The sequence below is a fragment of the Calonectris borealis genome, chromosome 10 (assembly GCF_964195595.1).
Source record: "Calonectris borealis chromosome 10, bCalBor7.hap1.2, whole genome shotgun sequence".
Classification (NCBI taxonomy): domain Eukaryota; kingdom Metazoa; phylum Chordata; class Aves; order Procellariiformes; family Procellariidae; genus Calonectris; species Calonectris borealis.
In genome coordinates this window covers 105,823-242,400 of record NC_134321.1, presented here as the reverse complement: position 1 = coordinate 242,400, position 136,578 = coordinate 105,823, and the positions used below count along the sequence as shown (strand labels likewise).

At 42.5% G+C, this 136,578-nt stretch overlaps 1 protein-coding gene across 1 annotated transcript; it reads right to left on the bottom strand.

Moving 5' to 3' along the window:
• Nucleotides 1-14,924: 14,924 nt before the first annotated feature.
• FGD5 (FYVE, RhoGEF and PH domain containing 5) lies at nt 14,925-130,887 on the bottom strand. Its single transcript, XM_075158503.1, has 21 exons — nt 130,731-130,887; nt 117,351-120,291; nt 84,322-84,451; nt 72,795-72,853; nt 72,654-72,684; nt 58,808-58,959; nt 56,684-56,840; nt 52,789-52,876; nt 49,914-49,964; nt 48,291-48,349; nt 41,469-41,540; nt 39,878-39,946; nt 32,115-32,198; nt 30,417-30,496; nt 26,199-26,298; nt 23,910-24,047; nt 22,722-22,824; nt 21,601-21,731; nt 19,728-19,856; nt 17,826-17,974; nt 14,925-17,064 (listed from the first exon to the last, which is right to left on the bottom strand). The coding sequence occupies exons 1-21, from the start codon at nt 130,741-130,743 to the stop codon at nt 17,028-17,030; spliced, it is 4,773 nt and encodes a 1,590-aa protein (XP_075014604.1). The 5' UTR covers nt 130,744-130,887; the 3' UTR covers nt 14,925-17,027.
• Between the last annotated feature and the right edge of the window lie 5,691 nt (nt 130,888-136,578).

Below are 136,578 nucleotides of genomic sequence, written 5' to 3'. Positions count from 1 at the left end.
CAGTAAAACTGGAAGATGTGAACTGATAGTAACTCCTGAAAGGAAATGTATAGAAGAGACAGCAGATGAAGGCAATAATCACTTAAACGGGAGGTGCTGTTGTCTGAATAGTTACAGTCAGCACCCTGATTTTTTTGTTTGTTTTTGTTGTTGCTGTTGGTTTTTTTTCTGTTAGAACTGGCTATTTGGGGCAAAGATATGAGAAATGAAGAACTACGTCTATCAGTTACAGCCTTATTGTCACAAAACTGAAGTTAATAACATTAAAGCACATGATGTACAGGTGTGTTTGCAATACATAAATAAAATGTTTCCAAAAACATCTTGGGTGGTTGTTCACTACTGTAACGTTAAATATATGAAGAATTTTCAAATTCTTAAAATATGGACATGCACATAACTTCAAAAGCAGATTTTTTTTTTTTTACTTCATAAAACGTACGATTAAAGTGTAAATACATTTTCGTAACACAGATACCTTTAAGGATTTTCAAAATTATCATAATAGCTGTATGAATAACTGTAGAAGTAGGTTAGATGTTAGGGTAGGAATGTGTTTCCCTTGTTATAAATGAAGGATAATGATGTGTGGAGCAGCATCTACAAGCACAGCATGTTTTTTAAATAGAGGATTTGGCAAAAAAGCCCACCTTTTTTAAAGTGAAATAAACTAAGGGAATAAATTGCTGTTAGTCTGGCTTTAAACTGTGAGATGTGCAGCTGTTGGATCATGGTTATAAGCAAATTTAAACTGAACCTTTAATTTTGTCCTTTATTTGCTATCCGAAAATGTTTTCATCAGAATCATAATTAATTTTTATCTTTTAATTATTTTTTTCACACCAGCTGTGTTTATGGTTAGGTAGAAAACTATTTCAATCTTGTGGTCAGAGAATTCTCTGACAAGACCTAGTATTTCTTGCCAATGGTTATGTTCAGTTGTGTACTCTTCAGTGATGGATTGTCACTTACTGAATAAACCAGAGGAGAATCCCACCATTGAATGAAGAAGCGTTTGATTTTTAGAGTTATCTTTACGAGCAGGAATGTCAGAATATATAGAATGGGGAGGAAGCAGGCTAGGATGCTTTCAGTTAAATTTCTGCTTTATATAGAAATCTCTATAGTGATGACTATTTTGAGCTCTTCAGGGAAGTAGTGTGTTGTTTTTCCTTGATAGTAAAATATATTTTAAATTCATTTACTTCTGCTCACTAGCAAATTCTCTTGCCCACACCTCTTAAAAGGGAGGTCCAGCATTTCTATGGCTTTTGACTGCTAACCTGTTCCTTTCTATTTTTCTGATCTCTGGCTATCAGTATTTGGAGTGGATTGAAATTTTGAGCTTTTCAGTTGATGCGTAGAGAGCGCCAGGATTTTCAAGGACTCCCAATAACAACTTTCCTAGGTGTTTGTGTTTTGGCATTTGTTCACTTTTCTGTGGTAGTTATTCTTGCCAGTTGCTTACCAGGTAAGTCATTTTCCCACAACAAATCTCAACCCTTTTCACTACTCCATGTTTAGCAGTGTGCAAGAGTGTGCTTGAGAGGTGTGGTGTTTTCTTTTTTTAATTGGCTTGGGCAAAAGTGCATTAGATACCATGACAAAGCTTTGTCAGTGGTCTTAGTGCATGAGAGAATTTACCAATTGGCTTAGAACTGATAAATTAGATGAATAGGCTCTATAGTGCAGCTTACTTACTAGTTTGCTTACCTCCATCTATTCTCTTATAGTCACGTTGTAACCTCTTGACATAGGTTGTCTTTCTTCTGGTTTTATGTTTTGAAAACTAATGTGATTCTGCACTCTGGGGCTCATAAGCACTGCAGTAATAACCTTGTATATCCTGTGCCCTTCTGCTGTATGACAGACAGTGAGGTGGCCTAGCTAGGAAGGTTGCTTCTCTTGCTTCTGTAATTACCGCTATTATTTCTTGGCCTTTTAAAGTATTCTGCCCCTAGTGGTGTGTTTAAGAATGTACCTCTGACTTGTCACTACTTTTTTTTATATGAACAGAATTCTCGTTAAAAGTAAATTTGAGATTTGTCTGAGGAAAGACTGGAAATATGAACATGTATGTCTGAAGGCCCTAAAAGTCCTGTCAAAGATTCTTATGTAAACCTGCACAATTAAAGGTCTGCAATATCCTTTCAATATGTATTAATAATCTTTGGTAGCTCAAGTGAAAATGAAAACACTTGCTTCCATAAGCTGGTATTTTGGTTTCTGAAGGATTTTCTTGATAATACAGTATATATTGGCAACCAAATGTATGTGTACTTGTGAAAGGATTGCTGTGGCATAGTGGAGTAGGAGCATAGGATCCCAGCAATCACTGGGATGCTATGCCCATAAAGGAGGTGTGTGCTGATGATAATTTCCAAGCATGTTATTTTTTCACCCTGTTGGATGTGTACCTGAGAGTACAGCCTGCTTCAGCAGGGCTCCCTCTTCTAGAATTTTGTGCATTGTGAGAATTTTGCTATGGGAGGACATTGCACTGAAGGTTTCTCGCTTTGGACCCTAACTGATCTAGTGGTCAAGAGAAAGGGTGTTTTTGTGTGTTTACATCATTGTGCTTTTGAGCATACACATCTTATTTCTTTGTTAAAGCCTAAGGTCTGAGATACTTTGAGAAGTAGGATATTCCGCTTAGAGCAGTGGTCTAGTCTGTTAAAGCAAAATTCTGTATAGTTTTGAATGTTGCTAGTAATTCTGTTTTGTTTTGAATGTTGCCAATGACTAAATCAGTTACTGATGCTGCTGGAAGGCAACATATACAGAAATGCTTTAAAGGTGTATTTTTCCTCTATCTGAATGGTACTGGAAATGAAAATGCAGTAATGAGAATTGTATATCCTAGTAAGCAAAGCCTGCAGATACCCTATTGAATGTTTTGCACAGTAATTTGAAAATAAACCAAGTAAGATTGCTTAGTGTTATCTTGCAAAAATGTTCCAACGTATATGTTGGTAGTTAAGAGGATTATGGCGGGCGGGGAGTGATCATAAGTTAAAACTACATGCTTTCATAGTATTATGATTTTTATGGAAATAAAAATACTGGTATCTCATAACTTCTGAGTGTGTGATTTAGTTTGTTTCTTATGTTTAAAAATAGTGAACAAATTCTAAGTTCTGTTGTGTAGTGTTGTACTAATCTCTGTAACTACTTGAAATTTTGGAAATGTTAAATTTGCAGCTCACAAGTAATTGGTTGTGATAGTGACAGGCTGTTGCTACTGCTATTACTTTTTAGAATGCCTCTGTAAGTAGCTGACACAAACATACTGCCTATGCTCTAGTGAGACAAATGTCTTGCCTGTGGGCTTATTTGAAGTTAGTTAACAGCTGAAAAACACCATGACTCCAAAATTCTATGTGATACACCAAATTAAAGATAACAAATGGTTGTATATTCTTTAGTGTCTCTTTCAGTTGCTGTCCATCTTCTTTCATTCCCTTTTCACAAATTCCTCGTGTTCCACTTCCCAACAAGTCTCTGACGGAAAGGAATAATGGAAAATGCTAGAGCCAGAGATGAATTGCTGCTTTCCCCCTCTCTGCTTCCCGCTTGGCAAGTTGAGGAAAGGTTTAGAGGGCAGGAGGAATTGTCTCCTTGTTCTTCCTTCATTATGCCACCAAGAGAAGGCCTTGCAGCAGTTTTACTCTGAGCTCTGGTGCAGAGTGCAATCCTGCTTGCTGTGCAGCTCCACCGTGCTTGCTGAGGTTGGCAACAAAAAGTGCAGTGGAGAAAGCTGCATTGAGATTGTGACAAATTTTGCTGCAGTTCTTGCAATAACTTCAGTGAAATACAGAGCTATACAGTATGCCCTTAACTTATTTAATAAGCAATATTGTATTAGATAATGCCAAAATTTGCTAAATGTATATACACAGATTTCTAAAAGAGCATTAGTAAAAAGTGCTTGTATAGGCCCTTTTTGGCTTTAGCCTGGAGAGAAATAAAATCAATAGAAGATGCTGGAGGTGAAAAAGATCAAAGAGAACTGAGATACTCCTCAAGTAAAGGTTAATAACTATACTGGCAGCAAAGAAAATAATTAAATCTGTCTGCCATACTGTGGTGAGTTGACCTTGGACTGCAGCCAGATGCTGACCCAGCCGCTCACTTCCCCCTCCTTAACAGGACAGGGGGAGAAAATAGGATGAAAAAGCTCGTAGGTCAGGATAAAGACACAGAGATCATTTGCCAGCTACTGTCATGGGTGAAACAGACTCGACTTGGGGAAAATTAATTTAACTGATTGCCAGTTAAAATAGATTTGGATGGTGAGAAAGCCAAAAATTAAAACACCACCTTCCCCTGCTGCCCCTTTCTGTCAGCTCAATTTCACTCCTTCCTTCCTGACTCCTTTACCTTCCTCCTCCCATCCAGCGCTCGGAGTCGGGTATGGGGGGTGGGGGGATTCCAGTCAATACACACCATTTCCTCTCTGCCTCTTCTTCCTCCTCACACTTTTCCCCTGCTTCAGCATGGGCTCCTCTCCACAGGCCGCGATTCCTGTCAGGAGCACGTGCTCTGGCGTGGGCTCCTCTCCACGGGCCGCGGTTCCTGTCAGGAGCGCGTGCTCCGGTGTGGGCTCCTCTCCACGGGCCACGGTTCCTGTCAGGAGCACGTGCTGGGGCGTGGGCTCCTCTCCACGGGCCGCGGTTCCTGTCAGGAGCGCGTGCTCCGGCGTGGGCTCCTCTCCACGGGCCGCAGTTCCTGTCAGGAGCGCGTGCTCCGGCGTGGGCTCCTCTCCACGGGCCGCGGTTCCTGTCAGGAGCGCGTGCTGGGGCATGGACTTCTCTCCAAGGGCCGCAGTTCCTGTCACGAGCACGTGCTCCAGCATGGGCTCCTCTCCACAGGCCGCGATTCCTGTCAGGAGCACGTGCTCTGGCGTGGGCTCCTCTCCACGGGCCGCGGTTCCTGTCAGGAGCGCGTGCTCCGGTGTGGGCTCCTCTCCACGGGCCACGGTTCCTGTCAGGAGCACGTGCTGGGGCGTGGGCTCCTCTCCACGGGCCGCGGTTCCTGTCAGGAGCACGTGCTGGGGCGTGGGCTCCTCTCCACGGGCCGCGGTTCCTGTCAGGAGCGCGTGCTCCGGCGTGGGCTCCTCTCCACGGGCCGCGATTCCTGTCAGGAGCGCGTGCTCCGGCGTGGGCTCCTCTCCACGGGCCGCGATTCCTGTCAGGAGCGCGTGCTGGGGCATGGACTTCTCTCCAAGGGCCGCAGTTCCTGTCACGAGCACGTGCTCCAGCATGGGCTCCTCTCCACGGGCCGCGGTTCCTGTCAGGAGCACGTGCTGGGGCGTGGGCTCCTCTCCACGGGCCGCGGTTCCTGTCAGGAGCGCGTGCTCCGGCGTGGGCTCCTCTCCACGGGCCGCGATTCCTGTCAGGAGCACGTGCTGGGGCGTGGGCTCCTCTCCACGGGCCGCGGTTCCTGTCAGGAGCGCGTGCTCCGGCGTGGGCTCCTCTCCACGGGCCGCGGTTCCTGTCAGGAGCGCGTGCTCCGGCGTGGGCTCCTCTCCACGGGCCGCGGTTCCTGTCAGGAGCGCATGCTCCGGCGTGGGCTCCTCTCCACGGGCCGCGGTTCCTGTCAGGAGCGCGTGCTGGGGCGTGGGCTCCTCTCCACGGGCCGCGGTTCCTGTCAGGAGCGCGTGCTGGGGCATGGACTTCTCTCCAAGGGCCGCAGTTCCTGTCAGGAGCACGTGCTCCAGCATGGGCTCCTCTCCACAGGCCGCGATTCCTGTCAGGAGCACGTGCTCTGGCGTGGGCTCCTCTCCACGGGCCGCGGTTCCTGTCAGGAGCGCGTGCTCCGGTGTGGGCTCCTCTCCACGGGCCACGGTTCCTGTCAGGAGCACGTGCTGGGGCGTGGGCTCCTCTCCACGGGCCGCGGTTCCTGTCAGGAGCACGTGCTGGGGCGTGGGCTCCTCTCCACGGGCCGCGGTTCCTGTCAGGAGCGCGTGCTCCGGCGTGGGCTCCTCTCCACGGGCCGCGGTTCCTGTCAGGAGCGCGTGCTCCGGCGTGGGCTCCTCTCCACGGGCCGCGGTTCCTGTCAGGAGCGCGTGCTGGGGCATGGACTTCTCTCCAAGGGCCGCAGTTCCTGTCACGAGCACGTGCTCCAGCATGGGCTCCTCTCCACGGGCCGCGGTTCCTGTCAGGAGCGCGTGCTGGGGCATGGACTTCTCTCCAAGGGCCGCAGTTCCTGTCACGAGCACGTGCTCCAGCATGGGCTCCTCTCCACAGACCGCGATTCCTGTCAGGAGCACGTGCTGGGGCGTGGGCTCCTCTCCACGGGCCGCGGTTCCTGTCAGGAGCGCGTGCTCCGGCGTGGGCTCCTCTCCACGGGCCGCGATTCCTGTCAGGAGCACGTGCTGGGGCGTGGGCTCCTCTCCACGGGCCGCGGTTCCTGTCAGGAGCACGTGCTGGGGTGTGGGCTCCTCTCCACGGGCCGCGGTTCCTGTCAGGAGCGCGTGCTGGGGCGTGGGCTCCTCTCCACGGGCCGCGATTCCTGTCAGGAGCGCGTGCTGGGGCATGGACTTCTCTCCAAGGGCCGCGGTTCCTGTCAGGAGCGCGTGCTCCGGCGTGGGCTCCTCTCCACGGGCCGCGATTCCTGTCAGGAGCGCGTGCTGGGGCATGGACTTCTCTCCAAGGGCCGCGGTTCCTGTCAGGAGCGCGTGCTCCGGTGTGGGCTCCTCTCCACGGGCCGCGGTTCCTGTCAGGAGCGCGTGGTCCGGCGTGGGCTCCTCTCCACGGGCCGCGGTTCCTGTCAGGAGCGCGTGCTGGGGCATGGACTTCTCTCCAAGGGCCGCAGTTCCTGTCACGAGCACGTGCTCCAGCATGGGCTCCTCTCCACGGGCCGCGGTTCCTGTCAGGAGCGCGTGCTGGGGCGTGGGCTCCTCTCCACGGGCCGCGATTCCTGTCAGGAGCGCGTGCTCCGGCGTGGGCTCCTCTCCACGGGCCGCGATTCCTGTCAGGAGCGCGTGCTCCGGCGTGGGCTCCTCTCCACGGGCCGCGGTTCCTGTCAGGAGCGCGTGCTGGGGCATGGACTTCTCTCCAAGGGCCGCAGTTCCTGTCAGGAGCGCGTGCTCCGGCGTGGGCTCCTCTCCACGGGCCGCGATTCCTGTCAGGAGCGCGTGCTCCGGCGTGGGCTCCTCTCCACAGGCCGCGATTCCTGTCAGGAAGTATTCAACTGCTCTGCCATAGTTCAGAAAGGATTTTAGTGGTGGTCTTTTTCAAACTCTTCTGCTGATAACAAGGACCTTTTAGCTCCTCCCTTTTGTGGGATAGTTGCCTCAGAAGAAAAAATGCTCTGCAAAGCTGCCATAGAAGAAGAGGAGGGAAGAGACCCTGTGGAAGTCGCTCTTCGCCCTGGAGAACAGATTGAATTCACCATAGACCAGAGGTGAGATGGGAGATGTGCACTCTTACAGGGAGGGAAGGATGTTTTAGATGTGGAAGGAGAGAACCATTGCAATGCAAAGGTGGGCTGTAAGAGTACCTATGGCATAGGCCAAAACCCCTCTCTCTGGTCATGGTGGTGGTGGTGGCAGTAAAAGTACATTATGGACTAAGGGGGTCAAAAGTCAGGGCAGGCCAAGAAGTACAAAATAAAAGTAGGATTTAAGGTTATTAATGTATTTTAAATGTTTGGGATTGACAGTATCGTAGAGCTCTGATTATTTTTTTAAGTTGTCATTTCAGGTGCTTAAAATTTTCATAGAATTTTCCTGAAACTTTTGAGGTGAATTTTAAGGGCAAAGCTTGGTATCTAGCCTGGAAGAATTCAACAGTTATAAGTGACTGAGTATAAACTGTTCGGTCTTGTTAATGCTACATTCAATTTAAATCTCTCTTTTAAGTGTTACTGGATGATTTTTGAAGTACTTGAGTCCCTGTGTCTTGTGTTCAGGTTTGTACATGGCTGGGCAGTGCTGAAGGAAGCTAGTGACCTCCATCCTGTGGTTTTTTTGCCCTCATTTCTCCGTAGTTGTCTCTTAGCAAAAGTGGGCTTGCTATCTGCTCTAGGCTTTGTTGACTACAGAAAAAATCTCAACCTGAGTTCTGAATACTTTTACCAGTTTATTTGGAAATGCAGTTATTTAGCTAATGACATGCTGTTTTATTCTGGAAAGAGGGAAGAGTGATTCCTTGCACTTATGATGCTCAGGTGGTGGTCAGAATTCAAGTATTGCTTGTGCAGTGGGGACTGTTCCAGTGAGTAAAAGATGCGTCTTAAAAAAAGTCTCTATATCTTACTTGGTTTATTTGCTGTTATCTCCAGAACGTGCGAGGACAAAGATGCAATGCTGTCTGGGTACAATCTGTGGCATTTGCGTTTGAACTCTCTAGCGAACCTGTGAGCCTAAGTGCAGTCAGATTTAGTTTAAAGTAATAGAGAACACACTGTCCACTGAGACAGTATGCTACAAGGTTACTGAGAACACTAGAGAACACAATGACTTCCCTCCATCCTGAAATGCCATATTTATAGTGTCACTGGACTTGCTGATCCTTCAGGAGCTTGAGTAGCAGTTCCTGTTTTCCACCATCTAATTGACAACATGAGAGCTCACTTGAGCCCTTTGTCTTGTGCACCAAGCTGTTTGATGGCCCTCCTTTTGGTACTGAGGTCATTGCATAGTTGATATTGTGTGCACATTCAGACATGTACATGGCCATGGTCTTTTTATTTTATACTGGGTTATAGCTTTGTGAAAATACAAGTGGACTGACATTTTTTTAAATCAAGCTTGTCATCTAAAAATATTTGAGACAAAGGAAGGCAATTATGTGGTAGAGCAAAGATTTATTTCATTCTAATGAACATGCATAGCAGATTCAAGATTTCTGAGGCAAAATACAAATTCATGACAATTCAAAATTGGATTAAGGTTTCCTTTAATGTGGTTAAACGCTTTCAGAATTACTTTTTCTTGCCGCTGTGGCAAAAAATATATCATTGGGCACTGAAATGGAATGTTAGGAATCTGAACCAAGTGCTGTGAAAGCTGATGGATTTAGCAGACTTTGTATGGGTTTTTTTGGGTTTTTTTTTTCTCATTTACATCATCTTGTATTAATGACTGGATATTTTTTTGAGATCTTGCTGAGCAGTGAAGTACCACACTGACTGGAACTCTGTTAGGCCTGCCAGCATGCTACAGTTGTTTTTGGACAGATCAGAAGAAAGGCAAGAAATTCTAAAAGGCATGAAGGTATATGGAAAATATCATGTACCTGACACCTCAGTGTCGTCTGAGAAAGCGTATGGTTTGGATCCAGGTGAGGTCTAGTGGCTGTGTAGTCTTGATGTACTTGTTTTGTTGTTGCACTCTCTGCTGCTTATGAGAATTGTATTTCTGATTGTAGGAGATAAAACTCCAAGAAATCATTGATGTTTATCATGTAGTGGCTGTACATTGAAGTGAAATTTTGCAGAGAATAAGCTAGAAGGAGTTTTTCATTTTATATAATAAATTTCATATAGGGAAATTTATTTTTTATTCATCAACATTTGTAAAAAGCATTTTTAAGTCAATATGCAACTGCTATACATTGAAGACTCTGAAAAGCAAGAGCAGTGCAAAATCTTAACCCTTCCCCAAAATTCACCTAAAGTGACCTCTCAATATGACATACTCAATTATTAGTGCAGGACCTGGCTGCTCTCTAAGAACTGTCAGTATGGATGGAAAGTAATTCCAGTTCCTGTGGTGCTTTCTTTAAGATCACATTTGTCTGCTGGCAAGTACTACGGTTAATAACGTGGCATATAGTATGTGAAATGAAAATATAGACAACTACTAGGCAGTTTAAACTGTCCTCCAGTTTCTTTTAACTTAGAGGAGTGAGGAAAGGATATTAAAATGTAGTACTACAAGTAAAAAGATGAAAAAAATCAGAGCATGTTTATGTAAAATGTATTCCATGCCTTTCCAAAGCATGTATAGAATCATAGAATCATACAGGTTGGAAAAGACCTCTAAGATCATCGTGTCCAACCGTCAACCCAACACACCATGTCCACTAAACCATGTCCCTAAGTGCCTCATCTACACGTCTTTTAAATACTTCCAGGGATGGTGACTCCACCACTTCCCTGGGCAGCCTGTTCCACTCTTTCAGTAAAGAAATTTCTCCTAATGTCCAATCTAAACCTCCCTTGGCACAACTTGAGGCCATTTCCTCTTGTCCTATCGCTTGTTACTTGGCAGAAGAGACCAACACCCACCTCACTACAACCTCCTTTCAGGTAGTTGTAGAGTGCGATGAGGTCTCCCCTCAACCTCCTCTTCTCCAGGCTAAACAACCCCAGTTTCCTCAGCCGCTCCTCATAAGACTTATGCTCCAGGCCCTTCACCAGCTTCGTTGCCCTCCTCTGGACACGCTCCAGCACCTCCATGTCCTTCTTGTAGTGAGGGGCCCAAAACTGAACACAGTATTCGAGGTGCGGCCTCACCAGTGCCGAGTACAGGGGCACCATCACCTCCCTACTCCTGCTGGCCACACTAGTTCTGATACAGGCCAGGATGCCGTTGGCCTTCTTGGCCACCTGGGCACACTGCCGGCTCATGTTCAGCCGGCTGTCAATCAGCACCCCCAGGTCCTTTTCCTCTGGGCAGCTTTCCAGCCACTCTTCCCCAAGCCTGTAGCGTTGCCTGGGGTTGTTGTGGCCGAAGTGCAGGACCCGGCACTTGGCCTTGTTGAACCTCATACAGTTGGCCTCGGCCCATCGATCCAGCCTGTCCAGGTCCCTCTGCAGAGCCTTCCTACCCTCCAGCAGATCAACACTCCCGCCCAACTTGGTGTCGTCTGCAAACTTACTGAGGGAGCACTCGATCCCCTCGTCCAGATCGTTGATAAAGATATTGAACAGGACCGGCCCCAGTACTGAACCCTGGGGAACACCGCTCGTGACCGGCTGCCAACTGGATTTAACTCCGTTGACCACAACTCTCTGGGCTCGGCCGTCCAGCCAGTTTTTTACCCAGCGAAGAGTGTACCTGTCTAGGCCGTGAGCCGCCAGCTTCTCTAGGAGAATGCTGTGGGAGACAGTGTCAAAGGCTTTACTGAAGTCCAGGTAGTCCAGGTAGATCCACTGCCTTTCCCTCATCCACTAGGCGGGTCACCTGGTCATAGAAGGAGATCAGGTTGGTCAAGCAGGACCTGCCTTCCATGAACCCGTGCTGGCTGGGCCTGATCCCCTGGTTGTCCCGGACATGGCTCGTGAGCACCCTCAAAACCAACCGCTCCATGATCTTCCCCGGCACCGAGGTCAGGCTGACCAGCCTGTAGTTCCCCGGATCCTCCTTCGAGCCCTTCTTATAGATCGGCGTCACATTGGCGAGCCTCCAGTCGTCCGGGACTTCCCCAGTTAACCAGGACTGCTGGTAAATGATGGGGAGTGGCTCGGCAAGCTCCTCCGCCAGCTCCCTCAGTACCCTCGGGTGGATCCCATCCGGCCCCATAGACTTGTGAGCGTCCAGGTGGCGTAGCAGGTCATTAACTTCTTCCTCATGAATTATGGGGGGTTTATCCTGCTCGCCGTCCCTGTCTTCCAGCTCAGGGGGCTGAGTACCCTGAGGATAACCACTCTGACTACTAAAGACTGAGGCAAAGAAGGCGTTGAGTACCTCAGCCTTTTCCTCATCCTTGGTGGCAACGTACCCCCCCGCATCCAATAGAGGATGGAGATTCTCCTTGGCTCTCCTTTTGTCATTAACATACTTATAAAAGCATTTTTTGTTGTCTCTCACGATAGTAGCCAGGTTGAGTTCTAGCCGGGCTTTTGCCTTTCTAATTTCCTCTCTGCACGACCTAACGAGATCCCTGTACTCTTCCTGAGTTGCCTGCCCCTTCTTCCACAAGTGATAAACTCTCCTTTTTTTCCTGAGTCCCAGCCAGAGCTCCCCGTTCAGCCAGGCCGGTCGCCTTCCCCGCCAGTTCTTCTTGCAGCACATGGGGACAGCCCGCTCCTGCGCCTTTAAGACTTCCTTCTTGAAGACCGTCCAGCCTTCCTGGACCCCTTTGCCCTTCAGGACTGTCTCCCAAGGGACCCTCTCGACCAGTGACCTGAGCAGGCCAAAGTCCGCCCTCCGGAAGTCCATGGTAGCGGTTTTGCTGGCCCCCCTCCTTACTTCACCAAGTATCGAGAATTCTACCATTTCATGGTCGCTAAGCCCAAGCCGGCCTCCGACCACCACATCTCCCACCAGTCCTTCTCTGTTCGTGAACAGCAGGTCAAGCAAGGCATCTCCCCTGGTGGGCTCGCTTACCAGCTGCGTCAGGAAGTTATCTTCCACACACTCCAGGAACCTCCTCGACTGTTTCCTCTCTGCCGTGTGGTATTTCCAGCAGACGTCCGGAAAGTTGAAGTCCCCCACGAGAACAAGGGCTAACGACTGGGAGACTCCTGCCAGCCTCTTGTAGAATATTTCATCTGTCTCCTCATCCTGGCTAGGTGGTCTATAACAGACTCCCAGCAGTATATCTGCCTTGTTGGCCTTCCCCCTCATCCTTACCCACACGCACTCGACCTAGTCATCACTACCATTGAGCTCTAGACAGTCGAAGCACTCCCTAACATACAGGGCTACCCCACCGCCTCTCCTTCCTCGCCTGTCCCTTCTGAAGAGCTTATAGCCATCCATTGCAGCACTCCAATCGTGAGACTCATCCCACCATGCTTCCGTGATGGCGACTAAGTCATAGCTACCCCGCTGCACAATGGCTTCCAGCTCCTCCTGTTTGCCGCCCATGCTGCGTGCATTGGTATAGATGCACTTGAGCTGGGCTGCCGATTTCTCCCCCGACATTGGCGTGCCGCCCCTAGGCTCTTCTCTAGTGAGCCTGGTTTTATCCCCTTCCCCCTTCGAAACTAGTTTAAAGCCCTCTCGATGAGCCCGGCCAACTCATAAGCGAGAATCCTTTTCCCCCTGTGAGACAGCTGAACTCCATCCGTCGCCAGCAGGCCTGGTGCCGTGTAAACCTCCCCATGGTCAAAGAAGCCAAAATTCTGCCGATGGCACCAGCCCCTGAGCCACGTGTTGATCCGATGAGTTTTCCTGTCCCTTTCAGTGTTCCGCCCTGCCACTAAAGGGATCGAGGAAAACCCTACCTGTGCTCCTGATCCTCCCACCAGTCACCTCAGCGCCCTGAAGTCCCTTTTGATCCCTTCGGGACTTCTCTCTGCAACCTCCTCACTGCCAGCCTGTATAACCAGTAGCGGGTAGTAATCGGAGGCCTGCACTAGACTAGGGAGCTTCCTAGCAATGTCCTTCACCCGGGCCCCAGGGAGGCAGCAGACTTCCCTGTGGGATGGGTCTGGCCGACAAATTGGGCCCTCCATCTCCCTCAGAAGGGAATCAGATTAGTAGATTAGAATGTAGATTAGAAACAAGCTGCAACACTTTTCTGGGGGAAAAAAGCTATTAAAATAATCAAAAGAATGTAAAAACCTTGTCATTTAGTAATAATAATAATATAAAGAAAGCATGGCAAAGAATGACAATGCTGTTTCATGGGCACTTTAAAGTTTTCCTGGTGTTTGTTGTTATTCTGTGGAAAAGGAAGACATTCAGAATATTCGTGAAACAGTTCTTCTAGAAAAGATAATTTTTTTTTTTTAAATTTTATTTTATTTGGGTCTCTCTGAAAGGAATTGTAAACCTGCCTTGGAATCTAGAAACTTTCTTGTCAAAACTTGATCAAAAGTGGTGTCTCAGTGTTATCCAGACTGAAGGATCTCACTGGTTTTAATACATAGAAGTTTGTATGTTTTGTTCCCAAGTAACTTGTGAAGTTAGACTACTGTTTTTAAGTGTAGCACATCGGAGGTTCACAAAGTGTCAAGGGAATACCTTTTCCCCTCGCTGAGTATTGGCACTTTTTTTACATTCACAAACAATGAAATTCGCTGAACGTGGTTACAACCAAAGTAGTCTTTATTGCTTTTGTACCAAAGTAGCATGCAAACAGGAAAAGCCTGCTTGGTATTCACAGCTGTGTGTTTTTCGTCAGTTGTAAAAGCAACACAGAATCAGTTCAGGAAAGGTAGTAGTCCCAGGGCTAAGCCAGCGGTGCCCGTGTAAATGGCACGGGATCTTGTCATGTCTGAATACTCTCCAACTCTGAATGACTTGTACTTTGATTTAGAAAAATAATTTAATAACTGTTTAAAAAACAGATTTTCACTAGGCATATACTGTAAGATAGATCTAAATATCAGTTGCAGAGAATGGCTAATAATTTTAATGCTTTTCAATAAGTAGCAAAATAAGCAGAAAAACACTGAAACAACAAATGAGATCAAGCTTGCATCTGAGCTGTTGACTGAGTAGCTAGTACATTGTGACATATTACTGAATTTTTTTTGAAACATTTGTGAAGGTGTGGAACAAAATCTTTGTTTTGAAGGAGTAATACTAGCTACAAGTTAGGAAGAAAGAGCTGGTTGTAAGTAAATGGCATAGAGTAAACGGAGTATCTATATACCTCTATTCTAAGATGTTAAAATTCTCTAAAAGGTGATTACTGGATTAACTCTAAAATGAAGAGAATGTCTGTCTCTGGTGCTTAGGTTTGCTCAAATTAGATTAACGGTTGGACTGAAATTGTGAGGACATTTTGATTTTTTTCTCTTTCTTTGAGACCACTTATATCTGTAACTGAAGTAGAGTTGACTGGTAGGTGGGCTTTACAGGAGGTAAATGCAGTATGGACTGAAACACTTCATCATAGCAATTAGCTCCAAATCCTGTTTCTACCAGAAGGCCTCCACTACCATCTTCTGATTTGATGCTCTTCCTTAGTTTGTCAGAGAATTGGTTAATAGAAGTGTCTGTTAACAGTAACTGGAACTGCAAAGCTGGAGTTAAAGAAGGTAAAAATAATGTAAAGAAAAAGCCTGTAGAACTGCAGTTATGTTTTGCTCTTTTATTTTTCCACATTACTTAAAACAATGTTTAATAGCACTATATCTTATTTTTTTACCACAAAATATTTTCATGTATTCATTTCCTGCTTTTAACTGAAAACTTCATACAACAGTTACTAAATGTCAGCACCTAAATCTTCATAATACTGTTGTTCTGTAGTACAGTTTTGTTTTATTTGGGACCATAGTTAGAGATACTATTCTGTATTCAACATTCTCTTATTTTTTTGTCAGTGCAAAATGTTTTTGAGGGGGGATAAACATTTATAGTGTATTGGTAGCAAGGCCATGATTCTAACATGAAACAAAGGGTTAACATTGGTGTTCATCCATTAACTAAAGAATACAAAAGTTTTATTTTTCTCATACTTGATTTCTGTTTGCATGTGATAACCTATGCTTTATGAGACTATCAGACTCAAATGTATCAAAAAGCCCCAAAACTACTATATTTTTATTTAGTGGTAGGTGTATATTTGGGTTTTTTAAGCTTGTTTTTCCAGGTGATAAATTGAACTAGCTTTATTGTTTGGATACATATTATAGGCCTTTAAAAATACGGACAATTCTAAACAGTTTGTTAGAGTCAAAAATTCAGATATTCATTAAGCTTCTTGAAGAAAGGGAAAAATGAAAGTAATAAAAATCCCCCCCCAATATATTTTAATGTAAGTAAATTCTTGAACATGGTATTTTTATACAAAGCTATATTTTAATCATAAATGCCATTCTATTCCTCAGTCAAATATTATGACAAATATAGGACACAAAACCATTTTATTGCAATGATTAGAACACCACTTCTCAACCTTCTTTATAAAAAACAAAACAAAACACTAAAAACAAACCCTCCCCAAAAACAAAAAACCCAAAACAACAAAAAAACAAAACCCCAAACTCCAGAGATCTATATCCTCAGCTGGTGTAAAGCAGCACAGCATCTTTGAAGTCATATGACACTTGGCTGGTGAGAATCCAGCCCTGGAGATGTAGTGCACAACAGCAGTCTGATGTAAGATACATTTAGCCACGGGAGTTCTAAAGCACTCCAGCAGAGCAGGTTCAGACAAGTGCATTTCAGCCCACCACCATATTTCAAATGGTGTGCTGGTTATATGGATTAAACTTTTCATGACCTTTTTATAACAAGAACAGCAGAAACAACAGGAGCTTTGAAAATAAAGATAGACTATTTAAATAGATGATAAAAATCTTAACACTACTAGGTAGACTAGTGTTAAATAAAAACTGTCTGTAGGTTTATAATAAATTAAAAATAACCTTTGGGTTTGAGTCTGATGCAGTATTTAGGCAGAAGTGAAATTATTCAACGTCTGGATTTGTAGAGCAACTGGAGTGCATTTCAAAGTACTGCAGTGGTATGAAATTAAACCCTTTAAAATAAATTATATAGTGATCTGCGTAAAATTATAAATTGATAGTAAGTAATTATCCTGGATCATAGCCAGTGAAGTGTTGGTAGACCAGGTTAATTGAACGTGTTGTTCGTTCATTTTCTGTGGAAGCAATTTAGCATACACGGGGCATAATTTCACACTGGCACTTCTTAATGGATGAGTAATAAATCAGGCCACAGAACTCCTTAGAAACATGAAAAAATGAAGCTGTAGTTCAATAAAAATAATAAAGTGCTTTAAATGAGCATTTGTTGTTTACTACATTGTTTCTCATTTCATGGTAGACATCAAAACCAACCCAATGAAATATGATAGTGCTCTAGAGTAAGTTAAACTGAGCCTGTTACTTACTGTAGTCAGTACTTCCATGTATTTTCTTGTCTTGATGTTAGACTTAGTTTACTGTGGGATCAGAGGAGAAGCTTATAGTATGGGTTGAACTCGCAGAGACGTAAAAAGATCATCATAAATATTCTCTATTTTAAAGTTTCCATTTGCAGAAATGCGGATGTAAGAAGGAAGCAAAAAGAGCAATTTGGAAACAGTTCATATCCAGTGTATGTAGCCAGTTTGCCTGAAATACACTGTTCAGTTTTGTAAGACAGAAGAGGGTTGCTGGGAATGTATAGAAATCTGAGAATTTATTCCAAGTCCATTGAGTGATAGCTGCTATAATATGGATGCTTCTTCCATGGCTTCAATCCACCTAAAAAGGGCACGAAAGGAAAAGTGGTACATCTAAAATTATATGCATTTTAAGAACATACGTATTTTAAGAAGAATAAGTATTTTAAGAACTTAAAGCCTGGAAAGGACTGTATTTCCCATCCCAGCTCTAACAAGGAACTATAGTTTTGTGATTAAAGCAGGGAACTGGGTACTAGGACTCTTGCATTCTAGTACAACCTTTACCAGTAATTTATTGTAAAATCTCAAAGATAGTACAAGTGCTGTCTTAGAATAGGAAAGATGAAACCACTGAAGTATATTTAAAAGCAACAAAACCTCCCATAAACACTCATTTCCTTCTCTGTGTGTCTTGAGGTGCTGACATTTTTATTACTAATTTCATGACTATTTTATTATGTGGAAGCAGTAGCATTAGAATGGGAAATCTAAACAATTATTTGTTGATGACAAAACTAAGAGATGGATAAATAGAACACATAAATCAGAGAAGTTTCTGTACAGTAATCACATTTGACAGACTTCTAGGCATGACTCTTGAGACTCAGCCTCCTCTTTACCTATACAAGGGAGCAAATTCTCCTTCCTAAAGGAACTGAAAAGCACCAGGTAGATTTTTAATGTCACCCAGGCCAGTCACATGCAATTTGGCTTAATCAACACTCTTAAAGCTGTTTGTTTCCTCTGTTACGAAGGCATTCTGAAGTGAAGGAGAGGGAAAAGCCTTACATAAGCTTTTGGACCCATGCACTGGCTAGTGTGGAAGTCCTACCCCCGTACCTCTGTGCTGAATTGTTATCCTCTGCTCGGAAGCTATAAAAGAGAGTCTGCTTGTGGTAGAGATGGAAAACTGTATCCGTACTTCCTTCCTCCTTTTCTGGGGCAATGGTGAAACCCAGCAAAGGCAAACTTTCTGTGGCAACTTTGTCCTGAAAGCAAACAAGAAGTGAAACAAAATTTAGAGAGAAGGCTTGTAACAGTTTGAGGGCTCTTTCTGAAAACCGAATAAGGATATAACCCCTCTCTGACAGGGCTGCAAAAGCAGTAGTGTGAATCTTCTGCTGGACTGGTGGCTCTTACCTGAACAGGAACAGTGCCTGTGTACTGCACATGTTCATCTAGTCTTAGTCCTGAACTCGAATACCACCTCTGAAAGTCCAGTTCTTCATGATCATCCACATGGCCATGAAGGTCAAATTATGGCTATCTTTGACATAATGGCCCAGGAGGCAAACTAGAGGTTACTGAGAGTATGGGACAGTACAGTAGCAGTTCTGAATGCCTGAGACCCACTCCCAGTTACATTCCTTTCAACCACTTTTATTTGCTGAGTGCAAGTAGTAGTCTTTTTGGTACCTTGTCATTTCCTTTCATAGCACTAGCAACTTTTTTAGAAATCTGCACTGTCTCAAACAGCACACTTGCTTTCCAAAATGCTGCTTTGAAATTTCTGAGCTGGTAATGCAATTAATTGTTAATTTAATCCCAGGAAACATCTATGAATTTTGCTTGCCAGACACTGCTTTGTACAAGTTAAAGAAAATTATAAGCCTTAATCGAATTGCAGTTTAGCTGTTACTGATAGCTGCAGTTTTGGTCACTGTATTTAGGTAATGTTTTCTATATGTGCATGTTGCCTTTGCTTCTGCTTTTAGAAGCTAAATTGCAAACTGGGAATGCAGAGTGTAATCAGCCTCCATTGCTTTTTCCCTATTGTTGAACCAGAAATGATCGCTTTTAAGGTTAGCAGAGGTAAGGTAAATGTATTGGATACAGAATTTGATACTCATGTTCTGAATTGCTGGCCAAATCATGAACTCTTTTGTGCCTCAATCTCCTCATCTGTTTAAAGGGGATAATGTTGCTTCATGCAACCATCACAGTGGTGATGAAAGTTTAAATAATTGATATTTTCAAAGTGTTCTGAAGGCTTAAAGGACCAAATATTGCTATCACTACAGTTCTTGCATTCTGTGTCCTCTGTTCAGCAAAATGAATTTTTATGCTTATGAAATCATAACCAAACTTTATATCACACTTACTTCAAGTTTATTTGTGTTGCAGCTATTCACAAAGGAGAAGAAATTAAAATAAGAAAAGGGACTGGGAAGAGACAAAATACATAAAAATGATCTAGTTGATATCCAACCTCCTTGGCTGTAAGGAGGAACTTACAGGCCAATACACAAGGCAGTATTCTCATCTCTGCAGACTGCCTCCTGTCTTTCCCAGTTGGTACTAGTAGGACAAATATGTCCTATTTATACTTGCAAAACTACAAGATTCTCCTGTCCACCAGAAATGGATCATAGCACCATCCATCTACAAAATACCTGGCAGTTACCAAGTGCACCAGAGAATGCCTAAGGACCTTGAAGTCTTTAGGTGTAAATATGTAGACTAAGGTTCACAGTGGGTGACAGTATATAACAGCATGAATAGCAAGAAGTCAAATAATGTAGAGCAATTTGTGAAGAAGGCTGCCAAGGTCTAGCTAGGGCTGTGGCTGGGCCCCTTAGCTAAGGACAGCTCCCTGGGGACTCAGTCTGTTAGGACCAGGTCTCAGAAGGCAGGTAGTTGTGAGTACTGCCATTTATACCTTTCACATTTACTTCTGCTGCCTGTAGGGAGCAAAGAAGGGAACTCAGACAGGTAACTATTTCAAGTCAGATTGCACAGTACCTCATTTGCTATGTAGGTGTAGAGGACTTTGCCTTTGATAACAAACCAGCGTTTCTTCCAGTGTCTTTTGCCTCTCTTACATCTGCTGAGGTAACCACTGATGGTAGCTCCCTCTCCTGAGGCTGCCACCTGGAGCAGGGTAGGAGAAATCAGGATTTGTAACAGCAAAGGCTTTTCCCCTCCTGATTATGCATGTTTGCATCACATCAGACAAGCAGGTCTATGTCTGTAAAACCATAAGTAGACCATTAAAAATATCGAGACAGAAAAAATACAAGCATGGTATTATGGTTCTTTTTAACCGTTTGAAGATCTCTAGTTAAACTTAGTTCTCAGTAAATCTGATGGAAAATATGCAGTTGAATTATTACTGAGGTCAGCAAGTTTTCAGTTGTGTTCTGAGAAGCCAAACTTGTCCCTTTTCCCAGGTCTGTTTTTTTGGTGTGTTAAAAGTACATGCTTCCAAAAGGGAATTACAGTCTTGTGGCTGAACGCTTCTAAGATGTGGGTGTACGCAGGACTTTGCAATGGCTTTGTATCAATTTATGTTAATCACTTGACTATGACTTGGTTTCATTTGTGAAATAATATTTCTGAGAAGAGTTACCCCTTTCATAGAAGTATTTTGAGATCTAAGTGCTTAATGTTCTTAAAGGTCCAGTTTTTTAGTAGATGGAACTATACACACACACACAATGCAGTATATGTTATTAGTTACAGTAGTAAACTGCAATAGTATTGGATTTAGAAACAAAGGGCAGAGATTCAAAACCAGCTTTTGTAGCACTGATACAAGAGAAGACTGAGCAGTAACACAGAAGTATTTTGCAGCGGAACAGAAATGTTCCAGGACCTGGGTAAAGCAAGTTAGAAAAAGTTACGGAGCAATGTTATTGTGAGACAGTTCATATTGATAAACATGTGCTGCCTCCTTGTGGATAGAAAGGCAATGTTTTTTTCCTAATGGGGCTGAAATTTTGCCTGCTGGTTCTTTCAGTATTCAATTTGTGTGTTTGTATTACATGCTTGTATCTTTGGCTCAGTTTCACCTCGGTACAAACCAACCTCAAGAAATTCCCGTGTCTTGACTGTACAATGAGTTCAGCAACATGTTTGCACCCTATTCTCTTTAATACAATGATAAATACCTGCTGATTTCAGTGAAATGGGAGTACCTTACTGTGCTTGAGTTCAATGGGCAGCTTAGCTACCTAGACTACATCAACATGGTTGGTACCTTGTTCCTGGAAAGAAAAACTAATATAGCTGGAGAACTCCTGGCCCCATTGAAATTGGTGGGAATTTTATTTGTTTATGTTGGTAGGATCAAGATTTAACCATTTGATTTGAAATAGTTTGGTTTGAAGAGGGAAAGTGCCTGATTAAACACGTATGCTCCCGAATTGATTGCCAAGAACTAGAGTCTATTCCCTTAGTAAGTGGTAATTTATTTCTTTTGAAATCAACGTACGATCTCAGAAGTAAGGGTCTTGTCAAAAAAGGTAACTGGTAAACAGTATGTCATGCTCTGTTGATACTTGTCATTGTCTGTGATCTGCTTGTTGTACTATCTAGTACCTTGAAGTCATCTTAGTTTTCTAAAGACTTCACAGGCTGATAAGCAAATTGAAGTATGCTGCTCTAATTGAGTTTCTCAGTGGGCTCAAGAAGCTTCTGTGGTATCTTCAGAGCTCAGAGTATTTTGTATTTTAAACACTATTGTGAAAAACAGAAAAAAATAATTGCATGATGAAAGTAGACCAGGGCATGGGCTGAGCCCACTGCACACAAAATAAATTATAAACATAGCTGCTGAAGTATGAGAGCACAGTTCTCTACAGTTCCTTGCCTTTCTCAGGCAGCTTGGTCCTACCTCCATAAGAGCTGAAGGGATCTTCTTCTGTTTCTTAAAAGATGAATAATGAATATTGTGGAAGACAGAGGAGAAGGCACTGCTTGAACACCTTGATGAAGTTGGAGGGAAGCTCACACTTAGTGGCCGCTCTGTAAGATTAAGAAAATTCAGAAAGGGAAGGGGGAAATGGATGAATCGGCACATATCAGACTGGGGTAAGAGACACACAATACACTAATGCAAATGACTAAGGAAAATGCAATGCCTCCTCCATAGCTGATTTTTATTTTAGCTTTTCTTTCAAATCACCTCTTTAAATATGATTAGATGGGTGGATTTCATAGCACCCTAAATTAATGGTAATAACCTAGAGCTACTTGAAAGAAGCCTGCAACATGAATGAGGACAGTGAGGAACTGTAAAGCCATTGTTTTACTTTAAGGATAATTCATTAGAAATGACAGGGAAGAGCTATCACCTATAATTACATCACAGAATAGAATAGTTCAGTTGGAAGGGACCTACAACAATCATCTAGTCCAACTGCCTGACCAATTCAGGGCTGCCCAAAAGTTAAAGCATGTTACTAAGGGCATTGTCCAAATGCCTCTTAAGCACTGCCAGGCTTGGGGCATTGACCACCTTTCTAGAAAACCTATTCCAGTGTTTGACCACCCTTTGGGTAAAGAAATGTTTCCTAATGTCAAGACTGAACCTCCCCTGACGCAGCTTTGAACCATTCCCACGTGTCCTGTCCCTGGATTCCAGGGAGAAGAGATCAGCACCTCCCTCTCCACTTCGCCTCAGGAAGCTGTAGAGAGCAATGAGATGGCCCCTCAGCCTCCTTTTCTCCAAACTAGACACACCCCGTGTCCTCAGCTGCTCCTCATAGGACATAGTTTTTAATTGTTATTCTGGTTTATCAAAAGGCCAGGGGAGCCCTCAGAGAACCTGGCTTGCTAAAACAGTTTTAGCGGCCATACAGCCTGGCACTCCTGGGACCTCAATACACATGCTTTGTGCTTGAAATGATAAATCCTCTTTAACAAAACACAACATGGTAGGCCGATCCTAAAGCCTCCCCATTATACAGGCAGGAAATGGGTTTGCCAGTTTTACCAAGAATGAAGGAACATTACCTCTTTTCTTAAGTTCCACATAGCAGCTATCACAGACTTTGGCTGCTTGATCTTTGAGGTACTTCATAGGGTACTTGTTTCTTGAACAATTTCGACATACAATCTGTTTCAGCATGGAGAGATGCACGTAAATATAATTTGAATTTATATATATGCACATACAAAACAAATCCTCTGAGCTGGTTGGGAGAGGAAAATGGATAGTGGACCAGATATGATTCTCTCCTAAAACTGCAGCAGTCAGGGTAAGTCTACTGACTGAAATGTGATTGCTGTAAATTTACACTGTTGTAAGCCAAGCAGAATTGATCATTGTATTTGGTTGCATATCATTGCTGTGCCCATCTCCCCAGGAACTTATACCTTCCCTATTAGTGAATCACAGAAAGACCACTTTAATATTATTTCTGTTTTCATAGCTTTGTTAGTAACATTTCTTAAGCAAGCTTGCATGTTCCCGCTATTCCTGTGTAGGTAGAGACTGATTTTCTCTGTGGAATTAGAAAAAAGATTAAGTAAATGCTTTTTCATACTAGCAAAAATTACTGGTAGTTTGATACAAAAAAAAAAATCACTGAGGCTAAAAGACAGCCATGGTTTAAAACAGGACTGCAGGTTTATGTGTATAAACAAATCTCTAGAGTCAGTGATAAAGGGAGAAAACCAAGAAAGATTATAGATCCCCTTGGCTTTAGGGCAAAAGGCAGCAGCTCTTCAATGGAGCACAGAGGAAACTTTCCCTTCGGTCACTGACCAAACCATGCTCTACTGCTGCGTTTCTTCACTTTTCTTGGAAGACAATTTTACCAGATGTTATTAGGGACAGGATGTGGACTAGACGTGATACTACCCTGGTCCAGAACAGAGCCTGTATTTTTAGTGTATTGCTTCATTGTCTCTAGAGCTAGCTGTATATCTCATATAATGGCTGGACTCAGCAACAATTATCCTGTAAGCCTTCAACTACTAGCCTTTGGGAATTAATTTGACCCTCAAGGGAAGGTTACTGTTGTTCCTACTAGAGTCATTAGAAACCTAATTACCTAATTTAGCAAAGCACTAACAGGTTCCGTGAGAAGTCAAATTCTGGTCTTGATGTTGCTGTAAGTTTGCAAAAGTTACAGCACTGGCAGCCAGTGTCCTAGAGGTGTGAATAAAGCCTCCCTGAGAACCTTGTACAGCTCTTACCTTCCCACAGGCATGGCAATGATGTCGCCTCAAAGTGAGGGTAAAGTCACAGCCACAGTTCATGCACATCATGACATGGGACACAGGTACCAAAGTAGGAGGCCTCTCACCCAAGGGTATTCCAAGCCTTTCCCTTAGCTTAAAATCAAACAAGAACAAATGAAGAAGCATTCGCACTTCCCAAGTACACTCAGTCAGCCCTGCTCCATCAGATACAATTCTCCTCTCATTTCAGTCTACCTTCACCTGCTAAGATCCCCAAATTTTCTAATTCCTAATGCACATTGTAAGTGAGATACAGCTGCTTCAGCACTGAAAGACCGTGGCCAATCAGTACATGGTGCTGTTAAAGCCAGAGTCTCAACAGGTAAAAATCCATGTAGATCTATTATTGGTCAGGCACTGACACTCTTCCACATCAGACAAGGATCTGATTCATAGCATATGCAAATTGCAGGTAAGAACATGAGTTAAAGCCATCTTTTTATTAACAGCTTCTAAAATAATATCCATAAAAAGCTCTACAGCTTTCAATCGAAAAGGGCCTGAGCTCTTTATGTCCTTACACTTTGGGGCAGTGCTATGATCAGGGAAGAAAGAGTACAGAAAACAGTAAAACCAGGGATTAATTTACCCCTACACAATCCAAATCTGATCCATCTTTCCATGGCTGATCTGAATATATGTAAGCAGCTTTAGAAAATGTATTCACTGTTCCTATTTCTTGGAATGCACCACGTTGCAGTGTTGTACAGGTGCCTTTGCTCCAAGTTCCCGAGAGCCCACAGTTCAATGTAGAACTGAACCCAATCTAATAAGTTGTGCTGAGAAGCTGTGTAACTTCAGGTTCAGCACCAAAGTATTATGGGTACCCCACTGTCAGTTCACAGCAGCTTAGTGTTTCGCACAAGTGTAGCTCTTGTGCCTTTGAAGGACTGTTTGTTAGGAGGGTTTCCTATGAGGAAATTAGACTTCTGCAGACAAATAGGATTTAAACACAGAAAAATCAAATTCCTCCAAATTCCTCCTTGCGCACATTCAGGTTTACATCAGAAGCAGAGCTGCAAAAGAAATTAATTTGTTGAAAAAGGATTTGGTTTAGGTTCCTATACTAACTAATTTCTAATTTTTTCTTGTTAAATATTTGAAAGTAGATTAGCTTCAGGCCAGAAGGAAAATCCTGTTTTGTTTTTTTGAATTCATTTTTTACTTTCTGAAGTCTTCAAAAATTAAATCACAGAATCACAGACTGGTTGAGGTTGGAAGGGACCCCTGGAGGTCATCTGGTCCAACCTCCCTGCTCAGGCAGGGCCACCTAGAGCCAGCTGCCCAGGACCATGTCCAGGTGACTTTTGAATATCGCCAAGGATGGAGACTCCACAACGCTTCTGGGCAACCTGTGCCAGTGCTCAGTCACCCTCAGAGTGAACCTCCTGTGTTTCAGTTTGTGCCCATTGCCTCTGGTGCTGTCACTGGGCACCACTGAGAAGAGCCTGGCTTCATCTTCTTTGTACCCTCCCTTCAGGTATTTATACACATCGATGAGATCCCCCTGAGCTTCTCTTCTCCAGGCTGAACAGTCCCAGCTCTCTCAGCCTTTTCTCATATGTGAGGTGCTCCAGTCCCTTCATCATTTTCATGGCCCTTTGTTGGACGCTCTCCAGTATGTCCATGTCTCTTTTGTACTGAGGAGCGTAGCATTGGACACAGCCCTCCAGCTGTGGCCTCACCAGCATTCTTTTTTCCCCAGTTCTTCTTATTTAGTAAAACTGAGGTTCTACATAACCTAAAACAACATTTTTACTTTTTGTCAGATGCATTCTTTGCCTTCTTAACTGGGAGTAGTACAACTGAAATGAATGAGATAATAATATACATCAATTTTGCTGGTACAATTAGAATATTGCTGGTGGGGTTTGCACTGGCAATGACTATATTGTGTGTATGATATTAATGTAACTAATGGGTAGTTTTGTTTTCTTAAAATCTATGAAGTTTGTAGCTGTTTTTAGTTCATCCAAAATAGTTACCCTTTAGGACAAAATAGTCTTAGACAAAATAGAAGAACTCCTATTTAAGCAAAGACCACAGAGTATAGAGTGTAACATTTCAGAGGTGTCCTGTGAGCTTCATTATTTAAGCTTGGCATACTGGTTTAAATGCAAATAGTAAGAATGTCTTGCCACTAGGACCTCCACATTTCATAACCCTCCTCCTTTCCTCTCTCTCTCTCTTTCTTTCCCTTTCCCCTTCCCCTTTCAAGCATTGAAAGAGTTGGCCTCCTTTTACCTCCACGCTGCTGTGGAAAGTGGAAGTGTTTTGAGCTTTGTAGTCATCTGGGATGTGTCTGCTGATGCAGCTGTACCAGTCATCCCTTTCCGAGCAAGAGCTGTGGAATGAAATATAGCAGAGCAGTCAATGCCATGCACAGGGACTGAAACAAGCTGTTTCTGGATCAGAGGAGAAAAACTTCACTTTATCAACGTTTGCTTTTCCCCACTACTGCATTGAACTGGTAGTTTTCTGACCAGGAACAAAATTGACTGTTGGACATATTCAGTGGGATGATTAGTGCAGATCCATGGTTAAGACTGTGACTGAGAAGGAACTAAATGCCCAGAAAAGTTTTCAAAGTAGTCTGACTTTGCTATAAGCCGCTCAATCCTAGATCACAGGACAGTATGAAGTGTCTCTTTTTGTTGTGTCTGCCCTAGCTTTTAGGCACTCTGGGGCATGTAGTGTTGGCATGGGTTACTCAAAGTAAGCGTATTTATGCTCATGTCTACAGTGGGATGCTTACATGATCTGCATGTTGGGAAACGCAGAAGTCCGTCACTCACAGTGGAGATGTGAATACTTTCATTTTCCTCTGGCTTCATCACAGTCAGTCTCCAGTCTCCTGGCAAGAGGCCAGGACAGCAATTTGGGAAGGAAGTTCTGCATTCCCTCTAGTTGCAGATATGCATGGAGGCCAGTAGTTCTCCAGACTGGCCCCTAGATGCCCCCTTTGCACAAGGCAAAACCGTGCGCGCTTTGTGCTTCTCTGCCAGTCCAGCTATCCCAGAAAAGCCGCAGGGCTCTTAGTGCCTGTTACTTCCCAGATGCATTCACTCTGTTACAGCCATAAGCTGTCCTGCCTGTGTTAGCTGGTTTTCCTGCTGTGACTTCAAACTGTGTGCTTCCTGTCCATCTGAAACTGTGCACAGCTCTAGCTGTTCCCAGCATCAGTACAGCAGGGAATGCGACTCAGTGTGGTCTCCCCTCCCCAAGTCATACCAGCCACTCACATTAAAGCTACCCACTAGACTTTGTTGTAAAAATTAGCAGTGGCATCATTGCCAGCTGCTGTTCAGCTGTGATTTCCTCATACTGTCTTCATGAAGGCCACCAAACAAGACATCTGAGAACAATTTGTCTTTTGTGGTCTTAAAAAAAAGAAGAAAAAAAAAAAGGGCACAAAAAGAGAGGAAATGCCAGATCTTATCAATGATGTCTGACTTAGCATGCCTCTGCACTGTGAGTGTAAGCCTTTGTCTGAAAAACACCAGCCTCTGTAAAATTCGACAAGCCTGGAGCAGAAATTGGAGCAGAAACTCTGAGCCAGTGTATCTACTACATATAGGCTAACCTCTACAAGCCAAGGGGCTATGTTACAGGATATAATCTCTGGCAAGAGTCACACTACTAGTCAGTCATTATTACTACCAAAAGTAATGTCAAATTACACTTTCTAAGAAATCTGAAGATGTCTGTATCTTCCAGACAAATCATGTTCACAGCCTGCAAAGCACAAAGGAAGTCCTGGCTTCAACCTGTCTCTTGTTAATTCTTTCTTGGAAATCCTCTTCACTTGAGAATTAGCATATGATTTTAAAAAAACAAAGGAAATCATGGCCCATAGAGTGATGTAAATTAAAGCCACTTTGGGAAAGACAGGTAAGAGGGACAATCTGCTATTAAAAGCCTGATAGCTAACTGGCCCCTTTAACCTCTTCTCTACTCCATTGAACACCTCTAGGCAGTAATCACAGGTTATTAGTGTCTAAATGTAGGAATAACACCTGTCTGCTGATGAGTAAGATAAATTACGTCAGTTGGCACTGGCCTATTCTTAATTAGCTATTTCATTGGTTGCATGAAGGCTCAGAGGAATTTTTGCTGAACCTCTGAGGCTTAGAGAAGCTCAGACCTTGATTCACTATTGCCATATTTTGTCCTTGTGTGATTTTTGGGCTGCACCTTTTGTGCTGAGCTATCAGTTATCCATGTTGGCTCATATATTCTTAAGCAAATAGAAAGAGAGGGTCAAATTGTCACTGCAGTCTCCTGGACAACAGGGGACATCCATGGAACACAGAAACTAGACTGGGATGGGATGGGATTTTGTTGCAGTGCTGTAAGTGTCACTCTGAAATAGCCTTTTAGGGAGGTAACACTGACTGCGTTCTCTCAGTGCTCTGGTATTTTATATGGGGACCACATGGTTACCCCAAGAAGAACATTTTTGAAATGCAAATAGAGGTATAAGGGCAGTATGAGCCTTCTCCATAAAGGCTCTGTGCTCAGATCTGTTACGAGCTCACTACAAGCCAATAACACGGCCTTTCAGGTGAGTGAGCCATTTTCAGCAGGAGATGTAAAGACTTTACAGCGCCTTCTGCTCATATAGCCACGCTGACTTCTGAGCTTTAGTCATCCTCATTCTACTGCCTTTAGTCCCTGGCACTCATCCCATATTTCCTCAATGCATTCACCTTGTCTCATACAAGTGTAAAGGCATTGAGGTTTGGCTTGTGATTGTTAACAACTGGCCTTCAGTGCAGATTTGCAGCACCTCGGTATAAGCAGTAAAAGATACAGTCTTTAGGGACACTTGAAGACTTCTGGTACTTTTCTGTCTTTGGTGCTCCTTTTGGTCAGCGTAGCAGGCCAAGGATGTTGTGCAGTGGGGTTAGGAGAGCATGCTGTCCCACCAGTGTCTCTTCAGCTCTGCCAGCCAGTGCAGAAAGGGAGGAGAAAAAATGTTCTTGGGTGACTTATGACAGATTGGTCCCAGAATGAGCAGCACAAGGAAGGGAAAGGGGCTCTATCCCAGTGCTCTGGTAAGAATCAGTCTCTCTCTGGCTGTTATCAGAAGGGCAACCTTAGTCTCAGGCCCTGGTTCTTTCTACTACCAAAGAAACACAGCTCGCAGTGGCCTCACATGCTTTGTTTAGGCTAACTAAGCACAGATATGAGTACAAAAGGCAAAGAAACAACATAACAATGCAAGCAGAACATCCCAAATTTCTCAGTAGGGATGCCAACTTCAGTTGCCCTGAATAAAGGGGACATGCTACAGTTATTTCCCCTCTACGATACAGAAGGACTGTACACATCCTGCTTTTGTAACTGGCAGCAGGTAATTCAGAAGTACTGTGGGTATATTTTGAGGGTTTGTGATGAGTGTACAGCTCTAAGAAAATCTCAGTTGTTTTCTTATTTGCTGGCTCTAAAAGGAAATAGACAAAAAGGCTTTGACAGCTATCTGAGCACTGCCCACAGGTGGCAAGTGCTCTGGGAAGGATGAGAGCTCCAAATTCTGATTCTGAATAAGAAAGTGCCCTCCCTGTCTTTCTGTTGCACTGTGTAATTTAGGGAAGTCTGCTGTGTTTCCAGCCATGCTGTAGTTGGAGACTGATGGTGGGAAAGTCAGTACTTAAAAGCCTTGAAGACCTTGTTATTTGGAAGACTTAATTTTAATACTACTGCTAGTGTGCTATGTCTTTTGTAGTAAACTACACCAAGCCAGCCACCTTTCTGCTGTAGCTCTAGGTAAATTTGCAGGATAATTTTGGGCTAAAAGCATGAAAAAATACCGTACACTGCTATCTTCTGATCAGAAACTGACCTACAATCTCTTTCTGGTGTTAGCCTGTGATCCCAGGACAGAGATCCTGACTCCCAGTTGCAATCAGTACTAGCACTACACAAACTCATTAGTGAAATTCCTTTTATTAGAAAGACCCATGAGGTTTCCAGTAAGGTTCAAGTTTGGATTTGTCATTTAAGCACTATTAAATACTTTTGTATCTATTGCATGGTACTACCTAATTACTATTTTCTCCAGCAGTTTTGCAGCCCTAGTGGTATGAGGTAACAAGTGAACTTATAAAAGGGAGATACAACATACTCTTAGTGTCACAGGGAAAAAGTGTGAAAGATAATGGAAAGGACTCAGGCTTCTTAGTTACAGACTTTCTTCTCTTTAAGATGTTATCAAGAGCCGACTCCTAATCTTTACGCAGTATATAAGCTGAATTAGTTACAGTTTATGAGCTTCACATTTATAATTAATATCTTCATTGTGTAATCAAGCACTCAGTCATTGTCTGTCACAATAGCACAGACTGAAATTGAGTTAAAAAGGAATGAGACACCAGTAAAGTCTTGGGTATTGGTTAGACTAATCTAGAGATACAGCTCTCGAATGTAACACCCTCTGCCATGGCTGTTTGGGGACAGTACCTTGCTGACAGGGTCAGGCAATATTCATCATATTCAATCTTCAGGACGTTTTGGGCTTTTTCTGTCACTGGGCGGCTGACCTAGGAAAAAATGCCATGAACGTGAATGTGGACATAACCAGTACACCATACAAGTCTCAGTGCATATGGATCTATGATGTCCCAGCCATCTGTTTCATATTTCAATGCAAAGAGATGGGCAGGTAGGATTTTCTGTCTTTTTTATCGCTGGTATAATGAGGAATGCTCTCTATTTCAATATGGTGGTGGTGCTAAAGGAAAAGAATCATTTAATCCAACTATAAAGGTAAGGATGAAGTATCAATCAGGGTTCAGTTTTAATATGACAAGCTTAGGAGATGTTTAGTCTGACAAGTGTCAGAGCATTTTGGGCAAAAGTTTTGGCTATTCTTGGAATGAATAGAAATAACTTTCTTCCTGACATGACAGACATTATACAGTGAAGCACTTCAGTTCAGTGAATGCCTGTCTGCAGCAAGGCTCTTTAAGAGCAAAAACAATACTTAAAAGCTACAGCTCAGCTAAAACCTTTTCCCTGCCATGTAATGCATTAGTTGCCTACTAACAGCAACAGCCACTTAGGAGAAACATTGCTTCATGGTACTGATAGGTTGTTATTAACAAGTATCTACTACGCCAGTGATTCAGTGTTTCAAATGTACCCCAACAAGTACTTGCTTTGCAACTCCTTTTCTCTTAATGGTAGAGCGTTTTGGCGATTCCTACCCCAGCTGGGAACCCATAGTTAGTTTTAGACTATCAGGTCTCTAGGGTGATCAGCCTCCCACCTTTTCATAACACCTCAACCCACCCATGTCATTCTGCTGGAATTAATGATTAGTAATTCTCATCTTGTATGTTTCCTAGATCCCCAAACTCCTGACTTGCCACTTCAAGTCCTCTTTCACGTAAATACAACTTGGCATATTAGCTATAGAATGGTTATGAAGGTTCTTGGCGGGAGGTATATAATGGATGGCTGGGTAGGAAGCAAAGACCCCTCCAGCCCAATATCTCCTGTTGCACAGGTACCAGTGCCAATGGATGCTTAGGGAAAGAGTGTAAGAACAGGACAATTGTGTCCAGTTTCTGTAATCTGCAGTTTAGAAATTTACTGAAGAAGAGACTGTGTTTATATCATTGCATGTAATAGCTCCCAATACACCTTTTCCCTATAAAGTTGGCTAATCACTTTTTGAACCCATTAATGCTTTTGATGAAAACAGTTAAAAGGCACATGAAAACCAGGCAAATGAAAGCTTATGTAAATTTTGAGTGGCAGGAATTTAAAACCAGGCAGACTAAGCCCTAGTGAATATGTTGTAGGGAACAACCATGTATTGGCTGGAGACATGAAGGGAGGAATGGACAAAATGGGATAATAAATCTTTTCTGTCTCCAGTTTCATGATCACATGGTAAATCTGATTTTGGCTTGTATTATTTATACAGCTGTATAGGGCTGTCCTACTAAGTCACAGCCTTATAGAGAATCTTTTATATGTTTGCTTTGTATTATTTTTCCTTCTATCTCCTGTAAGAGGCAAGGGAATCCCCTGATAACAGGTCAATCCCCTCTTTCCCCTTGCCCTCAGCTGGATATGAGACATAAACCAGCAAAGCACTAACAGCCCACTATACAACTTTAATTCCAGCCTGTAATACAGATGAGGCATTACCTTCATGCCTGACAGAATCAAGGTGTTTTTCAGTCGGTATTTGCCATCCTTCTGGGGATATGTGTACAGCAGAACATCATTCATCTATATGAAGAGAAAGACAAAATCAATAATTTGCAATATGGCTTGCAGGCCTGCCCATTACTCCTGGGGGGGATACACAGAACAAGCAGTAACTTGATGAACTGCTAGGACTGTTACAAAAGACAGGCCCAAGCCACACAGCTTAGATCACGACCTGCATTTCCACAAAACTCTGGGGAGTCTGCATCCAGGACTTTGATTTCTTCCCATTTTTGGCTGTTGCTAATGGCTAAGCAAGTAGATAATCAGCTCTTTTTTATTCAGCTTGTGTGAAACAGCTGCTTGTTTTAAGGGCAATGCCATGTTCAAGTTGGGAAGGCAGGCTCTGCATTTACTACCTGGCAATGCCAACTAACTACCCAGGATGCTACAGCTCTGACTCTCTCAGGGTCCCCCTGACAGTGAAGCTGCAGTGAGGCCAGGGGTAGGGCTAGGCTTCACGGACTTCCATTTTCTGGGCAAAAAGGAAGCGGAGGTGAGGAGAGGTGAGGAGGAATGATTCAGGGAGGAATGGTTTGGATACTTGAGAGCAGTAACTGTACTTCACTGCTAGCAAAACTCGCCTAGACAGATGACAGCTTTGCTGAGTCTGTGTGCCGCAGCAGAGACCATGGAAGGGCAAAAATGAGAAACTTTTTTCATTTTATGAGGAGAAAAATTCTGTACCTCAACACCCCAAATATTTCCATAGTTCTCACAGGTCCTTGCAGAATGCATGTTTTTCAAACAGCTTCATACTAAATGGGATCAGATCTTCTCTGCTGTTTGTCTAACTTAATCATAGACATTATTGAAGCCTTTTACCTTCATGCCAACAAACAAATAAATGAAACAGCAGAACTGGACCTTGTAGGTCTTTGCTAGCCTCTCCTTCCCTTACTACTAGAAGAAATAGCAGTATTGGTGGGCCTTAACATTGCCAAAATAAGGCTTGTGTGTATGGATTCTCTGCTTTACTTGAATGAGCAGGTCATGTTCTCTTGTTGTCTTTCCCAGGCCTCTCACATCAGTACCAATATGCATAAACTCAGACAGCCCTTTGATTACTGTACTGGGATACTATGAACAAAGATGTGCAAGGCAATGTAAAACAAAGGCATAGGTAATACTGTGTGATGCCAGAGACAAGGCATCTTAAATGCAGAAATTCTCAAGAAATTAAAAAGTAAACAGAAACCAGCTTCACTTGGATTCCTCTGTGACAAAGACAGTTAAATACAGCCTATTGGATGGTAATAATACTATATTTTGGAAGGAAAACTGTGATAAAGAGACACGTGGAGAAGAAAGGAGGAAACTAAAAAATGATTTTGCAATAAAATAATGTATCATGTATGACTGGAATTGTTGAGGTCTTGATAGTATTGCCTGACCACCTAAAACAGCTGGTGTGAAATTTTCACTAATTTGCTTGCCTGAAAAAAAGGGAAGGTAGAGCCTTATGGATGTTTTCTTAAAAGGTCATAGTTCAGCTTTCTTACAGAGCAGGAACAATGGTTAAAGAAAAATGACATTGAATTAATACTTATGGGATTAAATCCTTCACCTTGGACGTAACAGCAAAACTTGTTGCCTTTATTAGGGTCATGAGTTCATTTGTGGATACCAGTTCATTAAGTAGCTGTTTGATTCACAGCAAATCAGGCTTATGTGCATTAGCTGCCCATCTTTAAAATGCAGATTCTCATTAACGTGAGGCAAAATATACTGAAGAGTTACTTTCCCCAAAACTTTTACTTCAAATTTTACTACTTTTAAAAATTTAATTTAGTTCACTGAGTAGGATCAGCCAGTATTTTTGTAGAAAATGCTGAAACATTTCATTCTAACATCTTAACAAAAAGACTCCCATGCTCTACTGCATTGGCCACTCTACTGTGTATTTCTCTGTGTCCTTCTAGTAAGTCTTAACTCATGCAGAATTTAAAGCTCTTTTAATATAACACTTCTCAACTGAGGATATAAAAGCATACTGTCAAGTCAGAATAGGAGTCTCATGTTCTCTTCGCTTTAGTCTAACGTGGAGTATTTACTCCTTTTGCAATAACACAATAGAATTTCCTTAGAACAAAGTGACAAATGGCTTGTCACAGAGTTTTTCTGTGATTTACATATTGCTCCATAAATTACCCTCCATGCTAACGTTAATCCAATCAGCACAGTGACACCTGCATGGTACTGACCACATGATGATTCCCAGTTTAACCAGGGCTATGCATAACCAGAAAATTCATCACAACCTACTGCACACTGAGTATCTAGGAGGCTAAGGTAGAAAAAAATGAGCAAATGTAAACCTTCTAGTGAAAAGCAGATGAAAGCTATTTTCACTTGATACTATTAGTAGCAACTAGGACTCCAGCAGCCAGGTGGGAAAAAGGTAAAAAGGCAGGCAAACTTTATTGCCAATACTAAGAGAATACTCTGTGAAATAAGAGAATACTAGTGAAATCTTATATTTGCCTGGTGATTCTGCTGTCTCCTGGATATTCCAAGGATTATATGAGAAAACAGGACTTCCTCTGCCACTCATCAGTGCCAGTATTGAAAGCTTGTTTCAAACCACAAGAAAAGGTAACTAGTTATGGCCACTAAGACCAAGGAAGTGAACTCCTAAGAGAGATTTTCAGGATTCTGGCATAATGTGCTAGTGGGTTTCTTGAACAGCAAACCCCATTTATTTTATTTATTTTAAAAAAGTTATATATTTCTTTAAAAAGCAACTCATTCTTTTATTACTGTTGGTTAAGGATGACACCCTGGTGCATACCGTTGTCACGACAGCTCTGGTTAATGTCTAAAGATTTTATTAAACATTAATGATGACTTTGCTTTATAATTGCCCACTGGAGGTTTTTTCCCTCCTTCCGTTTTTCTCCCCCACAGTATATAGCGGTGGACTGTGACTCAGAGGTCCCACCAGCCACAGCTTGACACAATGAAATTATGACAAATATTTCAAAGCTTGCTAAGCAAGGCACACATATTCATGAAGAAAGAAAGGCTTTGCACTCGCTGCTGTCTCCTTTGCCACATCTACCCTGCAGATCTGAGTGGTGGCTATATGAATGGTATGGACAGAACTAGCATCAGTACCAGTGGTTTCATGCATTCTCTTGCTTCACACTGCACACTGTTCCCTTGAAGCAGTGAGGACTGGGCCATGATAAAAGCTGATCTTGCAGCCCCTCAGGAATCTGTGGTAGAAGAGATCGGCTGCCACAACCCCCAGGGGAGTTCCCAGAAGTCCTTGGCCTTCAGAACCACTTCCTGTTTGCCAGAAAACTTTTGAATAATTGGGATCCCCAAACTGCTCAGGTATTGATATGGGAGCAAATATTCCTATTCTGCACTGCTCCATGCACACACACAGTCCCGAAAACAACAGCTGATAACACAAAGAAGGATACATCTGCTCTTTGTCTTTTTTTCTGTTACTACTTTTCTTTTTCCCCCTTCTTTTTATAATCCCCTCTGTTATGACGGGAATCCAGAAACATAAGAGGTCACTGCAAGTTTTCTAACCTACAGTGTCCAAATTTATTGATCCAAACAAGTTTATCTATGCCCTGCTGAACTGCTGGCATCCATATGTAACACACTCTGTCTAAAAGCTCCTACCACGTGTTTGATTTTTCTAAATGTTTTAAAGGGTAGTTCATTATGAACCCTGTGTTGTTCTATTCAAGTCTGCGTTAAATATCCCCTGAGTGTCAGTGGAGCAGCCTGAATGTGTGCTGGGGCTGCATTTTCCAAGCTCTGACTCCAAAACCTCCTATACTCCAGCCCTGCCAGCTAGAGCATTAAACAGTCTCCCATTTGATAGCAGCTTCCCGCACCCCACTTGCAACACAAACAGCCTTTGTAGAGAAATTCTTGGAAGGGTGAGATAAGAGACAGTGTCTGAGTTGCAAAGTCCTGTGTTTGGGGGGTAGTTAGGGGGCCTGACAGTGTCAGCAGCCCATACTGTGCTGCAAAGGGGCCCCAACATCCTTGTAAACAGAGTTTGGACTCAGGAAACAGGCGCACAGCAAAACTCACCAAACATCCTGCCAGGAAACACCAGATTCAACAATTCCATCAGCCTGCATAAAACAGCCAGCTCAAGTAGCCTTGTGATACACACAACATATACCCGCAGAAATATATGCACATCAAAAGCCCCTAAGTATGTGTCCTACATACTCATGCCTATATGGGCTGTGCACAGACATATAACACTCCTTATGGGCATATATTCAAAGCACAAGCACGCACACCACCAAAGCACACCCTGATCGCACAGGCCAAGTAGGAGTCTGACATGCACCCAATTTTTATACATATTCTAACTACAACTTTATTCTGGTGGGCTTCTCTCCTGGGATGTGTAGGGGTTAAATTCTCAGGGTTATCCGTCAGTGTGTACTCTTCCACTGAAATTCTCTCCAGGTCCTGGGCTTGACTTAGCTTCAGTCAGGGTAAGTTCACTACTAAGAACTTCAGAAAATGCTGTTCATGTAAAAATCTGTTTTGGGTAGCTAAGGTAAATACACTTATTTCATCCAAAGCTAAACCAAACTACACCTATACATGTTAGCTTCTGGTGATCTTTTTGAGTGGCAGCTGACATGTGGAGCATCAAAAAAAAAGCCAGTTCTGAAAGATTTTTTTGATTAATACATTAGGACAAATTCTTATCCTACCTGAGTTTTGCCAGTGGCTTCAAAGTATTATGATATGGTTCTTAGAAGATAAGGGCTTTAAATAAATGTGGGTTTTAAGAGACAGTATTTAGGAGATTATTCTAGTCTTGGGGTTTTGTGATTTTGGGTTGGTTTTCTTTTCCACACAGTGTCCCAAGGCATCAGAATCAAGACAGCACGTGGGTTGGGTTAGATGCAGTGGCAGAGGGAAGGATATGTTCATGCAGGCCTTGGCTGTTACAAAAAGATGTTGGCAGTGATGGCTGGAAGGGCTTAAGACTCATGCAGTAAAGATGCTATACACCAAGATGAAAATACATTGCCATAGCTATGCAGTAGTTGTCTTAATGTATCCACAGGCTAAATAGTCCATTAAGCAATGCATGAGTGGTAGTGGCATGAGTGGTGGTGGCACAACAGAGAATCCACAGCATTAGCAGTGACAAGCAGATAATGCAAAACCATTCAGGTGTTAATGCAGGAATTACCATATTCCACAGTGTCTCACAGTGACAATTGCTTTCCTGCAATTTCACCATACATGGCATTGCTCTGCAACTTGAGGAGCTTTCAGGGTAGAGGAGACTAGACTGAGTAAAAAAATCACTGAGCCCAAAGGCAGATATTTGCCAATAAGTTTCAAACTATTTCCAAGATCCAATCCCCCCACCCTGCCCCAACAGGAGACATAAATAGAGGAAGCCTGAAGTGGTTGCAACTTTAGTGTATTAAAGCAGGAAAGAAGCCAGTTTTATGTGTCTCTTGGTTCTTGAAAGTGACCACTATGGTTTCATATACTTTGCATATACCACATACTTTGCATGACAGCACGTTTGGTCACAGTTTGCCTTTCTGACTGAAAGGAAGAAAAAAATGCTGTTTCTGAATACTGAGAGCATCTATTAACAACAGGACATTGGCTACTGAAATGTCTCCAGCTGCCAAAAGACACTTCTCTCTTTGCAGTTAACATCCGGGTTTGAGCAGCTGAACTCTCCCCAGGAATCAAAAATAGTTCCTAAACTAGAAAGTGCCAGAAACTAATTTCTGTGCTTTCTTTGTTCCAGTAATACTTTCAGCCTCTTGTGACCTTCAAGCTGATACAACCATTTTGGACTACTTGAAATTTATCTCAGTTTATCCCAAGTTTAAATTACTTTCCTCTCAATGTTTATTACCAGCCTGATTTCTGATCTTCCTTTTAAATTCTCTATATCAGTTATAATAGCTAGGTTTGTGACACTTCAGTATTTGCCATAGTAGTGGATTATGATGGCAGTTACGAACACACTGGAAGACGAAATGGTAACAACTTCTTGGAGTTTGGTCGCAGCTTTAGCCACAACTCCAAAATGTTTTTGTAATACTAACAAAGGCAAGTGTTTCAGAACAGAGATCAGTAAGGAAGCAAGTATCATCTGCTATAAAGTGATCATCAGTAGGCTTCAGAGTTACTACTGCTGAGAACACTGTTTCTTAAGACCAGCTCCTGGAGATTCCGGCATGGCCATTTTCTCTTGGCTGCAACAAAGTCATGATTTTGACATTTATTGCTGCTGTTACAGTGCATTGATGTCGACTCAGTAAAACAGCACTGCAGCAATCTTGTATTTGAAGATTTGGGTCAAATCCATCACTTTCAGTACATGAAAGTCTTAATTTTCACAGAAACCAATGAAGCCATCAGAAAAGTGCAGTGCCAGCACTGTGTCCCATCCTATCTGATCTTTGATTATTACTGCAATACATGATCAAGGAGGCAAAGAACCTTGTGCATCCACTCATGCACAAACAGGAAATATTAATAAGAGGGAGAAATAAGAAGAATTAATGGCAAAATGTATGACTTCTGTAATAAGCCATCTCTCCTCCTCACAATGGTCCCAGGGTGAAAAGCTGTCAGCACTTACAGAGGCCACAGCAAATACGTATTCCAAGCCTATAAGCCATTTATTTTAAAATAAATTTTGCAAACAATACTTTAATGTTAATAGCAGCAGTAATGCTCAGTTCTTTATGGCTCTTTTCTGGGAAGGAGCTCTAAAGAATTTTTCAAACATTAACAGGTAAGCAGGTAACAAACTCCTAAGCCACAGGCAAGTATTATTTTCCCCTTCATGCCGATAAATGCATAAAAATGCCTGTGGTTACACAATAAGCTACCTGAAAAGTTGGCAACATTGCTCAGGAGCCTGGGGTGTCAGATACTCTCTAACTGCTCAATGTAGTGTGTAATGCAAAACAGAAAGCATGAGTGTTAATAGCGTATCTCCGAAACAGTGGGTTTTAATCTGTTTTGATTTGCAAATACTTGCAATTTTTGCAGTAGGGTTGTGGACCCTTGTGAAGGGTATTCCAGCCAACTGATGAAAGGCTCATTTTTCTTAACTATCTTAGAAGAATTTTGCAAACCGTCATTGAAAACTGTTGCTCTAATTAACAGGAAGCTGGAGGTGTGTGTTCAGAGAGACTATACCGAGGCAATGCACAGAGTTATCAGGTAATTTACATAGGTGTGGACAGCAGGAACTAAAACCCAGTCCTTGAGCTTCAAGGATACAAATCTCTCCCAAGTAAGTCCAAAGAAAACTTTCATAAACTTTAGCAGTAGCGTGTTCTCTGTTGCTGCTAATCAGATCTCCTAAGGCCTTAGGGTTGAACTTTCAAGTGTGAAGCTTAATTGCTGAAAGTGTTCAGGAGCTCCCATCCTCCTGATCACCTTGGGGATTTGCACTCCTTTGCAAAATTATGGCCTAGTCAAGACTGTCCGTAGCTGTGGCAAAAATGGAGGGCTGCACAGCCCGTATTCCTGTATGCAGGGCCAATGGGACACATGCAAAAAGGGCTACAGCCCTGTTAGCAACAGAAACTGACTCACCACATCACTGCTGATGGTTAAACGACTTGCAGCCTGAAAGTTTCTGCCAGGGTTCAGGGCTGCATAAGTGCAGGAGAAGATATGGGAGAAACAGTAAAATATAAAAGAAGTCTTACCAAGAACAAATGCCGAGGGTGCCTGTTTTTGCCAGAGACTTTCATCAGCGTTCCCTCTTTAACAAAGATCTGAAGGAGAAAACAGCAGGTTGTAATCCCGAGATGTCTCATTCTGAATCTTATTGAGAAAAGAGAATATTCCTCCTGGGGAAGGAGCTACTCTAACTGCTTTCATCAGCACAGGAAGAGATAGACACCTCAACACTTGCTTCTAGCCTTACTTCTTATAATCTGGTTTAGTCTTTGCCTGGATTAGCCCTGCTGTCTTCATGGCTTGCATTTGTATCAAAATCAAATGGGTTGGAAACCCACTTGTCCTCAGCCCACTGCTTCTGCACTGTGGACTGCGCTCAGAGGTGACTGTCACAGGTTGCAAAGCTAACATGTAATGGGCTTCAGAAAAGAGCTCTTGTCTTTAAAAATCCTCTAAAATAGACAGACCAAAAAGAAAAACTGAAACCTCGGGTTTCAGCACGCTACAATCCACATAACTATGCCTGCATACATAATCTATACATGTTTGCAAACACAATACTTTGTTGGTCCATATTGTTACTATGTATGTAGATAGGACCATGTACGTAAGCAGCTAAACCAGCATAGTAGAACTTTATTGCAATTACATTTGAAAAGGTCTAGAACAAGTGAACTATATCAGTGGATTAACAGTCATCTACTCTCTTCGGACGGAGAACAGAATCTGGTGTAGTTTTCCACTCTACAACCATTTATAATAGAAGAGACCAATCCCGCAAATTCTGTGTGCTGGGCTTTGCAGAATTTGTTAAAGCATTACCTGGCAAGGGCAAGTGAGAATACTGATGTTAGAGAAAAAATAGAGGTTGACTGCAGTATTTGGCTGATGAGGATTCTTACGCTACGAGTATCCATGCCTTGAAAATTGCTTCATGAGTTTTGCTAAAGATATTGGTGGACTGAAGGGAAATTTAGAGTTGCAGAACTCAAGAAAGAAATCTTTTGAAGTGTAGAGGCAGGCAGGAGCTGAGGAAACTGGATAGGTTTGAAAGCCAGGAGAATAAATTTGCATTTGATGGGGATGGCGAGACAGAGCTACACACTCTCCCACATTTCTGTTCATGTGTTGCTTAAAAATGATATCTTGCATTAAAAGCACCACTGGGGAATGGTGAGAATAAAAATTTTAAAACAAATAATTTCCCCTGATTTAATGCACTTACCCAGCCAAAGAAAACTCTGAGCCTTTCCAGGCTGCAAGTGATTCCTGCTAGTGTTGCAACCTTTCAACAGGAGTATATAGGGAGGAAAACAGCGGCTCCATCACAACACAGTACACATGGGGTGGCTGAGGACAGCTGGAGTGAAAAGTCAAATGGCTGCTCTGTGTAAAAGCAGGGGCAATGCATGTCTTTTCCAGCCTGAGGCCCTTGGCACATCTCTTTGCGCACTGCCAGAGTGATGGCTTTTTACACAAACCAGTGCTCCAACTCTTATCACAGTAGCTCAGTAAACAATACCTGTAGACGTCTGAAATCTAGCCATCCACACAATCAGAGATATAGCTGGCCAGAAACAATGCCCTTATCAGCATAGGTCTGCCTGCAGCACTCACCCTTCCTGGCTGGAGGAGGCCACTCTGCCCTCTCACACTGTGCTCAATGTGTACCAGCTTCTGCAAGTTTTCCTGGGGGAAAGAAACAGCATTTAGGAGACTGCATGTTGACTGTTCTTTAGACAAGCAGGCAAACCTTCCCTCACCCCTCCTCACCATTTTATTTCTCTAAAAATGGTATTACAGAATTAGATTTTAGAGAGAACTGAGCTCAGGGATTTTACGGCCAGCCTTACAGGTTTTATAAAACCTCATCACTTGCATTCACATCTTCTACGCTCCTGTTACCTCTGATACCTCAGTTCACCTTCAAAAGCGCCTGCTAACCCCATACGGTATTTATACATTGGCCTCTTTGCTGACTTTTTTACTCTGGGAACTAATAACCTGGAAACAGAGACAAAGTACAGTATCTGCTCCAAAGGCCTGTGCATTAATGGCATGACACGGATAATCCAAAGCATGCTTTGATACTTTAAGACTGTTGCTAGGATTATCACAGAGGTTTATACTCTGTGATAATGGATTAATGGCTTTGCAATAGAGGATTTAGAAGATTAACTAGCAAGCAGGCAATGAAGCTGCATCTCTCTTTTGATGCTTTGCAAAGATCAGGCAGTTCATTATCAAACTCTGATACTATTAACTGCCTACCTGGCCTTAAAGCACAGAGTCAGTGGGCACTGGCATGTGGCATGAACTTAGCTATGAAGAGGGTAAGTAAGATTAGTCTAGCTAAGCCTGAGCTCTCATAAAAAAAGAGGGTATTGGATGAATATACAAAGGAGGAAGAAGGGATGTCTGTACCTTTGCAATATTGCTAGAGTCTTTTCAAATCTCCTTCCATTGAGCAGGTAAGACTGCTAAAACTGAAGCTTGTACATAGGATTCAGCTGTGGTTTTATCTGGTCAGAACAGCAGAATGGGCTGCACAGCAGCAATGAGTCATGACTGGAATATGTCTAAAAATTAGAAGTCTCTTGTCTAAGTTAGCCATTGTATCCTAAATCCTCAGTTACACACGCAGATAAACTACAGACTAAGGACTGTATTTGATATAGCTTCATGACCTGGCAGCCTTTGACTACAGTTTTCTGCTATGACAGATAATGGTCTGTTTTCCTATGCTCCATTAACTGGCATTAAGATATTCCTGGGCTTAATTAGACTCGATTAGATCGTACAATGTATCTACCTGATACAAATCAGTGCTGTCTACAGAATCAGCTAATTAAGAAAGCTATCACAGATACCAGAAGGAGCATATTCATGTCAACATGATGGTCTGTCAAGGCTAATTTACCCTGGATTTCAGCTAACAGTTAATGTACCTATTTCAGCTTGCTTTCTGAGATAACCCTGAAATGTTGCTGCCCTGGTGAAATACTACACTTGTTTAGTGTGATGCTAAGTTTAGTTCTTAATTAGTAACTGGAAACACCTACGAGCCTTGACCAGCGCAAGGCTGCATTGTGACCATGCAATATAACTGGCAGTTGACACATTTTCAAAAATTTCAGCCATCAAGTATCTCTTTTGCAATGCAGGAAGTAACAAATGGAATTTTTCAAGTCACTTCTAAAATACTATAGGCCAGCAAAATGGAAACAGAATGTATAAACTAATAGCACAGGAAATACCAGGGATCACGGGACAGGTGACATTTGCAAAAGACATTTGCAAAGGACTTTTCCATTACTAAAGGGTATTTTAGCCCTAGCAAAACTTGTCAAATTGACGGCTTCCACAACGGAAACCGTTCTTCATCTGCAGATGGCCAATGCTAGTAATACTCATTGGGGTTTCTACAAGAGCGAGAGGAGAAGTTGCTGCAGCTCAGATACACCTCAGCTTTTCTTAGGACTGCTGGCAGAGGCGCCTGTTGTAATGCTGACATTTGCAATATGGACACATGTTCACCAGGAAATGAACAGAGATGTATCGAGCTCATTTCCTGTAGGAAGTCAAACAGCCATCACATGTGAAGGACAGCGATTTATCTGGGAATGTGGACAGCTGAGGGGGGTACAGTTTCCCTACAGTTCCCCTAAAATTCCCTGTTTATATAGTTTTCTTCGTTCTCCTTAAAACTATCATCATTCTCCTTTCAAATATCCTTCACAAGCTACGATTAAAAAACGAAAACAAATCTCCACCCAACTAGTACTGCAGCTGTAGGTGGCTGAAATCTTTGTCGGGCCGTTTTAGCAGTGAACTGTGGCTTCTATCATATTATCGTTATGTCTATGCAGGAGGAACGCCTCCCCAGGGAATTCACCAGCTGTTAATAGCAACAATGATTTATAGCTCTTAGCATCTCAGGGCCCCTAACAGATTGTAGAAGTTCAGAGAGCAATACAAACCCTGCTTACTTCAAATAGTGAATGTCTCCTAGAGTTACAGATAGACTTAATGCTATGCGGTGATGGTATGCTTTATGCCTCTGTTTGCACATCTGTAAATTGCGAATAATATTTTCCTACTTGATGAAAATGCTGTGGAGATAGTTAATATCATAATGTGTCTGAAAATCGTGGGTTAATAGTTCCCAGGGAAAAACTGCTAGAGTGTTATTATCATAAAACAAAAAAGCTAATAATGAATCATTGATATTCTGCAGAAAATGTAGAACATAATTCAATGCTCTTGTCAGATTTTTGGAGTGTAGTTTGATGAGTTGATAAGTGGCAGCAGAAATCTTCCTCCTTCCAGGTACATGCCAAGTCTAAATTATTGCTTAGAACTTCAACCAGGTACATGACAAGTTATTAATGCTCTATCTTGAGTGGCATTGTTCAGTTTGTTCTGTAATTAGAGTAACTTGTTAAATTCTTTGCATTTTTTAAAATCTGAGAGAAAGAAAAGAACTGTTGATTGTGGCTTTTGTGGATGGGATATTAATTCAGGAGGACAACCTCTGATTTAGCAGAATATTGAACTTTGATTCTCATGAACCTGCACCTTCACAAAACCCACACAGCATTCACACAGATGGGAAAGAAGGAAATTTTGTTTCATCTCTTCCAGGCCACAGTTTTGAAAAAGAGCAGATGTGCTCTGATGATATGATAAAAAATGAAGTATAAAAATCTATGTGGAATTTGCGATGAAATTGTTCCAAAACAAACATTATTAATTGCAATTATTATACAGTCTATGACATCTGTAAAACTCAGATGATATGGTGATGTTCTTCAAATTAAAGCATAGCTTAGTGGAGATAAAATCATTGCATGGTAATGCAACACAGAAAATTTAATTTTGGTCACTTATGTATACTTCTAACTTCAGAAAAGTATTCATACAAATCTCCCATAAATCTGAGTGAAATCTAAGGAAGCACAGGTGCCAGAAAAAGATGTGTGACCTTGATCTGTTAGGAACTGAACTCTTACAGTTCTCAGCCTCTAATACAGGTATTCCTTATGTTCTGAGATTACTGTGGAAGCTTTTCCTGAGATCTCAGTTTTATGATGAAATATTTATTATTTTGGTACAAAGAATGCTTCAATAATGGAAAAGTATGATTATAAATTCTTTGCCTGAGGAGAAAGAAAATCAGAATCAAACCCATTGAAAACTTTGCTCAGTAAGGGCATAGTTTCAGAGTTATTCTGTAGAGTGGCCAGATTACATTTCTTTTTATGATAAAACTCTAGGCTTATTAGACCACATCCTCCCTGCAATCTACATCTGCTCTTTTGTCTTGGTAACAGAATATTGTTCATGTAGAATTAATTACTGGTTATTGCTGTCAATGCTGAACATCACTCAGAATTAGTCTGTATGAACATCATTGTTTCCATGCGTCTTGCTCTTCTGTTATGCTTCTTTCTCTCTCCTTTCCTTCTCCTCCTCACCATTACGTTTGGCTATAATGCAACTACCGTTTCATCTACAAAGACTTCCCTCCCAACTTTTGTCCCCATCCTATATAATATAATGGCTGATGACAAAATAGTTTGTGCTGATACCCAAAGTATCTTTAAATAAAGCTGAGAGTAAGCAACCAAAGAAATCAGCATAGCTGATAGTTTACACTCAGCAAAGGTGTTCAGGCTGTCTGCTTGCTGAAGCAGTGTGCTGCTTTGTTTACACGATTCATGTTTGGAACTTTTCCTTAGCAATCAGGAGGAGTAAAAAAAGTGCTGTCTTTAAAATGAAGGTTTGAAGGTTTTCGGTTGTCACAGAGCCACATCAACGCAGCAAATGGGCTGATGTTCTAGGATAGATGTGCCGGGATGGGGTTGGGGGTGGAGAAGCTTGGAGCAGAAAACCGGAAATGGACTTAAACCAAATCAATAGGCCCAAGCTTTTTTAAGTTTGCATTGAGTGAAAATGCAGATCTGAATTTTGAGTTTTGACCTTAAAAACCTTGAACTTCAGAAGGCTCAAAACCTTGATCTGTTGTCATGGCTTGAGATCATCTCTGCACAAAACCAGAAACCCACCAGTTGGACTTCATGTTGTTCTGTAGTGATTTTGCCACTTCAGGAGAAGCAGGTTCAGAGCCTCAGTCTCAGTTTCTAGCTATCAGATAGGGAAGGAGGCAGATCCATGAAGACAGGTTTCTCTATTCAGGAAATAGTAAGTAGTTTTAACTACAACTTATCCCTTTCTGATACAAATACTAGAAGGCTTGGGTTTTGTCTGTCACTGGCTATGAGGAGATCATCTCTAAACCTGGTGCTCTGAAACAGCCCGTGAACACATGGGCTCCATTTATGACCTTGGCACACATATCAGAGACATGGCTTTTAAACCTGAGCAGCAGAGATTTCCAGAGGTGAGCAGAAGTTGACATTCTGGGCTCTTGGGTTCATTTGCTGCAAGCAGATGCTTCTGAACAAAGCATGTAAACATCAGTTTTAAAAGATGAAGGGCACCTTGATTTTGAGACTCTTTCATTCTTCCCTCCCAAGTTGTTGCAAAAAACATCCTTCATCTAGCTGACCTACTGCGTTTTTACCACGTCACTGAGTCTGAATTCACTGCTTCACCCCGTGTTTCCATTCCCCTGCAGCCAGAAGGCAAAGGCATTAAAGGGTATATGCTGAGTCAGCAGTGCTGGTGTGTAGCTGTTGTGGTTTCCAGCATGTGTCTTTCCCTAACAATTCCTGTGCATTCATTCTTTCAACCTTAAAATCCTACCTGAAAACAAGCTCTTACTAAGAAGGGTTGACATTTCGTTTCTTCCCTTTGTCTGCATCAATGCCCAGGTGTTTTTAATCTTTCTCTTGAATTTTGTGTTTTGGTGCTGAGTGTTATTAACAACCCTCTCTCTGCTCAGTAAATGAAATAATAAAGAAGTGAATTGAATGCCATCTGTAATTAACCATAGGGAAGGATGTCCACAATGCCAAAGAGATCTTTAATTTAGCAAAGGCACAGCAAAATCCCAATGCAGGATGTTAAATTAGCAATGTTCAAATGAGAAATAAAATGTGAAAGCTTCCCAAAAGATACGATACATTCCCAATCACTTGAAATCCCTGTGACCCAATGCAATGATAAAATACTTAAGATGAGACTCCTTTTGAGAAAGAAACACTTCAGTAACCACTCACTATTGGATGAAATGCAGGATGCCTGGAATGAGGTGCTTTGTTCTCTAACATGCATGCTGTTGAACACAAACCACATAATAGCCAACATCTTCCTTAGCAACTGCACGTACTCCTTGGTAATCTAAATGCCTTGAAAAGAAGTGCTTAAAAATGACATTTTTTGAAATTTTGGGCTGTGTTATGGCTATTTTCTAGGTCTAACAAGCCTAGAGTTTTATCATAAAAAGAAATGTAATCTGGCTGCTCTACAGAATGACTCTGAAACTACGGACTTACTGAGCAACATTTCATTAGACTGCGAAGACTGTAGGTACTTCTTTCTAACTACTTGAGCTGAATGCTAGGTCTGTGCAACTAAAGCAAACATGGACCTCAGGAGAGAATTTAGCTGCAGATGTGGGTGGCTAGTATGACAAAAAGAAAGGCACTGCCTTTAGTTATCACCCAGAAGTCCACCAAGTTGAATTCCTCTGGAACCTGCTCAGTCCTGTGTCTGACAGTCTCTCTGCTGCCTCCTGTGCCTCCCAATACTGCTTCTTACTGATGTCAGTAGAAAAGTCCTGTCATCTTAGACAAAAATGAGACCTAGATCCTTGGAAACAAATGGTCATAAGACCAGCTATATGCAGGCTATCTTTGCCAGTAAATTAGGACTTTAATATCATGTCAGTGATATTAATAAATCACACTGACCTTACAGAAACTGTTCATTACTTTGGAAAACTATAGAACTTATTTAGATACCTAAATCTGAATTTAGACATGAGCTCTAACCTACGAAGTCTTGGCCAGTCTATTTGGTTGTGTGATCATCTGCAAGACTATAAACCATAACCTATTCATCTGAAGTAAAATGGGATTCCAGAATTGTGAAAAATTATGTAAATGAGCTCAGAATGTATCTTTGACAGTACATTTGTGATGTCTTCAACATTTCATATCTAAAAACATCCCAGGATAGAAATAGAACCATGAAAATTCCTGTCTCTCACTTCATTGCTCCACATACCATTTCAGCAACCCCAAGAGGGAAGTAAACTTTGTGCTGCTTCCTACGGTGACTTACATCTTGCACAGCTGCACTAAAGGGCATAGACCTACTCCGTATCTGCAATACAATAAACCAGATCTGTACAAACCCTTGAGTCTCACCCTGGAGGAGGCTTCAGAATTTAGCAGAGATATGCATTCACTTCAGCAGATGTTCAGAAAAGACACTATCGATCAGGAGAGCATGTGTCATGGTAGGACTTACCGCTTGGAGCATGCTGTCGTTGGCTCGGTCCGTGATTTCAGAAACAATGAATAAGGCAGCTAAGGGATGAAGCAAAACAAACACCATAAATCACATAAAAGAGTAGAAAAATGACCCCAATCCCTTCTGTTTGCAAGGGCATCTTTAAAAAAAAAGGAAACAACATCCCCAGCAGCAGCTCCTTTAACTTCTTTGGCACCTTCAGAATGCCACTGCCCAGCAATTTAAGATACAGCACAGTGCTGTCAGCTCCCCTTCCCTTCATCATTCTCTTGTGTGAAACTCTGCATCGTACTTGTGCTGACCAAGAGAGCTCATGAGGTCCCTTTTAAGCACCCAGCATGGCACAAAATCTTTTTGTGATGTTTTCTAGTTGCAGATTTTTGACAATTGGAGCTTGTGGTAGGGAGAGATTAATGTAACCCTGCTTTAGCCATCCAAAAGCATGGCAGTCTAAGGTGATCTGTTTCCCCTTACTGCCGAGGGCGAGGACAAGTCATCCCTTTCTGACAGAAGTGTGTATGAAGTGGTGACATGAAATAACACCTGGATTCTCCACTGGCAAATAACCTGGGCCAGGGCATGTTTGCTGGCACTGAGAGCTGTGGCATAACATGGCTCAGTTCCTTATCTCAAATTCATCCCCTGTGGAGCCGAGCATCCTATCTGTTTCTGGGCATAATCCTCAAGCATGCTAGCTATCGCTGGCCAGAAACGTGACAAGCGTGTCCTAACCGTAACCAAGATAGGCAATTGTGGCCACAGGGCTTAAGCGTCTGCTCTGGCCTTGTTTAAATTACTGGTATAGCTGTAGTTCCCCTGTCAGTGACGAGGGTCCTGAACCTTGCACGAGACTCTGCTCTTGGTTGGAACAGACTGACCTTCAGTCAGTCACAGACCTTATTTGCTATGAGTTGGTTTGGATTTACACTCAGTGTAACAGAGTGGTGAACTGGTTTCATTAATAAAATGTTTTTCCTGCTTACTACAGTCTGGAAGCTACTCCCACTGAGACCGCAGCTAAACCTTGCTTTGACTTCAGTGGGAGTAAGAGACTTCTGCTTTATCCATCTGATATGTTGGAAAGGATGGTGTTAGCAGCTGAACATCTGGATTTGTTCTTGATTGTGCAGAACTGATTTTTATGCAATGTCTTTCAAGTTTACTTAGGCTAAAAGAATCCAGAATACAGATACACGATTTAAACCTCCTGGGTTTCTACAAAGTTCACAGAGCACAGCAGGCATACTATAGATAACAAACAAGCAGATGGAGCTATCCCAATTGACTTTACAATGACCAGGCCAAATATGGATGGAGCCAAAGAGGACTAGGATTTCCCTGATGATTGGGGAAGAACTACTATATCTGCACCATGCTTGTATAGATGATAATTTCTTCTTCTGTAAGTTCATCGTGTCAAAACTATAGGAAAAAAAGATAGGGTTATTGCCCTAAGTAATTTGTCTAAATTAGTAATCAGTTCTTATAGATCTTACGTGTAACCTATTAACACAAAACCTTGAAAATAATCCTCTTCCATATACTACCAGTATAGATCCTGTACGTTTTTAGAAGCAGAGTTAGCAAAGCAGAATTTTTGTTCTACCCATTTCATTTTACCTTGTGTGGCTTCATACTCTGTAGAATCAGGGCAAAGGTTATTCAAGTAATCTGTAGAAAATAATCACACACAGATATCCAGTACTCAGAATACAGATCCACATAATTTGTAGTGTTATTAGCTAAAACATAAAATCCTAATCATGGAATCATAGAATGGTTTGGGTTTCCAAAGCAAAACTCATCTTTGACTGCATTCTACTTTGAGAATCAATGCAAGAGCACTGATACAGATTTGGACTCATCGCATAACTTGGCAGGTATAAACGAATAAAGAGAGAGTGACAAAAATATTTCCTTGTTTCTCAGCCAAGAGAATTGCTGAGTAGCACCACTTTACAAATAATTGTTCTTCTAATTAAATCTATTTTCCCATCTGAATGAATGGTGTTGGCTGTAATGACTGATTTTCTATATTTATAGTAAATGAATTATATGCATTTTATAGACACAGGAAGGAGACTCTGGTTCTGTACCTGCAGAGTTCAATGATTACTACTGAACTCCATCACATTCTGAAAATAGGTTCTGTGAAATACACACAACATGACTTACATTTACAGGAATTATATTTGCGTTATATACAAACCTTTAACCTGTCAGTTTTATTTGGACTACTTGCTTTGGATCATCTATCTGTCTGTTCTTTGTCTGGGTCATTATGCTTTTAATGACTGTAGTATATGAGTGCCACCATTTTAAAAGCCTAATCCTGAAATACTTCATTCTTCTCTTTCTGATGAATCCAGGCTCCTAAATTCTGCATCCAAGAACTAGGCCTCTGTGGTGAGAATGGTGCTGTGCATGGATATCCGTTCCCTTGAATGTCCTATCCATACACGTTTCTCTTTCTAGTGCTGTGCCCTCTCTGGCGTCCCGAAATCTACCTGGCTTTTACATGCATTCAGGAAAGCATCTGCCTGTACTCAGGCAGGCAGGAAGGGATTGTGTGGTGTTATCAGGCAATATTTAGCATTCCTTTTCACAGCTGCAAGCTTTGTCCTTGGCTATGGACATTTAACTGAGTGGGCAATTCCTTTTGGCTGTAGTGCAGTAATTGGCAACCAATATCCTCATAAAATACCCTTCCATATCTGGTAGAAATAGCCAGTTATGAACACACAAGTACACCTGCATATTTTAATTTTTTTTTACACAGTCTATAGAATCTGAAGGACTGCAGTGTTCCAGACCCACCCTGTCCTACCAGGCAAAGAGGGGCTTGGTTTCTTGAGGTGAAAAACTGAAGCACTAAACCTATTTTCTGGAATATCTTAATTCAGCAGACTTTATCTCACTACACACAAAAGCTTTCATTTTCCCAGTTAGTGCCTGGGACAAGGAGGAGCTCAAGTTGCTTCACGCACAGATGGAATCCAATCACTGGAGCTGCACTGAAACCCTTCCATCTCTCTCACAAAATACCATGCTTCATGTTTGCAATTTCCCTTGTGGACCACAGAAATGGGCAGAGAAAATGGAGCATAGTGGGGGTATTTCTGACAGGGACATGCCAAATCGTTTTTCTTAGATGCAGTATTTGTGTGCACGCGCTAAAAACACCGTAAGGATCATGTGAGACTAGTAAGTACTGCAACCCACAAGTCTGGAAAGTTGCCCTTAATGTAGACACACCCAGCGAGGGAAGCAAGTCAGACAGAAAAAAAGTCCTACTATTGGCATCCGGTGTTCATTTGTATTGCTCGTACTAAAAAAGCAGAACCAGCTGTGAATAATGAGTTGTATCCTCGATCAAAGTGTCTGGAGCAAGATGAACTGCTGCTAATCTGTGCTGTGAATAAAAATCTCATATGGTCACTTTGTTCTGCTGCATTTATAGGAGACCCTTCTAACATGCTGTGCCCTTCATCAGCTGTTGAGTATGGGCAGGGTTTATGGCTTCCTTTTTACTGTCCCACGCATAACTCATCTTGCATCCCTCTCCACCCACACATATACATACTCGCAAAGCACTTCTCCATCTTTATGTCTATGGATCCCTGCTCTTTTGTATTCTGATCTGACTAAATTACTTGAGAATGCTGAGATTCATTGTTACATTTCACCATTTCCTTGCCCAACCAGTTAATTAGTTATAAACCTAAACTTCACAATTCTTTCTAGGGGCCACATCCTGCTCTAGAAAGCTTGCTCCCCTCACAGGCTCAGATTTGCTAGATTTGCTGTGGCTTGCAGAGAATGAGCCACCAGAGGGAATACAACTCCCCTTGGAGAGACTCCAGGTGGGAGTGATATGTATGGTCCTGAATATAAAAGGAAGATATTACTGTAACTGTAAAATCTGTAAATGTACTGTTAATGTAAATTTGGATCTCTATCTCCTACAATGCAGAGAAATGGAACTCGGATTTTGACTTAAACTTATCACTAGCCTTAGGTGTACTGTACATAGGGCTTAGGATGCAGTACTGGGTACAACTGCTTTGTGGATGGAGTAGAAGGAGATGGTGCTTGCCACTGTCATACAGGATGCAGTGCAGAGTCCCCTTGCTGGGGACTACTGTCCCCTAGTGTCTCTGATAATTGCCCTTGACATAAATAAAATCAAACCTGTTTGCTGGCAATGAGGCTGAACTCTGCCTTTCCTAATTCTCAGAAGGAAAAAGCCAAGAAGGAGTGGCACCTGACTACAGTTTTTTGTGATCTTTCAGCATGGTTCTGCTGAAGAAGTACCTGCTCTTTCCCAGGCTCCCTGACATTTCCTGAATCCTACACTAAGCATATTGAAGTTCCCAGGAAATCCCACACTGCTTCAGCCCTATTTTAGCTGTCTTGGCATCAACATGTGGGACAGTGGAGGCACAGAACATCAGGGGGGTTTCCACTGAGTACCTTTGAGAGCAATTTTACTGACCTGTGAGCAGCACACGATACTGGAAGACACGCTGCACCACTTTCAAAAGCTGGTGTTTCACACTCTGAGGGCTGCCACCAGAGCTCTGCTGTCCTCAATGGAAGGGAAAGGAAACACAAAGATCAGGGATGTGTGAGCTCAGCAGCAAACTGTCATCTCCACCTGATGTGTACTATGAAAGTTTGCTACCAGTTGCATGCACAAATTCTATTGAACCAGTCCCAGTTTACCCAGCTTGCTAGGGGGTGTTGTCTTTGTGTCTATAAAGAAGTATTGTAAACAGTTTATTTCCTATGGCATCATTCACAAATAGTTTGGACTCAGAGGGGAAAGGGAGGAAAGCTAATACCATTAAGAAGGTAAAGGTTGCATAAAGATTTTAGGGTGGCATCTGAAGACACAGGTATCAGATCTCAATGAAGCTTGTCATTGTTCCCTTTTTGGACTGAAAGTTTCTTCTGCCTGCAACTTTTTAGTATCTTATTTCAAGACATGGAATTGCGCAAAATACAGCAAAGCATCTCCCTGTGTTTGAATTGGAACTGAATGTCCAGAGAGTGTTTACAAGAAAATAAAGTGAGGTTGTGATCTGATTTAACACACACATGGAAAAGAAGTAGCATTTTTCTCTTCACGTTTACCCTTTAGATTCGACCCACTGCATGTCGCCGCATATCAGGCCCAGTCAGTATGGATTTATGAAAGGCAGGTCCTGCTTCACTAATCTGATTTCCTTTTATGACAAAGTGACCCACTTAGTGGATGAGGGAAAGGCTGCGGATGTTGTTTACCTTGACTTTAGTAAAGCCTTTGACACCGTTTCCCACAGAATTCTCCTGGAAAAACTGGCTGCTCATGGCTTGGACGGGTGTACTCTTCACTGGGTAAAACACCGGCCAGGCCCAAAGAGTTGTGGTGAATGGAGTTAAATCCAGTTGGTGGCTGGTCACAAGTGGTGTTCCCCGGGGCTCAGTATTGGGGCGAGTTCTGTTTAATCTCTTTATCAACGATCTGGACAAGGGGATCGAGTGCACCCTCAGTAAGTTTGCAGATGACACCAAGCTGGGCAGGAGTGTTGATCTGCTTTAGGGTAGGAAGGCTCTGCAGAGGGACCTGGACAGGCTGGATCGATGGGCTGAGGCCAATGTATGGGGTTCAACAAGGTCAAGTGCCAGGTTCTGCACTTGGGTCACAACAACCCCATGCAACGCTACAGGCTTGGGGAAGAGTGGCTGGAAAGCTGCCTGGAGGAAAAGGACCTGGGGGTGCTGGTTGACAGCTGGCTGAACATGAGCCGGCAGTGTGCCCAGGTGGCCAAGAAGGCCAACAGCATCCTGGCTTGTATCAGAAATAGTGTGGCCAGCAGGAGTAGGAAGGTGATCCTACTTGGCACTGGTGAGGCCGCACCTCGAATACTGTGTTCAGTGTTGGGCCCCTCACTACAAGAAGGACATTGAGGTGCTGGAGCGTGTCCAGAGAAGGGCAATGAAGCTGGTGAAGGGCCTGGAGCACAAGTCTGATGGGGAGCGGCTGAGGGAACTGGGGTTGTTTAGCCTAGAGAAGAGAAGGGTCAGGGGAGACTTTATCGCTCTCTACAACTACCTGAAAGGAGGTTGTAGCGAGGTGGCGGTCGGTCTCTTCTCCCCAGTAACAAGTGATAGGATGAGAAGAAACGGCCTCAAGTTGCACCAAGAGAGGTTTAGATTGGATGTTATGAAAAATTTCTTCATCGAAAGGGTTGTCAAGGATTGGAACAGGCTGCCCAGGGAAATAGTTGAGTCACCATCCCTCCCTGGAGGTATTTAAAAGATGTGGCGCTTAGGGACATGGTTTAGTGGCAGTGTTAGGTTTACGGTTGGACTCAATGATCTTAAGGGTCTTTTCCAACCTCAATGATTCTATTCTATAAGGGCTCAATTAAAATAGGAAACTTGCTGTATATCTGTTGTCACAACATTGCTGCAAAAACAACAGCAAGCCACAAAACTCAATCCTCAAAAATCTCCACATCTCCAGAGGCACCAAGAAACAGAAGCTTACAGGACCCGAGAGGAGTGGCACAAAACCCAGCTAGTTCCTTACAAGGTCTGAGTCCAGAACCCAACCAAGTTTCACGGGGTTTCAGTGTTCATTGACCAACATTTCTGAAGTGGTTGCCACTTGTGAAGGGACAAAAGGAGGATAGGAATCTAACTGTTTCAAGGAAGGCTGGCAAGAGACAGCATTTTCCAAGGCAGTAGAGATGTTTCATGTTACTGTATTACTCCTCTAACTGGCTGACTAGTCTCACCAAATGTGCATTCAGGGTTCTGCTGAGCATTCCCAGTTGCCCATACTCAAGTCAAAGGTGCCAGAAACAGATGAGGCCCTAAATTCTGTGTTGTTAGACTGGAAAGCTAATAGTGGTCATGCTTTAAAAAAGTGCAATAGGAAAGGACTGAGAGACACCTCCCCCTCATTTGTGTGTGTATGCATGCATGCAAGAGGGCAAGAAGTTACAGGACTCACTGATTCTAGGGCAAAATCCTGCTGATCTCATCTTAGGAAAAGCCTCATCTGCTTTCTTAGAAATAAAAGCTAATTCTCAGGGTTGATAATTAAGACAGAAGTGTATAGGCATGTGGCTGGGAGGGATGCTGGGAATACAGGCTCTCAGTAGAAAGCCTGCATTTGCCAAGGTCACGTTCAGAGCAGTGTGAGCCATCAGAGCTCCCCTCAGCTGCTAACAGGAAATAATTGTGGTGACTGCAAGGTCACCACATTTACATTTGTAAATGCTGACTTCCAAATGTCTTTTGAAATTAATTGTTATCCTTAATATTTCACATGTGCTGCAGAGAAAAACACAATCCATACCCCATAGAGCTGGCATTCTAAATAATATTTAAAGTCCAATCACTAATTTATCCTTACAGCCCCTCTGCCACCCAAGTAAACATTGTTATTTCTCTTACCAGATAAAGATAATAAGAAACAGGGGTTCTAGACCCACAATAAAGCAGCATAGCTTTTAACCATTTTGGCCTAGTAGTCAGCGTAGCCCAACTGAACTTTCCCATTGACATATGGGTTTATGCTTTTGAAATTATGTGAAGTGGCCGCATTGCTAGTACTTTAAAATGTATTCAGGAATCATGGAACTTCTGTCACATGTATCTTGCTGGTATTTTTCAGTTATTCAGCACGGATGACTGAGTTAACACAACTGGAAAATACGTCTTTCTCGCTACAGGGCCAGAGGATACAGGCCTAGAAATCACAGACCGTTCAGGGAGTCTAGATGAAAAGAACCCTGTATGTGTCTGGCCCATGGAGTTTGTGTCTTCCTGTGCAGTTCAGTGTTGCCTGTCACAACATCCTCTGTGCACAGAGGAAACAGTTAACAGACACTTAAAAATGCAGAGAAATGCAATTGTAAAGATGATGTGGGTTGATCGCTGTAAGCAGCTAAGCACCTATACAGGCTAACCCTAACTTCATACTGGCCAGACCCAGTACAAAAGAAAGGATGGAAAATGCAGTGGAAAAGAAGATATAAGAGATGGTAATAATAAATTCTAACGCATCCTCAAAGAGCTTGATAAGTTAATATGTGACTGAGAAACTACTCCACTATGTGCATATATTTCAGCAAAATATACTCACAGATCTGTCGATTCACAAAGGTTCATTCTGTATGCACACACAGGGGTGTGTGGGCAACAGACACAGAAACAGAAACACATCATGCACATGTGAACATCTAACTTCAGTTTTAGCACCAGGATGTGTGAAGAGAGCTATTCTCCCATTCTACCCTATGTGAACACTGGTGGAGTTGCAGAAAAAATATCTTTGACTAAGCCCTGTGGCACAACCATGCATTAGTGCAGGTAAGAAAACATGGGAGTCTTACCTCAAACTCCTGAATTATGGTAGCCAGTTGGGAATATTTAAGGCAGGTTTCATCCAGCAAAGCCAAATTCCTATCAAACTGCATAATGTATGCTGTGTGGTGATTCAGCCTTGATTTTCTGGAGAGAAAAACATCAGCAACCTTCTGGTGTTCCTCCCTAAGGCCACAGAAAGAAAAGATGCAGAAAATAAATAAATAAATAAAAATTAAAGAAGAAGAGCCGTTCTTCTTTCTCATTGTATTAGACCCACAGTGGCTAAGGACATTGTGCAGCTAAAGCCTAGGTTAAATGGCAGGAAAGAGGGAGTGCTTCACTGACATACTGGACAACAAAACGGGCTGCTGTAGAATGGGCACCATGAGGGGCTGATCCTTCAGCTGTGCCTTTGCCATGGCAACACTGTGTGTCCGTAGTGGGTAGAATGTCTCCTTTCTGGACACAGCTTCCACTTCTCTAAACAGACCTTCCAGCTGCTGCAGTGCTTTGAGCACTGGTTGTGGGGGATAATATAACATCTTCAGTTGTAACATCATATCTTCAGCTCTCCTTCATTGCCCCCTTCTCAGCATTGCCCCACCATCATCTGTCTCAGTACCCAGTTGCACAGTATTGAAATATTTACGAAGCATGTACAAGGAGACAATAGAACAAAATCTGAGATCGCAAAAGAGTAATCATAGTTAAGAGAGGAACATGAGTTCCTGGGGATGTCAGAGCAACAGAGTATCTGGGGAAGCGCAGGCACAGGGAAGGACTTACTGGAAGGTTCAAGGATGGTGGTGACCTGGGAACCTGTATGAGCGCACCCCTATGCCATGTGTCATTCTGTTGTGTTGGCAGCATTTGCAGTACAGCCCTCTTTTTCCCCAGTGCCACAGAGTATTTCTGGACATTTCCAGTTGTGTCCCTTTTGTCTTAGGGAATGGGCAGCATGCTGCTAGAGTAGGGTTGTGATTTCTTTAGAACAAAACGAGTCATTTTAGATCCCAGCTGGAAACACCACTTCTGTTTGTGTTATGAGTGTATAAATCAGAAATCATTAATGAAATTTTTTAAGTCTTTCTGCCATTTTTAACAGTCCCTTGGTGGACACAAACCAATATACAGTTCCCTTTAGCCTTTCCTTTCCTTGTTGTGTGCTTTGACTTGAAAGTACAGGGCTGACAAGGAGAGCTGTGCCCTGCATTTAAGTTTACTCAAGTTTTCCTGATCTAATTGACTTCCTTAACTGCTCAGTGGCAGTGCTGGGATAGCATCGGCCACTGGCAGTGACCACTGCCTCCTGGAGTCCAGCACGGTGGAGGTGTGGGTCTACATGGTCCATCATAAGCTGTCAGAGCCAGAGTAGTTCAGTCTAGGCCAGGGGCTCTGCTGGCTACTGTAGGTTTAGTCAGCTTGGGTCTGCAGAGGTAATTTCTCTTAGACATTCTTATTCCAGCAGTTTGATAGACTAGGGCCTGGCAGCCTGGCTTAAGTCAGAGGTCTCCTTAGCTGAATGAATTTTGGAGTTTTGTCTGTCCTAGGCATGGTCTTATTCTCTCATGGAAAGACTTCACCCTGTGAGGATGTTTGGCTTAGGTGGAGTCCCTCAGCAGGCTGACAGTGTCTGGCTTGGAAGCCTAGCCTGTGCAGAGCCCTGCCTTGGTGCTGGGAGCGAGGGGGTGTGCCTTATCTGAGAGCTACGCAGTTGCTATGTAGATTTCTGTAAGCCGATGATCTTCTTTAGGATCAATTCTTATGTCTGCTGTTCCTGCTTCCCATGGCATGAGTCTGTGACCTTCAGGCCATGAATGTGAAGTTGTTTGGTGATGACTATGAACTGGTATCAGAGGATAATGCATATGAAGCAGGCTGTCCTCACACTGACTGATGGGGCCATTTTGGTGTCACGGGCTGTGCACTGCGCAAATATTTCAGTATTTGGTTTCTTAGCCTGACAGCCTCTACATTTACTTCCTTCGTGCCTGTATGCAAAATCTACAAAAGTAGTTCAGGTTCTACTCCTTTCATCTTTGCTGGAATCCCAGCCTCCCTGCTAGTGGGGTCAAGGGAACACTGACAAGTTCACCCACCTGCTGTGGAGGGTACGTTAAGGCCATCAAACCATGCCATTCCATACTTACCATTTAAGGACTCTTTCTTCCAGTTCTCCCAGGATGTCTTGGTGTAATTCATAAATTTCAGGGAGTTCACTTAAGCCCTGCTTGAGTTTAACTTCTTCCTGTTCATTTTCATCTTCTTCTCCAAGCACTTTCAAGATACCTTCATAGAAATCCTGTGAACAACAATACAGAAATTAGGCGAACAGACTTAAAGTCTCTTTTCTGAAATTATCATTACAATTTCCTAAACTGTGCTTTCTAGGAACTATAAGATATGCCATCAATAGTGATAAAGTGTGCTCAGTATAGCAAGGAGATCATAGCATATGTTTTCTTCCATCCATTAGTTCATACACATTTTCAGCTGAATTCCACAATGCTGTCAACCCAAAATTGAACATTTCACCTGACCATGCCATCAGACCCTTATGCATACAATGAATTTGCTATCTTTTTATTTACCTTGCCTTTTTTTCCTGCTTTTCTGGGTGTAATTGGTCTCATTTTTATAGTGTTTCTTAACCAGAAAGATATTTTTTAAAAACGAAGGATGAGAGTCTCCCATCACTTCATTGGGTCCAACAACTTGACATGAAAAACGTCAATGTCTACATGTCTTGTGCTAAAATTTGCAACACTTGGCTCCAAATCTGAACGTAAAGAGAGGAAGAAGCTATAAATTTAAGCTATGGAACAAATAATTTTCCCTATGAAACCTAACTGAGACCTTTTTTCCTCATCTTAGAAATGGTTTTGATCCTGAAGTGGTTTATAAATTATGTGGGCACAAGAGTAATTTCCTCTATATTAAAATGTAGCCAGCTCTGGTACATAATAGGGCACCTGTTTAAGAGTGCATAGCAAAATGTTTCCCCAGCTTTGACTTGGAAGTGAGGAATAAGGCTTCCATCTGAAACTGCAGTGATAATTTGTATTAGATCCCCGGGCATTAGAAAATCATCCCAACAGCAGGCAGCAGACAGCAAATATTTTGTGCGCAAAACATTGCTTAAAGTCTCCCTCATTCGGAACTCTGGATGCTGAAATGTTTTCAGGTCAAAGCCTGATTCCTACAGAATCCATCTTCTCTGCTTCAGGCTTGTAAAGGAGCCTTTGCTGGCATCTGGATACACTCAAGAGACTTTGGCCCCTGTGGTGCCCTGGCTCTTTCCAGGTTCCGACCAGCCACTGCTGTTTCCCCTGCCTGCTGCTGCCAGACACATTCACAGGCAGTGGCTAAAGAAGCTCAGGCACTTAAAGCTGCCTGGGCTTTGTGGAGGTCTGAATGCAAACTGTGGCAACGGGGTGCAAGGCAATGCACAACACAACAAGGCAGGAAAGCTGATGCTGTGCAGAGGTATAACTCATGCTTTGCTGCTGAGTGGTGTGAGGCAGGTTCCTAACCCAGGGATTCTGGCTGCCTTTGCCAGGAGCTAGGGCACTGTAACGAGACGGTTTATTTTCAGAGCAGCAGCCTTCATTCAATAAAATTAAAAGGGTGTGATTTCAGCACCTGCTTCTTCAGTATTGCTAAAAGTACAAGTAATTGAAAAGCATTAGTATAGTATTCAGTGTTTGCCTGAGGATGGTCCTGCAGAACTGTTACAGGTTTAATTATCCCCTGTATTCCCTATAAGGAGGTGACTCTGTGTGTTCCTCCATCAGGGTCAGGTTGGGCTCTTACTGTTGAATTTCCCATTTCTGCTAGTCAGGTCATCATGGGCAAACTATCTGAATCTCAGTTTTTCTATGAAAATAAGTAAACAATTAGAAACCTAAGTGCATCCCAGTTTGTGATGAGAGCAGAAACTGGGCATTCATATTCGATTGCTTAGAAACTAATTCTGTGAGTGCCTTTTCCAATCTTTTTGTGCATCCCAATAAGCCATGAAGTGCAGGGGTTTTATTGCACAAGATGAGGAAAAAAGGGGTGAAAGTGAAAACTGAAGTAAATAATCAAAACAACAGCTCAGTAGAGAGGCCACATTAGCTGTGAGGTTTGAAAGCTCATGATGACTCATTTTGGTGCAGCAGCTGCAGACTAGGACATTGCAAAGGTTCCTTCCGTATAAAAATACTATCTGTCCTTATCTGACCTTCCTTTCTTTTTTTTGTGTGAAGGTAAGGCTAAGGGATTGCAGCATTCTCTCTTATTGCTAGCCAGCCTACACATGCTGGTTTTTTCCAGTAACTACCTCAAATCAGGTATTGTTTTTAAATTCAGCACTAAAAATACTTGAACGGAGGCTTTGTAGCTGCATATACTTAGATTCACTGACTTTGAAGCCAGGAGGGACCATATTGATATGACATGATATGATCTAGTGTGGTCTGGTCAGTAGTCCAGACCACAAGACTTAGTAGAATATAGCATTACTAGGAAAACAACCAACTTTGATTTAAGACAGTCTACCACGTTATGCATACGCTAACACTGCATCCTGAAAAAAAAAAACAAGTCCCAAAAGGCGCTTTTGATGATCTCATGAAGGATCAGGTAGCTCATAACCACATACAAAGCCCAAGCATCTAGTCACAGCAGAGCTGATGTTAAAGCCCTGTTGCATCCTGTCAGACTAAGGCCAAGAATTGTTCTTCCAGCAGATTCGCACTGAGCTCTGCTTCAGCCCAAGGTCTAGTTGAAGGAAAGCTTTAGTGTCTGACCAGTCTGGCCAGATGCATGCTGCAAATGTATTTTTTCACACGCTACTCTGCAAACAGTGAGTTATTATTAAAACTAATGTTTTTTCAAAGATATATTAAAAACATTCTCTGTCTGACCATAGAAGCTAATTAATCAGAAAAAAATATGCAGCTGCTTTAACTATCGCTGAGAAGGTGATTCTGCTGGATGAGTTAATAGAAATGGCAGCTAGGTTTTTCCACTCAGAGACCATCTCCTGGCCTCCTATCCCACTGTGTGTGATGTGGCCAAATGTGCTGTGAAAGGGAGCAGGGGCTTGATAAAAAGAAACCTCTAAGGTCGCACAGCTCATTTAAAGATGCCAAGCTGTTTCTATCCGGCCCTGAACCAGGATGGGATAGGTTGAGTATCTTCCTCTGTCAAGAGCTAGTGATCAGGAAACCTATTGCCAAAAAGTCAAATTCTGTTTCCTGAACTTTTAGGGACAAGCTTATGAACTTCCCTGGGCTGTACTGGGATTTACCACGGCATTTCTTATGACTCTGGCTTATGTCTAGTTAAGTTTTATAAGTACATGGAGTAATTAAGGAGGAGTCTGAAAGAACTGATTTCCATGAAACTTGCTAATGTCCAGGTATGAGCAACTCAACAGAATATGTTTCACTGGGGATCCATATTTTACATTAGATGGTCCACTTTAGTTTGATTAAATCAAGGTTAGCTGTACTGATTTCAGCATGCTGGGGGTCTGGTTGGTATGGCTGTGGTCCTGCTGAAAGGTTCTATAAGGAGCAGGAGAGCCTCTGGGTAAAGAACTTCAAAATTCCTCTCTCCTCACCAGTAGCAACTGACTCCAGGCACGAGCAGTTTTTAGTCTCCTCTGATTCATTCCTGGCTTTTCTGTTTTAACACTGTCAACTGCAATGTGCACACTGGCTATGAACTGGAATGACTGGAATATGTAATAGATACTAGCCAAAAGGAAAGTCACACACACATTATGTTTTTTTAGCAACTATGACAGACGAAGCATTTGTTTTCTGAAAAGCCACTAGAACTAGATAAAAAATAGATCATGATCACAATTTTCTTTTTGACTAACTATATCCTGGATAAAACAAGATTATAAAAATTTCTGAAAGAGTATTACTGTGTTTTCTAATTATCTGGGTCTGATTTCTACAACATGTCCTGCTCCAGTACCACAAATAATCCCAATGTTGTGCTATTCCAGCTCCCATTTTTTTCTGGTGTGTGAGTGAGCCTATCTCACTACGTATTTCAGCCAGTGTGCACTCCAGAGGCTTTCCAACCAACTAAGCCAGTCAATCCGTCTTCTGGATGCTTTTCCTAACTCAAAGGAATCTGCAACCTTTCAAAGTCCTCAGTCATCATAATTAATCCAGACTGGGGAAAGGGAAAGAATCCAAAGGGTTCTTTCAGCTTATTGTGCCTGGGGAAGTGAATAGCTGTAGTAAGTTCACTACTGATGTGCTTAAGTAACCTATTATGTTATAGAAATGTCATCTTTTCCAAATTAACATTGAACAGCTCTGTATCTGTCCACTTTCCACCATAGCTGAGCAACAAGATTAACACTCCTTTCCCACAGCATTTCAGTGGATTTAATTAGTCATTAATTGCCTGCCCCTTTGATTATAATGAATTCTCAGACAAATTATTTAATTACAGTTGCCTGGATAGCCAGCTTCCTAATGATTAATAAAAAACCTGCAGCATAACAGTAATCACTATAAACATCCATTAAAAAAAAAAATTATGTCACTATTGAAAATGCTGAGTGCCTGGGAAGCCATTAATCAAATGCAAAGTGCTTTTGCAGTCTCACTAACTCTAATCAATCATGGCACCTGAAGGTCTCTAAGTCTGTCACCCAAGCCCCATGTTTAAACACAGAAGGTACCAAACACCGAGTCCATATAATTCCCTGCTGGGTCAAAACTTTCTTAGAACAGAAGCATGAACTGAAGTAATTCAGTTCAAGGCTCTGGCATGATGGCCACAGAGCTCAGTCTCATCCAGGGGAATATGAGCCTACAGATCTCACTCCTGTCTTTACCTGCACCACTGTTTGTGTGTGCATGTGAAAGCATAGTCCAAGCTGGCTAGGTGACATAGAAGGTTGGCAACTGTGCTATAAAAATGCATTTTTGAAACATAAAACTTTTCATTACATTTTGGGCACCCGTAAATAAGCCCTTTACAGCCATCCAATGGCCAAATCCCTAACATCCCTGAAATAAACCCTACAAACAATTAAGTGAAACAAAGAGGAACAAAACCCACAGCCACAACCCACAGTTGGTTGGGTTTTATTTTCTTCATTTGTTTGTGCACATCACTAACACACACAACTTTCATTTTTTTTCCCAAAGAACGCCTCTGAAGAACTTCTGTTCTCTGCTGGAAATGGGGACTGTAACCTGGAGCCTGTTATAAGGGCACAAGGAGGGCACAAGGAGGAATGCGGAGTTAGTTTCAACAAGATCTTATGGTTTATGTAGAGCACTGCCTAACTGTCACATGTTTGGCTCTTGGAGTACAATCTGATACCCTCTGTGAGGTGATGAGGCTCACTGTAGGGTGCTGGGATATGAGATGCTTTAGAGATGCTGGCAGTGCCTGCCAATGCTGAGAGGAAACAGTGATTACAGGAGAGTTCTGGGGAAAAAAAGATTTAGGTACCTGGTTCCGGGCTACAGAAAGGTAGCCCAATTTACCTGAGATCAGCAACCTGGAAACCTTTGTAGCAGGTAGTTATCTCCAGGTACTCTTTCAAAGGAGTCAGTAATGCCAGCAGCCAGAGGTTTTTGGCAGAGTACCTAGCAAGAAAGTTCCCTGCAGGATTCAACATCTATGTGAAATGTGATGTTCTAATCCAAAGGCAAAAAGGGTAGTTAATGGGACAAGAGTTAGTTCTGGGTTTTGCTTCCAGGATTTTGTGAGCAGATGCAGAAGAGGTGTATTAAATCTCTCCAATATGGGGCTGAATATGCTTTGGAGTCCAGCTGCAAAAATCAATTGTAGCAATGCTGTATGCATATCAACAGCCATTTTGCAAGATGGATACATCCCATACATATTGTGGTCCTTTCTGCATTTCAGCCCTGCTGCCAGTTAGCCTTTATTAGCTTGGGAACATTTAACCTTGCAGGACCCTAGTGAAACGAAGGAAAACTAATCTCTTATCAGCTAAACCACTGCTTCAGGCAAGTATTTTACCCAGGAGAAAAAAACTGCCTGTATATATATATTTTCGCTATGTTGGGTGATTTCTTGTCTTTTTAACTTCTACTTGAAAATAATCCAGGGTACAGTAATTCAGTCTGGATCCAGAATATCTGTTTGATTTTTCTGTGTATAACAGAATAGGCCAAGTTAGATCAGTTCATTCAATGGCCCATGGATCCCTGAGGAACCAGGGACTACTGCAACCAGTCCAATAGGGGTAGTTAGGAAATGATAGGACTAAAATAGGTCTCTACCTTCACTGTTAAAAGCTGATGGTTCTGCTACCTGCAATAGGTTGAAAGCAACTATGTAGATTAGAAAGGTGAGTAGACCGGAGGAGAGAAAGTCAAGATTCTGACTTAAAGGTGTAGCTAAACAGATAGCTCTATTTGAAAGAAAACCTTTTAAAATTGGTCAAGAAATGCTGATCAGTTGTTAGATCTCCTTTTCGGTTTTCTGTTGTTATTTGTTCATCTTCTAAAGCAGCAGTGCATAAGATGCTAATCCAACCATAATGGAAATCCTAGTTCTTGAGTATTGATACAATGGCAGAAGAATAGAAGGAGAAGGGAGTATAACACCATTATATTGGCTTTGCCAATAGTAATTTATAGTCCTACAGTTTGACCAGCAGTTGCTCTGCAGGTGGGAATGGAGGTTCCTTCTCACTGGCTCTCAGCACTGTGTTCCCAGCATCAGGCCTGCATTTGAGCCAGAAATTGTGAATTTCTAGTAGAAGATGGTGGTTGTAGAGCAAAGTCACACTTTAACAGTTCAAGAGAAATATCTGAAAGGAAAAGTATTTCTGTGACGAAAAAGTGCATATTACACTAGAAGGACCACATTGCTAGACGCTGTGGCTGGATTAGAAAAGCTCTGAATGCCTGCAGTCTAAGTAGTATGTTCCAGATCTTGGGTGCTGAAGCAAAGTCTCTACCTGCGCTTTGTTGCATCGTCTCACTGGAAGGAAGGAAGCTTCTACCTGCAATAATGCACAAAGCAGAAAAGAGCTCAACTGCTTCCCAGATTCTGAAGTATCTTCATGATGTTGATATGAGGGAAAGAAATCTTAACTCAAAAGGAGTCTGATGCAGTGTTTTGAAGAAGCTAATCATCTGCTGTTCTTGCAGTCACCTGCCAGAGAAAAACTATATAAATTTATACCAGCCAAAGGTCTGACCTCTAATGCTGTCATGGTTGAATCAGCTTCCCTGCTTACACCTCTACTCTGTGTTAAAGAACAGGAAAGGACTGATGGGTGAATAAATTCACCTAGGCTATTTCTACAATTTTCAAGGAGAATTCTGGTTGGGAGATGTGTGAGTTTCCATTAGGGAACAGAGTTGAGAAAAAAACCTAAAAAGGGAGTGTACAGAGCAGATGCATTAGTGGAAAACCATGGCCATTTTTCTGCCTCAGTCCCCAGGTGGGGACACTGGCACTTCAGCTGCAGAAATCATGTCTGCACACAGCATATTTACCTTGCTCACGCCACAGCTCCCACCTGGCATCCGGATTTCTATACTTTTCAATAAATAACAAAACATATATGCATCCAAAAATCATTTTGCATGTATATCTAGAATTGTAATTGCTTCCCAAGTCAAGCTGATAATATTGGGAAGTAAGCATATTTGATTCTTTGTGAGTGGGCCAGGGAGGACAACAGGAAATCTTACTGCAGCCCAGACTTTATACAACTGAAGTCTACACTGATTGCATAAAATGATGCAGGCTTTTACAACCACTTTCACTTCTAAAATAAAGGTGGATTCAACCGATACTGCGTATTGCAGGATCCAAGGCTCTTTTGGACATCTAGGCATTACACCTGAGGGGAGGGTGAAGAGTTCAAAGGGGGAGAAGATAGTCTCCATATTAAAGCTGAATGCAGGCATGAGATGTTGTACGGTATGCTGTGAACCAAGTCTGATTCATGGGTGGTTCTTGGAGGTATCTTCATTACAGCCAGCAGTCTCTCTCCTAATGATGAAAGTGAAAGTGGCGCCCCTGAATTAAAAAGTGGCACATCTCCTGTAGCAGAGTGAGTGACCCTTGATCTGCACTGAGCAGTGATCTTCCCAAATTCCTCATTACTGATCTCAGCAGAAACAATCCCAGCAGAAAATACTATCGCAGCAGACACAATTAGTCTTTTATCCTGCCATTGCAGGGTACAATCTAGGTCAGGAACCCTGACCTCAATGCACACTCACATGCAGTCAAGTACACACATTCATACAAAACACTGCAAATGAGTTTCAGAACTGGCAAGCTGTAGAGTATGCATTGCGAATACTGTATTGGTGGGGCTCGTTACCGGGGAATTGTCCTGATGCCAAATGTGCTCGTGTGACTTCCCTCTCCTTTTAAGAGATATACAGATTATCTGAAAGCTATTTTGGTTCAACATTCCCACTGCAGAAGCTCCCTGGCCACTACATAGCTATTTTCCCACTGCCAGTGAAGACAACAATGAATAAATAAATGAGAAAAAAAAACAGCCTACTGTAAGTAAGGGCAGGCTATTCTTTTGTGACAGTGCATCTTTAGGCTTTTATAAGAGCTTCAGAGGGTATAACAGCCAGCTAGCTCTTCATTTAGCCAGCATGTTCCATTCACTAAAGCATTTAATTAGGAAAGGAATAACTTGAGTGGTCCAGCAGAACTTGGAACATCATCCAAGAAATTTACAGTAGTAAAAAAGGCTCAGCCAATCATTCACTGAAAGTGTAAATAATTAGAAAGAGGGAGTTCTGTTTTGTCTAACATGTAATAGTGGTTCCTAAATCAGATGTTTATTTTTTGTTCTTGAAAACATGCTGCCCACAAGAATTCTAAAAGTAGAGTTTAACCAGTGAGCCTGACTTCATGATAATCTGCATTTAGGTACCTTTGAGTTAGCGACTTGAGCACGAAGATGATTTTGTTCTTTTTTATTTCCTAAGATTTATTTTGCAGTCAGAAGCCTTTGGATGCCCAGTGCAGGGTTGAATCCAAAACTGCTCCAAAGTTGGAGCTGGAAAACCAGCACGTTGTATCTATTCATATCATATTCATATCCATATCTTCAAATGCTAAGGAAGCATAAATCTGGGTCTTGGTGTTTCTAAGAATTGTGGCGCATTGTTATGAGGAAAATGCAAACCAGGAAAAAGGATCAATTTTGTTTGAACAGAGAAGTGTTGGGGCTGGTGATTTTTCAGTGCAGAGCTGTCGTTTTAGGTACCTTAATTCAGTAAATGTCTCGGAGGGAAGTAATACTGACTTCAAAGGGTTTTATGCACAAAAAAGGTGATTTTATGTACAAAAGCCAAAGACAAAATACATGTGAACATGGTACACTATCAAGCAAGGATCTGAGGGGATCCTGAGGCAGTCTGAGTCACACTGAATTTGATCTGTGTACATCTCGTAAAGTCATTTGAAACAGACTGGCTGAAGGGAAGCAAATGAACCAGACTCTTGGTCCTTGAAGGTGATGTGTGAAACATGAGGCTGAGAAAGCAACCTGCAGCATTTTTGTTCAGGAGCAAGCACTAAGAAAAAGATGACAAGTGTAGCCTGCATTACTGGGGAAGAAAAATAGGAGAAAAGAACGACAAAGTTTGAGGGTTAAATAATCCTGAAGGAAATGCAAAGACTAATCAACTTTGGAAAACTAAATTGTGAGTACCGAGAGCTCAGGGACTTGGACTGTAAGGCCCTGACAGTCTCATCTGCTCAGTCCAGAATGAGTTCTTAACTCCCTGCTCCAGAGAATTGCATTACCTTTGAGTAGAGCAAATAACAGCTAACCCTTTAGATTATTATCACTACTACCACACCAACTGATACCGAGTTTGTGAGCTAACACAATGTTTCCACTCTTTCAGTTCAATAGCAGAGTGGGTGTATGGAAATGTCATCGTTTTGGCAATCAATCAATTTATTAAAGTCTCCGCTGAAAGGCCAAACAGACTCTGTTATGCTGAATGAATAGCAGCTCCAGCCAAGCCTGGAAATGAGATGGGAAACTGCTCCTGCTGCAGGCTTAAGAAAAGCCTTTTTTTCCTTTCTGAAAGCAGCTAGGGTGTGGTTTTGTTCCTTGCCTTTCTTACCAACATGTGTGTTTGTGTAAGAAGATGAGACTTGAGACTTGAAGATGAGCATTTAGAATCTGTTTTCTTGAGAAAGTTGGTGATGGGGAACAGAGACATATGCTTGCCTGAGCTGATATATGGTGTCGAGGAAGCCTTTGGTCCTAACTGGCCATGAATGGGATGTTGTACCTTGAGGGCAGTTTGGTGACTCTGTCGTTACTGGTGGTTGCTTGTGACATCTGCCAGCAGGACCCGTGTCAACAGTGAGTGCACAGCGAAGCACAATTTTTTACTGATGTGACTATTCCTAACGCTATTCAAATATGCAAAAAGGGGTAATTAGTTCACTGTAACTTTTTGCACTATGACAGTATTGAAAAGCCTCAGTTAGGCAATAATACCCCTGTAGTCTGAGGACTTATATGTTGTAAAATTGGTAATGGTTTCTTTAGATTTCCAGTATAATACACGGGGCAACAGTGAATATAAAGATAGTAGTTGGGGTGAGAAAGGTAACAGTGCTGGGACTATGGCTTTCTAGATTGAACATGACTGCAACAGAAAAATCTGCAGATTATTTCTGAATGCCACTGCAGTAGGTAGCTATCATGCAGACATCAGCCTATAGCAGTAGAGATGGGGTATGCTAGGGCTATAGGCACCCGATAAAACACAGAAATGAACCCTCTGATCCTGTTCCCATAACAATTTTTGATCTCTTCTAAACTAAGGCGTGCCTGAACTCGCAGTCAAGTGTGAAAACAGACTGGCTGTTCCTCTCTCCTCCCTCAGTCTCTAACCCAGGTGTCATTCATACATCCTCACTACTTAGAAAGCCAACTCATAGAAACAATTAAATATTATTTGAGAAACTTGCTTGTTGACTCTGCTGAAAAAAGCCTCCAGTAGCCCCTAAAGGAGTGTATGCATTTGGTGATGGGGCAAGAAGAATACTTTTCCACTGCAGAAGAAAATCATCAATCAAAATTGTGCACCCAAAATCTCATCCTAAAATGGATGCAGATCTTTCTGAACTTTCTAACTTGAGACAATGGGAACTGGGACAGGGAAAGTGAAGAGTGCATGGTTACAGTGATTCTGACATTTCACAACCTATATGTGGCTTACCTTTGCAAACCAATGCAAGGGTTTCATTCAAGGGTTTACTTTCGGCCCATCTCTTATTTTAATTTTAAATTTACACTCTTCTTTTGGTGCTCTAACTTTCATAATTAAGGAAATAATGACCATATGCAAAACACTCATAAGATCCCTCTACTCCAGTGAGATGGGCAGGCAGGGAAACAAAACCCCAGCAAAATAGGATTCAGTGGAATATTCCATTACAGGACTGAAACATATATAAAAACCAAACAAGTGCTTCCAATTAAAACCGATGACTGACAGAAATAGAGGAAGTTGCCCAGTCATAGGAGTGCTATTACCGGTATTTTTTCCCTGATAAATTAACCAGCTGATCCAAACCTAATTATTAAGTATGATTAAAACAGAGCCAATTTCCCTCGTGCCTTAAAACCCTAATTCCAGGACTGGCAGGCCAAGCTCCAGGTAATGTTAGTTATTTTCTGTAATGAACATTTCTGCTTAGAAAGTGTCCGAGTTCCCCAACTGGAGAGCAGGGAGTAGTTACATTTTTGAGTCAAGCCAAGAAAACTTTCTGTTTTTATTTCCTCCTATCTTTGAGCCAAGTCTGGAGCACTGCAGCAGATAAAATTAGCAATCAAGCAGCGTTTTTCCCTAACTAACCTATGAGCTGTAATTTTGAAGAAGATTCTTTTTATTAGGGATTACCAACAGTTTGGAGTCCATCCAGCTGGAGGGGAGCAGCATGCACTTGCATCCGTAAGTGTTTCTAAACTAAAAAATTTTAGCAAAGATATAAACCAGAATCCTTGTCCCATGTTAAAGTTGTCAACTTGGAAAAGACAGCAAAAATGACATTTCTTTCCAAATGATTTCTACAGGCAGAAAATAGGATTATTATGAAAATGCATAAATTACTCATTTACACACAGAGCGAAATTCACTACACAGGGATTTACCAGAGGAAGGAGAAAAGGGCAAAGTAAGTCCTGAAGGGACTGGGAAAGTCCTGAAGCATCCTTTTCCTGGTCCAGGAACGCATAGGCAAGGCAGCCTGACAGTAACATGATGCTATAGCAGCCATGAGGGTGTGTAGCCATTCATGCTGTGGCTAAAGGCACTGAAGTGCATTGCACGATTTGGATCTATATATTGAAGATTTTTCATGCCATGTTAGTGAGCCACTTTTACCTCCTAGAGGTATATGGAAAATGCTAGGATATAATGCAAAGGAGAGGTCTCTCCTAAACACCTCCACTAAATACAGTGCATTGTACATGCACTCTAGTTCAGCCCTGCATTTACATGCTGTCCATAATGTACCAAAATACAAATGTACTTGGAAATGGAAAATTAAATACCTTAAGAATGTTTTAATTGGATGCATCTAATGAAGATGCAGAGTGGCTAATACTCTCTGTGCATGGTAATTTCCTCTGTGTATGTTTCTCTTCTATTTTGATTTAGAAGCTGGCAGAGGCTTTTCTCTTTTCTTTCTTGATGATACTTTTGGAAATCTTAATTTCAGTAAGGAGTTATGGGGGTATTCTTAATGATCAGAAGCCCTGTAGTCCACAGGTAAAGAAACCACCCTGGCTTCCCTAAGGGACAATGGATAACTACAACTAGTGTCACTAGTGTCTCACTAGTGTCAAATAATGTGGTTGGCTGTGCAGAAATCATAGGAAAACCAGGACAGAGGAGGTGAATGGCTAGGCAAGTTATCACCAATTTATCAAAGTATTGGTAGACTCCAGCTAAGCAGCTAAGTCCCTTAAAGTGTTTGGTTCCCAGCTGACCAGCTTGGCAGTTTCCGATTTGTTGAAATGCAATCGTCTGCAAGGTGTCTGTCACATTTAAGGCTGCTCTCCTGCCTCTGCTGCCCAAGCCTGAGAAGGCTCTTAAGCTTTGGCAGCTTGCTTGAGAGGCACAACGAGCAGGCAGCCATACAATGCTGACCTCATTACTTTTCTCTCCATCAGAGTTCCTGTCCACTGCTAGGGTTTGGGGTGTCCTCCAAGGACAACCTGGGGCTACTTTTTGCCTTCTCAGGGAATTTCTTTCCAAGCAGCAGTGGGCATGCTTTGTGTGGTGGCTATTATTCCCTACTGCCTTGCAACTAACAGCCAAGAAAGATGTTGAGAGTGAGGCTACCTAAGCTGTGTACCACTCTCCAGGGAAGCAGAGGCAGCTCTGTTAAAGAGACACAAAGTCTCCTGGAACAAAGCCACCAGTGGGTTTATACCATGCAAAAGCTCTGGTACTACAAGTGATTCTTTGTGTGTGTTCCCTCATGATTTTCTGACACCAGAGTCTGTATTTTGCCCATGGTGTCTACCTGTGTCACAGTGTGAATATCTAGGCCATGCTGGATATTACTGATACTGCATTATCAGAAAAAAGAAGCTTAAAAGGAAGCAGAGTGAATCCGTTCAAACCAAATCCCCATGCTTCATAGCTCTGCTCCTATCTGCCTCTCTCTGAAGAGAGAGGGTTCACCCCTGTTTATCACCATCTCCTTCTCTGCACTAGGCTTATTCTGCATCTTACACTACTCACAGAGCCCCAGCAAGCACTGTTGGCCAACACTTTTACCTGTAAATGATAAATGCTAGATTTCAGGATCTGTAGCAAGAGCAGATTAGTGGCAGACATATTCCTTTGCAATGTTCACAGTAAGCCATTCCTCTTCAAATTCACGTCAGTCCTTTCAATGTTTTTGTCTTTTAAATTGCAGCTAAGTAAAAGGGCAACTAAGTTTCAGTGATTAAAATTATTTACTTACCATACGTAACTGCTGGAGCATCTCCACGTATCTGGGGAAACAGACAAACTTTTATTAATTGCCGTCAAACCAATGCTGAAGGGTGGATTGCGTAGCTTCAGTTTTAGGAGAGCAACAGATAGGCTGTAACAATGAACTCACACTTTTTCTGAAGACATCAGCTCTTGGGCAATGAGGTAAGCTCTGGACTGGCCTTCTTTCTGTCAACAGAGACAATTAAGAGATGTCTCATTCCGAGAAGTAAAGCAGTGTTAGAGAGCACTTTGAACTGACATATTCCTTCAGTAAAAATAGTGACCAGGCTTTTATTCTTTGTTGTTCAGTGTCTGGCATCCTGGAGTCTTTTCCATGACAGGGTGTTTCTGCAATTCAAATACTAGTAATATAGTACAATATAATAGCTGCTAAGGCAGATGTAAGTTTGAAAAACATTTTCTTATTGAAGAAGGACAGAAATTTTCTGTTGATTCTACAGGTCCAAAATTTGTCAGAGAAGCAGAAAGTGCTTAGCTTTGAATAGGCTATTTTCATGGCTGCTGAGGCTCATACCATGTGTTTAGTCCTCTTAACTACATGGAAAAGGGAGTTCTTTATCAAAATGGTCATATTCGAAACTGTTCTGCCAGCTGTGAGACCTGTGGAAGCAAATGGGGCAAAGGGCTTTATTGCATGCTAAACAAACTGTCTAAGCTAAATGGCCATAAGTATCTCCAGAAAGCACACAGTTCAGTATTCCAGCAGACAACATTGTTTGAAATCTCAGTGGCATCTACTTAACTGGTAGGCATCTCAAAAGACACAGAAAATTGTGAAAGAAGCAAAGTGTATGGCTCTGAGGTGCTAATTAGGGTATTTTGCTCCTATTTCATGACTCATCCTTACGGTAAGAAATGACCAAAGCATGGAAATATTTACTGAGAGGAATCTACTGGAAAAGGTTTGACTTATTTAGCAGTGGTTAAGTAGGGAACTAAAACAGTAGTCTAGTAGTAGTAAAGAAAGCAGCCCTCGGTGACCTAACGTGGACGCAGGGGAGATGAGTTCAGCAGCAAGACTTCATGACGTTGTTTGCCAGACCAGGTGTGCTGCAAACCCATTGCTTACAGATCCTGCTTCTGAAAGCCTACTCAGGAGAGACTGGGAGTTGCTGAAATATGACACAGTCCCTGTGTATAACAGTCAGATGGGAAGTTTGTGGCTATATTTCCTCCACAAATTCTGCATGAGGGGGCTACTACAGGTCAGGGAACACAAAGCTCAACTGGAACCCCTCATAAAAAGTATTGATAGGACCTCAAACCCAAATTCAGCTTCCCACAAATGCTGACTTCCCAAATCACACTTGATAGATTAGATATACAATCGGGATTTACATAGCAGATCTGAGCAGTAAAAAATGTCTAAGCCAGTTCAAGCTAAATGCATTATAGACTTTTTACTCCCTGTCCCTTCTCCTCATTAGCATTCCCTTGGGATGCAGGTGTTCAGGCACAGGATAGAAGTATCTGAATTGCTCAAAGTCCCATTCCATTATCACGGTGAACCATCTGCCACTTCTTGTATACAGGGATCAACTTCTGGATTTCAGGATTATCTTCCCCTCCCAAAGTTTCTGGTTCGTTCTGTCTGCAGTAAGCTGCAAACAGTATAGGAAAGAATGAAACATTCCCTGAAGTGCTGGAAGCTGAAATTCAGTCATGTAGATACTTGGAGTGTAAAAAACCCAGGAGCAAGGTCAGCTGAAACATAATCGAAGCAATTTCACTGCCCAACATGCATAAATTAAAAGAGGAATATGTGATAGAACAGCAGTTATATTTTTAAGATTCTTCTGGTTTTAATAACTTTGGTTATTCATTACAAAAGCAAGGAATTCAAGCACCAACAATTGAATTCTCCACTGCCTGTTTCAGAGGAACCAAGGGCCAGTCAAAGGGCCATGTTGCAAATAGATGTCAGTATTGACTGCACACATGAGCAAAGGAAAGGCTTCTGTTTCTATGAGGAGACTAAAGATCCCTTGCTGCTCTGTGAGTTTTCACCCTGAGGGTGATGGACCCCAAGGAGGATTATGATCCGATCAATAGTGAATATGAGTGAAAAAGTCCTTGAACCCTGATGATGATGGGTTAAATGAATGAAGCTTCATGTATAGAAAATGAACAGTGTCACAGTGACTTTTCTTCATCTTTAGTTTATTTCTGTGTACTTTTACTGGAAGGCAACTGAAGATTGCAAGAGCCAAAGGAAATACAGAGAGTGAACTATTCATCAGTCTCAGATGTCTAATTTATCTCTCCTTTAGCATGAGTCTGAGGGTATGTCCCCTAGTGCTCAGTTCCTCTTAGCTGATGGGTGCCAAAGAGCATGCTTTGAATCACTTACTTTTGGAGAACTACACTACAGTTTATAATAGAGTGCACTAGAAAGACCTTACATTTTTTCCTTAGTTTCACTTTCCTGCTGGGAGCACATATTTGATTACCCCTTTGCCCCTGGTTCCACTTTGTGAACACCTCTTGAAGATCATGATGTGCCTCTCCTGGTTGTCCCAACTGCTGTAGGAACACGCTAGAGACACTGAGTTTTCTATTCTCTCTCTTTTTCTCTATACAGACATAGCAGAGCAAATGAAAGGGGGTGTGTTTCTTTCTGGGTCACCTGGCCCAATGCTGGCTGCCCAACACGTCCTCTGTGGACAAGCCTGGATCGGCAGTGCCAAGAGCAGAGTGCATTTCCCCAGCAGGCCAGGCCTGCTTTCCCTTTGCATACACACATTGTTGCACTCTGTAACTCCTCTTATGATTAATATGTCTTAGCCAAGAGACAAAACACAGGGACCCCAGTGTCACATGGCCTGTCTAGGGTGAGTTTGAGACAGTGTCTCTAGGCGTTGCCTGTCTTGTGCTATTTAATTGCTGTTTGTTTAACCAGGAAATGAACTCTCAGATTGACGACAGTGTCCGGAGACAGACTTCTGGGAATAGGGGATAGAGGGGGACCAGGTCCCTCAAGCATCAAGTTTCTGAAACAAAGTCCGAGTGATTATTATAACACTGCCAAGCTGCCACTTTTTTAGTAATCTTTACTCTCTGCAGGCCAGTCCTGTGCCCAGCCCTGCGGTATGGTTCCTTCCCAGTTCCCACTTCAGAAGCTGCACTCTAGGCCTCTCTGCATGCCTCTGCTTAGCAGATGGGGACTCTTGGCTTTCTGCTTCACTGAGTCTTCTTGGCTCATAGCCTCATCACCCCATCCTCCCCAAAACCAAATGCTTAATAAAATGCTTGCAATATACAATATAAAATTGCAATATATAACTGAAATATCTCCCCATTCTCTCCACTCAGAAAAACATGCTGGTGCCAGGAAGGTCGCAAACACAAAAGCACTTTAACCAGGTTAGGAACTTGTACAGTTGCTACAGCTCAGCTGATCAGCGTAACTTGTGAAGCAAAGGTGATACTGGGCAATCATCTCTCCATTGGCTAACAAACTAAGCCCTACAGCCCTCCTCCAAATAGATACCAAGTTTATGGATGGAAAACTAAGACCTAAAGATGACTTGTGACGTGCTCAGAGTTTCTCCTTCTCCAACAGCCGATGTTTCCTAATGTATAAGAAGCACACCACCATCAGAATGCTTTTGTTTAGAACAATAAAGACCTAAAAGCCTGCAGCAATTTACAGAGCACAACTCAAGTTAAGTACTAGTCTTAGGTAGTTCAAACTGAGAAACTTTTCATGTCCCTTTTGTGCCTTCTGATAGAACAAACATTTGGGCTGAGAAGGGGCAAGTAATGAACAGTGGAGAAAGGTGGCTAATGGCCCATTCGAGTGGGCTAATGTGGCACTTAACTGTTACAGGATTCCCTTCTCTGTGTGGTAGTGATCCCATTAATGCAGGGATGACATCTCCACACTGAGTCATTTATATGCCCTGGCTTTGTTCTGAGCAATGCCAAGGCATCTGACATGAGCCCCAACAGGCCATGCTTTGATTAGATGGTACTGTGGTGACAGTGCCAGTCACTCCCCTCCGAGCCCAGTGCCAGCTCTCAGTTGTGCTGACCCAGCTGTTTGCAGGACCTTGTTCAGAACCCGATTGGTCTCCTGATCCAGCTTAAAAAATTGCAGGGCTGGGGGCGAATGTGCCTCCATGGAACTGGAATGGGGTTGTACGGCCTAAGAGCAGCACAAGTAGATCACAGAACAGTTCACTAAAACTGAAGCATTAGTACTGTGCAAGCCATTCATCTGGAGTACTCGGGGAGTAACCCTTTGCATTTCAAAAGCAGGGTAACCAGTCAAGACATAGAAGCAGCCGCTCCATTCTTGTGTGTGCCACACATGCCATGCTGACCATGGACAAACTGCATCTCTTCATGCATTTTCTTATGTGTGCGTCTCATTTCACAGACTCCTCAGGGTAGGTGCTTTGTAGCTGGATGGTACCCAACACAAGAGCGCTACTGTCACAATCAGAGGCTGACAGCAGTTTGCAAGCTTCAGCCTCTGAGCTGAGTGACTTCATAATGCTTTTGTAATTATTATGAACTATGTAGCAGTTCACAGTGATGTCACCGTGGTGCCAACAGTAAACGGAGGCATTACAAGACTTTTTCAGGCTGGCTCTGTGAATCAGTGGGAGAGAAGCAAAAGCAGTCCACATCTCCCAGGCCCCTTCCTTGAAGAGCTAGATTGCAGCTCTCCTGGGGAATCTGTGTAATTATATAAATCAAGAGCTGTCCCTTGAAAGGCGTCTGAATTTGGTGCTTCCTCAAGGCACACAAATCTGTCACTCCCAACTCCAGCACGTTTCAGTTTTGTGTGTGTGTGCGTGCATGTGTGTGTGTTTTAATATATGAAGGTTAAAGGTTTGCAAAACAGAATGATTAATGGAGTCTGGAAACCAAGCCCACGCAGTGGAAATGGATAAGGAGCAGCAAAGGCAGTTTTATGTACTGCCGCCATGAGACAGTAGTTGCCCTGCTTGTTGTGAGACCTTTGTGGCTAAGCTTAGTGTTCCCTGTTTGTGTGGGGCGCAGGTCCTCTCCATCTGCCATCCTGGATTGCTGCCCCCCTTTTCGTCCACTGCCTTTTATTTTGATACCTGGGAGAAGGGTGGAGCATCTTACCTCCAGTGCTGCCTTCTCACAAGTACAGCATTAGGGATTTATCTGTATGAAGTTCCCCTTCATGCCCCGCTCCCCAGCACACCACCATATAATGGTAATGAGCACCCCTCCAGTCTGGCTACAATTAGCTATATTAAACCTAAAGTCCTGAAAGACTAGCCAGAATGCTTTGGGTTTTCATTGGCATAAAATCCAACCACATCTGGTCTGAGTTCCCATTATACCATTTTGCTCTGGTTACATGCTATTCACCTCGCTACAGACCTTCATGTTTTGCCACCAGGGTAAGATCACATCTCTCACATGCTGCCTCTGTACAGTTGCTTGTTACATATTGCTGGTTTTAGACTAAACTCGACAGTATTTGCGTACAGATTGGTTTACTTTTAGATTTCCCATACAGTTAACTGGCAGGCAGATCTGTGTGCTGGATGAAAGAAATGTCTTTATGTTCCAGCTATGGCTTTATTACTCGTCCTAGGATTTGTATTAATTGATTTCCTGGGTGCTTTATAAACTATAATTCTTACAGGTATTCACCCAGATTAATCACATTCTTTTCTTATTATTCTTTTGAGATTCCCTTCAGTTCTTCAGATCAAACTCCCTCCTGTGTTTACAGACACGTTTAAGAGAGCGTTTTTAATTGTTCCTTTGCCTAGTGGCTTAACGTAGGGTTTGCTATATGTCATTCCTAACTATAACAGAGTTCTTAAAATAGCTGGTGTTGCTACAATATTCCTAGCACCCCGTTTACCCAGCCACTGCTTTCTCCTTCCAAAGGCACCCTGTAAAGGAAGACTCATCCTCTTATCACTGTGGTGCAAATTGTGCAATTGATCGCAGTCTAAATGCCTTCAATTGACTACTCGGGTTATTTTTAAGCCTGTTACTTTTTTTGATCAGCATACCGTTAGCATGTGTGTGACCCAGTCTGAATCAAGCAGTGTGATGGAAATAGCTCTTAAAGCCCAGTCCAAGGCAACACGTTTTATAGTGTTGTTACAGGACCGTCTGCACGGCTTTCTGCAAGATGCTGGAAAAATGAATTCTTAAATTGGCGGATGGGTTCCTGCCCCTTACCCATCCTCACAGAACCCAAAACAGCACCCTGTGCTTCATCTCCATGTATTTCTTCAAAAAATTTTCACACCACCATGGGGCCTCTGCTGCATCTCCCTGCTGTGGTTTGTCCCACAGGTGTTTGCCCTTCCCCAGGCCTAACCTACTTCCCCAAGTAGAGTTGTTAATGTGGTGGTAGGAAGGCAGATGCAGTCCTAATACTATCACCTCAGTGAATCCCTTGAAAGGCTTGATGTTCCCACAATGAACCTAAAGGCTAGCACCTAGCTTCCTGCCTTGCCTGCAAGTTTGATCTCCAATCTGCATCAGATGTTTTTTTTCTAGTCTCTGGATCCAGCATAAAAAATCACTCCTCCCTGCTGGGTCCTTCTCTTCAGCCAGATGGAGGGTTAGGCGTGGTAAAAGAATTGTCTTGGGGCTCCCTTCAGTTTCGTAACAATTGGAGGTTGTAGGAGGTTAGTGACAAAAGGGATCAACTGGCCAGAAGATCCAGTCTTAAAAAGTACCTACAAGAAAGGAACTGTCTGAAGACTCTTGCTTGAAGATTCTAACACTAAATTCTCACTAAAATGAGAGGCGCAAGCTATGGAGGGGCAGCTGATGATCCAGCATATGCGGCATCTTCCCCAAACTACCAAGACAATTCAAAAACTCAGATCATAACCAGCAATAGGTGAAACCTACCAGCATGTGTTGATTTTAGTCCATTTCAAACCATGGAGCTGAGGTTCTCAAAAGTAGACTTTCAAGATTATATTGTCTCTATTTCTGATCTTCTTTTTAAAACTGGAAATTCTGAGACTGCTACAAAAACTAAGTTCTGCCAAAGGCAGTTTGAAGTTGGTGACTAGTAAAATCTGAACTATTAAGCTCATTTCCCTTTTAATTCCTTTAATGCTTGTTAGCTGGGTGGGTCCAAGATGGATTTATCTGGTTTTAGCAGAAAAAACAAACACGAAGTTCAGGTTTGAATCCTACTCAGTGATGAGAGGAAAAATCCGGGGTTCTACATCCTGGACTTTGAGCATTTGTCTAGTGAGTGAAGGTTCAGAGGTAGGAAATAAAGAGAAAGTCCTTATTTTATTTGATACAAGTTTTTTGTTCCTAACTGGAATCCCTAATTCCATTTTTTCTTCTGTAGGCAGCTCAGATGCCATCATATAACCTTGAAAGGCCAGTACAGAAAAGCCATGTGTCAACTTCTGATAAATTGGGAGGGGTTTAATTAAATGAACATATATAAAAGACACATGAATGAGTGATGGCCCAGGAGCTCTTTTAAATTAGCTTAGCAGGAGGAAAAAAAAGAGTGAATCTCCATCAGTAGTGTAAGTGAAGGGCAACACTTTTTATAATATAACCAAGTAGAATCACAAAGGTTGAGAAAACTTACAGCATTACCTGCCTCTGAGTTCTCTAGGTTGTTATCATATGCCACCGGATAGAAGAGAAGGAAATAAAGTGCTTATTTAACCAGAAAGAATGAATTTTCACTGTTAGTCTTATACAGAAGAATCAAAACTACCAGGTGATTTCTGATGACAAATGCTCAGCTGCTCAGGGTCTGAGGTACTCCCAGTGGAATAAAGGCACAAATTCAAAACCTACCTCCTGTTTTACATTTTTATACCTGCCCCATTCCAAATAGGTTTTTAGTAATAAAAATTCCTGTAACACAATAGAGATAAAAGCCCCTCTTTGTTTGCTCTTTAAAATAAAGCTGATAATGTAAAAAATACCTCAACATGTATTATTGGCTATGATTCAAATTGTTTACAGAACAGGGGTTCCAACAGGCCCTAAAAATTTCTCCACACTCATGTGAATCTGCTCCCCAGGAGATCAGGGATTCAAAGGAGACGAGCTGTTGAAACAACACCAGGAAATGTGTGCACAAAGCTAATTTTTAAAATCATATTTACTTATAAAAATGAATCTTAGAAAGAAACATCAGAGCAAAAAATTCTGCTGCAAACTGGAAGTCTTGCGATTCTCCCGCAAGCAGGCCAGGAGAAAGCAGGTGAGAAAAACCAAAGCATGCTGCTTCCATTTTGGTACAGGAATTCAATCATGACAGTGAAAGGCAGCAGGCTGAATCCCACTCAATGCAAATGAAAATCATATATCTGAACACAGGGAGGAGATTTTATCATCCTGGCTGTTTCATGCCTTTATTTAAACTAAGTTTCCCTGAGGAGGAGAAAAACAGAAATCAAACCAACAAACCCCAGAAGGGTCTTTTTTTGTATGTGCATATGTGTTTTTTAAAATCCAAATTCAGCTCTTAGTAGGCCAGCCCCAAACAGTTGTTTTAACAAGATTAGCTCATTTCAAAATCCATGGTACTGTTTTTGGCATCCAGACCAACACATCTCTGCCTATTCTCCCCAAGCGACAGTGCTTCTGAACTCTTTCATGTTGTACAGCCACTCTGTGTTGTCCTGAGGATTTTGCTCCAAGGGATAAATCCCTTCATCGTGGAGCTAGACAAATGCTTCGCACTTTGTCATCATAGAGACAGGTTTTGACAGGGCAGCTAATGTTCCCTTGGCACCCAGAAGATTTGCATAAGACAATAAAAGGAGGCGGGAGCAGCAGCATAGGAAAAACAGTCCTCTGTCAGTCCTCTGTAAAGACACCAGTGCTTTCTGAGAGAAGAGCTGTGGACAAATGGTATTTATCCTGTTCACTCTTAATTACAGTGAATTGGAAGCCCTTGTCTTTGACAGAGAATCTGCAGCGTGGCCTGCATGAGACCTTGGAAGATTCCTGTATCACTATAATTCTGTGGCTGGCATGGGTGAAAGACAACAGTTAAATATATTGCATCCTTCATGTCAGAACCCCGCACTGACTGTTTTTCCTAGGAAATCAGGTTTCCCTGGCCATCTTTTGATTATTGTTGCACACAGCTTGCAGCAGTGATGGTGAGGCTGTTACAGAGTGGCAAGAGAGTCCTGATGCTAGGTGGCCTCTGACTGCCAAGATCAGGTGTCTCCTTTAACAGATTGGGTCCTGGGGACAGCTGGGACACACAGGGTTTGAGAGGATGGTTCCCAGGACCTCCTTAGTCTGTCCAAAGTGATGCCTGCCCTAGTAAGGCTACAAGAAGAAAGATGCTCAAAGGTGTCTCAGTGCCACTTTGCATCTCTACATCTTTTCTTGGTCCCACATACAAGCACAGCCCCCTGACTTGTCTTACTATGCAAATGGCTTATCCAGGGATGAAATTACTGCTGCTCCAACCTCTTTTTAGAGTCTGTAGCTAGAGCCCAGTAGATTGCAGAGTGGCTAATCTTCCTACAGCCAGAATTATAACAGGCAGATCAGATTATGTCTACTTTCTGGGCCTGCTTCTTGGCAGGGTAGATAGCCACGTGCATTAATTCATCAGCCAGCTTGGAAATATGGCCTGTACTCAGATGGAGCTGTTTTAAGACAGCTCCCCAGGAGCTTGTGGAAGTCTGGTCCTGGGTACTGTGATCCTTGCTGACAATTAGCTTGGGAAACAAAGGCCAACCAAACAACCAGACCTGTTCTGATGTTCTCTATCAGGCATGTGCAGACATTTAGTTTGTGTTCATCTGAAGAGCGGGAGAGATGATACCTCCAGTTAGACTCTGAAGCACATGCTTGTTCACCAACTGCTGCCTTCTTCTGTGACAGCTACACAGTGTGGTTACCCCAGCACAACAGACCAATTAAAATGCATGAGATGCAATAAGCGAGCCATTTAGAAAACCATCATTTCCTAGTGTCTTGAGTAAAACCCTACAAAAATGGTAATAAAATTGGTTTTAGCAGCCTTGAATTTGCTTCCAAGTGCGTAGTAATTGCATGCATTTCCCTTGTGAACTCAATTCACAATTTTGTTGTCACTTCTCCACTGGCATCACAACTAAGAGATGCTGAGAAACCTGACCCGCTTAGATAACACACCAGTGTATGCTCTATAAATGCTAGTGGTTTGTCATCTAACTAATAGAACTGAAAGGAAAAATATTTCTCATTTAACAGAGAATATCAGAAATTTAAAGGCTTTTCCCTTTCCAAAACAGTGTGAAAACAAACAATCAAAAAAATTTCATGAATCTCAGAGGAAAAAAGATAAGGTTGCTTGCAACTGTTTCATTTGTTTCATGTCAGTAAGGAGATCAAACCACAGTCTTTTCCACTGGTACCAGAGGCAGCTCAGCACCCTGCAGGGTAGACCTAAAAGTGATAGAGCATACAGGGAAATCAAAGGAAGCTATTCTCCCTCAGAGATTAGAGCAACAGCAATTTCATTTGCCCTTCACTGTCATTCCGCTTGCAGTTTCTTTTTCTGTTTCTCAAGAACTGGTGTCCTCGTAAGGGGAAAATTCTGCTCCCCTCTCTCTACACCTGCCCCTAAACAAAGCTTCACATTTTGGAAATGCCTGAAGAGATCTCATCTTCCTAGAATCAATATACTTATGCTTCTCCTTGACAGTTGACCCTTACTCAGCCATCATTTGGTTTTGGATGGGCATCTGCACATACTTTTGCAGGCTCTGACACATGCCCATGACCAGACACAAGCCATCTACAATCAGGAAGCCACATAGCTGTGCTGACACTGAGAGACCAGGCCAAAATGAATGGCAGAGAGAGGTGTAGGAAATCAGGATTTGCTATTTTCCTATGCAGCCTGGGGCTCTAATTGAAAGACTTCAGAAGAACATATCTATCTCTTGCATGCATACCAAATGGGCTATGCAGTGGGTGCTTGTACTCAGAGACACAATGTTAGATTGTTAGGCTCATATTAGGTTTTAAGAAACCACATACACACAAAAATTCTGTGAAAAACAAAGATAAATTTGTGACTAAAAGTGCTCGATGCCATTTCTTTAACAACTGCACTGTTAGCCAGCTTACTGGAGGTTAAAACAGCCTTGGATGGTCTTAAGCTGTGGTCACATTTCCATGGTCTTCTCCATAATTTGTTTAAGAGCTGTTTTATTCATCAGAAGTCAGTAAAACAAACCCAAACATGAGTGCATTTTCCCATGATGAGAGAATTCTGAGATGGCAGAGACCTATTAGATAATTTACTACATCTCCCAGCCAATGCAGAACTGGTCCCAGTGATGTATTTGTTATTGTTTTATTCCATGTAGTTTTAAAATTCTCAAGATTGCAGCTAAATCCTTCTTCTGAGTGAGACATTTTTCCTGACATTCAAGTCAGGCCTTTCCTGCTGGCTATGTTGCCGCCTCTGTCCATTTTAGGACTGCAGTTCTTTGGCCTTGCCACATGCTATAGGGGTAAATTGTTGCTAGTGCACTGGGGGAGTAAAGGATTGATGGTTCTGACATTTCTAAATCAGCACCAGGCAAAAAGCAGAGAGAGTTGAGAATCCAGGTTCTTCTGCAAATTGTTTCTCCCCCTCCGGGTTTCACACATTCCCCATTATTCAGCTCTTTTACCTTGTTGATGAGGCTGGGATCACCTGGGCTGCTCTCATCCTCTTCTGAACTCTTCTGTTCGTCATCTGATGTGACAACCTCCATTGGTATCACAGAGACTGGGCATACCTTGTAGGGCTCGGTGTAGGCACTGCAGAGAGAAAGAACACGCTAGCTTACTGGTGTTATTCCCAGACACTCGCTATTGCTCAGACATAACAAATCCACACATTGCCCAGAGATAACCAGTCAGGGGGCAGGGAACCTCTGCAGACCTGCTAGGCTTGGAAAGCAAGATTTCTCAAGCTTTAGTTTTTTGCTGCCAGGTTCAACAGAAACCATTTAGGCAAGTAAAAGAATCTGAAAGAAGCAGTGGGAAGTTAACTGAACTTGTTCAAGCTTTCCCAAAGGACCACTGTTCTGCCTCAGTTTGGAGCAAAAAGTTCATACTTAGTTGCAACCAGAACTGCTTTGTTCCTCCCTAGTCAACCCCTCAAAATGGATGTAATAAAATCATACCAACATCTCAGTGCTCATTAAAAATAGAAGTTAGATATTGTAACAATGGGTTTTCTGGGAAAACATCAAAAGGATGAGAAAAGTATAATTGTAATACCAATGGCATTAATTAAAGCACAAGGTACTCAGATCCCAGAATCCTTGAGTTGTTTCAAGGGAATCTGAATTCAGCTCCAGAAACCCAGAGAAAGCCATGTGATAAGAGTACTGGATCTGGTGTGTAGTACAGGCCAGCGGCTTCCCAGCATTTTCTTTAAGCAAAAAAACCCCCTTTTTTTAAAATTAAAATTGCCAGTGATTTCAAAACCTCCACAAAGCATGACTAGAGGTAGGTTCTCCACATGGTGCCTGCCCTTTGCCTTAGAAGGGTGTCTTTTATTGCTGATTTGAACATGCCTAGCTCCAAATTACAGATACTGGATCTTGTTAAACCTTTGTCTACTGAATTGGAGGCAGTCTTCCAAATTTTGTTACTCACAGGTACTCACAGGCTGTATTCAGGTTGTCCCTCCATTTTGTCTTTTGTATGAAATAGGTGAAGATCTTGGTGTCTTACTATGTCATGCTTCCTATCACTTAATCATTCTAAAATCTCTGAACTTTATCCAATTATCCATTAGCATTATCCAATTTACTAGCACCCGTTTTTACTACCAACCAGTTTTAGTACTGTTCTTGGTACTGCAACATAAGACTCAATATTCCAGCACAGGCAAAAGAAGTGCCAAGTATACCAGTGGTAACACCCATCTATTCCTACCGGACTTTACTGTGTTTTTACAGATTAGAATTTTTGACCACAGTATCATTTTGGGAGCTTATGGACAGCTTATACACCACAGTGGCCCCAAGCCTTTTACATTTCCAGGGATAGGTTCCAGCGTTCAGCCAACAAGGCAAGCCTGTTGTCCTGAGAAACAAAATCTGACATCTCCGTGTGTTCCAGTAGACATCTTCACCAACCAGGTCGTGGGCCTGCCTTACCCAGTGTACATTATTTCTTTAGTTCTCCTTTCCTCTGAAACATTATTAATTTGTTTTCGCATCTCTGCCTCATCTATTTATTTTTCTTTGATCTCCCACTTGGGGATCCCAGATGTGAACAAATCCAAAGCTTCAAAGCCAATGCTAGAGTGACAGGAGGCTGGGCAAAGATGGGTTAATGTGAGTGGGAAGGCAATGAAGAAAGAGACTCCCAAGGCCACTGACCAGACTCATATTTCCTTTTGGAAAGGAAACTCCCTACATATCTGCATTCACTTCCAAGCAAACAGACCTCTGTGTCTCCCATGCAGGTGTGGCTGCCAGCCTTTCTTTTATGCCGCCAGCTTTTCCCTCATGCGCAGAGTCAGGGAGCTCTTGCAAGCTGCCCGGTGCATTTGCCATGGCTGGGCGAAGGGCCAAGCAGCAGCACTGTTCCTCACCATTGTCTTCTCTTGTTTATTATTAGTGTCTGCAGTTTTTCAGTGTGGGTGGCATCACGGCACTTCTGAAAACCTGCCTAGCTACAACAACAAAGGGGCCTCAGCACAACTGAAAGCAAGAGCAAGGCAGATACAGGAACAGCTCAGGAGGCTTATTAATAGTTTAGCCAGTCTCTCTCCTTACTCACACAGCCTTTCTGCAATTTGTAATTGTTTGCCCCAGCAGACATGAAATTAAGTCTCTCCCTCCCTCCTTTTCTCTCTCTCTCTCTGATAAATGACTGCATTATGTTAATGTAAGAACACATTATAATTTGGGAAGAATGCCTCAGTATATTAGTCTGGTAATCATTATGAATGGCATTATTTAAGGCTTATACAATAGCAAAACTTGCAAATATTGCTGAACTGTTGCATGGGCTTCATTTATAGTAGACCTGCAGTCCAGCGGCACTGGCTTGTGTTTAAAGAGAAGTCCCAAAATGTTATGGGTCTCATTTGCGCATGGGATGGGCACAGGCATGTTTGTGCCACCCTCTCCATCCTGCCCTTCTCCAGCCACTCCAGCAGCACTTAGGTTTCACTTCTGAGACTGATCTATATTGTCATAGATCTCCAGGGCAGTACACCTTTCCTGATACCCAGCATGTGTTTTACTCCAATGAATTCACATCCTTTCATCCATTTTATATGTCTGTGGTCTTGTGGTCTCCTAGTAATCCTAGCTCCTGAAGACTTGAACTGTGCCCAGGAACTGGTCACCAAGTGAAGGTGCCCTGGGCAGCTTGGTCTTCACTAATCCCACTGCCAGGTGCCTGCAGGAGAACACCAAGGATGCAGGGATAGGTGGCAGATGACTTCTGAGGCACAACAGGTTTCGGGAAATTTTATAAAAGGAAGATATGGAGTAATTTTAATGCAGGGCAGGGTCTTACCCAGAGAGCAAACCCTTCAGGTATGCCCAAACAATTACCATAACTGCATATTAAGTCTTTTATCTTAGTACAAGCTGCTGTGCATCCTGTGAAAATCACATGGACATGTTTTAGCCCTTTCCAAGAGACTATGTAGGTTTGCTTTTGATGTTGGTAAGCTGCCACTATTGGAGGAACCTTCCAACTTGATATTTGAGAACAGAAAAATTAACTGCTTTATAAGATAACAGAGTCACCAAGATCAATGAGATGTAACCACTGATCATGACAAGAATCCATCTCTAATACTAGGAAAATAGTCACAGCCAACTTAATGCACTGCAGTTCTTCTAAAGCAATTTAATCTCCACTGATCACAGAATCACAGACTGGTTGAGGTTGGAAGGGACTTCTGGAGGTCAGCTGGTCCAACCCCCCTGCTCAGGCAGGGCCATCTAGAGCCAACTGCCCAGGACTATGTCCAGGTGACTTCTGAATATCGCCAAGGATGGAGACTCCACAACGTTTCTGGGCAACCTGTGCCAGTGCTCAGTCACCCTCAGAGTGAAAAAGTGTTTCCTGATGTTTGAGGGAACCTCCTGTGTTTCAGTTTATGCCCATTGCCTCTAGTCCAGTCACTGGGCACCACTGAGAAGAGCCTGGCTTCATCTTCTTTACAGCCTCCCGTCAGGTGTTTATACACACTGATGAGATCCCCCTGAGGCTTCTCTCCTCCAGGCTGAAGAGTCCCAGTTGTCTCAGCCTCTCCTCAACTGTGAAGTATTCCAGTCCCTTAATGATCCTTGTGGTCTTTCCTTGAACTCTCTCTAGTATGTCCATGCCTCTCCTCTCTTGAGGAGCCCAGCACTGGACACAGGACTCCAGGTGTGGCCTCACCAGTGCTGAGTAGAGGGCAAGGATCCCCTCCCTCGACCTGCTGGCAATACTTTTTCTAATGCAGCCCAGGATACCATTAGCCTTCCTCTTGGCACCTTGATTTTAGGTCTCTATGAAGTAACTTTCAGTGTGGTTTTGTGAAGAATAACCCTTTTATGGACAAACAGTAACCTAACTTTATAAAGCCATGGTAAAGCAGAACCACCAAGTTAAATTGCAAGCTGCAACCCAGGATAACACAAGGAGAGAACTCTGTTGGACAGGACAGGGATTGCCAGCCCATTTCCCTCAGGACACACGTCCAGATCACAAACCCCACAGTCATGGGTGGTACTTACTGGTTCCCAATGACAGTTTCTGAGAGCACCATTAGTACGCAATCTTAAAAATGCACACAAACTGAGATGAGAAATTACTTTCTGTAAGAGGATACAGAAACACTGAATTAAAACAACAACTGTTTTTTTTGAGAAGAAGTTCCATTTCATGTGATCTTTGCCTCTGAGTTTCTAACATGCTCTTGAATGAAAGACTGTGCAATTGTAAGATGATATAGGCTAGGAAAGAAGAATGAAGTGCAATGATCTCATGAACCAAGAATGGAAATCATAGAATCATAGAATCATGGAATAGTTTGGGTTGGAAGGGACCTTTAAAGGTCATCTAGTCCAACCTCCCTCCAATAAGCAAGGACATCTTCAACTAGATCAGGTTGCTTAGAGCCCTGTCCAACCTGACCTTGAATGTTTCCAGGGATGGAGTGTCTGCCACCTCTCTGGGCAACCTGTTCCAGTGTTTCACCACCCTCATTGTAAAAAATTTCTTCTTATCTAGTCTAAATCTACCCTCTTTTAGTTTAAAACCATTACCCCATGTCCTATTGCAACAGGCCCTGCTAAAAAGCCTGTCCCCATCTTTCTTATAAGCACCCTTTAAGTATTGAAAGGCTGCAAAATCAGAGGTACCAGCTTATATTATCTCATGGCAGTTCTCTGCAGAGCTCAATGAAGTTATTCTAGAAGAATATCTGGCAACTACATTCTGTCTTCCTGATACTGATTTGGACAGTGTCATCTCAGGCAAAACCAAGTGAGCTCACTTAAGCAGTCAGAAAAACATCATTTAGCCCAACGCACATCCTGATAGAAATCCCAGAATTTGTTCAGTTATTTTAAAGTATATCACAGGGAAATGGGGAAAACAGCTACAAACAAAGGACTGTAATGCTGATGCTGCTTCTCTACTGGTAACAGGAAAGTGCAGATGGGATTTGTAAAGTAACCTAAGGCAGTTTAGGCACTAAAATCCCACTGAATTCCAGTTCCTTTAAATGTCTGGTAGTGCAAGCTTACACTGCTGAAGGTGGTTTTAGCTAGCTTTGTGATGAAATTCTCAGCAATGTTCTTATGGTTAGTTATGAGATTTCACCTACTATGGTGGAAAGTAAAAGGAGCTAAGAATAGCCATGTTATCCTAATATTCAGTTACAGAAACTTTGGAAACCACTCCATCTAGATCTATCCATCTGTGCTCTGAAACTGCTCTTGAAACACATTTGGAACAGACAATAGCTTTTCAAGGTGAATCGAGTATAATTCTCAGCTATCCTAGATATGCAGGAGACTCTCTTCAATGGGACACCAATGTCTTTTGACCTCTCTTGATTTCATATTTTGATACCATCATCTGGGAACACTGAAAATGCTACATGGAATCATAGAATCATAGAATGCTTTGGGTTGGAAGGGGCCTTTAAAGATCATCTAGTCCAACCCCCTGCCATGGGCAGGGACATCTTTCACTGGATCAGGTTGCTTAAAGCCCCATCCAACCTGACCTTGAACACCCCAATCATGGGGCATACACAGCTACTCTGGGCAGCCTGTTCCAGTGTCTCACCGCTATAGTAAAAAATTTGTGTCATAGTAAAAAATTTCTTCCTTCTGTCCAATCTAAACCTACCCTCTTTCAGCTTAAAACAGTTGCCCCCTGTTACCACAGGCCTTGTTAAAAAGTCTCTCTCCATCTTTCTTGTAAGCTATTTTATAACTTAAGCCCCCTTTATATATTGAAAGGCTGCAATAAGGTCTACCCAGAGTCTTCTCTTCTCCAGGCTGAACAACCCCAACTCTCAGCCTTTCCTCACAGGAAAGGTGTTCCAGCTCTTTCGTCATTTTTGTGGCCCTCCTCTGGACCTGCTCTAACAGGCCCATCTCTTTCTTGTACTGGGGACCCCAGAGCTGGATGCAATACTCCCGGTGGGGTCCAAAGCCAGAGGTAATTAATATTTGCTCTCCATTTATTATTGCCTTCCAATCTACTTGCATGTTTCATGTAAGTAATTGCATTGAATGGGTCACTCCTCATTATCCCTGACCTCTCTGAGAAGATACTACCTGTCTCTGCATTTCTTTTGTTTTGATTTCTGTCCTGTAGAATAAGGGATCACTTCATTCTGACTGCAGTCTTGTACTTGTCATTATATTCACATTTAGGGCAACTGTTGAGCCTGTAGAAGATGGGATCTCTCGGTAGCTACAGTCCTCTGTAAACACTGCTAGAGTCCAGCTGTGTCAAGTCGTGCTGTTAAAGTAATAGTCTAGCTGCATTTCCAAGTATGAAAATCCTGAGCTCTAACCATGACATCTTTGTCATCATCAGTGGAGCCCCTAATTAATGTCTGGTTTATAACACAAGGAGACATTGGGTCCTTTGGATGCAAAAATATCTTGCTGTGTTTAAACCTCGCACTTCAATTTGTTGTAACTCAATCAGATAAGAGCATCATGAAATGATTTAAAAGGCAGGGTTTTGTGTTCAGGCCTTAATTTCCTAATTCCCAAAATATGGGAATTGGGTATTACATTCCCAGGTGCTAAGAATGCTTAACCAGTAAGATGTGATGTTACATCAGGTCTCTGTCTTCACTGCAGTTTGTAACCTCTTTTTCTACCAGCTGTGGCCTGCCTTCTTCAAGGCAGGCTGCCCTGAGAAGTTAAGTAGTGTATTTGAGTTGTAACTCTGTAGCCCAGTGATTAAAATTTGTATTCCACTCATCTGCCCCCAGTCCCCTATTCACCTGACCGAGCCCTTCTTTAGGTCCCACATCCTTAATCATCTACCACTTAATTACACCATGAATCTAAACATGCTTTTAAGGTAAGGAGACCTATACAAGCTCACATGTAACCCATGTGCCGATGGGCATACATTTTTTCATGCATCTGATTTTGGTTTTATTCTTTCCACAGAAATAATATATTTTTGCTTTTATTCTTTCTCCTGTCATTGCCCTGACTCTGCCCTCCCTCCCTCCTTGAAAGAGTGAGCAGCAGAGGTTGCAACTTTGCTAGGAAGACATGTAGACATTGTTGATAATGAGATTTTTCTCAGTCAAGAAGTTGAACAGACCCCATGAGATGTCTCCAGCATAGTATCTTCATGCAAGTGTCTTCTGCAAATGTCAGTGGCATTATTAGGAAGTCTGGTTAAAGCTAAGAATACATTAACAGTCGTAAGATATAAAGTGAGGCTGAGTTTCAGAGGACGTGCACTTTGGTTTCTGATGAAGGAGGGGCTGAGCAGTTCCTGGTAAGAAAACCCAAGCAATTCCTTGTATTTCACAATGAAATGAGTCTAGAAATGACAAAAAAAGTCATAGACAGGACAGAATATGGGAAACTACCTCGCAATCTGTGATAAGGTCATTGCAACTGGGGATACAGGCCAGATTTCATAGTGATTGCCACCTTGACTGGGCAGGAACAAGTGGAGGAGTTTGCTAGGAGTGAAGTGTGAACAGGTACAGCTGCAGACATGACCAGTGAAGACTGTAGGTATGCACCTCACCAGCAAGTCTCAGTGGTCTGAATTACAAACTGTTTCTTGCATAAACCTGGGACACAACAAATTGCTAATTGTTTCCCAGTCACTTGCTATTTCATTTGCTTCTTCCCTTGAATCCAGATCAAGCAGAACAGTGCTACTCCCTGATAGCTGATTAGGAACGAACCTTCTGTCTTTTCTCAAACAGCCTATTCAGAGCTGATACCAGCTGCTGCACTGAACCTACAATAGCTTGAGCTATCAGCGCTGCAGCATTTCTCAGCTCAGCTGCCACCTGGTTATTCCCTAGTGCTCAATTAAGAAAGGCAAAATGTATTGGTGTTGCCAAGTTGCTGCCCCACAGCACTGGGGATGTAGGGTTTGCCTGGGAATCCATCAAGTCTAGGAAGCCAGTGCCCCAAGAAACCCTCGTACTTTTGAGGGCAGCAAAAATAGACCGAGTGTATAAAAAAACCCTTCCTGATCATTGTGGATAATCAGCATGGATTGGACACAAGTCAACAAGATGTTTTTTTGGAAGCAACTACTATTTTGTTGTTCTGAATTGCAAGGAAAAAACCCACAACAACCCACAGCAGAGTTTTATTTGTTCTTTCACTAAGTTTACTGTCAGACTCCTGCAAAGAAAATGTCCCTCTAATGGGTCTGAGAACGTGGATAAACAAATAGATCTGTCACAAAAGGATATCTTACCTTCATTTTCCCTCTTATTCCTCCTCAAAGCCCAGTGTCTTTAAAGACCTGCCATAATAACATCAGTGTTTATTGAAACAACATGGTTGTTCATCAGCTACAGCAGTTTTCTCTTCCTCCCTCAGAGTTCAAATGGATCCTGGCACTTTGTGTGACTTATAGGGCATATCTAAGTGCATGTAAGATGACACCATGCCAAATTTATTACCTTAAACTACACCTGCAACAAGGCTAAGATTTTCTATAAAATTAACCATTATTATTATATAGAATATAATTTATAATTGAATAATTATGCAGATATAATCTATAATTATATATAGTAATATATATGAAACATAAATGTTCAAAACCTTGTGTTTCTTTATTCTGCTAAACGGTATTTTTCTTTAGCTCATTAAAAGCACTGCTAAGTAAACTTACTGGAAGCAATAAACTTTAATGCAATGGAAGATGCTAATAAAAGTGTGGGTGTGGAGAATAAGGGAAGAAATAGTCCCAGAGTTGGTAGTATCTCAATAGACATGGTAATCCCCAACTAATTCTCTTCCTTGTAGCAATGATATGGCTGAATGAGAGCAGATTGCAGACACATTATCTGCTGCTCCTCCAGCAATTGTCTGTAATCATTCCAAGAGTTAGCCAGCACAACAAAGGAAGCAATGGGCCTTCTGGGACAGTCTAACCTTAAATTGACTGAATAAATGCAAGAGGAGGCAGTGCAACGAAAGTGTTTTATTTAGCACCAGTTACATTACAATTAGCAGAGCTGCTGATAGGTACCGAGTAGGGAGAAGCTGTATAGGTGCACTCTACTAGTTATCTATGTACCTTCACCTGTGAACACGTATTGGTACATCTGGAAAAAGGTGTTCTGGAGTCTACAGACTCTCTGGTTATCCTGCCCCTATAGTGATGTTTAAATTTGACCTCAAAGGAAAAGGATCTGTGGAATGAGCAGAGGATGAAGCCATTGAGGAGAGGGAAGCTGAACTGATCATTCTAATAGCAGTAGCTCCTTTCTTAATAAAGTCAAGACACAAGTCTCTACTACCTATGATCCCTCCATAGCACAGGCTGGGACAAGTCTGAGCACAGATAGTATGTGCATAGGAAGTGAGGGAGCACTGTGGAGATACACAACAGGTGTGAGAGCTCATAGAACATGATTCACAGACTGACAAACACTGTATTTTATCTAGCTTAAATGTGCAGTTCTCAAAGAGATACTTGCCCTTCTTTTAATTCCACACCTATCCTTCAAATGACCTTGAAATTCTGGCCCATTCCTCAGCAATGATCACATCAATTCTTTAGGATTTTTAGAAGTTACTCAGTCAACATTAGTGAGATGTAAGAATTTAACTGGGGGATTTAACAGTGGCAAAAATACCCAGCCAAGGTTATTGTAATAAATGCCTAGGAAGACCATGTATTTTTGTTTGCATAACAACACAAATGCCCTTGGCTGTATGCTCATCTCTTGGCCACACACACAAGTGATGTCTTGTTTCCTCCTTTAGAGTCACCAACTGCCTCAAAAAAAAAAAAAAAGAAAAAGAAAAAAGCTGAGTTGGTAGAAATCTAAACTTAAGGCCTGTCACTTCTACTAGGCAATGTAAGTCCTCTGCACCTGCAAGGATCAGATTGCCTGCAGTTTGCTTTCAATGGATCTGTACATCAAGTGATGCATCCTAAAGAAAGGCTCATAAATCTTACTTGCCTGCTGCTTCATAGTCTCTGCTCCAGAAGTGATCATGAGGGGAGAAGGGGAGTGCTCCTTCCTGTGAGGTATTTATATTAATGTATCCCTGGAGCTCTTAGTTATGCTTTATGATACCTGTGGAGTATCCATCCTTTCCATCAAGTGGCTCTTTATACACCTGAAATGCAGCTGGTTAGGCTGTTATGATGTCCCTTCAAATGCCAGTGCAGTAGATCCATCACAGTATCTATAAGGTATGATCATGTCTGTTGGGACAGACTTACCATGTATTTCTGCCTTGCAACTGAACCTGCTCAGACAGTGTAAGTGTGCTAGAAATTTGTTGGTCAGTCAAGAGCAATTCAGCATCTCCTTGAAGCAGTGAGCATTTGTGTAGGGTTCAGATGTTGTGCAGTTTTAGTGCCACAGTGATTCCCCCCATGTTAATCGTATGGAAGGGAGCAGGCCAGTGGGAGACTCCTGTGACTGGACCCATGTCCATGGCAAAGCAAGTGTGATGTGGCCAGTGAGGACATCCAGATTCCCCCATGCCAGCTCCTGAGCACCTCCTTCATCCTCACGTGTCCCTTCAGGGACAGGGGACTTCCTCTAAAATTGGATTTCAGTATTCCAAAATGCAGTTTCTGGAGAAAGGGACTGGGTGGCTTATCATTAATCACAGGAGTGTAACACACCATCACCAGCCAGCATGAGTTAGCTTCCTCAGAGTAAATTGGTTTCTTTTGGAAGTAGGTTTCAACATACTTTCAGCCTAAAGAACAGTATGAACAAGTGCAGCACTTAAGGAATCTCTGCTGTGTTCATATTTGAACTGAACCCATAATTTGTCTCCATAACGTATATACAGCATAAAGGATGATCCAAGCTAATAATACTCAAGAGGTCAGAAAAAGGATACCTTGCTTAATGATTTCCAGAAACAGAATCCAGGGTGTGGTCAGGTTTTAACCATTGTGGCAGCATTCAGTTAATGACAACTGGATTACCTCCCTGCCGCCTCCCTGTTGTCTTTCACTCTACATCCCCAGTCCAGGACAGAGAAAGAGAGAAGGATATTTGACACTGTCTTTAATAAGATTGGAGGGGGGCGGGGGGGGGCGGGAAGAAAAAAAGGACAGAACCTTTTTTCCTAGAGATCCTGCTAATTTCTTTTCTTTGCATCTGTTGCAAACTGCAAATTTGATGATGCAACTTAATTACTGCCAACACACTTGAAGGCCAAAGAGCCCCCCAAGATTTACTTCCTGAAAATTTCTTATGGTTTCAAAAGTGCCTGCAAGTAAAGATCAAAGAAGTATTTGGTCCAAAATGTCACCACAAGATGAAGAAAGCAGTAGAAAAGGCTAGAAACCACCTACAGTGGAACAACTGCTATTAGAAGCTGGTTTTGCCAGTAATTATCAACACATGGCGCACCATATTCACTGTTTCCACATAGTAGGAATAGGAAGTAAGTGAACTCTCTGGGTTTCTGGGGTAAATGCTGACTTCTGCTCTGCCTTTTGCAGGGGATATAGTGTCTTTTTGTCTAGGATGTTTCATCCACTCATTAGCGAAACCACCGTTCTGGATTGCTAAAAGACAATTCTTTCAATTCTGTGCTAAAGAGAGGCAGTGGTGTTGAGTTCAGTTAGGCCTAGATCCACCAAAGCTCTGAAATGATTGTCAGTTAATCTGTCAGATTGTCAGATTGACCTTAAATATTTTTCTGTGGGTATTGGTGACTGCATTGGCAATTATTTGCCCTAAGTCAGCAAAGCAGGTTTGTAGGAACTACCTAGGAAGGTACAAACAGTTATTCTCTCTCTGTGGGGTACATCCTCTACAAGTATAACCTCCCTGAAGCCAACTGAGTGGAGATGAGCTTGACACATCAACTCAGAATCAGATATGCTTAGTTTACAAATGACAAACTACTGCCATAACCTTCCCATCCACAGACCCCAGCCTGTGCCCATTCTGACTCCTCCGTCACAGGGAACTTAGCTCATAACTGGATATAATGTACTGGATGCAAGAGGGAGACTAGAGTCTCACCTGGACACAGTTGGGTTATGCAAAGCCCACATATATAAAATCCCCTCCATCCAGTGCGGCGGGAAAAAAAAACCCAAAACCAAAAACCTCCCAAATCCCCCTCTATTATTGGACCAAATGGATTGAATACAACTTTTTCTACATGCAGTATCCCTATCCCTGGTTTTATTTCAAATCACATGCCCAGCAGTTACTAGTTCAAACTCTGTTTTTCTCAGACAGTGACATCCTTATTGCAAAAAATCAAAATCATATTAACTCAATGCAGTGATGGTAATTGGGAGAGGCAATGGGGTGCTGTTTTATTAAAACTGATTATTTATTTTCTTGTATCCATTTGTAAGTGATTTTTTTAATTCATTCTGCAAAAGGACGGCTCATTACTGAAGGAAATTAAAGCCCAAATGCATTTAAAGTCAATAAAAGGAAATGCCTATTAGAGCAGCTGTTTAGCCAGTCAGTTCCCTGTTATGACAGATCATCAAGGCAAATATTGCAGCTGAAGTCTGAAAAGGGCAGGAAAGACATGATGTCTGCTAGTAACATACGTAGCCTGACAAGGCAAGGTAACACAGCGATAACCACATTTCACACTCTGAGGCATAAGTTGTTTGCCTGCCAAGGCCAGAGATGAGTTCTTCCTCATGCCACAAATGTTTCAATTCGAATTTTGTTCTTTCTTGCATTGGTGTGGTGCAGGATATAGGAAAGGGAAAGAGGATTTTTGGTCAGGTGCGTAAGACTTTTGCTCTGTTCTGAACAACTTTAGGTACAAAACTCTCCCACCTTCAACCACTGCTCCTGGAGGTGCTCACAGAACAATGGTGCTGGTGCAGGTCTAGTTCTGGAAGGGAGTGCAGGCAGTGAGGAGCACACATAAGTTTGGGCTCCATCTCAGGGAATGTCCTCTGGCCCAGCCTGGGGCAGTATAAGTAGAGGAGGGATAAGAGAAAGCCTGACAGTGAGGTTTCACTAGCCATGTCCCAGATGTGCTGGGTTGGATGGGCTGCTCTTGCTTTGAGGCACCTGCACAAACCTGCACAGCCAATCCATGTTTCAGGCTCAGCCACATGCACGCCGGGGTGCACTGCTGTTTGCGAGCACCATTCCCCTCCCCAATCCTGCAGCTTTAAACCACTGGAAAAAACAAAGCAACAGTAAAAGCTGGACATGCCTGAAAACAAAATACGGTGTCCTTGGGCCTCAGACAAGTGGCACACCCCCTCCCTGCTCTCCCAGGCACGCCGGAGAGGCGGTAAGCTGAGGTGGCCTCAGCTTGTGCTCAGCCTGGCCCTCCGGCCCTTGTCCTGCATTTCCTGTAAACAGGGAACACTTCCTCCCCAGAGATGACCTGGCAATGAACTAGCGAGGGCTGACGCTCAGCCGCACCGCACCCAACGCCCCAGCATGCCAGAAGGTACAATGGGGTGGCTGATAATACATAATAGGTTATTAAAGGCAGCTCTGCCCTTTATAGATTCCTTTGAGCACGTTATTTACATCGCATGTCAGCCACCGCACAGCTTTTACTTTCATTAAATCATTAGCTTCACAGGCACCCAGAACTTTTCTATCCAACAGCACCAGCAGAGGTTTTCCTTGAGGCATCAGCACAGCTCTTCTTATGCGCCTCTTTTTCTTCTTTCCCTTGCTAAATCACAGCCCTGTTGTTCTCCAGCACCCTACTGTTCCCCATCTCCGGTAACATTTTGCTATGTTGAATCCTTGCAATGCTTGGAAACCTGAATTGAGAGGGGCAAAATGAAGACCTGGGTGGTTGGCAGTGACAAAAGTCTCCGTTTTGTCCTGTGAAACTCTTCTTCCTTCCCAGACCATACATCTGCATCATGTTGAAAGTTTCCATACTGCACGTCTGTCAAGGGACAGAAGATAACAAGGAAAACATCCACTAATTATCAGTTTCAAGATATGGGTTTCAAGAGATTTGCTGAGCAACCCTTAGTCAGAGCACAAACAGCCTCTGACAATGAAACCACTCAGCACTTTTGCCCTATTCTCCTCTACAAAATGACTTATCTTAGTGACAGTCTGACTTTGGATACAGTGGTGTAAAACTGGGAGGAATTCACTCTGACCTTAGCGGAGTCACTTTATATTTATACTTGTGATCTTTGAGCAGAATAAGACGCTCTGATTTCACTCTGAACCCTCTGTAAGACTTATTCCTCTCATAAATCAGTGACAGAATAAGCCAACCACCTAGAACTGCATTAATAAGGAGAAGGAAAAGATATCTCCTGTAGGAAGCAACGTTCAGCTAGTTACCTGATGGTCATCTCAGAGTATAAGAAGTACACCTCTGTGGGGACACCACTATCTGGGAAGCAAAGCTGAAACCTCTGCCCTTCTACAAATTCTTCGTTATCTTCAGCATGTTTCTTAACTTCTTTGTGCTTTGGCTGTCATTTGTGTAAAGTGGTTAATCCCAGAGCAATGTTATGTTTAAAATACAGGTAAGACTGAAGGTTTTGGACACTGCAGATCCCTACCAGCATCGAAGACAGAACTGCTCTGTTCATCTCCCTTGGGGCACAGTTTTGCTTCTGTTCTTCCTGTTGACTGCAAACTAAAAGGGATTTCACTATTATGGTCCAGTCCTTAAGTCAAAGAGGGATGGGTATCCCCAGGATCATGCCCATGCTTATTTAAGTTAGTAATGTTTATGTTCTTGTAGCCAAGTTGAGATACAGAAATCTACCTGGAACCATTTAACAGTCATGTTTGCTAGTGTTGCTGTTTTCTGCTGGGGGTGGGGGTTCTTGAGTTATAGGCTCTTGGTTGCTTTCAAGCAGCCAGGCTGGCATGATTTCTGCACAAAGGCACACACTGGGGAAGAACACCAACAATGGAAGATTTAGGCAGTGCTACTTGCCCAAGGAATTGCAATTTATCAAAAAATTGCAGATAGACACTTCAGAAAAAGGTCTGCATAAATCATTCTGTGGGAGTTTCGCAAATGGAGCTAGGCAGAACAAAGGCATGTTTGTAACACACAGTGGGCTCTCCTGGAGACGCTCAGTGTTGGTGGACTGGTTCTGCTGTCTTACAAGTATAATAAAGAGTTTTAAAGTTTTAAATAGGTAAGAATCTGGGTCCAGATGTGTTTTGTGGCCACACAAGGGGGTTATTGACTACACTGAGCTACACAGAACTAGAATATCTTTGCAAGTCCTGTTCCTTAGTGTCTTTAGGTTTGTACAATACAGCAGCTGCTCTTGTACTTTTGCACATATAGTCCTGAAACTCAGAGTACAGTTGGGTCTACACGATTGATTCTGGAATCTAGCCTGGACTGAGATGTGATTAGGTGTCAATTAGGCAAATGTGATCATTACGGCAGCGAAGGAATCCAACTCATTATAATCGTTTCAGAAGATCCAGCTTAGCGAAATTCTTAAGTGATAATAGAAAACACAAAGGGGGATGCCAGCTTAGAAATAGTGTTAATGAAACGCAAACACAAAACTGAACTTGAATCAATCATCATTTGTAGCAGCCAGAATTTTTAGTGATCTACTTATTAATAGAAATCTGAATTCTTGGCACTGATTCCAAAAGACGGCAGAACTGGTGGAAGACAGATGGCTTGGTTTGGTGGGAAACATTCTTGGATTTTTTTAAGCTGTTCGGAGTTGTGTCAGGAAAAGACTAAAATTAATATTCCTAAAGCCTTTTAGATAACAGAGAAAATGATACTTCCAAAGCAGGTAATGACAGTTTCAGTTTTTCTTTTCTTTCTTTTAAAAAAGCAGATTTTATTCTTAAATTAGGAGAAGTAGCAGTAACACACAACTAATAGTTAACAAAGTCTGAATCTACTATGATATGCAGACAATATATTAATTTCTTGCAAGTACTGCCTTGCATAGAAGTGAAGTTACAAACACCTTGCATGATAATGAGTCCAAATGAGAGAATTACCTCTAAGGATTGTTATAGCATTGCTGATTTCAATTTCACTCGTGCATAAGTAGAACAACAGTTGGTTATGGGGGAATAAGGGCAGAACATGGAATTTCAAAAGTGGTATTAGGAACAGTAGGATACCCGTGATTTGTAATTGCCATTTCCAAAGTGGAAATGACACTTGTAATGTGTGCCTTTAAGGTGTCCCTTTCAATGCAGAAACATCAGTCGTACAGATCCAGCGGTACAAGAGTGCCCAAGTGTGCCTTCAGTAGCAGCTGGCAAGGGGATCTCGCAGTGCTTTACATATTTCTGTCCTGCAATCAAAGAATTAACCTTGCAGTAACTCAGCATAAACCCTTCATTTGACACATGCCTCAGGCTGAGAATGGTACTAAGGTTAGAGGGGAGTTAAGGAAGAGGTATAGGAACGGAGGATGTTGATAAGGTGTCAAACTGCATCCCAGGCTACCAACTCTGCAGAAAAAGAAAACGAACCAGTAGCTCCCATGCAGGATTGCATATATGTATAGGGGACTGGCTTCAACTTACGATAAATCAAAACAATAATTAGTTGGACTCTGTCAGGCTTTCTGAGGCCTGATGAACGATTTTAAGGCTCCAGATTATTAATGGATCCCAAAAGTACTGCCCAGAACTTTATGGACCCCAAAAGTAAACTTTATGGGAAAAAAGCCATAATGAGGTGGATCCATTTATAGGATGAAGTTCAGGTGCTAATTTTAAACCCAAGAATTTTGATTTGGGTGAGGCCCCAAAGTGATATTTAACATTTTCAGGACAAAATATTGTAAACCTATCATCCTGTTCCTTCCAAATTCAAGCCCTAAGATCTGCATTCTACATTTGCCTCGGAACAGCCAAGTCCATCAAAGTTGCTAGAGCAATTTGAGAAGGTAAAAAAATACTATCTGTTTTGATCTGGATGCTTGCTTGACATCTGATTTTAATGGAAAGTGGAAAGATAATTTGTCATGGCACTCAAATGGCAGGTAGATTACAACAATGACACAGGTACACAAAACCTTGTTGCTTGAAATCAGATGTTTCGCACTCCTGTACATTTATTGTTCAGCTCCAGAACTGGAATACTGACATAAAAAAAGTCCCAAAGCTTGAAACCTTAATGCTTCTATGTTAGAGGTATCAGGGAACCTCTTTAAGTGGGGGCTAGAACTTCCCTCTGCTGCATGTATTACAGCAACAAACAAGTCTAAATGCCTAGACAGACAGACAATTTGTGGCAGACTTCCTGACCTAGGAGTAAGAGGAGTAACATATGCCTTATAAACCGTGAAGGAACAAGAAAAGATGAGGAATGAGCTCTATTATGAAACAGCACCCCATGCAGTAAGGGTAGAGAAACAAGCCTCAGAAGCATTTTAAATACAGCCTCCCTAATTCCTCGACAGAGCTTGAGAGTGTTCCTCTGTCCCCCCCAGATCCAATGACGCCATGCTTACACCTCCCACACAGGCTAAACTAGCACTGATTCTTGCCATCATTCTTCAAGTGGCACTGTCATTGACTTTGCTGATGTGGCAGAGAGCTCGGCAAACAGACCAGCGTGGAAAGCGCAGCCCAGCCTTCTGCTCTGGGGGTGAGCAGAAGCAGCCAGCAATGTAAGCGGCATCACAACTGTCAGCCCAGGGAGCTTGTGTAATGATGTGGCCAGAAGCCATGGCCCACTTATGACAGCTTGAAGCAGGAATACAAAAGACAAAAGCTGGCCCTCATCAAGCGATTTTCTGTGGCTTAATCTTGCTCCTATCTCTGTAATAAAGTGTTCTATGTGCAGGCAGATTTAGGTTTTGCTCCACATTTCCAAGGGGCAAAACTCTTTCGCTGAGTATATTACAGTGAGAGATCTGGCAGCATAGCTGTAGTATGGAAATCAGGCTCTGCCTCCATTACCGTTTGACCAATAAAGCTAGTGTGCATGGCCTGGGTCCTCAACCTGAAACTAGCTCAGCACCAGAAAAGCAAATAGGTTTTGCCCATTTAGCTGTCTGAATGGGGTCAAACAAACCCCTGGAACAATGTAGAGGAAGAGGACATAGCCAAGGTCAAGGAGGAGGATGGGACTAGGCAGTAGTGGAATAGATCAGCTTAAATTGTTTTAACACCATAGTCTGGGCTTCAATGCGGGCTGCACAAGGCCATGGGGCCATGGGGAGTATACACACACCAGTATGTCCTGGTGTGTGCACAGCCCTGCTTATCTCTGCAGTGTATTCTGCAACCACTTTGTGCTGTTTACTTTTCAGAGGGCACCGTGGGCAGGAAGACTGGTGTATCATATAGTGCATCAGAAAGGAGACCAGTGCAAGGAAAGGTAGTATCCATATGAGCCATGGAAAATGCAGTGAAGCTGCCTACTCTCTTTACAGATTTGAAAGTATCCAGGTATGCCCTGTTACCATCTTCTGCTGTGATTCTCTGCAGCTGCCTGCTGCATCAAAGCATGGCTGTTAGTTCTCTCCCTACTCAGGGAATCAATGTACAACGGTAGATTAAGAGATGTGGTAACCTGAGTGATTCACACACTCCCAGCGGGTTGGCTACATGACTGACATGGGGAAATAGCTGGCTGACATGGGGAAATCACTGATATGCTCAATGACCCCATTACAGATAGGCGTTGCTTTACAAACTGTGGTGTTAAAGCCACTGGCAAAAAAGGTTGTGAAAGGTCAAGAGGTTAATTCTAACGACTCTGAAAAGATCTTGTCTATGCCTATACCATATAGTGTACCATGATGTTTTGCAGCAGGTACACTGTTCTCTGCCCTAAACAATCTGTTCACTTATCACTGAAATGAAAATCAGTATCTTTAAGGAGGGGATGCTCCAAGACTTTCCAACAAATCTTCCCAACTTCCCATCATGGTCCCATTCTCTGAAGTGCCTCGCCTGTCACACAGATTTCATGGTTCAAATGATGCCATGTTTATCTATGTGAAAAGTCTTCAGATATCTTTTAAAATAGCATCCTGCTATAGTATTGCTCCTCTTTATGCCTCTTTATTGCCTCTTTATGCCTATGCTTTTTGGTTGCACTGTCATCCCGTTCACCCAGCTTTTCATCTGAGACACTTACTTTTACACAGACTCTGAAAGTCAAACAGTCTGAACTCCTTCACAGTTTAAAGCAGTGATGAAAAAGGTATTTTATATGTTTGATGTAGAATGGCAAACTCTGATTACTGCAGAATCTGGACTGTTAGTTCAGTTTGTAGAGGACTTTACCAGGAGACAACTGTTTTTCTTTGATGCAACATCTGAAGCTTAGAAATTTATTTTTGAGCCTCAGAAAATTGAAAATAAATTATTTCAGATGTTCTAGAAATGAAGCAGAACTGTGTCCATTTTTGGTTGCCCTGAGACCAAAACCTGTGGGTGTTTCTTTCTCCCTATGGCTGGTGTTATAGGCACTCAGAATCTAACTCCCAGTGCTGACTGATTCAAAGTGGTCTGGGACAAAAACCAGACCTGGGAGAAGCAGAGACTGGGTTTTCTATATCTTAGGCTACAGCATATAGGAGTTTCCCTTAAACTTTGTCAGAACAGATACATTGGTCACATAGAATGCTTTTGTGAATTTTTCCCTTTTGGAAAATGTTTCAGCTCACTCTATTTTCAGGTGCTAGCCTGAATTATCAGGGCAGTCAAATTATAAACAGCTGTTCAGATCCTCACAGGTACAAATCAAGAGAGCATACTAATGTACTCCAAATGAGCATCTGGCACAGTATCGTTTTCTCATTCAGATTCCACTTATATAGTCACTTTTCCGACTATGACACATTTACCAATGTTTTTTTGACTATGAGTTCTGGATCCAGTTAGAAAAAGATGATACATTTCACAAAAAGAAACTGTCTGATGACATGGCACATATCGTAGATTGGAGATCAGGGGTATGTTCCTGATTATTCTTTCTTTGTTTATTTTTGGCAGTGTAACCTAGTCACTAAAACTTGGAACCAGGGTCTTTATGTTCTATTTTCATTTTATTGCCAGTTCGTTATTCCGTACTTTCCATGGAAAATACTCACAGTAAGTGCAACATAATGAACACCATGCTGCCCTGCAGGACTCTTAAGATGGAAGGGGAGTTGTCATTTCCCTGTACTAGCAGGATCAGCTGCTTTATCAACACCATGCAGCCAGGTCTGGGAACAAACCAGGGGAAAAACGCAGTGAAGCTAGGATCAGAAGGAAACCTGTCTCGATGACAATAGTAATATTCCCTATTAAAAAAAAAAAAAACAGAATAAAGTTTTTTTGACTGGAGTCAGACTTAACAAACTCCTCTCTGTCAGCATTACTCCAGCTATTTGTGTTGCCAGAGCCACAAAGGAATTTGTACAGATTATACAACCTTTCTTGTTATCAACCAAAATGTCCTTCACTCTTGAGGGCCATTTTCATAGATGGTGAGCCCTGGCCTAAACGTCTCCCACAGAGACTTTCTGAAGCAGTGGTAGTTTGTGCTAAATGCGTCTTAGCCTCATGCTAAGATCCCCAACATCATTTTGCTACTAGGAAAGAGTTGGGGAGTTTTAGATAGCAGATCCCTCAAAACACAAGCTGCAAACTGAGCTGTCTGTTGCTCTCAGGCCAGCATATGCTTGTCCTGTCATTCGGTCGTGGGGTAGGAAAACGTTGAAAAAAGCAATCATCTTTCTCCTGCATCATTGTAATAGTGCTTCTTAGCGCTGGTGTTGCAAGGTTCAGTGACCTCAGGCAGTGTGAGGAAGATTGTGTCCGGAATGCTTCTCTCCCCCTCACAAAGACCAGTCCCGAACAAAGCAGTGCCTGGTCTCTTGGGTTTTAAAGTTCCTGAGCTCCTGCAAGCTGGGTGTGCATAAATACCTCCCTATCAGAAGGGCAGGGAAGTTTGGCAGCTTTTCCTATCAGTTTTCAGAGAGATCTGAGGACATATGAAAGGAACTGATACTACTAAAAAAACTCTTATCTTCATGGTTGTCCTTCCAGCAGGGATTCCCTTTGGACTTGAAAGCATATATTGGATTTGAGACTCAACTGCCCTGCAGCCTTACCAGGAAAACTAACGGAGCTCCCAGAATTCTAAACTAACCAATACCTTGTATCTGGCTTTTCTTTCCTGACATTGGGGGAAATATCAAGTGAACTGAATTTTCTTGCGTTTCAGAGATTCACACAGTTGTTAAAGCAGAATATTTCCAGAAGGAGAGAAACAGATCTTAACTGCTAATATGTAGGGCTGCAATGAAAGTGCTCAGGGGCTCTCCCCTGTCTCCTATGACGTCAGTTTCAGTTCCCAGATTAAAATTAGAGCTGGCTGCAGTTTTCCTTGGCTGAGGCTTTTTAAGTTGAAAAATCAGGCTTGGCATGATTAAAAATTGCATAGATTTGTGACATTTGGCTGGGATTAATCTATTAATTAATTCTGCCTCCCCCCCGCCCCCCAAATAATTCTGGAAAATCAAAACCATCTTAATTCTGCAATTCAAAAGCATGTTTTAGTTCAGAATTTACTTCAGTATCTTTTTTTTTTTTTTTGCAAATGGAACAATCAGAAAAAATGTTGGGAACTACAGAATTCCTTTATTTTGTTTTTTTTTTTTCCTTGGCCTTTTCAGTAAGGCACACATTTTATTTCTCTTGCAGCCACTGAAGCAATGCTCTTCCTTAGAACTGCAATCAAATGACAAGATAAATTGTTTGTCCAGCACAGTTTAAAATATGTTTTTACATTTTTGTCATCTTATTATATGTCACTCTCACTGTGGCTCTTTACCCTGAGTGTATTCACTGTGATGTGTTTTTATTTCACTGCCATTGTCTGGATTTTTTAAGCCTGACAATGTGAAAGCAGAAAGTTTAAAGGAAAGATTTTGAAGTGCTCAATTTTAGCTCACATATTGTCCTTATTTATTTAAGGACCAGACGATTTTACTTCAAAGATGTATTGGACTGCACGCAGTCCATTACTTCTGAAGGCACGTGTGCTAAGGAAGAGATGTTTCCGAGCTCTTCTAGCCAACTCTCAGACCTAAGAACGCAGTCTGATACCTGAAATGTAAGAGGGTCAACAAGCCTTACTGAGAAACTTTCATCAGAAACACCAAACTAGCTATTCTTGAATAGGTCCACCTGTCTACAGGGCCCATCAGGGAGATGTAGTGGGTTAATATCTGAGTTTTTGGCCCAAATGTACTAAATGTATTCAAGACATAAGGACAAACTGCCAACAGACTGAAGAGGTATTCAATTTAAGAGAGCTGAGAATGGCTGGATGGAGACTGCTGAACACAGATCCAAGCAACTATCACTTGTCTCAGTTCATCAGTACCTAGCTGCATTTCCTTTGAGAAAAAGAAGTCTGAGGACATCCCTGTAATACTGATAAAGCTGGTGTAGCATGAGTCAGAGCACCAAAAGGTGTTCACTGATGATAGGTCTAAATCTGCTTGCTCTAGGCCTTTGAAGGATGGCATCTAATTAATCCAGCCAATTACTCAATTGAAAGGGTCCTTTTACAGGCTCTTTAAGAGGGGTCTTGGCAAAACAGACAGTGCCTCTTAAATATGTTTTTCCATCCATTAACTCTAATTGGTCGATTAAGATAAAATTAATTGTTGTATGCCACTGAACAGCAAATCTTTAAGGCAGTTTTTACATTAGCCCCCCTTGGGTCCTGTAAAAAAAAAATTCTTGTAGGATAATTAAAAATGTGCTGTACGTTATAAATAAATTTGCTGGGTGGCACAACAAACCATAAATTACTAGATTAGATTTGCATTTAAAATGCAATAGCATTCTGTTGTTTTTGTTACAAATCTAATCTAGAGATATACCCCATATCATTGAGCAATGGATTCTGGAAAGGCCACAGAATTGTAATGTGCAATCTCTCATTCAATAAATCTTCTCAGTAAGGCTCGGGTGGGGGTAGGAGAGGAGAAAGGCGTGCATAGAACCCTCATTGACAGTAAAAGACCTGACCATTTCAAACAGGCTGCAGTCTCTTCTCCCTGTCTGCAGTACGTGCTTTTTTCTGTGTGGTGCTAGGAATGCTTAAATCATACCAGTATCACTTCTATGCCCCATAAACGTCATCCAGGGCAAACCTGCAATACAGAGTAGGCTCTCTCCTCTTGTGCAACCCTACTGAAATATATTTCTGGTTCATATAATGGAACAGAGAAGACAAAGAACTCTACCCAGGCTTATAAGCCCTCAGGACACGGACATGGCCACATGTACACATTCCTCCTTCTCTGCACTGTAATTTGATCAGAAAAGTAGCCATCAGAATGGAGTCCAGCTGCTAATAAAACCAACATCTACTGAGGACTTGGGACCATTTCCTGGAAGGTATATGGGGCTGTGATTCCTCATGTCCAAAGCCAGGGTTGGATCCAGCATGTTGTGGCTGAGCAGCATAGCCCTCTGAGGCTACGCTGGGACGCATCTGCTGTGTGTGCAGGATGGTGAGGTGCAATGCAAAGCTGTGCCGGGGGAGCACACTGCCTTCTTGACTACCTATACTGTCCCCCCATGCCTGCATCCCCAGCATGAACCAGGACAAACAGCTCCATGGATATGAGGAAACAAGAGAGCGGTCATGGAGCTGCTGTAAGATTGATACCTAAATCTGGTCAATGTATTAAAACTTCTCCTTCTTCAGTATCAATAGGACATTACCGATAGGTCCAGAGACACTTCTCAAAGGTGCTTGTTTGAAAAGCTCCGCCATCAAAGAGCATTTAATAGCTGTCTTTCTGTCCTTGCTGTCTTGGAAAGACAATTCCCCACCCCTGTAATGCCTGACAATACAAGGTAAAGCATGCCTTGTGCCCAGACCTGAGCAGCAAAGGGTTATCTCCCGCAGACTGCTCCCTGTCTCCGAGCAGCTGGAAGTCCTGCATTAACCGCTATCACCTTCTAACTCCCTATGGCAATTCAGACAATACTAAAGTAAACAGAAATAAAGACATGACTCATGTCAGAACTGGCTGTGGCTATTGTCAAGAATTTCAATAGGCTGTGCACAGCCTGAACTCAGGGTATAGTACTGGGATCCCTTGCTCTGCAATGAACTTACAAAACTTTCTTTCAGGTTTATGCTGCAAAGTGCAACAACTGATGAAAGCTTCTGAGATGTTATTTTCCATCATGTTCACCAGATCACAAGTGAAAATGTCTCTTTCCCTTGTCTCTAGACTCAGTCCCTGATCCTCCTTCCCTCTATTACAGCATTTTTATGGGACTTTCTCCCATCTACAAGATTGGGTGCAGCACGTGTTCCAAGTTGAGATAAAGAAAAGCTATGTATAGATTTATATATGTATAAGTTTTTAAAAATAATTTATGTTTCTTTAAAAAAACTTCGCACAATGCTTATGATCACCGTGTTTATCCTTGGCTTAATAACTGCCAGCAGAATTCCATACAATAGACCCATACTGGTCTTTTAGGGACCTGAGCCCCATTAGTAGACCACTTCTGTGCTACCTCCATAATTAACATTATCACCAGCCCTGGGAAGCACTTGACCTATGAAAAGGAAATTCTCTTTCTTGTAAAGCTTCTCATCAGTGCTATGGGTGCGTGCTAGCTTAGTGTAAGCACAGAGCAGGGATTTATGGGGCAGAGAACTAAGAACTGAGTGGGATCAGCAGCTAGGATCTGTTTCTCTGAGAAAGCAAAAAGAGGAAAGGATGGGAACATCTTTCCCAAAACAACTACCTGAAATCTAGGCCAGATGCCTTGAGAGCCTGCTTTGCCTAGGTTTGTGTCCAGGTCTAGTATAGAGTTAACTTGTTTCTACTCCAAATGTGGGGTAAAATAGCATGAGCTAATGTCAACAGCATTGCTATTATTGTATACAGCAGTAAGCCAAAAGACAGTTTGAACAGTGTTGAAAATGGGGATCTTTTTTGAATATCCTGTGACAGCCATGCGTGTACTGAGCAGCTCTAGCTGGGACAAGCAGAAAAAACAAAGCATGAGTTGATTTTATCTTCTTCACAAAATCTCCTTGAGTTTTACCCTGAACAAGAAACTATGGTAACTGGGCTGCTCTTTGGGATGAGAATAGTATTGATATGGGCAGCATACGGGCAAGCCTATTACAGAGCAAAACTTCTCTTCAGCTAACAAATCATGTAGCTTTCTTCTGCCTCTATCTTCTAGAAAATGTCAGAAACATCTGGAAATTTGGTGCTGCTTCTCCTTTCACAAGTCCTCCTTGTGTATAAGGCTCTTTTGCTTCTCTCTTTAAAATTCTTCCCCCTCCTTTGCTCTTTGTTGAGGCAAAAACAACCATAGCCTTATGGTTTCCCTAGGGCCACAGTTCAACTGAATTAATTATCAACGGAAGGGGCAGGTTGCATCCGTATTAAAAGTCAACAGGTGCTTTAGCTGTACCTATTGCTGCTGCTGCATTTATCCAAGGAGTGAAAGGCTTCAGGAGTTTCTAGTGGCCATTCTCTGTGCTCATCTGATGCAATACCACAGCTGTATTTCTCAGAGCTGATCAAAATGGTGACATTGCTGTTAGGATTCTCCTGCCAGCTGCATACCAGCACGCTTCAAATGCTAAACCACTGTCGTACCTGTTTGTGCTACTTGCTCAGACTTTATCAAGGAGCCCTAATCCTTTTCTGATCAGCAATTAAGTTCTTTGCCAAAGTGATGATTCCTGCTTGGACCCACTCTACCTGCTCCTTTGCTTTCACAGAGAGCCTTTACTCTGTGGAACTGCTGCACGAAATCAGTCATCAGGGGAGAAACAAATCCTACACAGACAATAACCTGCCACACCCTCAGGGAGTGCTCCTGGAGAACATTTGATCTGCAATAGAGATGGTATATGGGATCAGTAAATGCACTATTTTAAGGACCACTCCTTCCCTGGGGCTGGGAGTTCAGCGGTAACAATAAAACTGATGTGCAGCTAAAATTACTGTTTTGGAAAGGCTTTTCGTTCCCTTTCCCCAAAAACTTGGTTACGTGCTGGGATCCGCAGTGTTAATGTCCCCAGAATGGCAGCGAAAACTCAACTTGCCACAAGAATCACTTGGGAAAGAAGCATGGTCAACTGCAGAGGGCACATCTACCTGCTTTCTTGCTGAGGACACTGAAAAGTCCTTACTTGGTCAATGACCTTTGGTCAAATCACTGTATCTGGCTGTTTTACCTCTTGCCCTTTGCCTTACTTAAATCAGGTCACAAATTGGGACTTCCCTCCCAAGAGATAGAGTAGTGGAAAGATGTTTTTGCATTTGGCAAGATGCATTTGCTGAAACCTGTCAAAAAGCTTGATTCCGTGCTGCAGAGAGTTGCACACAATGTTCCTGACAGGCAAAATCTCCACCCCAGCATCAGCTCCACTGACTGTCTAGTCTTCGTGTCTATGGAAGAACGACTGGCTGGAAGGCCAAGCTCAGCTACTTGTAACTGCATTCAACGTAGTGGGGAATTAGCATCTCTATGTTCATGTTTTAATGACAGTAACCTTCCAAACAGACTGTGTTTTATATTTAAGGACTTTTGAGTGCTACATAGTTCAGCCATAGACACTGGATGGCATGAGCTCTACAATTAATTCTCTAGCATGCAGACTATCTTCTCTTTTACTGTATGAACTTTTTCTTTCTCACCCATTTTCTTACGTGGGCTTTTACAAACACACCTATCTGTGACTACAGCACATGGGGCCAGTGATCACTACAGGGGAGGAAGGTTTTGCCTGCTTACCCTCTTATTAAAAGGTAAAAGTCTTTAAAGGAAAAGAATGGTAATGACATTTGTTATAAAAAAAGAAGTGCTTTCTGCTTACAAGCAATAGAGATCCGCAGGGCCAGACTCTAATCTCAGCCATCTTCTGTAAAATCCTTTAATGTCTTTGTTGATTGTCTGATTAATATTTGAATGAAAGGGATCTCTAACCAATTGTGAAGAGACTTCCTGAACTCTTCTAATATCCTTTACAAAAACCTTTCCAGCTCTCTCATACTCCTGGAATGAGTTTAAGTGTGTGAATTTGAAGTAGCAGTAAAACAGACCACCCTTTTAGAAACAGTTCTGGTTTCTTTTCTAATGAGAGAACTGAGTTGTTTTATGAACCACAATTATAGCTACATTTTCTTGAATGACATATTGAATATGTGAGCCACAACCTTCCAAAATACTTATTATCTCCAGAACTTTTTGGCAATGAGGAAAGTATACAAAGGCTATGATCTATGGCAGGCATTTGAAGGCAGACACTCTTACAGATTTCAGTTGTATCATGCTTGGGGATTAACTCGGTGGTATGGGTATTATTTGACCTACTTTAGAAGTTAAATTAAGTTGTTTCAAATGTCTTCACTAATTGAAAGAAAAAGAAGATGGAGGAGAGTGGGGAGAAGAAATTGATGAAGAAAATCTGATTTACTCAACTAATTTAAAGAAATGAAGAGGTGGCATCTTCAGCTTCCCCCTACTTTAATGGGTGCAGTTGCATGCAGGTTTAATTCAGCTCACTCTGCTGGACTTCATAGAAGAACAGTCCTAAACATTTGCTTCTGCCTTTGAATGCATCAGACTTTCAAGTTGTGCCTCTCTGCTCTGAGCATTAAATAACAACCTTGTAGGTTAATTGGCAACCTTATTGAGCCTCAGTTCAGCAAGTATTTGCCTGATTTTTAAACATGCTACAGATGCAGATAAAGAGTAGAGCTGAATTCCGCATCAGCCTTTGATAAAGAGCTGATGGATTCCTTCAGTAGTTATTCCCAAATCATATCAGGTACATCTATTAACCTCATGAGTGTTTCTCCCCAAATCAGCACCTCTTTGCCTGCTTGCCTATCTGTCCTTCACTACAGTATCTGAGCACCTCTGACATGCTGCCACTTTGACAAACCTAGCAGTATAGCTGTTATCGGGTTTTCTAAGATCCTTCTTTTTAATTGGAAACTTACTGATCTTTTATGTAAATTAAAGCACTGTGAATTTCTATATAAATTACATTGATTCACAATTATAACAGAAGATATATAATATTCCTGTATATTTCTTTTACTATTTAAAATACGACAACACTGATTGTCCTTTCTTGGTCATTGCTATTTTGTGTGTGAACTATTTATACTGAAGCTTTCATTACATAATTATTTCTAGACTTTCACCTTATCCTTCATACGCTGTGGTATCACAATGATACCACATTGTGCCTCTCAGAGAGTTGGTGATTTAATCTTATATAATGTATGTGCTTCTCATTTGAAGGAGCAGAGAGAGCCAGCAATGCAACATCGTGATTTTATTGGTTAAAATGTGCTATGTTGGAGGAAATTCACTCTAATAGTTTAAATTTCACCTTAAGCTTAAGGGCATATGAAGGTCTGAGTAGTATGTTATTCAGACCTTTTTTAGGCAGAGAATTCATGTTCTAAGATGTTTATTATGCTCAGCTTTTGTTGGGCTTTTTTTTTGTGTATGTTGCAGAAGGGTAGGGAATAGGTGGTCATTCAGACTGTCCCTGGCTGCAGTCTTGGAGCTAATCAGTGACTGATGACCTGCAGGGAGCAGAGAGGATATAATCACTTAAGTGGCATAATTTGATAGAACAGATGTTGATGAATCCAGTGGTGAGGCAAAGGGACAGCTAAATACTCATTGGAGGGGGAAATAACTGCTCATCCACTGGATTTTTCTCCTTTTAAAGGAGGGGGATTTGCATTCTCTATGGCCCATCAACCATAGCCAGTGGTTCTGTTGCTGTCTTAACTATAATATGATTTTGGGATACATTTTGGAATCGGTTGCGCTGACATAGTTCTTGTGAACTTGTGCATAGGCCTGGCAGAAGCCCAGACTGACTATGGCTATGCGCAAAGAGGATTGCTTACAAAGCTTTTATCATAGCTGCTTACCATGAAGCATCCTCTCCAATGCTAGCACTTCAGATGCTGGCATTGTTCTATCAGTCCCTAAGCACCTGTGTGTTCCTGCATCAGTCTGGCCAAATTAAAGGAAAGGTATCACTTGCCTGACACACATAAACCATGTTTTTTTCCTGACTTTCTAATAAAGACAATTTTTTCTCCATCTTCTTCTTGAAGAAGCACATCTCTTGGGAATAAAACACATTTACAAAGGAATAGGATACTGAAGAGGTGATCAGCTTTCTTGATTGTATTAAAGCTGAGGAGCATCAGATAGGTGCTGTATGTCTTGAAAAGCAGTGGAAAGTCGGAGCCTTGGGAGTAATTTACAAGCATGAGACTGCAATTCTAGAGACTTATTAGGAATTACCACGAGCCTTGGTGTAATTGCACAGCACACTGGAATCCCCACACTGGGCCCCAAGAATTCACTTGAGAGTCAAAGTCTGAGCAAGTCCTGCTGTTCGTTAAGTACAATAATCAGACTGAGGTTCTTCTAGTATGTACCGATGACCACTTTATGTAGAAGGATATAGGAATGTACAGGTAACAGCAACGTGGGCTTTTAGCTCATTTCTTATGAATATTCAACATCACAGTGGGATTGGCTGTGGAACTGCAGGTATACTCCTTTTATTCCTTTCTTCTCCCTATCTTCTTTCCTCTCTGGATTTTGAGCATCTTAGCAGAAAGAAGGATTGAGACTTAGCAAACCTGGTAAATGCAAATTAGGGACTCTAAGTAGAAAGCAAAAAGGGGAAATGAAATTCTGAAAACACCCAACCTATGCCATCTTCCTCACCTTATCTGAACCCTGATAAAAGACTCTTTCCATCTCTCCTAAAAGCCCGGGAAGTGATACTGTGGTAGACTACGAAATGAGTGTTTGAGGTATCTCTTTCCCATCCCCTTGATATTTATCACACTGCCATATGCACGGCTGACGCTCTGAAGGTCGAGCTGGGTGAGTGAAGCTATTCATTAAGACATGTGCCAGAATACTTTAATTCTAACTGACTTTCATCTGATGAAAGTTTAGCCAGTAACTTTGGTGAAATTGCTCTGACTTACAGCTGTTGAGGGTCAAGGCAATGCTGTAGGTTACAGCGTACTATCCCAGAGGTGGGACACAGCTGTCTTTTGCTTTCAGCCTGAGCAACTGGTTTGTGTTGCTTTGTACTTTGTAGTGCAACTCTTCACAAAAAGGGGCTAGAAAGTGACTTTTCAAAAGCAAATTAAAATTGAGTCTGATTCAGGCTGTGTGGACTGGGGAAAGATCAGGGGAATTTTGTCCAATTCCACTTATGTCCCATTATTTCTACACTGTACAGAAGGCTAATGATGATCTATATTGTCATACACCCGAATCAGAGTTTAATTATTAATACCAGATAGCTAAATGTTGGGGATACACAGTAACTGCTCTTCAGGGGGCAATATTCCCAGTTCTATTCTGGCAATGGTAATTCTAAGTTAAGATGTATTTCTAGAACGCTTTCGTTATTGGACTCTTTCTATAAATGTGATTGCTTCTAATTAGAAATTATTGGTTTAAATCTACTCCACATGGTCTTTCCTTTTAAGCAAGAAAATTAAACAGTGCATCTTCTCATCTGTCAATTTCTGTAAGCCCCCCTCCCGCCCCGCTTTTCCCCAATCACACACAGTAGTGGAGGTCCCCGGATTACTACAATCTTTTGTAGCACTCTCACATTCTGTCCTCTGAAATGTAATAAAAGAGTTGTACCTGGCCATTCATCAAAATGTAGCAATTCCATAAGGTATCAGCAGATGCTAAATACCAGTGCTCTGCAGGTGAATGCACCAAAGAGAAGTTCACGGGCTCAAGTCTCATGTATTGCAAGGGTTTAATCCAACACACTTGTACTCTCAAATGGTTGAAATAAGCCTCAGGATACGAGCAGACTGGAGTTCAAAGTAATTTTTATCCCTGTGTGGTTGTGGTAGAGTTGTATCTGAGAGGTATTCATATTAGAAAGCTTAAATCCATTGAGAGATATTTTAGGCAGAACTGCTTTAGCAGGAAATAAATCATCCATATCCATACATCATGTATGCATGTGTAAATAGGTTCATGTACATGTACTTGTATGATTTGCTTCGCTTTACTATTAGACCATACACTGTTTCTGCAAGTATATTATGCCATTGGATGTGTATTACCCATTTACATTTCATCAAAGCTTTTCAGGCACGTCTTTGTCGAAAACATCCTGACAAATATAGTAAATAATAGCTATCTCAGCAGCAATGTATGTATATTGCTGTTTGCCTGATGCTCTTCCCCTCCACCCCGGTTATCTTGATAAAGGGGTTGTTCAGGAGCCTAGCCTTCACTTCTCCCTCAACAGCAAAAACTGCATGCACAACAAGAGCAGACTGAAAAATTATGTTCACGCCTTGACCTTGAGACTTCCTGAACCAGTTTGGATTGGCTCTCCCTTTGAAACAACAGGCTTCCACAGGAAGTTCATAAATGGGCCCAAGTCACAGCAATTGACGTAGTTTTAATATTTTTAACTTGGTTCTTCAAGAACTACCTAAAATGGGCGGCATTTTATGGACACAAAGAACTGGCCAGCTTTTCCAAGAGCAAACGTCAGTGTGCTGGGCGCAACGCAAACCGTTGAAAGCAGTGTGACTAATGGGTCGTCAGGCCCTGCTAATGCAGCTTCTGCTGAGCACTGCTCTGGGAATGTGGCTGTGTGTGTTGTGGAGCTGCACTGTACTCCACCATGTCCCACTGTCAGCACCACTGGGGCTCCCAACATTGTAGGCAGCCAACATCTCCAAAGAGCTAAACCACAGGCCTGTGTCCCAGACCCCTCAGCTTCAGGCACGTTTAGACACACAGCTTAAGCATTGATGCAATCTCCTTCCCCATGTCGTACTCACCTCCCCCACCCCCATCAATTCTTGCCTCTTTCAGAAAGACAATGCACTGTACATCATTCTTGTCTTAGAAGTGGTTTGCAAGACTCATTAAAGAAAAGTTCTTTTACTCCCCAAGTCTGAAATATCGAAAGAGGGATGTGTGAAAGGCCCATGGTTTGTTCCATTCACAATGACAGGGGAGAGGACCAGAAAAAATAAATGTTGCAAAGAAACAGGAGTATTAAATCTTTAGAAGGAGGATGATGGATGAAAATGGACATGAAAACCTTGCTTTTAACATGTTTACCTTTTTCACACAGCTCTAACAAAATGCAACTGCATTAAAGACATTCCTTTTCATTCATTTGCTTTGCACCTTTTTTTCTCATTAGCTGTTTAACACGAACTTAATGGAAAACACTCTTCTTATTTACATCTCTGCACTCCACTGATTGTATGCTATAATCTGACAACAGATTCAAATTCAAATTAGAAGGTCTTGAGTGCATTGCTCCTATGTAACTATGAAAAGGACATTTTCTTGTTTGCAAATAATCTAATGGAATGGGATGAAAGTTTGCTATTAATGTTAGCAATGTATATGATTTCAGACAGAGCTATTCAATTCATTTATAAATCAGCAGCTCTGTCAAAGGGCCATAATGATAGGCTTTAAAGCAACTTTTAAAATTAATTGTCTAGTCTGATTAGTTCATGATTTGGGATTTTCTGGTCTATACTTAACTGATGTACTTTGAAAGATAAATTACATATATATTGTTACTTTGAGAAATTGAAAGGAATGAAAAAATGAAGCAGGACCCCTTCCAGCAAATAAGCTCTCTTTTCATGCAGGCAAGAAGTCATAAACCTTTCTTACTGAAGAACAAAGCAAGCTCTCCCCATCCCCCCAAGCCACAAAAATTAGGTCCATTGGATAAACCAAATATTTTTAAATGTTCTTTGGTTTGTATCTGTAAACCATAGGATCCAGATCCACTGGACTTGCTAGTACACATTTACAAGGTAAAGAGTTAATTTGGTGTCTTTTTTTTTCACTGATAAAGGCTTATCTTGTATTCTTCCAATCTTGTAAGCATTTCCTGAGAGGGAGGTATAAGCCAAGCAACATGGAGGATATGCCTGCAATACCTAGCAGGGAAGGCCTTGCCTGTTTGGCCAAGGTTAGCAGGTCTTACATAATAATTTATTACAGTACCTTTCTGTTTCCTGGTCTGTCGTTTGCTGCTTGTTCTCAAAGCCAGTGAAGCTGCTCATATCCACATAGCCGTCATTCTCATTAGCAGCAGATAATGCCCTGCTGGGATCTTCAAAAAACTCAGTAAAAGTTCCTGCTCTGGTGGATCTTCGAGGAGGAATTTGTATGTTTTCATAGTCAGAGCTCATAGCTGGAATGTTCTCATAGTCAGACGTGTCAGCATTGGGAAAAGAAATGGACCTAGGTTTCGTTAATGGGAGTGGCACGAAAGGAGGTCTGGACCGGTCCTCAAAGGACTCCACCCTTGACACACTCCTGCTGAAGGACTTGGGCGTTCCTTTTCTTTTACCATCCTTATAGAAAAGAACAGCTGAGGGAGACTCAGATGCACGGAGCTTCCCCACATGTGATTTTAATTGAGGTGAGCTACTCAGGCTCCTCCTGTCCAACTCCATCAGCCTCAGAGGCCCATGATAGCTAGACTCTGATGAGGACCTTGAAGAGGAAACATTAACATCTACATGGACTTTACTTTCAGTTTTCTTCTTGAATTTTAGAGTGAGGAACCTCTTAAAGGAAGATTTCTTTTTCTTGGAATACTTATCAGGTGAGTCATTCTCTATCAGAAGTGAAGGGGAACTTTTAGTGATTGGCTTTTTGGTGATGTAGGCAAGTTCAAAAGGAGGTGGTATATCAACAACTGAGGATGGAGTAGATACACCAGATGATGAAAGACGATTTCTCTGGGAAAAACTACCTGAGGAACCATTGACGCAAGGCAAAGACAAGTTGTCTTCTGTCCTTTTTATTCTACCATCATCCAGTACACAGCCATCACTTTCTCTGTAAACAGAGACAGGTATCTCTCTCCCTTCAACAGAATAAGATCGAGGATATAAAATGAAACGTCTTGACTTGGTTGCCCTGTTGGCTTCCATTGGTTTTCCTTCTGCTGAAAATAAATTATTGCTTAAATCTTCTGTCCCAGAACCATTGCGGGAAGATGGTAAATCAGTTTCAGGTCCAGTTTCTTCTGGAACTGTTTCTGGGACATAGCCCGGCATTTTCCCAGAAAGCGACCGTGTTCTAGTGACAATGCTTTTACGATCAATGGGCAGCAAGCTGTTTTCACCATCCATGCCTAATTCACCTCTTTTACTGTGATCAGCTCCTAAATCAGTCTGCCCATCATGTGCAATTTCATTTTCTGCAGGAAGCACATAAGGGTCATCTAGGGAATCACTGCTAGTTTCTCTTCCCTCTGATTCTTCAGGCACAATGACCACTTCAGGGACTGCTAGATTTTCATGCAAGACATGTTTGGTCCCACATTCTACATTCATTTTGCCATGCTTACAGACTTCTAACTCTTCCTCAAGTGGGACCTGTTGAGGTGGACTTGGGACACTTTTGCTGAGGCTATTTGTTTCCGTCTCATTGTCTTCAAGTTGCAGCTCATCTGACTTAGAGGTTTCCACAGTACTTTCACTATGCTCTTCAACAGTCACATCTTCCAGCTCTGGCTCCATCCCTGGACTGCTAGGTAGACAATCAGAGATCACACCATCTTCATCCAGAGAGGTCCCTTCTGTTTGAAGATTCTCATCTGAATGTTCCATGGGTATTTCCTCACCACATTCATTCTCATAAGGAGCAATTTGACAGCCATTATCCATATTCTCTGCATTCACAGTTTCTTCTTCCCCTTTTCCAGAGCCTTTGCTTGCTTCACAGGCTACCTCTGATGTCTTCTCCTCACCTCTCCTCTCAGTGATCTGGCAGCCATCACTGGCATTTCCTGTGTTTATATTATTGTGCTCATCTGGGTCTGCTTCCTCCTCCTCCGCAGCTGCTTGATGGATGGACTCTCCTAAACCATTTTCAGCACTGGGTTCATCTTCACACGGTTCTAAGCCAGGAGCTGTTTCTTCACTGGCCTTATCAGGCAGCATGTCAGGGCTTGCACAGTCATAATTTTCTACCTCCCCTTCCATGTTCAAATCAAGCTCTGCATGAGCACTGTGGTCACCATCATGTGCTAGACACCCATCTCCCTTTTCTAAAATCTCAGGCACTTCCTCCTCCTCCTGCCCTGCCTTCTCACAACCTGGGATTGATTCATCTGCAGGTAGTGACATTACAATGGTATCTTTATAGATATCACCTATTAGTTCCTCATCTCTATTCAAAATGTTATCACTGTCAGTCTTACAATCATTATCATCCTTAACCAGTTCCACGTTGTTAGAAGTTTCCTCCTTGTTTTTGGTTTCACTACAATCACCTACAACATCCTCATCTTCATCTACATTCTCGGAAGCATCATTATCCCCATCAGGGGCATCTGAGGACTTCTCACAAAGTGCTTTGGACTGGTCACAGTCTCTGGTTGACTCTTCAGAGTCTGGTTCTGTTGGTTCAGCAATATCTGAAGAGTTATGGTGCTCATCTTCGGTGACTTCTTGGTTACCGGTATCCTCATCATTAGCAATGTTATCCTCTTCCTCCTTTACCTCTTCTGGAGTTTCCGAAACTTCATCTTCCACAAAGGAATCTAGGTTATGATCATGCTCATGTTCCAAGTCATTACAGTCTTTGCTGGTCAGCTGAGCTTCAGGAACTACAATATATTCATTATCTGCCTCAGATTCTGGGCAATCAGCATTGCATTGGTTTCCTTCATACAGCTCTCCATCAAGACATACCAGTTTCCCATTTGAGCATTTATTTAAGTTATTGTTGGTATAAACACTGGATTTGTCCTCAGTGTCAGCTGAGAATTTTGGCTTGGGAGCAATAGGTGGTTTGGGACCCCTAGACATAGAGTTCGGGTTATGAAGAATATCAGCCCTTGGCAGTGAAGGAGAAAATTTGGAGACAGCTACTGGAGAAAGATGACTGGTAATCTTTGGTTTCGGTGCTAGTGGTGGCTTTGTGATTTCTAGAGAAAAGAGAGAAAAGCCATGTTAGTCATCTTGGTTTCTGATTAAAGTCAGCAGAATATATCCTACTGTAGACTTTATCTTATACCAGTGGCTTCTAATACACAAGGAGTCCAGCCAATAAAAGGCTCAGCTCTGAAAAGAGAACTGAAGGAGCAAAGCATAATGTTTAGCCTGGAGAAGAGGAGGCTGAGGGGAGACCTCATCGCGCTCTACAACTCCCTGAAAGGAGGTTGTAGCGAGGTGGGGGTCGGTCTCTTCTGCCAAGTAACTAGCGAGAGGAGAGGAAATGGCCTCAAGTTGCGCCAAGGGAGGTTTAGATTGGACATTAGGAGAAATTTCTTTACTGAAAGAGTGGTCAGGCCTTGGAACAGGCTGCCCAGGGAAGTGGTGGCGTCACCATCCCTGGAAGTATTTATAAGACGTGTAGATGAGGCGCTTAGGGACATGGTTTAGTGGGCATGGTGTGTTGGGTTGACGGTTGGACTCGATGATCTTAGAAGTCTTTTCCAATCTGAATGATTCTGTGATTCTATGATTCTATAAGCACTGTGCTTCCATGTGGCACTGTAGCTATTCCAGGGAACAGTTTAAGGTCAGCTGAACTGAACTGAACTAGATGCAGCCCTAGCACACTTGGGGAGAGAAAGATGTACAGCTGCAGAGCCAAGGGTGTATCATACACAGATACCCACAGATGGGTAACGCCTCCTGCACTCAGAAGTACTAAGGACATTAGAGACCTTTTGATTCTGCGCCAGAAATCTGTTTGCCCTAAGATTAAGTATGAACACTTTGATTCAATGATGCTGACGTGTTTCACTGCAATGAAAGAAATGCCTTTCAGCCATAGTAGCTGTTCTTATAACACAGTACAAACACTTTGTAGCAATGATTTTAATTTCAATATGTAGTTTGCAGAATTTCAGCATTGAACAAAATTAGTTCTACCAACAGATCAAGGTTTAACTCAACCCAGATAAACTGAAGTGAACGCTTGGCGCCCAGACACAGAGTCTTCCCATCTGCCATTACCATGGTAACAAAATATGGAGTTACATTTTATTTGTCAAACATAATCATGAGGGATAAGATGGTTTGCTAAAAGCTTGGCTAATACTTCACATTGATTATGCAGCTGAGCTATAATGCACTGAATTAAATACTTCAACCCAAAACATGAAGAGAGTTACTGGTTTAAACTTAAGTTCAGTTTTCAGTCCCTTCTTTAGTCAAAAGATCCTCCATCCTCCCGTAAACACCAGGACCCCTTGCATGGGTCCCCCTTATCTGAACATCAAAATATACTTTTAAAAAGTGAATTATCTTACAAAATAAGGCTAGCCGGGGTCTCTAAACTATTTCTAGTGGAAGTGCTGACATACGTGTAGGGGAATTCAAGCAGATTGACAATAAGTTAGACTGAAGCTAGATGAATTAAGTCATATATGGCCATTTTATTCACAGTACAGTTTACATGCCACAGCCATTTCCAGCTGTCTTGGTCCTGAAATTAATATTCTTTAAATAACTAAATGAAATGCTGAAAGGCTGCATAAATAGGCAACAATAGGGATCCTCCCTCATGAGATTTTAGATGAGATGAAATATGTGGTGTGAAGAAGCCAGCGCACCAAATGGTTACAGATGGTAATAAGTAAAGAGAAGGAGTTTGCTCTTACCAATGTTTCCTAGCCATCAATAGGTAATTACATGGTTAATCAATCAGAAATCTCTAATTCTTTTTATAATTTTAATTAACACATTTTAGTGGAAAAAGGGGAGCTCTCCATTGTAAGGAAAAGCACAGGACAAACTATTTCACCATGAGAGAGCCGGGAACAATTCTGTGTGCAAAATCTTCATGCCCTACACACAGGAAATAAGGAAACAGCATCTCAAGAGACACCATTTGGGATACGGTTCCTATGCGAAATCCTATCCTAAATCATAGTACAATTTTCAGGAAGTGTAGCTACTGTGCTGTTATATTTTGAGTATTTTGGAATGCAGACTTTTGACATCTGGAAGTGAAGACAATTAAAATTCAGCTGTGCACCATACTGAGAATAAATACTGAATGCAAACTGCTTAAAAATGATTCTCTGATTGTTCTGATACTTGGTGTCATGGTACTTTTCTTATTGTTATCTTAGTCCAACTGGAGTAATTTGTATTGAACTAATACTGGCTTATTTGTTTGGTTAGACTCTGGGAGATACAAGAGGCTGTTTCTTCTGATCTTCTTAACCTTGCTGAAATTTCTTCCTGTACTCAGAAAGATGCTGACAATTTGGCATTTTGATGTAGTCAGAAAACAGTCTTTCTAGAATTATGAGACACTAGAGAGATTTCATCTAAGTTAAAAACTGAGTCAGTGATCTCAGCTCAGCCCAGAAAGAGTAAAAAGTCTGTTCTAATAAGGCGCCTTATTGCATATACCGATTAAGAATTATTCTGTTTCTGGGGTTTTATCCAATCCAGCTTCATGTGTGGGAGGCTTAAAACAACTTGTGGAAAAGGAGGGAGAGAGAACTGCATATTTGCCAGTCTCCAGTACTGTAGTGTGTACTCTTGTTCCACAGTATCCACTGCTGCTTTGAGCTGCAGGGCATCTGTCTAATTATTGAAATCACAGAATGGGTAGCTAATCTCTCCCTCCAGATTATTTCCGAAATATCCGAAATACCATTGCTTCTGTTGCAGCCAGCAGCAAGTCTGCAGCAGTTGAAGGCTGCAAAGTGCTGAAAACTGTTGCCAGTTAAAAACAGGGTGGGAATAGAAGTGGGTTGAGTTTCTTGTAAGCCTGGCTCTCCAGCCAGATCTACCTTTTGGATTTTTGAATCAGTTATTGCAATGACCGAACATCCTAAACTAACTTTCTGGTAGTAAAATGCATGAAATGTTTATTAGCTAGAACTGAGTCCTTACACCTTTCCCACCAGCAATCAGCAATGGACCCCTTACCACCATAATGAGGCATTTTTAGGACAAACACCAAGGAAGAAACATCACTTTGGAAGTATTATACCACTTCCTGCAGTGTCTGGTTTTTCCTAGGAATATTTATCCAAGAGTAGGACACAAATATACCTACTCCATTCCTGGGATGTGACAAGGCTTGAGCACAGTCTCTGCATTCTCATCCTTGTTCTTGTCAGAAGGAGTGTCTGTATTGAAACACTGAGTAATGAGAAAAAGACTGGACTGTAGAGAATGCCAGGATCTCCCAAACTTTGTGTTATAAACAAATTTGAAATAAAAAAATGTAATGAACTAATTTCCTTTGTGTAAAATAATCATGCAGACATCCACTTAAAAAAAAATATAGCTGAAACACAGTTACCCACTTTCCCTCCAGCGATAATTTTCTACAGGAAAAGAAATCAAGTAATCTTGAGTTTTTCCTTCTGCTACCTTCAGTAACATTGCTAGTGGAAGAGAAGTTATGGTAATGGACACTGTTCATAGTATGGTAAGAACAGGCATTCTGACATCCTACTCTTGCCCACTTGTGCCAGCTACTGGTCACTACTGATTTCTTTCATAGTTTTTTCCCAACTGCTCTGTGTGTTGATCGTGCCTTTCATGAGGTTCCTTAAACAATTTTCCTTTTTTTTTTTTTTTTGGGGGGGGAGGCGGCCGGAGGAGCCCAAATGTTTGTTTAAAAAATAACCCAAACAATTACTGAAAAGAAAGCACCACTGTTTGCCTTTTATCATGACAATTTCATTCTGCTTCAATTTCTGCTTCCTTTGCTGTCTGAGCCACTTGAAAGGTTCTGGCTGTAACTTCTAAATGGACATAAAACAACATTGCAGCATAAGGAATGTGTATGTTCACAAATAATTGTGCATGTTTATTTTAGGATGTGTTTTATGTTGGAGGGAGACACACCCACCTTTTGCTTAAAAGGAAACTCTTGGGGAATAGGAATTTCTTTACCCTGCTCCTCCCCTTATTGTTCGATGCTTCCTTGTACTGACAAGGACCGCTTCCTCTCCTTACCCACCTTCCTTCAGGCAAACCTGCATTTCAGCATGGTTTCATTCCTGCCATGGCCCATATGAAATTACATTACTCTCCTCCCCTCCAAGTTTCTAAGCAGCGAACAGTAGCCTAGCAGCTCTCCTGGAATGGCAATCAACCCATACAGCATTCACTGTTCGAGTGTTTCTTTGAAACAATAAACATTTTGTAGTGGGGTATTGCCTGAAACACTGCAACTACCCACTTTCAAATGTTCTCCAGATTTAGGAATTAGTCTAGAACTTAATTAAGGCTTATAAGGGACCATATCTACCAACACCCCCCCTCCCCCATCAAGCAGCTGGTTTTGGGGTGAAGACCTAATTAAACACTGAGGTTTCACATTTGCAGGAATATCTGTAGACGTGTCCCAGGCCCATGATCTTTGATGGTGGCCCAAGAAATTACTTAGCTCCACAGTGCAGATACTAGTTCCAGCCTTCGTTGGTGCCACAATCCAGTTCAGGCATCTCTTAAGATGCTGAAAGTAGCTTTTTCTGACCAACAAACTTTTGTGGACCTGTGTTTTCTTCATGCCTTTGGCATTAATTCAACTCAGACATATATTAAAATGGGAGAGACATTGAGGACAGAGGACAGAAATGCACTGCATAGTTCAGGGACCTGCAGAGCTTTTGGATGGAAGTGACAATGCAGGTGGAGGGACTACATTGCAACAATGGGATGAGACTGCACCAAACCTAGAATCCCAGTGGAAACCAATGCACACAAGTCCTGTTTGTCACTGCTTCTGCCCAGGAAGAAGGGATTGAAATCCACGGATGGAAAGTGGCTGAGAAACAGGAGGTGGAGGGAGAATACCCAGACAAGGGCATCAGAAAATCTCATTCAGCTCTGGTCAATAGCTGTGTAATTTCACTCAGCTATATCAGAATAAAGTTAAAACTTGTCTTCTAGAAGGTTTTGGTCTGAAGTCAGCAAAAGATGGATGATAACTTAGTATCATCCCAATCTTATTCCTGTAATGAATTGCTCATTTTTAAAATAAAGCCCTTATTTCCAGTTAGTGCTGCCTGGCTTCTATCTCCAGCATTTGTTACTGTTTCTTCCACTGGGTTAAAGATCCTTCTATTATTCAGTATTTCTCTAGGGAAGACATATACTTCCCTACAGCTATGTCTTGGTATATTCTTCTTTTTGGTAAACTGAACAAATGAACTCATTAAATCTTTGCAGTTGGACAATTTCACCTTTCCTGAAGTCTTTTCTTTTGGATTTTTTCTGAACCTTTTCCAATTTTCCAAAGGCCCCTATAAAATACATGGGGCAGACCCATGGGAAGAATTCCACAGTGGGTACTGATGATGCTGTCTACAGTAGAGTTCAGTACTTTCTTAGACCCAGCTCTCACTATTCTCCGTTAGCTTGTTACTGTATCAGGTTGACTTGCTTGTCCATTATGACCTTTAAATTGTTCCCAAGGCTGTGTTGTCTCTAAACCGATAGCTTTATAATATGCATTAAGTGTAATTTGTTTGAATGGATCCAACTTAATGATCCAGATCTGTTTATATAACTGCCCTGCCTACTTTGTTAATTACCTTTTCACCAATCTTTACATCATAAAGTTAACTTTGTCATCTGATACTTTTCTATTTGCTTTCCTACCAAGGAAAATGTTGGACAGTATCAACATAATCCTGGTCCCAGCACTATGCGTACCACCATTTGATAATGTTACAGAGATAACTACAGAGATTCGCTACTGCCAATTAGCCAGTCCTCAGTCTAATTAACCCAGACTTTATTTCTGTTATATAAATGCTTTTCTCTTAAATCATCATGCGCTACTAAAATACTACACAGACATCAATGTATGTCTTTGCATCTATACAGTTGCCTTTATCAAGAAAATCTGTAAATTTTTCCAAAGACTGGGATCAAATTCCCCATTTGAAGCAAGCAAAGTCCCACTACTGAGGAAATGAGAATAAGCAACCTTAAGAATAGCAATAAATATAGGAATTCATTTACATGTCACTTGCTGAAACACTATTATAGACATGAAAATTATTTGGACCGGGAAGGATAGAAGTTATTTCATGGTAGCATTTCTATTTTATGAACTAGGCAACGACATGAAACAGCAAACAACCTATCCTATACCAGCAGCCATCATGCTCACGCTCCCTCTCACATCACAGCATGACGGTGCTAAGAGCTCATACCGTTGACAAAAGCCACATGTGCCAAGTGCTGCACAAACCTAGAAACTCATGGAAACAGCGTGACTGCACTGTACAGTCATAGGTGGACATTTCCACACCTCAGCTACCAAAACAACACCAAGTTCTCACAAAGCAGGACAGAGAGGAAATTCTGTACCTATGTCTATTTCAGCTTGTCTAATACATGGGTTTATATTTTGACCATGGTGCTTACTCCTTAGAGAAGAAATTGTTCTGAGAGAATGGTAGACAGAGCTTTCTATCAAAATAACACATGGAGCTTCACTGTAAGTGAAATGGACAGCTCTTCTTTGCAGATGAAGAGCTGGTTTTGGACCTGGCCAGAACGTGGGCACCAACCACTATAGTAATGCTGCCAGGAATGTAAGGCAAGCCAAGCACAGAGCCTCCTAAAACTCATTTATTACATTTCCAGTACAGGAAGCTGTAGGTTCCAACCTGTAATTACAATTCTGCCAGCTGTCCAAGTCAGACAGTGAGGGTGTGTTTAAGCTGCCTATGTAGATAAGCCATTTTAATGTCATTCTGAATTAAGTACCCAGCATAAGCTGTGTAACCTGTTTCAATATGTTGGAGATTAAATAGATGAGGTAGCATGATTTACAAGGAACGTATAATCCCCTTGAGGGGTTCAACTCATAAAACACCCGTGCTGTCACTGCTAGGACCCCAGGATGTACTGTAAATAACTAAGATGTCATTAATTTTGCAATATTCACTGCAAAAGTAGTTCTCTTTGTTTTAGAGCATGTAAATGCATCACTTATTTCACACTGTCAGAAAAAAGTTTGAAATGACAAAAGTTACCTAAGCAATTAAAACAGTTGCATGGGAGTCACTTGAAATGGGCAAGGTATTTAGACTAGGATTTCTAATGACATAGGAGTGCAAGTCTTCCTTTCAAATGGGACTCAGTCCAGATTTAGGTATCAGCTCCCACTTTGACTTGAACAGGAATTAGACACTTAAGTGTCTTCTGAGAATTGGGTCTTTAGGTACTTGAGATCTGAGGTACTGTTCAAAGCCAGCATAAACACCTCAGACATTTATGAAAATAGTATTTCAGCTTCTGCAGAAGTCTGATACTTCTGAAAAACATCTATCCTCTATCAGTATCCACTGATACATCCTATCAGTGTATGTTCTTCAAATGTGTGATCAAAAGTACTCTGTATTTAGCAAGAAGGCTCCACTAGCATGAAGACAGACCTGTAGTCAGTAGTAAATATCCCATGGGAATTTTGTCATCTTACAAATCTTAATTGAAATATTAACAGCTGGACTGTCAGAGCAGACGTCCCACTCTGCAGAAATAAAATGCTGTTCTGTACAGTTACTGGAATCCATTCTCTATGATTAGATCAATGCATTATGGCTCTGGGATATCAGATCAATAGCTTATAAATTTCTCTTACTATATAACTTTATTCCAGCCATCTGTAAACATAATACAACAGCATAACATCCCACAGAGAAACACTGCTGGGGAAGGGGAAAAATCTAAAGACAATATAATCAGAAAAGGATGAATTTCAACACCAAAAAATCTTGATCATGAAAATTCTCCAGCATTTTCACTGTCTCTAGCAGACTGTACATACAAGGGGGGCTGACTATGAAAAACCAGACATACGTGACCATTAAATAATCTTGGTTCTAAACTACTGGCATATATTTCTCTTTAATGTAACTCTAACTGTTTGTGATGTTTCCAATTTGGCTGTGATTTCACAACAGGAAGTTCATACTGCAGCAGACAGCTTATATTCACCGTATTATATTCAATGTATGTTGTTTCATACATTGCTTCCTAGGAGCCAAAGAAGATGTTGGTTAAAATTCTCTGACAGGTACATAGGGCAGCTTTTTCTATATCACTTTCAGCAGTGGCTAAAAGAATATATAGTCTGCTTACACCTCTGAACAATCTGGAGTCTAACGTCTGTACGTTCTTCCCATGGGCAGCATCATTTCAGCACCTGGCAAACAAATTGGTATTTAGAGGCTGGGAGGTCCTGTGTATGAGGCTGGGAGATGGGGGTCTGTCTCTTGTCTCTTACCAGGGATTTCCTGTGACCTTGGGTGGATTGCTTCATCTTTCTTTTCACATCAGTTCTGCATCTCTGAGGATAATCCATATCTCCCTGTTTTCTGTCTGTCTTGTTTTAACTTCTGTGGGATCAAGGCTGCCATATATGCCTGCACATACGACTCTGCTTACTGGTGCTATGTATCCCTTACTGTAATACAAAGATCGCTAATGCTGGTCCCTGAGTTGAGCCAGTTGATAAATGTCCCTCTCCTTCAGATTCAGTAGGAAGTTCTGCTTAGCACTGATGGGAGAGACATTCCTTGCATTGTGTGAATGTACAAAACAAAGGCTGAGAAGGGATATGACCACTCTATAAATACAACCTGGAGGTAAACACCAGAGGAGGAAAAGAACTATTTTTAAGCAAAAGGACAATGTAATCATAAGAATAAATGGCGATGAATCTGGTCTGGACACTAGAACTAGCAATCGTAAGAGATTCTCAGTTTTGTGAGAGGAATAGCAGGAGAGCCACCTAAAAAGTTTTGATGATATAATATAATTTGATGAATTAAGATATAATTTGATGAATTAATAAAAGGAGTAATATGACCTTGTGTTCTGTAACAACGGGTACTGCTTTTGGTAATGAAGATAGTCCCATTCAGTCCTACATTCCTGAAAAATAAAAACTGCTAATAAAATTTCTTTACAAATGGATACATCTGATATTCCTTACACTGCTCTTCCACTGACAACAGGATCAGATTAGAGTCAGTCTGTTTTAAATAATGGAGAGATGAAGAAAGAAAGGTCGGAGCATCATGGCTAAAGCAATTTTTGGCAGGCTCGCTTAACTTTCAAATGAGTTTGTCTCCTGGGAGGGGCAGAGTCCGGTCCAGACAGGATCAGAAAATAGAATGGAAGTGTCACTACTTTTTGGGTAGGACAGTGTCTCACTACCCGCTCCAAGGGGAAAGAGAACCTTTTGCTTTAAACTCAGAGGAATGGTATGACATGCTGATACAACAGCAGAGGGCTCGGTTTGACCTAAAAGATCCTTTCCAATCCTATGTTCCTGTGCTCTGGCAAACAATGATTCACAGTTTCCTGACACATGACAGTTGTAGGGCAAGGTATCTAGCGGTGAAGTCTCTGGGCTTCAGGACATACCCATGCAAGTGAGGTGCCCAGCAACATTCACTTTCTGGAACAAGGAAACAAGTGGAAAATCTTAGGGCTAACACAAAGGGGCTGTTTCTCTTCCTCTTTAATTCTAGATGCAGCATTAGATTTTTCTAAATAACTCCATAGTTAGTAATAATTGTTTCCTGGATTGTTATGGGTTTTTTACACACATGCCTTGCCCCTGAAAATCGGAAAGTGTTGGTGGAGAATTTAAAGTTTGCCCCAATTTTCCAGTGACTTCTTTTAACGTTTAACTGTTGAACATCTTGTCTTTAGTATCTGTTCCCTTCTCATCCTGTCTCTCACCTTCCCAGTTTCCATCAAGGAAAAATTCTGAGAAGTTAACAGAAGGAAGGAGCAATGGTTTGGGTTTGCCTTGGAGAGAAAATTCTGCGAAAAACATTACCTCCCCAAAAAACAGACTTTCGGAAAGAAAGTCACAGCAAATTTCCTAGGGGCTTTGTGAAGGGTTGAGTGTGTCGAGAGAAGAGTGGGCACAGAGCCGCGTCCCTCAGCAGGCGCGGCCCTCCCGATCTGCCAGTCTGGCTGTCCCCGGAACCTCCCGCCTCGCCCGGGCTTGCTGCTTGTCCCCGTCCCGGTGGGGCCAGCGATGGGGCATGCACGGCCCCAGGGTGTGCGGAGCCCCGCGGGGAGCCAGTGAGCACCTGCCGGGGCGGGGGAAGAGGAGGGCCAGCCCTGGACGGAGGGTGCCTGGAGGAGAGGTGCCAGCCCCGGTGGCACGACCCGAGAGCTGCCGGCCCCGAAGGAGGGATGCCGGGACGCGGGGTTGCAAGCCCCGGAGGAGCAGTGCCCGGACGGGGGGTGCCATCCCGGCGGTGTTGGTCCCGGAGGCGCGGTGCGCCGGCCCGAGGAAAGGAGGGTGCCGGTGCCGGAGGAAGGAAGCCCGCCCGGCGTTTGCCGGCCTCGGGGAAAAGATGTCCGGAGGCGGAGAGCCATCCCAGCGGACCCGCGCACTTACCGGCGTTGTTCATCTTCCACCGCAACTTCGCTCGCTGGCTGCCCCGGGCGCTCAAAGCATGGTCCCGAGGGGCCGCCGCCGCCGCCGCCTTCGCCCCTCGCGGACGCGCCCGGCCCTAGAGCCGCTCCGGGGGCATGGGAGCGCAGGCGGGGCAGCCGGACCCGGAGCGGCGGGCTGGGCAGGCGGCGGTGCCGGCTCGGGGGCGGTCAGCGCCGCGGCGCGCCTCCGCCCTGCCCCGCGCGCGGCCCGTCGGGGGGCGGTGGCGGCGGCCGGCGCCGGGGCCCCGCACGGCCGGCGGCGCGCGGGGCTGGGCCGGGCGGGGCCGGGCTGGGCAGGGCCGGGCGCGCCGGCTCCGCGCAGGCATCCCCCGCCGAGGAGCAAGCCCGGTGCCTCCCGCGGGGTGCGGGGGGGGCGAGGGACGCGGCACGGATGCCCAAGGGCGCGAACATTTAAAGGCGCAGCGGGTTGCCCTGTCCTTCGTCCCCCCTTTCGCGTGCCCCCCTTTCGCGTTCCCCACTCCCTTTCCACCACCCTTGGTCCTCTTTGCACCCTCATTGGTCCCCCTCTCTCCATTCCCCCTCCCGCCTTCTCCCCTCCCTCCCTCCCTCCATATCTCCTCCGTCCCCCCTCCCTCCTTCCATCCCCTCCATCCATCCTTTCCCCCTTCATCCTTTCCCCTTCCATCCTTTTCCCCTCTTCATCCTTTTCCTTCCGTCCATCCTTCCCTCCTCTCCATCCTTTCCCCCCCTCCACCCATCCTCCCCAATCCATTCAGCCCCCCTCTCTCCACCCCCCGCTCCATTCCCCCGTGGGACACGACCGCCCCAGCCTAGGAACCCCCAGCGAACGAGGCTCGGGGAAGCCCCCCTCCCCCCCAGCCCCGCCCCGCCCCGCCCCGCCCCGGGCGTTTTCCCCCGGCCCGGAGCATCCCTGCGGAGCCGATAGCACCGGCAGCTGGAAGCGGTGTCTGCGTGCAGGGAAGCCACGGACGGTCCCTCGCATACAAACTACGTTTGCTCAAAGCAGTTTCAGACAGCTCCAGACTGCTGTCTTTTCCCCTCTCCCATAAACCAGCTCCTGGCTCAATGAAATTAACGCTGGCATCCTGTGGCTGGGCCCTTCTCCCTGTTTTCGCGCTGGCAGCAGATCCCAGACAATGTCGGATCGCCCCCTTCCTCTCAATGGAGGCATAATATAGCCCTGCTACCTTTCCCAGTGGAGCTGGTATTGCTCACGCAAGAAAGTGCAACTTTGCAAATTTCCCTCCCCTGGCAAAGAAACCCCAGGAGGGCTGAGCTGAGCTCAAGGGTTGCTTCCCTAGTCAGGGAGGGGCCATTCCTCCCCAGGGCAGGATGGTTGCTCCTAGCCGTCCCTGAGCCCTGCATGCCAGCAGGCTGGGGAGGGGGAGAAGCAGCACATTGTACCTGCCCAGTGTCCAGGCCGGGGCATGTGTGAAGAGTCAGTCCTGCTTTGACATTTTGAATCCCACAGAAATCAGGACTATTGCTAACACTGTCCAGAGTAACTTCATTTTACATGTTGTTAGTTCTGCTTTTGCAATAACTAATAACTAACATCATCCTGCTGGCAGATGCTCTGTAGTATAGTCAAAGCTCTTCTCCCTGACCTTTCAATGCTGTCTCATTGTGACTGATGGGGTGCAGAGCGCCTTGCGCATTAGTGCACAGACCTCTGAAGAGAGAAAGCAAGCAGTGAGGGAAATGGGAATTAAACCCTTCTTTCTGTGGGCCAGAGTCTCTCCCACTGAGGCTGGTATCCAGGAATGCTGGGTTCTGATTCTCTAGGGGACCCTGGTTGTATCACTACACCTCTAAGCAGGCATTTGCAATCCTGTATGGTTTTGGAGAGGCATAAATTCGTAGTAACAGCTCTTTCATTACTACTCTGACTGACACAGATGAGGAGATGGAAAGGCCTATATATTCCCTTATAGCATAAAATGCCTGGTGTGCGCCCTGGTGCATGGAATGAAATGGGTTTCCCAGGCCCACCTATGGCCAGCAGCCATCTGGCTTTCTCCCATCTTCATGTACCGGTCCCTGATTTATTTTTGCTACATGCAGCCTTGATGTCTGTGTCAATCAACACAAATAACTTATGTCAATAGAAAGCATCATCTGAAGCAACTTCAGGAATACAGATTTAGGGTCTTGCAAAGTGTGGGAAAAAGTTTATGTGACACAATGGAAAAGAAAGCACAAGTAAAAAATCAAGCACAGTACAGGTGATTTGGAAAAATTTCCTTAAATATGTTTTCTAGAAGAGTAACCTTTTGGTTAAACAGCTGCAAAATATTAATGCACTAGGGAAGCGGACAGCAGGAAGGAGAGAAACATGTTTTCATAGAAGAACTGAGAATGTGGGCTGCAGAATTTGGGGATTTTCCTAATAACCTGAAAAACATAGTCTAGGTAGCAAAGTTTTCTCATACGTAGATACATAATGGAAAAATTTTGGTTAAGTATGTTACTAGCAAAACAAAGTCTTTGTAAAAGAGCTGGTCTTGTAGTTGCTGTGCTATTTCTAATGTGCGCTTCACTCAAAATCCTTTTTCGTCTCCTATAGGGCAAAGAACTATCATACTTTATAGGTTTTGATCCAAACCACCAACTTGTGAAAAATTTAATGGAGCAAAGAATGACTCTTTTCTCTCTCCCGTTTTCTGTGAAAGGAACTAAACACTCCAGCAGAACTCTATACTTCATGACAGGGGACAATTCCTGCTCCTAGCATTACGCCAGCAGCTCAGAGTCTGGCTGAGGGGCAGGCATTACCCATGATTAGTTTTGTGACCTAGCTCTGGAAAGGGTGAGTGCTTCTCACAAGTTCCTGTCTGCCGGTTCTCAAATCCGCTTCCTGCCACAAAGGGCAGGGTGCCAGGATACCTCCAGGAGTCGCTGACTCCTCTCTTTCATCAGATCTGATTGGTTTGAACTTTGAACTGGTTTGTGTTGGTTAAAAATGCAACACATGCACTGCTACGAGATATTGCACTGTTCACCAAGGAATGTATTCTTGAACAGTTCAGACTAATTTTGGACACCAAAGACTCTGCTGCATGGGCAATTAAGCTACAATTTGGGTGCAATAGGGAAAAAGAAACAAACGCCTCTGCAGTGATCGCTATCTTAAAAAAATTGGAAGTGTATTTAGTAAGCAAAAGGTTTATATTCTCTTTATGGTCAGTCTAAAAGACAATCCAGGGTATAATTTCCTGTACTGAAATGATGAAAAGCTTTAGGAGCTTTATAGCTAAATGCAAATAAGAACCATAAAAGAACTGCTTGAAATTTGTCAGTCTATCCTCTAACCCTCTTCAAAAATAATGGAGAATGATCTGTATTACAAATGGAAGAATGGGAAGGTGAATACATGTGAACATGTTCAGGAGATGATGAAGGGTCAAATCAAACTTTTGCAGCCAAAAGAGGAATCTCCACTTTTGCAAGCATATACTGCAATGAAGAGTATTGAAGGGTGCAGGCCATACCACATAAAACACTCCTTGAAGCAAGCAGATTTCAGCGTAGAGGAAGCATCTTCCCCAGGGAGAATCCGTGACTTAATTGACTAGAAGTGAAATCGACACATCTTTTTTCATTACTCAATTACTGAAATAAATGAAGCATGTATTTTTTAAATAATTCCAACTATTTTTTAATAATAAGATGACTTTTAACAAAGGATTTCCTTCAAAACATCATCCAACTATCCATTTAATAAGTTTGATGAATTTTAAAACTCAGGTGAACATTCTAGGCTTATAGGTTCCCATCCAGCAGATGTTTTAAGTACATGCTTAAATCTAAGCAAGTGCATAATCTATTTTAAGTAGGGCTACTGCATACACTTAAGTATCCTATTAGGTCAGAGCTATCTGGCATGTTGGAGTCTTATTTTTTATCATTTTAACATAAACTAGCACTCTGCCATTTTAATGAAGCTCAAGAGACTCTGTCTATCATACTACACTACCTATGCACCCTAATTGTTATTTTTAAACCTCTTTATGTTATTACGTAGAGGTGTTCTTCAAGATGAGGTCTTTCAGGCCATTTTTCATGATCTTTCACCCTGCTACCTCTTCTTCATCAGGGTCTATAGGTTGGGGGGTTGGGTTTGTTTCTTTTTTACTGTTTTGGTGTCAGTGGCCTTACTAAAAGAAATTTTCTGGCGTCAAACTAAGAATACAGCATGGGGGGGGGGGTGTTTGCCCCCAAAATGACATTGAACTAAACTTCCTACTTCCTAGTAGATACAATTTCAGAAACCAACATTGCCTTATAAATCTTTACAGGCATCTGGTCTTAGTTGCCCGAAAAATCACCTATTTTGATCTTATTTTGGTATTTCCTGGTGTATTCTAGCTGGTAGTATGCCATCCGGGAAACCACAGGACAGGGAGAGGTGGTTCAACAGCACTCATCCTTGTTGGTTGTCTGGCAAAGCCCAAGTGTGTGGATCCATAGGACAGAATACATAGGGCAGCTAATCCATTGTGTTTATCTCTGTAAGGGTGCCTGGGACATCTGAAAGGTTTACTATAGGGGGGAAAGTCTGTTATGTCGGCATGGATTAATGCTGATCAGGTCTGCTTTAACATTCTTGTACATAAGCATTTCAAATATTCATGGGTAAGCTGGTGCTGCATGTCACAAAAAGTGAAATCATTTACTAAAGCAGGGTGGAAAAAAGTGAATACATGTTAATAACCACATGCATTCCTTTGGATGGCAGATAAAATTAAATGTAAAATGTGGGCAGCTGTGATGAGCTGAGTATAGTAATAGCCACCTATGGTAAATACTGGTAGGTAAACACTTTTCAGATATTTATCTTTGCTGTGATGGAATAGCACTGGGGGCAGCTGTAGACTGATGTCATTGCTGCCTGATGACGAATTCCTGTGTCTGTGGAACTTTGTATATCCTGCAGTGACTGGTATGTCATCTCCCTCACTTTCTTGGTTTCTTTTTCCTCTCTGCTCAAAAGCCTGTCTGACACCAAGAGGCTCAGAGCCAGAATAGTAGGGAGTGCTGTACGTGACAGCTTGTGACTGGCCAGTTGCCTGGGGAGCCACAAGAGCCACTGCCAGAGAGGTGTTGTATTAGGATTTAAGGTGCATTGGCAGGAATGTGTCTTAGGTCTGTAGCACTCCTGGATCCTGCAGTTTGAAGTTAATGCTCTCTTGAGAGCTGTTGGTAGAGACGGAAGCTGAAGGACTATCCCTCGGATGAGATCTCAAAGATTAGTGGTGAACCCTTCTTTGGAAGAGAAAAATTCAAACAAATGTTGTCAAGTCTTTTGGGGACTGAGACAAAATCCTTGACCCTCCAGGACCCTCTCGACTAGCTAAACTAAAAGTGTCCTAAAGTGAAGCTTGCTCATGTCAAAGTTGACAGCATTATCTCCTCATCTCGGTGCAATATCTTCTGGCATATAAAGATCATTTCTTCCTATTTTTGAGCACCAGTGTACCTTTTATGATAGTTTGCTCGCTGCCTTCACTCTACATTTGTGCTCTTCGTTACATCAAAACCAATAGCAAAGGACCTGTCAAACATATGTCACAGTCTTGGCCCTGAAGAGTTTACATCCTAATCAAAGGCAAGAGAAGACAAGTGAAGACAAACACAAAGGGAGTGGAGAGGAAGAGAAGAATAGGAGAGTTATAGCTATAAGCTGATGAATATTCTCTCCTGAACCAGCAGTTTGTTACTTTGTAGCATATCTTTTCTGCAGTACCTATTTTCTGCAATGAGAGGAAAGGGATTATAATTACCAGTTATTCATGACTAACACTGAAAACATGTTGTCCATTATCTAG

Excerpts from the sequence above, each read along its gene's own strand:
- FGD5 (XM_075158503.1), bottom strand. Across the intron at positions 72,685-72,794 it reads CTGATGTCTTCAGAAAAAGT|ATACGTGGAGATGCTCCAGC; the intron begins GTGAGTTCATTG and ends CTGTTTCCCCAG. Across the intron at positions 32,199-39,877 it reads ACCCTCGGCATTTGTTCTTG|ATGAATGATGTTCTGCTGTA; the intron begins GTAAGACTTCTT and ends CTCTTCATATAG.